This window comes from Poecilia reticulata, chromosome 16, assembly GCF_904066995.2.
Source record: "Poecilia reticulata chromosome 16, P_reticulata-male-v2, whole genome shotgun sequence".
Classification (NCBI taxonomy): Eukaryota; Metazoa; Chordata; class Actinopteri; order Cyprinodontiformes; family Poeciliidae; genus Poecilia; species Poecilia reticulata.
Window position 1 is genome coordinate 6,540,478 of NC_088845.1, and position 112,709 is coordinate 6,653,186.

A 112,709-nucleotide genomic window follows, 5' to 3' on the forward strand; every position below is an offset into this window, starting at 1 on the left:
TTTTGACTAGTTCAAAAATTTACTAGTTTACTAGACATATTAAATAATATTACTTGACATAATATTCTTTAATATGTCAATATTAAAGAATATTGACATCAAATAAGCTCTTATATCTTGCTGAAATGTTACTTGTACGTTAGTCTTGTTTTATTTCAAGCATGCCAACGTATTTTGCACTAGAAACTACAGAGCAAAAATACTTTGTGTTTTTGCAGTGTAGTGCTGGTCCTTTTCCTGTTTTCCCTTTCCTTGTTTCTGCTCCTAAGTTTTGTTTTTTATTATTTAAAATCTTCACACTCAAGTAGATTTTTTGCATATTTTCTCTGCTTCAACACCACAAATCAGGGTAAAGAAAATTAAACTAAATAGCTAAAATAGACATAATCTTTAAAAAATCAGCTAAACTTTAATCTCCATTTAAAATGATCAAAGACGGGGAAATGAAAGGTGATTCAAACCCATTTCAGCCTTTTTAGAGGGTGCTGATTATCACCTTTAGGTGGTGATTTCTTTCTGACAAAGACCACCGATGGGGCACCTTTACACTGCAGCAGGACGTGGTTAAGTGTCTAATAATGTCTGTGAGGTCATAGGCAAGCCACGACTTAGACAGCGACTCTCCGTTTGATCTCCCAGGTTATACCTCAGTGTTCACACCTCTCCTGTGAGCAAACGCACGTCGGCAGGGTGTTAACAGACAGAAAGGAGAGACACATCACAGAAGGCCGCTGGCATCAGATGATCTTCTCACTTCAAAGCGCACAAACACATCTGTTGTAGCCGTGGCACAAATTGCTGTATGTCCCATTTTTTTGGTATTCATCTCCATGGATCTGAAACGATGTAGTCGACAACACAACACTGCTTGTGTTGTTAAGGGTGTAGCTGCGGCTGCAGCCCGAGGGAATCCATGAGCCGAGAAGCTCAGAGCCACACAAGAGGAGCTAAGCTCTGCTGAAGGGAGGCTGTCATCCGTCCCCGGCTGCACCTGCAGAGACTGGCCTGTCTCTCTAAAGGCCTTGCCCAGCAGGAGGAGGCAGCTTTGGGAGGATTTGGGTGAGAATGGCAGCCTACTTTGCACCTTGACTCTGTAAATGCTTTGAATGGGTAGATGATCTTCAGTACTGGGCCCTGAGGGGGAAGGATAGAGACGACACTGGAGTCATGGAGGGGAAGGCGATGAATTATTGCACATTATCTGCAAATTATTGGATGTACCAGTTGATTAGTGAAGTGAGATGTTCGTCAGTCATTTTTTATATCCGTGTCAGAGTTAAATTAGAAAGAAACATAAAGTTCACTGGGATTTGCAAGACAGAAAAAATATGGAAGTTATGTTTAGTTAGTAAGTAGAATATTGGTTTCAGATTGATACTAATGTGATAAGATTGATGGATTTGTTTACAGTTTCTCTTCCATGTGTCCAGCAAATTACTTGAATTTCTCCACAGACTTCATTACTTTAGATTAAATCAACTTTATTTTCCCCATTTGGCAATTTGCTTTGCAGGCAGAGACAACAATTGCATAAATACATAATTTTTTTTACAATAGCACACCACAACATCTATAGCACATATTACAATCATGTATCACCACAGTTTGTTTAAATTTATCTCAAATTTTTAATGAGGTGGGCATAAACGGTGATAAATTAACTTTCCATGTATCTAGCAGAAGACAACAACCTCTAGTGGCGATGAAGAGGTGATTTAGGTCAACAGGCTTTATAAACTTTATAAGCTAGCAATAATGCACTTATTTCACTTTAAGTCACTTTACAAAACGGCATTAGAAAATCAAAGCATTAATTTTATAATATATATGTGTAGCTTAATTACTGATTTTCCCTCACAGATTAACTTCCTCAATGTTCTTCCTGCACTCAGAGTCTGGTACTGCAGATGTGTTTACACTCACTTAAGCCTTGTTGTATTTATTACCAGCTCGGCTCCCTGGTACTTACATTCAGTTAGCCCTCCATTTAAAAGCACACTTTCATACACTTTGACAAATAGGCGCACACATTTATGAACACTTATAGATATTCTAAAGATCACATTTTTCTCCTCACACGAAGCTAAGTAGGCTGCTCCAAAGTACTTAACGATTAGAGAAACAAAACAGATCTACCTCTCAGCACACTCGCTAATCCTCAGGCATCCAGCTCTGAGACGGCATGAGGGCGTTTGAGGTTGAGCCCAGCAGGTCTCCGGTGACAGACAGCGCTTTCTCTGCAGAACAGCAGATCGCAGGTTGATGTGACCCACATGTGGATGAACCACAAGCAGAGATGTGGGGATGTGCCATTAATCCAGTCATTCGTCTTTCATGCACTAACACCAAAAAAGAGAAAAGAAAAAAAACCCATAAAGAAAGAACAGCACACTTCTGCATTTTTAGAATAAAAACAAGTATGATCAGAGAGTTTTTAAGTGGTATGAAGTCAGTGAGGATTGCTTTGTCTAATAGCAGAATGTGACGGTGAATATATTTTGATCTGACTCAAACTTTTCTTCTTACTCCAACTATACTTTATGATTTTTCTAAACTTTCCAGTATAAGAATATAATTCTGCAATAAAAAAATACATTTATTTTAAGGCTTCTCACACAATCTTTAGAAGTTTCCATGCTGTTTGTTGACTTTTTATTATTTTACAGCCACAAATGTTAGCCTTGAATTAATTTTGGGAAAGTTAACATGACAGACAAAAGGTTGTAGAAGAAGAAAAAGGATAAGTGTTTCTCAGCTTTTGTCACTAATACAAATCTGGAAAATGTCAGACATGTGTTCGGAACCCCTCCTACTCAGATTCCCCTAAATAAAAATCCATTGCAGCTCGAAGTCATTTTATTAGCAAAAGTTCATCACATTTGTGTGTAACTAAAATTTTTATATGATAAACCATCATAAAGTAATGCACAGTTATAAAGTGGAAGGATAAATATCTGAAAAGTGTGGTGTGCATTTGGATGGAGCCCTTTAAAATTGCACCACTTTATCTGTACTAGATTTGTTGATTCTTCCTTGCAAAGCAGCTCAGCCTGTCAGATTAGATGGAGAGTAGATGCTACATTGCAAAAACATAAAATCTTACCTGGTTTCTAGAGAGAAATACTCTTGAAATAAGACAAATCTGACTTACAAATAACCTTTCACCAACATATTGAGCTTATTCTAAGTCAATAATTCCTTAATACTGATGAAAAATGTGTTTTTATATTTGAAATAATCTGCCAGTAGAACTTATGCTAAAAATAAGGAATTTTTTAAGCCTTGCTGAAAGGTTACTTTGTCAGTTAGTTTTGTCTTATTTCAAATGTACTAAGATATTTTGCACTAGAAAATGGACAAAAAAAAACAACATATAAATATTTTGTGTTTTTGCAAAAACCCTCAAAATCTCTCTACTGTACTGATTGTCTGTTTAGGGATGCTGTTCTGCTCCAGAAAAGCATTTTCCTGCTCAAGACAAGTATTAACACAGCATGATACCGACACCACCAAGCCTCACAATGAAGATTCTGAGATGTAAATGTGAAAAAGTGCAAAGTTCAGCTAATTGTAACTCACATCAAGGCATCTTACAATTTGTTAGACTATATGAGGATGTTTGCTAGGAGAAGTGGATGCAGACAGTTTGAGAAATGGAGGTTTTAATAATCCAGAGACCAAACGAGTGCTTGAGAGTACGCAATTGATCACAAAGAGGCAGGGGAAGGAGGAAAAGTGAATGTATGAGCGAGAGGCAGAAATGAAAATGGAGGGAGTAGAGGAGTCTCCGGCTTTTGGTGGGCGGCAGCAGATAAAGCTGAGCTCTGGAGGATTAAACTTGTCTTGCGTGTGTTTCAGAGCTGGCGCGGTTGAGGGACAGGCACTCTGCTCCGGGCGGTTCTGGAAGTTTTCAGCAACATCCAGACGCTGTGTCTGCAGTCTGCCATTAACACAAACAGAAACAAAACCGTAAGCACACAAATAGAGGCAGAGGCACACTTTCTACTCTTGCACTTGAGCCAGTTTTAAATCTGTAATTAAGTGTCTTAGCTGAAAGTAAACAACTAATAGACAAAGATGGTGGCGATGGCCTCTTAGTTTTACATCATACGTTGCAAAAACCATAAAATCTTTTCGTGTAGTTTCCAGTGCAAATATCTTATTACATTTGAAATGTTGATGAAAACGTATTGGTTCCAGTGGCAGATTGTTTTTCCTACACAATGGGAAATATGTTCCAGTGGAACTAAAACTATTTTATCAATATTACAGAATTATTGATTGCAGCAAGATCCTGTACCTGGCTGAGAAAATTACTTGTAAGTTAGTTTTGCTTCATTTCAAATGTAATGAGATATTTGCACTAGAAACAAGCCAAAAATACTTGGTAGGTTTTTGTGTTTTTGCAGTGCATGTACTATATCATAGTTTTGTACTTCTGTGTGAGTCACAGCTGCTTCTAAAAACAGTCCAAGAGCTTAAAAAAGTTTGCTGGAAAGAAGGATTTTGGTATCTGGAATATGAACTATTTCCAAAACACCCTGATTGTTGAGTTAGATTTGTTGTTACCAAGCAACCCCAGCCAAGCTCAGCCCATCACCTAGCAACCCAAGAGGAGCTCCAGCAAGTTATGTCAGTTGATTTTAAGGCTGTATGTGCTGCTGGAAGAAACAAATGTTGTTGTTGACTTATCATCCAGGAACCACTTGTTGCTTTCTTGTTGGTTGTGCAGGAGGCTCCACTTCTGCTTTTCAAAGATGTACAATTGCATAATTGTGCTCCCTTTTAAAGCCAATTTCATGTGCTGGGGGCCGTGGCCAGCAGCAGCTTATTTGTATTTACAGTGACAATACGCCCTGAAGCAGCTCGTCCTGAAAAGAGGCAGAACTGATCAGACCAACATCTTTTTATCTAAGAATGATTTTATGCAAAAACTTTAATGTACATGTTTCAAAGACCACAGATCCTGTTCAGCCTGTTCAAGGAACCACAATAGGTCATGTATAATTGTCGCTTCCTATAAAACCAACCCCAACACTGATAGAAAACTGCACGTTTTATCACGTAAATAGTCAATAGTGTGGCATAAGAGCTCATTTCTGTCAGTGCTTCTCCTGCTCTTATCTCAGCTGAGGACACGAGTGATTTTAGAATCAGTGTCCTCATCACTTTAGCGGTCTTACAGTAATTCCAACGTATCAGACCTTCATATTCTTTAATCAGCCGGACACGAGTTAGCAGGTCTGTTTCACACCGTGACGCTCTCCGCTCTGACTGCTTCTCAGGTGTCGGCTGAGGAAGGCGACAGGAGCCGGTGTGAAAACACAGATAAGAGGCCGCTTTTCCAGAACGTTCCCAAGCCGAGCTTCTCCAGAGCCAACGACGCTGACATGAGCCACCTGACAGCAATTCAGCATCGACACTGACGACATGATGTATCATGAAATTATTGAAGTAAAAATGTGTGCAAGTATGTAAATTTATGTGGCAACTTTCATCGGCAGAAATTCTAATTAGCTTCACTGTTAGACAAGGAATAAAACAAAAGAAAAAAGAAAAATTTGAATTTATGAGCCAGTTGCGTATTTCTTGGCTCTTTCCTATTTTAAACACTAGGTACATATATTTTTGTCCATATTCTCATTTTTCTGCTTTATATTTTAGCTTCCATGCTTTCATTTACCTTTAACTTGCTGCTGGTACACATGGAATAAATAAAATGTATTTCTATTCTATTCTATTATTTTCTGTTCTATTCGATTCTAAAAAAATTGGGAAATTATTCAAAACAACTTATAAATCCCATCAGAAAAATTAAAAATGACCCAATTAAACTTTTAACATTTCAGTTTTTCCCCTGTGAAAAATGTTTGCTAAAAGAAACAATACAAATGTTATTGTAATTGTGCAAATGCAGGTTTTGCAGACATTTTAAAAGCTTGCAAAATTGACATCCGCATTTTTATGGATGTCACTTTGTGTTTATTGAATGTTTGAGCTTGAAAATATTTTTGATCCCACTTTTTGCTTTAGCACATTTAACTTATTTTTAACCAAAGTGAAGTGAAAAGTATGAAATGTAAATTGTAAAGACAAAAAAAACATTTTAAATTCATGCATTAAAGCGCTTAAAGGTGCGTCTGAGTGTTTGATGTGCTGTTTTGCACGTGATGCTTTGTAAATTAGCGCTGTGTTGTTTAGATTTCATTAGCCCAGTCATGCTGCAGCCTCAGGCTGTGCCACCACCGTCTCTGTATCTCTGCTCTGCAATCAAAATTAAGACTAACATGAAAAAAAACAAAACAATGCATATTTAATACGGATATTTTTATCTTTTGGCCACATATACACACTTTCTGTTAGGACTAGGTTTTCCTAAAATAAATAAAAGTAATACATGCTACATTCTGGACACTGTGGAGCATTTTCTAGCACTGATGCCTTGCAACAAATTATCTGGTTAAAAATAAAACTCAAACCACAACTCATACTGAAATACAAAAACAAACTTATTTCTGGGCAGCTTTTAAGGTTCAAAGCACAAAATATTTATAAAATATGGAACATTATCTGTAATAAATCTCTGATGAAATAAAGTGGCTATACCCCAGAGTCTCAATCAGAAATTACAAACAATCATAAAGAACCTCTTCATGAGGCTGTTATACAACAACAGAGCGCCTTCAGTCAGAGGCTTCCTGAGGCTCACTGTAACACAGACAGCTGCAGGAGATCCTTTCTGCCAACAACCATCAGCATCTCCAACAACTTTTTAAAGAACATTGTATAAGTTACAACGTTTAGTTTCCCTCTGGGATAATTAAAACATTTTTGAATCAAAGTGAAATGAGTTGCCACTCAGAAAAATGTGCTATGCATGAAAGCGATTAAACTTCAGACTTTTTATGGACCCACTGATAGTGGCATCGTCCCTAACAAGAGTGCTTCACTTTGAAATTGACACATCAACACATGAAGGTCTTTGAATCATTTTGCTATTTTTCTGCTACGCAGTTTACATGGGTGGTATGAAAAAGATAATTTACAGTAGTTCACTGTCTGATGTTTACGATGAAGCTTTAGTCACATCTGACACAGATTCAAGCTTCTGTCCTGTCAAAGGTCATTGCTGAAACAGGAACACCTCAAACTTTTCCCACTTTTTCACACACATCAGGTGAACATGAAGAAGTTTCTGTAAGAAGTTTACCCTTCGAAATGCACCATTGTTCTGCTCTTCTCAAATAAAATGAATGAAAACTTGTTTTCAGCAGCAGGATGGTAGCAGCTTATGTCTATCCTCCAGCAGACTCTGTAAAAAAAAATCAAACCTGAAAACGAGGGAAGTCTGGGTCTGATGTGGATCTAACATTTCCCTCAGTTAGAAAATATACTGCTCAAAAAAATAAAGAGAACACTTAAACAACACAATATAACTCCAAGTAAATCAAACTTGTGTGAAATCAAACTGTCCACTTAGGAAGCAACACTGATTGACAACAGGGACCCTCGTCGGGTCAATCAGTGTTGCTTCCTAAGTGGACAGTTTGATTTCACAGAAGTTTGATTTACTTGGAGTTATATTGTGTTGTTTAAGTGTTCCCTTTATTTTTTTGAGCAGTGTATATTTTTGCTGATATCTTTTGATTTATTATTAACACAAAGTTTAATTTTGGTGTTTATCTTTGATTAAATCACTTTCCTTCCATAAATAAAAAATATTAAACATCAGTATGTACAAGATTCCTGTAAATAAACCTCCAGAAGTCCAATGAAGTTCAATTGATTTGTTTTTGCAGCTCACAACGTGTTTCGCCAGCTAAACTTTTACACCAAGGGGAAGAATAAAAAGCTGCCTCAGACTTTTATCAGACTAAGTTTGTTGTGAAGAATATCTAATAGAGGAGCGTTTCTTTGTAGGGAAACAGAGAAAAATAGATGAAAACATCTTCAGCAGGATCCTGCGTCTGTTAGCTCCATTGTGTTTCTGTGATTTGACGTCTTTCGCTTCGGGGACATTTGGCCGAGGGACAGCAGCCTTTGTGTCATCGTCGTGTTGAGCAGCGGTAAAAAGGAAACAGAGAAGAGGCAATGAGCTAAGTGATATTTAGCTCTTTGCCTGTCTCAAACCAACACACACACACACACGCACGCACACACACACACACACGCACCCCCACACACACGCACACAGACACACACACGCACACACACGCATACAGACACACACACACACACACACACACACACACACACACACACACACACACACACACACACACACGCACACACACACACACACAGAAACACACCAGAAACACTCACAAAGCAAAGTCAGTGCCGTAGCTTCAAACATTTAAACAATCAGGTCTCACACACACACACACACAAGTATGTGGGCACACACACATGGTCCATCAGCCTGGAGTTGACGTTGACAGGCTGCTCTTTTGTCCATCATTCACCGGGAGACGAGAGCACAAACAAGACGAGGGGAGAGGGAGAGATAAAAGCCCTCCCTCCTGCCCATCGTAATCCAATTACAGGCCTGCAAATTTGATTGGCGCCCCGGGAGTGTGCCTTCAGCTGTCCGTCATTAGCGGCTGGACAACAGGGGGGTTGGCTCAGGGTGCTGTTGGGGTGGTGGGAGGCGTGTGTGTGTGTGTGTGTGTGGGCTTGTGTGCGTGTGTGTGCGTGTGTGTATGGAGGAGAGAGAGAAAGAGAGAGAAAAAGCAGGTCTGACACTTTATCTGTGTTGCCTCAAACACGTCTGCTCTGTCTTCATGCGCCAACGTCCAATATATTCTTTCCATTTATGGCTGTTGGAAAAATGTATTTATTGCACATCTCCATGTTTCTACTCAGAAAATCCTGCTGCTGCTGCCAACAGAAGTAATATCTGAAGATTTAAAACAGAGTGAAAAAATGCTGCAAACATTGTTGCTGTTTAAAGGTTAAGATTTCCTGTGTTGCAGAGAAAAACAGATTTAAATAATAATAATAAAAGTAGACATATTGGACAGTCGGAAAGTGGTCTTCTGAACCACTGATGTTCAAATTAAAAGCAGAATTTTTAAGAGAAAATCTTTATTTTATCCATTCAGAAAAAAACAAAACTTAATTTTGAAGAATAGAACAAAGAAATCAGATTTTTGTACAAACAGCAGTTTCAGGTCTTTGAGCTATATAAACGGTCAAGAATATATTTTCATTTCAAAAGCAGTACATTGATCAAACCTTCTTAAAAAAACTTGATTTTGCCAAATTTTATGTGATTGAACTCAAACCTGCACTGCTGTTAACATCCAAATAAAAGTATAAAATTAAAAATTGAATAATTTTTAAATCTTCTTTAAAATTTTCATTTTAAAGAAGATTTTAGTTTCTCACTGAAAATCTCAGTCTTATTTTTCTTTTTTTTATGTGTCCATCTCAGCTGCGCTTGAGGGGAAATTTATGTTGTTTGTTGATGTTGCAGGTCTCACAAAATCTTTCCAAGACCTCAAATGGCCTGCAGACCTCACCTTGGACACCATTGGTCTAAAGGGTTAAAGTGGTGAGGAGTTCAGGTTCATACTCAGCACATCTGAAGCAAATGTTATCAAACAAAATGATCCCTTTCACAGAGAATAAATAAATAATTTAGGACAGGCAGGTGAGAGTCGGCTCTTTTAAAAAGAAAATAAAAAAATAAAACCTTACCTTTCGATGACCAGGAAGTTTTGACCCCTTTTGCCTCCATAAAGGCAAAGCTTCTTTACGATTCCCTCGTAGAAACCAGCTGACCGTTTCACTCTGGTAATCTGATTATTCACAAATTTGTCAGAGATTTGCACCCCTTAACGACAAGATCAACCTTGTCAGGACCTCCATCCTTTGTCCTTTGCCGTCGCTCATGCAGAGGGACCCTCTGCCGAAATCTAATTTGAACACCAAGAGTGTCTTAGTGTAAAATGTTAACGTTAACATGCTTTCCATTTCCAAGACAAATTACTTTTAATTGTTTTAAATTCCACTTTCATTGCCTACTGATAGCGTTTGTCATCTTTAGTCCTTAAATTACTTTTCTGCTGTTATGACCTGCTTCAAATGGGATTCATAACCAGCATCTGGCAGCATCCCTGATGCTGGGAAAAGGTTTATTTATATATGTTATTTTGTTTTATTTGCTACTCTTTTTCAAAAACCAGGTCACAATGTCTTCACAGACATTTTCTCAGGATTTTCTTATATTTTTCAGAATCTGTTTTGTGCTGCATGCTGCAGGTTGTAGATATTGTCATCCCTTGTAGACATCAGCATTAGCAGGTTACAGTTATTTCCATTTCCACCACATACAGGCTCAGTATGAGGAACAGCTGGAAAGTTACAACTTGATGCAATCACCCCTTGTTATCAAATGTTCTTATAGAAAAGAGATTGCATATTGTGGAGAAGCAGCATTCAGCTTCTATGCACCATTAATTTGGAACAAACTTCCAGAAAACTGCAAAACAGCTGAAACACATCCATCCATCCATTTTCTAACACCCTTGTCCCTCAGTGGGGTCAGGAGGTGCTGGTGCCCATCTCCAGCTAACGTTCCGGGCGAGAGGCGGGGTCACCCTGGACAGGTCGCCAGTCTGTCACAAGGCAACACAGAGACATACAGGACAAACAACCATACACACACACACTCACACCTAGGGGCAATTTGGAGAGGCCAATTAACCTGACAGTCATGTTTTTGGACTGTGGGAGGAAACCGGAGTACCCGGAGAAAACCCACGCATGCACAGGGAGAACATGCAAACTCCATGCAGAAAGACTGGGGCCGGGAATCGAACCCAGAACCTTCTTGCTGCAAGGCAACACCTCTACCAACTGCACCACTGTGCAGCCCCTCAGTGGAAACACAGAGTGCCTTTAAATCCAAACTAAAAACCCACATGTTTAGAGCAGCTTTTGAAACATAATCAATGACAAATTAATCAACAATCTGATGTGTAATGATGGCACTTGACAAAATGTAACGTTTCAATTGTTGATTGAACATTACATTTTGTTCTATTACTTTGTGTTTTTATGATGTAAAGCACTTTGAAATGCCTTGTTGCTGAAAGGTGCTATACAAATAAAATTTGATTGATTGATTGATATCAAAATATGAAGCACAGTCTGTTAAAATCCTAAATTAGGGTCAGAGAATGAACTTATGTTGAAGGGTTTCATGTCCCGTCTGACGGCTGATAATTTGGTTTAGCTGCGTTTTATGACTATATTTTGTCAATGTTGAAAAACACAGTTTAGTTGCTATTTAATAAAAAATACAATTGAAATCACATGTGAATATGTTTTTTCACGCAATGAGTCATTAAAAAACATGCTGCTCCATCCCTCTCCCATCACTTCCTGTTGTTGTCTTCTTCATCTTTTCCGCCAGTAGTAAAACTTGATTGTTCATCTGAAGGTTTGCGAAATACAGCTGAAAACCCACCTCATCCAAGCACCAACATTTCAGACTGAAAATTGACATGTTTCCATGAAGCAAATTTATTTTTGCACTTACAACTTGAGCGATTCTATGGTCAATGGAAAAGCAGCAATTGTTATACAGCTGCAAATGGAAGGAAGCACTTTAATGTTGCAAGAATCTCCAAACGAAGCTGTTTGCTGTGTTATATATTTGGGTACTTTGAGGATGCCAGTGAGACGCCACACATATCAGCGCGGTGCCTTGTATCTGCCAGAGGAAGATCAGTGAGGAAGTCGCAGACATGCCCCCGGGTCTTATCTTTTATTGGCTGGCTCCTGAGAGGCTTATCTTTTATTGGCTGGCTCCTCCGTCAAACTTATCTTTATTGGCTGGCTCCTCATGAGGGCAGCCTGTGAGCTGTGAGGGGCAGAAATGGAGGTGCAGGAGAGGGATGCTCCTCCAGGATGACGAAGACAGTTCTGTCAAGAGTGTGGGAAAAATCTACCCCGTTTCCACAAAGTGACTTCAGACTCTCTTCACTTCCTCTGCTTCCTACATCATCATCTAATGTTGTTTGGACATGTTCTGCTGAGAGACAGAGCAGCAATAGACAAATCCTGACTGTAAAATAACATTTTGCAGCAAATTATCTGTGGCTATAAACGCTGTGATGCATTAGATTGTCTTGATTCATGTTTTTTCTGTCTCTATCAATAAACAGAATAAAATAAAAATGAAACAAGTCATTTTAATCAGTGACACAAATAACACATCTTTAGGTTTTTTTTTTAAATCATGCTTTATGTCTCATTAATTAACCAACTCTGTTTTAGTCTTTAAGTGGTTATTGTGATTAGAATAAAGTATATTCATATTGTATTGTTTGATAACATCATCTTAGAAACATGGGCCTTGGATTTCATGGAGAAAATTACTAAAAACTGCGTTAGAATAGGAAAATGCAGGGCTTTTTTAAAAATGTACAGCTCTGGAAAAAATTTAAGAGACTGTTTAAAATTATAAATTTCTCTGATTTAACTTTTTATAGCTACATGTTTGAGTAAAAGGAACTTAGTTTTTTTATTCTCTGAACTACTGACATGTCTCTGAAATTCCAAGCAAAAATTTAGCATTTATTTGCAGAAAATGAGAAATGGCCAAAATAACAAAAAGATGCAGCGCTTTCAGACCTCAACTAATCTAAAGAAAACAAGTTTAGATTGATTTTTAACAACAACACTGATGTTTTAACTCGGGAAAAGTTCAGAAATCCATTTATTAATTTTTTTCCAGAGTTGCATGAGAAAAGTCACTCTTTTTGAGACATACAGCATAAATACATCTCAAAATATATTTAAATCTTTTTATATCCTTCATAAAGGGTACAAAAAGGTAAAATGTGAGAATACTTTAAGTTTATATACCTGTAATGCCTCACCCAACTTAAAAATGTTGCTCTAGCTTAAATATCATGTAGACTACTTACTTTAATTATTAAAATTACACCTCTCTGCTCCTAAATATGTATTAGTTTTCAGGTAGATATGGATTTTATTTGGATAAATAAATTAAAAAAGAAGCTTTCTGGATTAGTTACAACAGATTATATCAGTCTGCTCTTGTTTAACTTCTTGTCTTTTTTCTTATTTGGTACATTTCCTCTTTATCCATCTTCTGGTTTCCTGGAGCAGCCACAGATCCTGACGCTCTGCTTTCAATCAGCAGCCTCCTTGTGTCTCAACACAGGCAGCATCTCTCCGTCGCTTCCAAATTTACTGTATGCGTTGGTGTGTGTGTGAGATGACAGAATAAGATGCTGTTCTCAACACTTGTTTCCTGGAGTCTGGCCTATCAGGGAGATAAACAGCAGATCTGCTGTTCACAGGCCCTGTACAGGTTTATCCTCTGCAGGAAAGCTGATAGCTAAACTCTGCAGACCCCAAGCTGAGTGTTTACAATAATTAGCATTTTAAGAGCTGCAGTTCCACAGCAGAGTTAAATATCTGCTTACATCTTTACTTCGCTTCTGGCATTAATTTTCTTTGTGCAAGAAACTGTGGCAAGCTTTAATGAGAATATTGATGTTAGTTCTAAATTCAGACAGAAATTGAATTATCATGATTATCATGAACCAATTTTTTTGTGGCAAATATGAGATACATGCATATTTGTAGAAAAATATCTTGAAGCATGACTGTTGCTTTCCCTCCATCATCTCCTCCTCTGACTCCAAATCTAATAACAGAAGCAACATTGTCAACGTTTGGGCACTTTCTCTGTTGAACTGGTAACTGTGCCGTGTTTTTACAGGTTTTTTTTCTTGGCAAGAAATCATGCAACTGCCTGACAAAAGGAATAAATGAGTTTTGTTCTTGGAAATACATAATGCAGGGGATGGTATGTTTTTGGGTTGAGCTTTTTCAACATATCGTTGAGGTTTTTTGCAACTCCACAAACAAAAAAATAATCCAGCTCAGTTAGTCTGATTTCTTAAAAAATTAATTTCGACACATTCTAAGGAACCAGCAACCCTCCCAACCCCATTAGCGGACAAGGATGTAAAGAAAATGGATGGATGGATGGATGGATGGATGGATGGATGGATGGATGGATGGATGGATGGATGGATGGATGGATGGATGGATGGATGGATGGATGGATGGATGGATGGATGGATGGATGGATGGATGGATGGATGGATGGATGGATGGATGGATGGACATTCTAAGGAAACCAGCAAACTGCAGGAAAAAGGTGCTTGATCAAATAACAATCTATTAATTTCCACAGTAAAAAATGCAAGGTGTGTTCTTTGTCAACAGACTTTTCATTTAACAAAAAAAAAGACAAAATTAAACTCAATTATACAAACAATCAGATCACAACAGACATCTGAACATTATTAAGGAGTTTTTATTATCCCAGAAATTTATTTTATAACTTTTGAAGCCATTAAATCCACCTCAATCAATTTTCTGTCAATGTCATTAAGTATTTTATCATGAAATTGTCTTTTACTCATAAATGAATGTTTTCAATCAAAACAAAACAAAATAAAATGTTAAATTGCCTCATGGCAGGATGCTAACAATGCTAACATGTTGACACTGTTACATTTTTGTCATTTTTAGTTTAAAAAAGGACTTCTATGACAAGTTTTGTGCTGCTTTCTAGTTTTCTCTGAAATAAGTTAGATTAATTTATCTTAGCTTTAGTCGACTGGTCAACAAAAGATTTCATAGTTCCCTGGAAGGTTAATCTGTCTCTGATGTAATCAGGATCATGTATCCTCTCAGTCTGTCCTGTCAACTGTCAATGAAAAGGGTGACATCTCTCTGTAGGTCCCGTCTCAGGGTCTCTGGGTCTCTGGGTCCCTTATCAGCCCCCAAAACCCTCCCACCCAAAATCGCCAACCTCTCTGTACAATCAGCCAAGTCCTCCATGTCTCCAAAGATCCAGATAACTCGGCGTTCCCAGGCTTGTGTCCTGCAGTGGCCCGTCTGTCCTAAATGACATCACCCGACCAAAAGAGGAAGTGCGTCTGCTTTGAGGTTGTCATGACAACAACATCACTTATCCTGAGGGAGAGGGATGTTAAGTCTTATCAGAAAAGCGTTTCTAAAGCAGAGTCTGATGGGTAAATGAGTTAACTTGAAACCTTCTCCGCCATTTGAGACCAACAGATTTTTTTCTTACGCTCATTCTAAACGGTCGATATAAAACAAAGTGGACTCTGTGTTTTATTTTGTTACATTTGTCTTCAAATGAAACAATGAAGCCGTATTTTTGCCAAATGTGCAGAACATATTATAATCTCATTTGGCAAACTACTCCATATTAGAGTCAATTTAAATTTCGCATTGATTATTTTGTTTTATTATTAAACCCTCAAAAAGCCGATCTGCACTTTGGCCTTGCTGCACCTGCATGTCATATGAAAGCTAAAAATATGAAGTAAGTCTCACCTGTATGAGAGTTATGTACTATCACTATGATGACATGAAGACAAACTTTAAAGGGATCCACCCTCCAGGTGTCTCCCCTTCTCCCTGGGATCCATGAAAGCACTCACCTTGTGCAAATACAGAAAGAACAGTCATAAATAACCCTAATGCCATCCCAGAAATCTCTCCATGCATAAAAAAAACAATGCAACTCACAGTTAGCAGATCAGACACACAGACAGATGCAGACAAGTTTGACAGTAATGTTTCCAATCTGAGTTAATGTTTGTGCACTTTTAGTGTCATAAACGCCCACAAACACACAGACACAGGGTGACTGAGACGCCCTGAGTCCGCCCCTCCTCCCTGGGAAAGAGTGAGAGGACAGCAGGCCGTCACTGTTAGCGTTACATACCACTCAGAGCGGCTCTGATAAGACAAGCAGAGGAGCCGAGTCCTTCAAGAACACCAGACCCAGACTCAGCTGCTGCTGCTGCTGCTGACAAGGCTGCTCAAAACTAAAAGAAATAACATGTAGAAAACTTATCTTATGCAGAGGATCCAACCTGAACACTGAAAACGGTACTTTTTGAAATAATATATCATGTAAATATTAACTGTGTAGCAAGAGCTTGGAATATTTTAACATCATAATATCTTTTGTTTACATGAAGTCTAAGCAGAGTTTTTAAGGAGTCCAGATGATGTTTGATCCTCTGTACATCAAAGGTCCAAAACATCTTGATCTGTGCCGAGACATTTAACTAAAATGTATTAATCCAGTTTGTGATCTAAGGTTTATCCATCCAACCATTTTCTTTACACCCTTGTCCCTCAGTGGGGTCGGGAGGGTTGCTGGTGCCCATCTCCAGCTAACGTTTCGGGCGAGAGGCGGGGTCACCCTGGACAGGTCACCAGTCTGTTGCAGGGCAACACAGAGACACACAGGACAAACAACCATGCACACACACACACTCACACCTAGGGGCAATTTTAGAGAGGCCAATTAACCTGACAGTCATGTTTTTGGACTGTGGGAGGAAATCGGAGTACCTGGAGAAAACCCACGCATGCACAGGGAGAACATGCAAAACTGTGCATCCCTGTAAGGTTTATTTTACTACTATTTTGTTTGTATTAGGACCACCTCAAATGATGTGCTGCTTAAAAGAATAGAGAAGAACCTGAACTGATTTATATTATTCTGAATAAAGTGATTTGCGGTAGAAAACAAAAAAAGGTTTCTAGTAATTTCTCAGATTCCTCTGCATCCCCAGAAGCAGAACCAGACATGGAGAAGCAGCTATCAGTTTTTATGCTCCTCTAATCTGGAACAAACTTCCAGAAAACTGCAGAGACGCTGAAACACTGAGTTCCTTTAAATCAAGACTAAAAACTCACCTGTCTAGAGTTGCCTTTGATTAGTAGTAAGTTGAACATTGATCAATATTTTAGATGAATATTGGCTTCATGATTTTGATGATGGAATTGACGTAATGTAATTTTTATCCCTTTTTAATTATGAAACACTTTTTCATTTATTTATTTATTTTTTTTTGAAGATGTGCAGGAATCCATAAAAATGCTCTTCACTTTTTGCTCTTACACTGAAAAGCTACCAGCAGCAGAAAGACTCAAATAAGAGCCGGGGTCAGCCTGAGGACCAGAGTGCTTCTGATAAAGAAAAGATGAGGTGTCATGTTCACTTGTTTGCTAATTTAAAGCGTTTTCTAATCGTGGCTCACTAATGGCTGCTGTTATAATCTCACAGATAGTTTATCTACAAACTGGCAGAAAACACTGACTGCTGAAGGTCTGCTTTGCAGGCCAAGCAAAGAAGGGCATTTTTAGCTTTGTGCAAAGGTTTTTATACACTGCAGCTGAAAAACATTAAGAAAATATGCTAATAAATGATATTTGCAGGAAAAATAATGAATTACATAAATTACATTTTTTTTTATTATATCAACTCAGATTAATCATTATAGGTGATCAGTTAAAATCTTAGCATTAATCGAAGCAGTTTTATCTATAACAGCCAAACCTTGTCAATAAATCCTAATCAATGTGAAGCACAAAACACAAATCTTACAAGTATTGTGGTCCAGTTTTATTTTATATTTGTGCAAATATTTTAGTACACTTGAAATAAGACAAAGCTACCTTAAAAGTAACTTTTCAGCAAGATAGGAGCTTGTTTTAAGTAAATAATTCCTTAACATTGATTTTTAAAAATACTAATTGCACTGGTTTACTTGTAACAAAATACTTTTGGTGTAAGAAAAAAAATCTGCCTGTTGAACTCATTTTTAAAAAATTAATATTAATAAATTATTGACTTAAAGCAAGCTGTTACATTTTGCCGGCAGTTATTTTTGTCTGATTTTAAATGTACAAAAATACTTTGGTATTTTGTATTTTTGCAGTATTGTATCAGACCGATGGTGTGGTACAAACATTCAGCCTCAACATCAAACCCCTAACTCTCTGCTTTTCTGCTGAAGTTATATCAGAGAACTGGTTTCTATGACAGGAGGTCAGCAGGTCACAGCAGGAGGCCTGAAGGTCCAGGGCCAGACTGTCTGTGGACTAATCCTCAGGCCCACACGCTCCCCCTTAGTCCTGACCCTGGCTCCACAAACACCTGGAAACGCTGGAAACCAGAAGTCTGTTTACATCTGCATCTTCGTGTTTGCATAAATCTGTCCTGAGCATCCAGATTTTGAAGCACTAAAACGTAAGTTGTGCTGCGTGTGCACGTTACAAAGTCAGCCGTTCAACATCCTTCAAGTAACGAGGTTGGTTCTGCAGATCAGGGAGGCAGAGCCGGGTGAAAAGGTCACAGAAAAACAGAGGTTAACAGCCACATCTATCCGTCATCACCCGATCCAGAACAGATTCTCAAAATAATGACAAAGTCATTTTGGTGTGTTTATTTGCTACTTCTTAGCAGTGGACCTACTGAAGATGTTGCAGCTCTGTTAAAAATTTTGGAAAATTTTAAATGACTTCTGGATAAGACTGGTTTAATTCGTAAGCTAAGAAAAGCTACTATTTTATTGTTCCAAGTAACTTGTTTATTTAGTGCTATTTCACGTTTTAGGGGGTTTTAGGAAAATTGCATTAGAAAATAAAAATAATAAAATTACAAAAATAAACTTGTATTTATGTGAGTGTGCAAGTAAATGATTTTTCCTCATCTTGGTTTTATTATTTTGTATTAAAATTATAGAAACACACTTGACCTGTAATATGATTGTTGGTTTATTGCACGCCATCAGCATCTGAGATGCCTGATCTGTTTCAGATGGTTCATAATTACATATCTACATCATCATTTATTTAGTTTTTATATCTGTCATTTTGCTATTTATTTAGAAACCCTTCAGCTAGTTCCTGAAGCGCGCTAATGGTCAAGAGAATAAGATACTGCAGATTAACTCTGAAGTTAACTTGTCTGTAAAACAGTTTCATCAAAAATTAAAGGCCGACCTTCATGAAGGAACTGAATTTGTTTTACTTTAGTGCACTAGTCAGAAGTGAGAGCACGCACAGACAGATTCAAGTGGACTCTCTTGAGATTGTCGCGGTTCTTAGCAGCTGCTTGGAGTTTATGTGACACCTTTTCAGGAGTGCTAATGCCAGGAGTGAGCCAGAGGGAACGATGAGCCCTCTGCCAGAAAACAGTAATGGATGGCTGGAGAGTGACTAAATTGGGGCGGGAGACGGGAGGGGGAGCAGAGTGGAGAAAAGGGTGAGTGAAGATGTTGTTAGGGGCAGTGTTTCCTATCCCGATCCCATGGCGGCTCTCCCGCTGCGTTGGATGAAAGCTCTCCGACCAGCCGTCGTCGCGGTAACTAATTTGCTGAGATTTTCTGCTTGACTTGAGGCACGAGGAAGAGGCCACCTTCCTCTAACCCCCCATCTGACCGTCAGCTTCTCCTTAGTTCCCCTCAGCCCTTTGAATCCCTGCCTCTCTTTTGTTATGCTCATAAATGTACCTTCACTGATGAAGATCTTGAGTCGTTGAGGATTTTTTAAATTTTCTTTTGTAAAATTACATTCTTTAATATTTTTGAATCACATCTAGTCTTCTATTTAAGTTGTACAATTTCTACCACAGACTTTTTTAAATTAGTGACATGAAAAATAAAAATTTTACCAGAAATATTCCTCAAATGTACACTTTATCCACTCAATAATACCATGCATATCTCTATGCCCTGCAAATACCGATTAGCTATGTGCTTCAATAGGACCAGTCATCAAATCAAAATGCAGGAAACAAAGAAATAAAAGTAAACAATTTCAAACAGGTAACTGGAAAGCTGCTATAAATCTAAAATATCTAAATTTGAAAGATGGTCCAATAAGAGGAGGATTAATATCTGACCAGCACCGCTAACTCTAACAAAGCCTCTTTGCATCTTTAACACTCGGAGAGTTCAACAATAATGTACGTGCCTGAAGCGGATAAACATGAGGATTAAAAGCTGGTGGATCAATAATATTGACCGGGACAGAAAAGAGGAGGTGATCACTCTGTACGACACTTCATAAACTCTCAAGAGACAAGAGGTGACTGTGGAAATCATTAACAGATCTATAATACTTGCATGAAAACTGCAACTAAAACCGTATTGAGCTCATGCTGGATGTCTGTATGTGTGTTTGCACACGGGCCAACTTCTGTGATTATGTGTGTGCATTATGGCGCGACTAAGCAAACATAATACCAAGCAATAACAACACTTGGACAACAAAAGATCTTTTCTTCAGGGTGTTTGGCTCCACTCCAGTTTCCTCACAGTTATTTTTGCAGTGATGCTAATCCCACTTTGAGCAGCATTCAGTCAGTGCAGCAGGCCAGACCAAACAGGCAGTCTGACTGCAGGATTATGTATATTATTGTTCTTCCTTTTTTAAAAAAAATCTTGCAAATAAGTGTTTGTGATGAGACTATAATAACTTTTAGATGTTTTTTAAAATAGTTTTTATGCTTGCAGAGAGAAAACCAAAAGGTTTAATTCAGATCATACAGTTTAAAGACTCATCAAATGTATGTAAACTTCTGAATTTGTAGAAAGTTGAAAAAAAATCCAAGAAAAAAAAAGTTTTCTGGCATTTAGCAAATAGAACTAATTTTGGTTATTCTAACTAATAGAGAAGTTTGGTCTAATTTAACTTCAGTCGGTGGGAATAAAAGTCTGTACGTCTTTTTATAACAAGACTAAACTTCAGGTTGAATCTTGAACCTGATAGGACTAAATAGAAACTACAGCAGCCTATATTTGCATCATGAATGTTGTATGTTTTTTCTTTTTTTGTGTTTCTGTCAATCGGTTTTGCGGCAGGGCAACGATGTTACCAACTGTGCCACCATGTTTCTGGATGGTAAGTCAACAAGAACGCTCTTGTCTTTTCCAGCAGTCATTGTACATACAGCGGTAAAACCAGCTGTCCAAATGTGCTGGAGCTCAGCTTGGGTTGCTAGGTGACAAGCTGAGCTCGGCTGGTTTGCCAGGTAACAGGTAAGTGTCCTTGTTAGTGACTCAACATTCGGGAGGTTTTTGAAACGGCTCATTTTCCAGACAACAAAAGCTAAAATGTATTGCTGAAAAACCCAAAGACCTAAATAGAAGCATAAAAACATGCGTAAAATTAATTATGCATAATAGACCCCTTTTAGGCTTATTATAATGTATTAAAGTTTTTAAAAATTCAAAGGAAATGCATGTTTTTGCAAGGCAAATATGTGTCATTCTACGTTTTATTAAGAAGTTTCCTCTGCTCTAAAACTTGCACGCTAACCTTGACTTGTCGAGCTTTGGTGTGAAGGTTCCTGTGAGCAGATGAACTTCTCTCTCCTTGCCAAAGTGAAAATCTGTGGAGGTGAAGTGTGGAGTTCTGAAGTTGGGGTCAAACTGGTGGAAGGACACAGAGGTGAAGTCCACAGGCTAACATGCTAGGAAGACTCCCCCTCACTCTGGCCATATTTAGAGATGTGACTCTTGGCACATCTCAGGAACGGCTCCCCTGGAGGGTTTGAGGAGGTCGATTCGGTCTGCAGAATCACAACATGATTACAGCTCTCCTTTAAGAGATGTACAAAGAGGCGGGGGATTGGAGCGCCAGGCGCAGGGCTGTGTTTCTAAAGCCCCTCTGTTAGCTTTTAGCACCACTGCTGCTAAAACTCATAGTTGTCCAAGCTGTGCTGCAAAAAGGATTTGCGTGTCACCGTAAGCGTGTTATTAACCTCTCGATGTCGACGTCTGTCACACTCTCCCTACAACAAACACTGCGGAGAGCCTGCAGTCGTGTGCTGATTCAAATCCTTTCTTAACCACATAGCTCTTCAATTATTCACAAGCCCTGTGGAGTCAAACATTTCCATTTGAACATGTTACACTTGTATGACCAGCTCCATGTTCAATAGCTGTGTAGAGACAGAGACAGCAGAAGGCCGGGTGAAGGGTGAGTGGGATCCGACACATTGTGTGGGATTTTACTAAATCTTTTTAGACAATTCGGTGATTAAAACTGAAAGTGGTTCAGAAAAACAAAGCTGACTTTATGAATGTATATCAGCAACTGATACTGTGCAGTATCACAAAACAAAAAGGGCTAGTCATCAGAAAATACTCCGAAACGTTTGTTTCTTAAATGCTCTGCTATATCAGTTCCCATAACTAAAACCTTAGTTTCTGTCAAAAGCAACAATTCTAGTTTTGATGAATCCAAATTAAATGTTCCTGTTAGTTTGCAGTGAATATCTGCAGGCCATGTTTAATTAATTGATTAATTCAAAACCAAGAACTTCTCAGGAAATCAATGCTTTCCTGACTTGATTGATAACAGAGATAGAAGCTGGACAACAGTCATAATCCACATTAATTCAATTTTGAAAAATCTACTGCATCATTTTTCAGATGTGTCTAGACTGTAATTCCAGAAATGGAAGAATAAAAATTAATACAAATAAGCTTGTTATTTCATCATTATGGGCTGCACAGTGGCGCAGTTGGTAGAGCTGTTGCCTTGCAGCAAGAAGGTTCTGGGTTCGATTCCTGGAACCCGGTCTTTCTGCATGAAGTTTGCATGTTCTCCCTGTGCATGAGTGGGTTTTCTCCAGGTACTCCGGTTTCCTCCCACAGTTCAAAAACATGACTGTCAAGTTAATTGGCCTCTCCAAATTGCCCCTAGGTGTGAGTGTGTGTGTGCATGGTTGTTTGTCCTGGGTGTCTCTGTGTTGCCTTGCGACAGACTGGCGACCTGTCCTGGGTGACCCCGCCTCTCGCCCGGAACGTTAGCTGGAGATGGGCACCAGCAACCCTCTCGACCCCACTGAGGGACAAGGGTGAAAGAAAATGGATGGATTTCATCATTCTCTACGATGTATTTAAGAAAACCATCGTAAACCAATCATAAAAATCAAATAATTGTGCCTCAAGGGAACCTGAGATTTTTGTTTTTGTGATGCAACTTTGTTAGGTAACAAAGGGACCTGAAAAAAAGAACAATATAAAAAGAAAATGTACAAAAACTATTAGGCATTAAGTCAATCAAGCCATTAAAGAGCAAAAAGTTTAACTCTTATCTTTAGAAAATATTTTAGATTATTTTGATTAAAAAAAAAAACATGTTGAAATTAGAGCAAGTGTGTTGAAAATCTGCACAAATGTCAACTTTCCATCCTGGTTATGGAATGCACTATTACTGTAAAGGATAGATTTGGCTAATAATAATTTTTAAAAACTCATAGTTTTGTTTTATTCTGACAATAACATGACTGCACTGGTTTGACTGGCACATTCAGTCAAGACTGAAAAGTTTGGAAAAACTGAAAAATACATAAAAGTATGAGACAAAACTATGATAGCATAATTTCTATCACAGAAAATGTGTTGACTAATTTATTTTTACAAGGGAAATTTTTCAAAATTGCACAAAAAGAGGTTTTTAATTGAGTTATTTGACATAAAAATGTGTCATCAAGAAGGTGAGACAAACAAAAATGCCATCAAAAGAAGCGTCCCTTCAACTGTATTACATTTAATTTATACAGCAAATCTATGTGTTAATGTTTTTGACATTTTATGAGCCAATTAGAAAACATACTCCAGTTCTGGAACAGAACTAGCTCTTATTTGACCAAAACAAAGAGCAAAAAATCACAAATAATGCTGGCATTTAAAAAGTTTTTCAAATCATTTGACTTTGTCTTTGTGAGTCCACAGTGGCTCATCCATCACATCCTGCTCTCCCATCCCACCTCATTTCATCTGACCTATCCTTCACCAAGGCCCAGCGTAATCCAACTAAGTTTGGGCAAAATAGAGCTGGAGGCAGAGGGAGGGGTGAAGGTGGGAGCGAGGTCAAGGGAAAACTGGTTGTGCTAACCAGAAGTCAAAGACGTGATCCTGCAGCCGCAGCAGTGTTCAACAGAGGCTTTAACTTTCTAATCCAGATAATATGACAAGCTGGATTTAATATGTAGAGCCAGGACTCAGCTCTGTTTGGCTTGTTACGAAGAAAAGGGCTTAAACAGTGAAAACACATCAGACTTTAATAACCTGAACAGCTACCAGGTAAAGTTCTCCTTATTTGCCTGGGCTTTATTTTGTCATGTCTAGAAAAGTTTGTGACTCAAACATGTAAAAGAGTTGGAGGTCAAATAAAATGTTTGAACAAAATTAAATAATTAGCCTTCAGTTTCTGTACAAGGAAGCTGCTGAGACTGAGTGGTGCTCTGGGGGACTTCAGAATAGGAATAGGGTTGCTGGTTTTACTGGTTTGGTATTGGTTACAGCTTCTTGATGGTGGCAAAAGTTGCTTAGGGAATGTGGATTAATGACTTGGGCAGCAGACGCAAGTTGGAGCTCCAAAAAAGGAGGTTCGGTACCTCCTGTCATGAATTACAGCAATCCAGGTGAGTATAACGATATGGAGAAAATCCAGTTTTGAAAAGCAGAAGATGCCTGCAATTTAAATGGTGTAATCTTTAATAATATAGATAATTTTTATGCATATATTGTATCAACAAACATTATATTCTATGCATCAATCTCTCCAAACCAAAATATATTTAGCTCGTACTTCAGAGGTTGAGAAACAAAGGAAGTGGAAATATTGCGACTTATGTTTCTGGGTATAGTAGAGTACATTCGTTTTGTTTCCTTTTTCTAGTTTTACTTTTTCAATACATATTGACAAAGAAGTGTCCTAGACAAAGTCTGTCAGTTTAGTAAAGTAAATATTATCTGAACTAATCAGAATGGTGGTTTGATTCTATCTTTTTAAGATGTTAAAAGCTTTTATTGCGAGGAGGAAAATAAATCTTCAAAAGTGCAGACAAAGTATCTGCATAGTGCAGCATGAGAGTGAGTAATATAATTGGCCCTTTGCTGGGATCTTTGAGTAACACTTGTGTTATTTCAGTATCAGTGATGTGTATGAACAGTAGATAAGGTGTGGAGTTCAAGTAATTTCTCTCAGTTAGTCACTAAGAGCTTATATTCTTCTGGTTTTGATGCAACAGTGTTAATTACTCACAACTCTTTCTCACCTTCCACCAATATTTATGCTCCTCCTTTGTCAGACGCTCCTCTTATCAACCTTTTTGTCTCCAGTTAATTAAACTGTTCATTGCTGTGAATGTGTCCTGTTGCTGCTGCCTGTTTTGTACCACAGATTTTGAATTTTCTATTTGTTTTGTAAGTTTAGTTTTTATTGCTAAACATTTTGGATTTGCTTTTTAGCTGCTTGTCCGCGTTTGGTTCTGCCTGAAAAAAAAGAGAAAAGACTATGAATCACATCAGAACATCATAAAATACTTTCCACATTACATCAATACTGGACTAATCTTGTTGCCCTTGGAGATCTTTCAGCCTTTCTTAATGTTGACAGTCACGTTTTATTTAAGCTAATTCTTCATTCCATGGTTCAGTCAGTAATCAAATTTTCCAGAACCTTTTCTTGATCATATTTAAATGTATTCTTTTAAAGCCTAAATGATTTTATTTGCATACATACAGTGTGTGTTAACCTTCACTTCAAACAGGTATAAACTCTTCCATGAGTTTGTGGAATGCAAGAAGGAAATAAAGTTGTAAATAAGTTTAAATTACAAACGGTGGATAGTTGGGCAGTGAAACCAGGGGGCCATGTTGGAAACGGTGGTCCTGCATTTGAACTTAACCTGACTGTGGCCTGGGACTGACGCAGCAATTAGCACCAGGGATCAGCATCAAAAGGAAAGGCGCAGTGTGAAGCTGGTCTAATTAGTCATATGAACGGAGGCAACAGGCTGACCACTGCATGCCTCGGGTAGCAGAGGGGGCTGGGGCAGAGCTGCTTTGGTCAACAGCAGGTGAATAAGCGTCTAGGCTGGTGAGGACATGCTTCAGATCAAAGCTTTGTAATGTCAGTGACCTGAACTAATCTGCTGAAACAAAATGAAAACATCCTGGAAACCTCTCTGCTAACTCTTACTGCTCCAATTTCACCTCATTATCAGTGATCTACATAAATATCTGGAACCATTGTTTTGCTGTTTCTCACAGGTTTAGACGCATATTTGTCCCAGAGTCGAGAAAATTGATGCTGAGGGTTTGATTTAACATTAAGAGAAGTGAGAGAAGCGCAAGCTGATAATATTAAAAGTTTTAAGAAACCCTCATATGATCCTAAACCAGCGTTTTATTTATCAGACGTTTTCTGAATGAGACAGATTTTCAGTTTTAAATGTTCTTAGATAATATAACATTCAGATTTTAATTCCAGATTTAAAATCCTCAGTAAGGCTGCAAAAAATTCTTAAGTCTGTACAAAAATCAAGCTTTTATTTGGAAGAAAATGTTATGAAATATCAAACTGTTGCTAATATAAAACACAGAGTAAATCTTTAATTCCTCCCTGAATATAAAAAAGTCCTTCAAACTATTTCTTTAGATATTTCTTTTTTTTTTTTTTTAGCAAAGTGGAGAAATCAAAATCAATGTCAACATTCAAAAACGGTATGAGAACAATTTCTGAAAGTCCTTTCCTGTAAAAAACTATGAAACTTCCCAGCAAATAACTATTCTTGTATATCATTTTAATTTCATCTCTTTAATTTTGGGACCTTTTCATGCCAATAAAGTTAACGATCGGAGGTTTCACAAACTAAAAAGACTAAAAATGAACAGGAAAAAGGGAAACGCCACAGATAATAATTCAAGAAACCCTAGAAAATGTTACTCAAACTCAAACGATACCAACAAACTCTGGTTATCTGGAAGCAGGAATAAAGAAATGAGAGATGACTCCAGTACTTTCACACAGTTCTCTAAACATCATTACTTATTAAGATAGCACTCTGGAGAAATAATTCATCCTTTTAAAGAGGAGCTTTTAGATTTATTGTTTTTACCAGGAAGCTGAAGATTGGCTGTGAACACGTGATAGGAGCACGATGACACAAAGTGACTGATAAGAGCCAATCAGGAAGAGAACTCATTGTTTCCAAAAGTCTCTATTTTAGTCTGTCACCAAGTCAGCATCAGGGCGGCAGCGCTCGCTCTGGAAAAAGCATTTTAATGGTCTACCTTTCGACTCAAAACTTACTTTGGACAGACTAAGATACCAGAGCAGAAAAAGGCAACTATGTTCACACACATTTGTGGATATGTGCTGAAACAGACTTCCTGCATTGTTGTTTTACTTTCTAAATTCTCGTAAAATGCTTTACTGGGAAAACATCCTGGACTAGATGTGCTTTCTTCAATAATCTTTGACAGGCTGCCTGATCATTTCTAGATAATTCCTTATATTTGCAGGGATTTTTTTTGATGTAACATCCATAAATAGCGGACATTAACTGGAGCAACATAAGTCAGGTGTGTGAGGTAGCTGCCCTCCTGCGTCCCCTCGGCCCTGCAGGTGAACACAGGCATGTAATATGCAGAAGCAGCGGCGATAATGGGGATTTACATTGACAAAACAAATGCTTGCAAATATATTTAACATATTCCTGCCGCCTGCCCTGTAATCTGGTAAAATGAATAAAAAGAAGAAATCTGTCAGGAGGGTGAAAGAGCCGGGTCACAACAAACAGCCATTTCATTATTGTGGCTCAAATGTCCCAGGATTTAATTCGATCACAAGGCGATTATTTTTCCTCAGATTCCACTCTGCAGGGAATTGGCTGTCATTTCCTGCTGACCTCTTTACGCGATTTATCCCCTCAGTCGGGTTCGCTGTCATATCGCTGAGTGCTGCTGGGATATCCTGTTATCTATCTATCTATCTATCTATCTATCTATCTATCTATCTATCTATCTATCTATCTATCTATCTATCTATCTATCTATCTATCTATCTATCTATCTATCTATCTATCTATCTATCTATCTATCTATCTATCTATCTATCTATCTATCTATCTATCTATCTATCTATCTATCTATCTATCTATCTATCTATCTATCTATCTATCTATCTATCTATCTATCTATCTATCTATCTATCTATCTATCTATCTATCTATCTATCTATCTATCTATCTATCTATCTATCTATCTATCTATCTATCTATCTATCTATCTATCTATCTATCTATCTATCTATCTATCTATCTATCTATCTATCTATCTATCTATCTATCTATCTATCTGTCTGTCTGTCTGTCTGTCTGTCTGTCTGTCTGTCTGTCTGTCTGTCTGTCTGTCTGTCTGTCTGTCTATCTATGATATTTTGTTTGATTTTTCACCTAGCATAAAAGTACCTCGCTTTTCTCCTTCCTTCCTTCCTTCCTTCCTTCCTTCCTTCCTTCCTTCCTTCCTTCCTTCCTTCCTTCCTTCCTTCCTTCCTTCCTTCCTTCCTTCCTTCCTTCCTTCCTTCCTTCCTTCCTTCCTTCCTTCCTTCCTTCCTTCCTGTCCTATCCTTTGTTTTGTCCATGTTTCCTTCCTGCTTCCTCTTCCCCCCTTTTTTCCTTTCTTTCTTTCTTTCCTTCCTTCCATTTGTCCATCCATCTGTCCATCCATCCATCCATCCATCCATCCATCCATCCATCCATCCATCCATCCATCCATCCATCCATCCATCCATCCATCCATCCATCCATGCTTCTTTAAGGCTCCTGTGGCCCCTCAAAGTGTGAATAATATTCGGTAAGGAGTGACGCCTAAGTGGGAAAGCTTTTAGCACATTATCCACTGCCAATTGCGCGGTAATCTCATTTGCCAGTGCAGGTCTCTTATTAAATATCTGCACCAGCAGATTTGCATTGAGGAGTCCCCTAATAGGTTTAGCTGCTTGGCCGCTCTTTGGCTCGCTGCTGGTGTGAGCCGCCGTTTCGCTGAGGGGAGTAAAGGTGACTTTGAGGACATACACAGAAACAGGCAACACAGAGGTTACTGCTTTGGGAACAAGGTGCCAGGTGCTCCTGGAAATAATCTCAGCTTGCATTGCATCGACTGTTTCAAGACAAACATTTACATGTTTTTTGCTTCCCACAGGGGGAAAAACTTGTGTTGGGTTTGCTTTTTATTAGTGACTAAAGTGAGTGACGGTCAGATGTTAATGTTAGGGATTCTGCATATATCATCAATATTAATTCAAAATTGTATTTTTTATTTAAGTTTGTCATGAAACTTCTGATCTTTATATGTTTTTATGGTTTTCCTTTAAATTGTTTTGTTCAAATCTCGGATAGAATTTGGACAAAGTATCAATATCTACAAAAACGCTTTAATAACATATTAACAAGATTTGAGTTCACCTTCCCAAAGTAATCAAAAAATATTATTTGAGAGCAAATTAAAAAATATGTTTTCTTGAGGTAGAGTTGAGAAACTGCAATTCAAAAATAGGATCAAATTTCAAAACGGGAATCTGAAACTAAAGTATCAATCTTACCAGGCTGATATTGATCCGATACTGATATCGTCTTGTTTTCGATATTATCGATATTTTGTATTGATCCGATTTGTGGTGCTGTCTTTTTAAATTATGATTTTGCACTGAGATTTCTGTTTTACAGCCATACTAAAAAGTGACACTTGATTAACTGATGACTAATCATTGATGATGTGATGTTTGACAGATTATAGACTTTTCTAAATAAATAAACTAAGATGAGTGCAATAGCGCAACAATCTGCTGGTGCCTGCTACACAATGACAACTAATTCAAATTAATTTTCCTCTCAAGTTTCCAAAAACCTGCCAACTGTGTGAAAAGCAACAGGTTTTTACAACCTGCCCAAAGCACACAGTGGCTTTCAGTCTCTCAGCTACCAGTCTATATGCACTCTCTGGAGGCGTGTGCGCAAAATCTGGCCACTTTTTAAAAAAATATATATTTATCTTTATTTATTAAAAGAGAGAGTTGTTTTGATAAAACAAAGCAAAAATTACAACCCAGCAACAATACAAGCAATTCAAAAAATGGACTCATATTAGCTTTTGTTAGCTCATATGAGTCAAATGAACTAATAGCAAGGGCAAGTTTTATAATATCTAGAATGGGAATAAATCATGTTGTTTAGCAGTATAGATCACACAAGGATTTTGTTTTCATCTGTGAGTCAAAGTCTCAGAGACCATTGATTTCTCAAATGACCTGGATGGGAACCAATCAACACCCACCAAAACGGAGACAACATAAAATGTTCCAATCTACAAGGAAATAGAAATATCTGGGAGATTAGATTTTTTTTTTCTACATTTCATCAAAAATACCTTTTACTAGCAGAATTAATCTAAACTTTGCTCAAACTAGATTTATCAGTTGTTATTTATTATAGTTTGGAGTGTGAGTGTGCTGACCGTGTTTGTTTTTATCTTTACTTGAGTTGCAGATTGTCCACCTGTGGGGCGTGGTCTGGGCAGGGGGCGTGGCCTGCGCAGCGGGTTGCCCAGACCACGCCCTGTTGTCAGACCACGCCCTCTTTCCATTCTCCTAATCCACCACAGAGCAAAAGGGAACTTGATGGTCAAGCAAGGATCCAAGAAAAGATTTTTCTGATTTTTCTAAGCGTTGTTCCATCTGAGACCTCAGTGTCCTCCAAAGTTTCACTCCCGAGTCCTCTGCTTGCTGGTCTATTCAAAACTGTTTATCTCGTCCTGAGTGGTTTCCTGCATGTGGGTCAGAAATGACCTCACAGCATGACATCATCAGAGTTAATGGGGAACTTGCTGCGTTCACCAGAAAAGACCTGCAAAAACTATTCATGTTAGTTCAAAATCCAGAAACAGCTGACTTTCCTAAATCATTGCTGGAAATACATTTTTGTTTGTTGCAGCCTCAAAGTTAAGCCTCACCCTTTTAGTTATTTATCACATTTCAGCTATTCTGACCGATCTATTTGATTAAAATTTGTATTTTAAATGTTCCAGGCATCACTTACACTTCTTCTCGACTTTAAGATATTTTCTTTTTTAATTTCTTGTGCATGAAAGATGTGACACAAACCTAAAATATTTTACACTTTTGCTTTTAGAAAACCAAACAGTAAGCTGCTGCATGAAGCTATAGCTTAACTACAGCAGTACATAATTAATAAAAGAAGAAAAAAAAAACTCATGAAAACAATACGCAGGTTAAATCAGATTGTTTATGTTGATATTTCTGCCCAAAATTTTAAATTGTTTATTTTTATTTATTATGCTAAGTCTAAATTTTTGTGCAAAACATGTAAAAAAACAATCTTGTTATGAAAAGTTTGATAAGTGTGTGCAGAAGTATTTTTTCTGACACATTTACCTAAAATCATCAATCAAATCATCACAATATTTTCAATTTAAAATGTGGACAGCTGCACAAATGATCTTAAAGGTTCCGTTAAATTTCTTAAAATTCACAAGAAATAATAAAATAATTATTCAAATCATTTAACACATGAGTGAAATTTTTATTCTACAATTCAATTTCAGTTTCTTCTTTGGTAACTTTCACTCACAGCCTGACTTGATATCTAAAAGAACTGAGAGAAAATACAATCTAAGGAAAGGTTAATACAGACTTTCTTTTATTTTTCAAGACATCAACGGATTTTTCCTGCATATATTAGTCATTTCAATCTGTCATCAGCCTCTGCAGTCATAAAATTCTCACATTATTACTTCCAATCTCCCTCTCTTCTCTGTCTCTGCCTCCCTGTCTGTCTTTGACTTGGAAAATAAAAAATAAAAAAAATCAGAAAGCCTGGCAGCAGCAGGTGATTTAATTGGCTGCTCGCTTTCAGGGCCGCTGTGAGACAGTGGAAGCGTGACGTGGAGCCAGAGGCAGCGATTGGAGGGCAGACTGGAATAATAAGGGGAGGCTGGACCGGAGCAGACCGAAGCGTCCCAAAGAGCCGCCGGCCTCAGGTCTGACAACCCCCAGGAGTCAGCCGTGCGTTCTTCCTTCACCATGAATCCAGCAAGACCCCCACATCGGCAGCAATAACACCTTTTTGCTGTCTTTTTGAGTGCTGATTGTTAACCTGTCTGCGCCTGTAAGCTCTGTACGCAAGAAAGTCCTGAAATCTGGGAGAAACTGCGCGTAATTCCCTCAATCTGTACTTCCTTCTGCCGCTTGGAGCCGAAAGCGGCCGGTATTTCTGGAGGTTTTCTGCTTTTATTTTATCAGAGGGGAATATTTTTGCCTTTTGACACACCGACATGGAGTACACGTCATCCCCGAAGCCGCAGCTCTCATCCCGGGCCAACGCTTTCTCCATAGCCGCCCTGATGTCCAGCGGAAAGTCCAGCAAGGACAAGGAGGCGGAGGAGAACACCATCAAACCTCTGGGTAAGAAATCCAGCTTCACCGTTTGAAAATGTGTTTGAGTTTGTTGAGGAAAACAATTACAGTTTAAGATTTTATCCAGTGAAGCACCAAAATGTGAGAAAAGTTAGTGCTTTTACTTAATGTTCTTCTTTTGTGACAGAATCCTGTGATTACAATGAACTTCCTTAAGCTTTTAAGCACTTATATTTATTCAAGACGCCAATATTTACTGATGGAAAGTATAAAATCATAATTTTGTTTTCTGAAAATACAAGGGCCTTAAGTACATTAATACATAATTTTGTGCGACAAAGGAGGTCTTCGGAATTTTCCAGACGAAAATGTGTAAATAGGGATGTTTTTTCCTAAAAGTGATGTGTAGTTTTCACAGAAATCCGGTTTTTGTTCATTTTTTTATTTGTTGTTCTAAGTGGATTTACTTATTATAACTGATAATTTATAATAATTATAATATAATATAAATTTATATGATTGTTTTTCCCATTTCTGTTCGAACTGTGGTTGATTCTAAAATACAAAACGTAAATTACATGAAGGATTTGTTTTTTCTGTTTGTTTGTTTGTTTATTTGTTTTAATTCTGTAGATTGTGCACGGTTTTATTTTTGGAGTATATTTAAGTTTAGAAATTCGTATTATTGATACGCTTATAATTTTAGAATGGTTTGTATCTCTTTTTCTTACCAAATACATTTAAAATAACATCAGGACGATCCTCACGGTTACTCTCCATTTCTTTTTTCTTTTTTTACGCATCCACGTTTCTGATCAAACCAGAGCAATTTGTGGAGAAATCCTCCTGCAGCCAGCAGGCTCTGGCTGACCTGTCATCCCTGGACGGGCACGGGGACTTCAGCGGGAGCGCGCCCGCGGTGTGCACGGAGCCCCTCATCCCCACCAATCCCGGCATCCCCAGCGAGGAAATGGCCAAAATCTCGTGCAGCCTGGAGACCAAAGAGCTGTGGGACAAATTCCACGAGCTCGGCACTGAAATGATCATCACCAAGTCTGGAAGGTAAATTGGATGCGCTGCTCTGTTATCACTCCGATCATATCAAATATCACAGAATACAAAATAAAATGGGGGAAATTAGAATAATGGTATAAATGTTTGTTTTTTTATATAAAGACAAAAATACCAAAAATACAATCCATCGAATTTTTTTCTGAGACTGCGAAGGAATAAAATCCACAACAAAATCGCTTGCATGTTATCACCACTTGCCAATTTGTTGGGTCAAACACGACAAAATTGCAAAATATTTAATTAACAGTAAAAGTGATGTCTTGAATTATGTTATATTTGGAGGAAAAACGCCCTGAATTTTCTGCATAATTCCTGATGCAACTGAAGGGATTTTTACTCTGCGCATATGCAATTTCCTTAAATGTAACATAATTCAAACAGCTGAGAAAATGTCACTACTTGGCTTTATTATATCGCAATTCCTCCACAGTTGGGAAGTCTCGCCTTACATGAGGATCTAACATAGTTCTCATCATTTGATCGTAACATAAGATTTGGTTGTATTTTTTTCAGTCATTCAAAAATCAGATTTCAGTTCTCTTACTGCTATTTGTCCATATTTTTGTTTTACTTTGGTTTTTACTTGTTGCGTACTGCCCTCTGTGTCGTGTTTTATTGCCTATTTTATTGTCTTTTCTGGTGTCAGTATGTTCAATTATTCTATTATTTTACACCCACCAGCATTATATTATTTGTGACTAGTCAGAATAAAAAAAAAAAAAAAAAAAAAAATATATATATATATATATATATATATATATATATATATATATATATATATATATATATATATATATACTAATTTAATATTAATGTATTTTATTTTGTTTGAAATAATATTTCATGTTGCCAAGCGGGATTTCTTATTAATCTTCTTTTTTTTTGTTGCAATAAATAAATAAATAAATTAATTAATAAATAAAAATATGTCACATACAGGCGGATGTTTCCTACAATCCGGGTCTCTTTTTCCGGAGTGGACCAGGACTCCAAGTACATCGTCCTGATGGACATTGTTCCGGTGGACAACAAGCGGTACCGCTACGCCTATCACCGTTCCTCTTGGTTGGTGGCCGGCAAGGCCGACCCCCCTCTGCCCGCCAGGTAAAGACCCCAACACGCTCCATCTGTCCAGGTGTCTTCAGGATTATTTTCCCAATAACTCGCAAAATGAAGTCACGTTTTTAGCTCTTTAAAATTGGTGAAGATGTAAAGATTTAAACAAATATTGTTTAAGTTAGTCTTAGAGGCGAATTGAAGTATCAATCTCAGCAAGTCTCAGTGAAATTTTTGATTGGGACGTCTGGAAATAATAATACTAATAATAGAATAATATTAATTTAACATAAATTATCATAACATTACCTAATTAAAAGCATATAAACAAATTAAAGTTGTTGTGTTTTTGTTGTTTTATTATTATTTTTTTTATACAGGACGATTATCTGTCTCCATGCAACAGCCATACGTTTGGTGCTTACCTATTATTTGTTCAGAGAGCAATAGCGTGGTCGTTTCTTTTATCTGTTGAAAAAAGAAACGACCATTCAGCCATCTATTTTTCATGTAATTAACGTGTAATTGCAGAGTTATATAAATCATTTCAGGATCTGGATAATTATTCAGATTCTGGACACTGTCAGTTCTTACTGAAAAAAAAAATCTCGTCAATATTTTCCCTCGTTAGTATACACCTGAATGTAAAAGAGTAACGTGCATAAATGGCGATAATCGGCACGTTATCATAAATCAAATTCTGCAATTTTTCAAGAAAAACTAAAAATTGTATCCTTTAAAAACGAATTTCTTTCTCACGACAGGATTTAGTCAAAAGTTTTACGACGAAACGTTTGAAAAGTGCAAATTAGAGTCAATCAAGATCCGCGCGTTGATTGGTCGTGGCGGCTGCGCTTCGAATGCCTCTCGGCCAATCAGATGTGAGATGTCGTGCTCTCCTCCGGCAGGTTGTACGTCCACCCGGACTCTCCGTTCACCGGAGAGCAGCTGATGAAGCAGATGGTTTCCTTCGAGAAGGTCAAGCTGACGAACAACGAGCTGGACCAGCACGGACATGTGAGAGCAACTTTTATTTTCCTCCGAAGATTACAACAATTAGGTTTTTATGGAGCCGTAAAAAGAATTAAAATGGCGAAAACAGCCTGACTTACCGGTCAGACAAAAACATACATATAGTTCCTATAAGGCACACAGCTAAAACAAGGAAGTTAAGTACATAAACCCTCACGGAGTCATTCGTGTCCAATAAAAACAGAAAAATACTTTAAAAAAAAAAATAAAAAAATCCAGTTTTATTTGATCATACTGTCTTAATTTTTATATATTACTTATTACGTTAAGATTTAAAACCTTAAAGTAAAAGAAATAAAAAAAAATATCTACCAGGTTTAAGACATTTATGGCAGCGCAAATTAAATCCACGCAACAATTAATTCATTTTGTTTATTAATTTTAAATACGCTAAGCTGTATTTTTGTAACAATGCGATCTATTTGTAGCTCATATGATTATTTCATTTATTCCTTTTGATCATATTTCAGTGTTTTGCTTTTTTGTTGACTGTTTGCAGTTATGACCTGAATTTGTGGATAAATAAGATCTGATTTGCAGGCTGAGAACAAAATTACTAATTTTTTCTCTGCCACCTCTTTTGCGTTTCTCCTTTCCATTCTTTCTCTTTTATTTTTACCAGAAAGGCCAGGAGTCTGCAGCTCCAGAGCCTTCAGTATGTCTCTGGACCTTGCTCAAAGGCTCCTAATAAATCTGATAAAAAATGATAAAGAACCAGTCAATATTTCAAAATAAATATACAATAATAAATGCAGGATTTGAGTTTCAGTTGCTCTAAGTAGCAGAAAGGCCCTAAAAATACCAGAAATACTGTTTGTCATTAGGTTGGAAATGTGTGAATGAGTTTTATTCAGCTGGACTCAGGACACATTAAACGGCAGTTTGCAAACCCTTAATTTGACAATTTTGTCCAACACTTTACTGACCACACATAATGTTTTAAGAAACCATATCATCAGGGCGTGCCTCTTTGTCAAAGGCTCAAATTTCCTCTATTTGGGAAACTTTAATTCAAATTGAAAGAAAACTGAAAATAGACACAAATTAACCAGCATCTTTACTGGGTTTTGTTTTAATGTCTGAAATCATCTTCTTACATGATGTCAGTCAACGAGAACGATTATGTTTTAATCATGTTATTACTGGGTTTATGCTGAGCTGTAGTTTTATTCTTTTGTCATTTTTCTTTATTATGTCTTTATACACATATAAGTATTAAGAGACCAAACCCTTTCAGTTTGTCTGTTGTCCTCAGGAACAACAACAAATTAGCACAGAAGGCAGCGCTGCATCTGTTAAGGACCTGGAGGTCGTCCAGTTAGTGTTGGTGGGAGTGATTTACAGTGTAAACAGTAACGAAGGGTAATGTCCGGTGGTCCAACATGTGAGGCTGACTGATAGGCCAAGTCAAGGAGAACAGTCAACTCCAACCTCTCTGATGCAAAAGAAGAAAATAATTGATCAGGTTTTGAGTTTATTCTGTTGTTTGCAGAATAAAATACCTTCTTTTCATTGTATCTTATTTTTTGCTCTCTCTGCAGATCATCCTGAACTCTATGCACAAGTACCAGCCACGAGTTCACATCATTAAGAAGAAGGACCACACCGCCTCGTTGCTCAACCTCAAATCGGAGGAGTTTCGCACCTTTGTGTTCGTCGAGACGGTCTTCACCGCCGTCACAGCCTATCAGAACCAGCTGGTGAGTAAATTAAGTCAAATCACGACTTTGTGTCTCTGCTTGTCGTCAGGAGCGTTTGAGTTCATCACAGAAACCTTATCAGCACAGGAGTTATGTGTAAACTGAGATCAAAAGTGAGATCTGAACCAGACGGTGGCGATTTTAACGTGATGATCATAAATCGATATTTATTACCATGTTGTAATCTCAACAATATGAGATACACAAACTCACAAATAAAGGTAGATGACAAACATCAAAGATACAAACAAAATATTGAGATGTTGCATCTTTATTTTGGAAGAATCATTAAAGTCCTACAGCTTTGTGCAGCATGAAGGTCCTGACTTTGAATCCCAACCTGGAATTTTTCTGCATGGAGTTTGCATGTTCTCCCTGAGCATGCATGGGTTCTCTCTGGGTACTCCAGATTCCTCCCACTTCCAAAAACGAGACTGTTAGGTTAATTTGTCTCTCTAAATCATCCTCAAGTGTGAGTGTGTGTGAGAGTGTTGTGTTCTGTTGGCAGTGAAAAACTTTTATTTGTGGCGCCCCCTGGTGAGCAGCTCGGGGTACTTGTTCTCAAAATGACCAAGCTTAAGATTTGTGTCTTATCAATTTACCAAGTGAAAATGATATTTGGAACCACAATAAAGTATGGGAACATACTTTAAAATAATTGATCAATTTGAGTTTATTCTGCTGTTTGCAGTATAAAGACTTGCTTTTCATTGTGTCTTATTTTTTGCCGTCCTTGCGCCTTGCAGATTATCCTGAACTCAATGTTTACATTAAAGTATGAACGCATACTTTAATGTGTCTATAATCTACAGTTTTTATTTTATTAAAGTATTCTTAATTTTATGAATAAAACTAGCATTATTCTGAGCAAAAAAGGTTTTAATTTGATGCTTTATGTTGTAGAAAGGTTTTATAAAATAGAAACCAGGACAAGTGACTTTTATTTTTTATTTTTTACAAAGAAAAGGTGTTCATTAAACATATATTTGTAAGTTAAATAATAACTTATTTTACAGCAAGAAGATGTGCCAATCATTGATTTTTAGAAATTGCTGACAAATATTGACTCTAGATTTGACAATGTGGCACTAAAAGAGTTACGTTCAGACACAAAGGAGTGAAAAAAGAAAAGTCTTTTAGAGCAGAGAAGGGAAACAGACGTGTGTAACATGTTTTCTGCTGGTGTGCGTTTTCCCAGATAACCAAGCTGAAGATCGACAGCAACCCGTTCGCCAAAGGTTTCAGGGATTCGTCGCGGCTGACGGACATGGAGAGGTACAGGGGATTCTGGGCCCAGCACTGTTTGTTGGCCTCTCATAAGACACACAAGATTTTATTCATCAGGATCTTGTTTATTTTACATCTATCTCCCTCTTTTCTGTGTTCCTTCACTTCACTCTTATATTTAAAATATCCCTTTCCTCTAGTGTTTTTTCATGCTGATCATCCAGGTTTATGCCATATTTTTCACTTTTTCCTCTAATCCATGTTCACTTCATTGTTGGGGATTTTTGTTCTTTTTATTCAGTGATTTATTTATTCTGCTTTCCTTTTCTTTTTCATAATTGTAACCTCTCTTTTCTCTTTTTGCCATTTGTGAATTTTTTCTCCTGTCTTTTCCACATTAAGATCTTCGTTCCTCTTTCCTGACTGTTCGTAATGATCTGCTTTCACAGATGGGTCGTTTTTTTACCTATTTCTTTTTAGCTTGAGTTGTATAATAAAATTAAATGAAACAAATAATTTTATTTGATTTATGTACTTATTTACCTGAAACAATGCAGCTGAAACAATAGTGGACACAGAGTGTATATAATGGTTTCCATAAAAGAAAGGTAGCAATTTAATAATTCAAAGCTAAAGCTGGATTTGCAAAAATAAATAAGCTTTTACTGAACAAGTACAGTAAAACCATATCAACAATAAAGAAAGGTCTGCCTCACGTGGAAATGTACAGACTTTACACAAATAAGAAAAGTTCAAGCTAATTAAAAGTGTGTAAAGTATTAAAAATGGGTGCAATCTTCTTTGGCTAAATGTGAATATTATTAACACACAGGGGCTCTACTGCAGACATTAAAATTTTTTAAAGATTAAACATAAGAAAACTAAAATAAATCAATTAAACATTGAAATATCACTAACTTATTTTTTCTGATGCATGACAATGATGCCAGTAAATTATGGATAAGTTAAATTATGTATAAGAAGTAACGACAATTATGTTTCTTATTGATGAGGTTAATCATTTGATTGTATATCGACTTTATCCACATTCTTCTGAAATGAGGAAAGATCACATTTATAGTAAAGCTGAACATTTTTAAAACTTATTTGTTAGATATAATTGACATCAATCACAGACAAATGTGAGTTTTGGTGCCTTAGAAATTAAACTTCAACTTTAAATGTGTTGTTTGTTAAAGTTCTTGATTTAAAAATACCTGAAAAATGTATTTTTAATATCGAGCAATAGTTCATTTTAAATGAAGCACTGGGTCATATAGTGAACAAATACTAAATGCTCTGGTATCTTAGCACATTACTGCACTGTCTGCATAAAGTTCACATGTCGCTGTTAAAATGAGAAACATAAGGTGAGTTAATAATTCATAAGATGGGTCACTTTTAAAAAAACTTCTTATCGGTTTCTCAACTCAAATGTCTACATTCTTTAAGTTTGTGCCAATGAAAGGCTATTTTTAGTCAAAACATTGTTTTGTCCACCTTCACATTTCCTTCTGCTACTTTTTTCTTTTCCTTATTTTAGTTTTCATCCCAATAATGCCCAGAATTCCCAGAATGGGAGTTTCAGACAAACGCAGCGACTAAGAACCGCCGCGCTGAATGCAGATTTCAGCAGACGCAGTCAAAACACAAACTTCTCGTAATTCCCGATTCCGGCACTGTGGCCAAAATCAGCTGACAAAATCAAGCCATCTGCCCATTTCCCTCAATCAAAGATCCCAAACAGAGACCGCCGAACGCATCCAGACAACCCTTCCTCCCCCTTGTACTTCTCCGTCTTTCTCTTTGTGAGGGCTGTGAATTAGACCTGATCAATTGGTCTTCGGGAGCTGCAGAAATCACATTAGTCTGGAGTCGGCCACTGCACTAAAACACACTGTAATTCAATTGGCTGCAGTGACTGATTGAAACCAGCATGCCCCGCCTCCCCCCACCCCTACCGCCATGCACTGTGGGAGTTTGCTTTGGCTTCTGCGCCGCGGGGGCCCAACACTGATAAAAACACACACATTTGTACTCTTCTGCTGACAGATATTGCACTTTCCTAACCTAATTGGAGGGTTTCGGGCTCCAGAGGGGTGGGGCTGAGGAGGGACGCTGCTAATGTGGACGCATTGGTCTGATGATGCACACACATGAACACACACCGCCTCCCCCAACAATATCTGTCACTGTGGTTTAGAAGTGCTCCCTGACAAGTCTCAAATGAGCTAATGCAGTTTGTGGGACTGTGAACACATACATGACACATACATGTGTGTGCCTGAATCCACACACACACGAGCTGAAAAACAAAGTAAATACACAACCTAGACACACTCATAGCAACGCAAGAGCTTATTTTACTGAGTGACGCCACATAAACAATTCATTTATACGTTGCAAAAAACATTAAATCTTATCTTTGCTCTAGGTTCTAGTGATAAAATGTTAGTACACTTGAAATCAGACTAACCTAACTTGCAAATAATTTTTCACCAACACATAGGCACTCATTTTAAGTCAGTATTTCCTTAATATTGTTTAAAACTGGTAGATTTTGGACCATCGACATTTTCCCCCAGAAGTTTTATTTTTTTCTAGAAAATTTTTAACTTTTAAAACTTTTAAGATTAATTTCAAAATTTTGGAGTTTTTTTGGCAGAAAGTTACTCCTGTTTTTTTTTTTTTTTTCCCTTTTCCATCAGCAAAAGCCCTGACGCGCCGTCATAGCTAGCTTATGCTTTTATCATACCAAAAAAAGCTTGTTTCTATATTTTGGATAAAAACAGAAGTTCCATCTGATGATTGACGGCTCATTATCAAAACTACAATATGTTGACAACTCTAATTAAAGAAGATTAGATTTGATTCTTGATGTGATAAAAGTCCTGTAGGAAAAGGGAGGTCAGTGGGATATGGGAGTGTTCTTGATCGTTTATGCCACATTTATTTTGTTTTATGTGTCTTAATAATTTTTTATGGCCAAATTAGAAAAAGAGGACAAAACTCACTCAGAAGTCACTGCTGTTAAAGTCCATCTGTGCAGATAAGAAAACTTTGCTTAATGATTTGTCTCTCCTGTTATCTTTTTAAGGTTGTCATGGAAAAGATATCATACATTTGTGACGGGATTTGAAATCTTTCCCATTTTGTTTATGTATTTTACGTAGAAAAAGCCAGGTTTGTTGAAATCAAAGCTAGATACTACTGTGTAACTCTGACTTGGTAATCTAGCACTGGGTGTAACCTGCACATGTCACTGCTGGTGCAATGATAAAACAAAAGAAACAAAGAGATTTACTTTGGGGCTCTCTCTTTGGCTTTTGCTGCAGGGAAAGTGTTGAGAATCTGATCCACAAGCACTCGTACGCCCGATCGCCGATCAGAACCTACGCTGGCGACGAGGAGAACCTGAGCGAGGACGGACACACCACACACACCAGAGGTGAGCGCTCTGAAAACTCATTATTTTCAGTAACTCAATTCACTGAGTGAATCATATTTATAGTGATGCTTTTTTTGTGCAACTCTGACTGAGTAATCTTTAAATATGTTTAACGAAAAGCCTTTAATTTTCTTAATTTTTTTATTTTAATGATTATGGCTCACAGATAAAAATCCCCTAGTCAATGACTCTTAAAATTTGGGTACTGTGAAAATATTACAGCATATTCAGAGAAAATAGTGTGAATGGAAAATGTGCACCAGCAACGGGGACCACTGTAACCCCGACCGGATTGTCAAGCAAAATCTTTTCAAGAATTTGTGGAATCTTCAAGGGAGTTGACTGAGACCTTAAAGCTGAGCTCCAGCATGTTTGGTCAGCTGGTTTTACCGCTGCATGTGCAGTACAGTGAATACTGGAAAAGACAAAAGAAAGTGTTTTGTTGCTGACTCACCATTCAGAAAGTACTTGCTGCATTATTGTTTGCTGTACGGCAGGCTACACTTCTGCTTTTCAGTTTTACATGTAAGTGTAAAAGTTGGGTTTGGGTTTTGTGTTCAGCATCAGCTTATTTGGGTTTAAAGTGACAAGAGGCCAGAAAACAGCTCAGTGTGAAAGGTTTTGTTTTGCTCATCCTAACCTGTCCAAGGAAGCATAATAGTTCACCTTTAACTAATCTTATCAGCCCATTGTTTATCTCTATCCTGCAGGATCAGCGTTTACGGCCTCAGACAACCTCTCCCTGAGCTCCTGGGTTACCACCACCTCAGGCTTCTCAGGTTTCCAGCATCCTCAGACCCTGTCAGCCATGGGCACCGGAACCACCTCCTTACCCCACCCCATCCAGGGATCCCTGCCCCCGTACAGCCGGCTAGGCATGCCGCTGACGCCCAGCGCTCTGGCTGGAACCATGCAGGGCAGCGGGCCGTCCTTCCCTTCCTTCCACATGCCCCGCTACCACCACTACTTCCAGCAGGGGCCCTACGCTGCCATCCAGGGACTCCGCCACTCCTCCACAGTCATGACGCCCTTTGTATGACTTCACAGAGCAGAGGGCCAGAACTCAGTCTGACCATTAATCCTCATCACTCCTCATCTGGCTTGCACCTGTCCCTCCGGTTGTAAATAATTCACCTGCAGTGAGTGGGGTGACATGAAGAGGAATCTGCACGTTGAACTGAGGCAGACTGTGCTCCCCCCTCAGGATCTGACTCCTAAGAACAGCTCCGATGTAGGAAAAGACTGACGACTTCATTGCAAAGCAAATGCAAGACAAAAATACGTGCATGCATGTTTTATTTCAGCCCTCGAATACAAAGTACACTTTCTAAATGTTTTTAAAATGGCAGCAAAACCCCGCAGGGTGCGATTCCTAAAAATGACGGAGGGAGGGTGGATGGAACGAGCAGCCATCTTAGCTCCTCTGTGTTAGGAGAGCCAGCCATATGTACAGTTCAGAAAAAGGACGACACACTCTGGGATCCACTTACTCAGAGGTTTCTCGCTGTAAATTATATTAAAAAAAAAGAATCCTAGAACGCATGCTGACTGCAGTAGACGCACACATTGCTTAACTTTGTATGTTTTAACATGGAATGAAGGACTTCACGTGTAAAAGAGCAAAATGTTTTTGTTTTAAAGGCCTGGTCACACCAGGAATTACAAACCTGCTTTTAACCGAGGCTGTGAGAGCAGACTGTGTCGTCAAAGCTGGAGTGCAGCAACTTATCGTTTCCCCAAGGCTTGTATTTTAGACATATTACACACTATCTGGCGAAGGATGAGACCAATTTGTCAAAACTGTTTTTGTTTTCAGTTCAAAATGGTTCAAAAATAATTTCAAGGAGATTCTAGAGAAAGTGCAGAAGTTTGAGTTTCCTCCCACTGTTTGGAGGATAATCAGCACTAACCCTCTCTCACTTGTTGCTAAACACTGCTGGTCAGCTGGCTGAAGGATGGCTACCATATATCTCAGCCATGCTTACAAGAAAGGAAATAAAAACAGTGTCACCCACCACACTTATTAAGCTAATGCTGTTTTAAACCATTTAGCAGCAAACTGCAGGCTCTACACAAGCAAATAGCTCCACTAATTACATTTTTAATTTTTCATAAATACCGTGAAATCGTAATAGGCCATCATTCCAGGAGAATCGCATTCTGACTCATGTCTACTTCACACCATTAGGATGAAATATAATTAGTGATTTCAACAAAGCTGAATCTCACACCTTATTTCAAAAACTTTCCTCCTCAACAGAGCTGAGAAAGAATATAAGAACGTATTTCATCCTCCTTCGGTGCACTTGCAGAGCTCGGAGTCTAGGCCAAATGAATTAAATCAAAAAAGTAAATTGTATCTGATCTTAATGCTCCTACAGTCGTCTTAAGAAGGAAACATTTAAAAGTTGCTTCCAGGCAAGCAGTCAGAAGTAATAATAAAAACATACGAGAAGAAAAACAGCAACATCAACTGGTTGAAACGGAGTCAATTTAAGAGTGGAGAGACCTAAACGACCCAATTTAATGGTTTAAATTGGGTCAAGCTTTGCAGAGATTTGGTGAAGGTCTCTGCAACCTTCAGATGGGCTAAAACTACCTGCAGGTTGAGTTGATTCAACGTTTACACCTTGAAGTAATGACTCTGTGTCCTGATTTAAAAGCACAGGGAGAGGAGAAATGTGGAAGCATGAAGAGCTGACATGTAACTCGCTGTTTTGGTCAGTTATTTAAAAAAGAGAGAGAGAGACCAGATTTGCAAATCTGTCCTGGTAATACACCAAAATATTCCTGAATATTTTGATTTTTAGTCCATGCAGGTTTTTGTTCCCACTTGCAAAAGGCTGAAGTGATGTGAGAACAATTACCAATGTGGATTTAGTTTTCAGCTTTTTGTGAAAATAATGAAAGGTTTTACTTCTAACAATAGTCTGTTGCTGCATGAAAGTCAGATTATTCAGAAATGTTTCAAGAGAGCCAGGAAAACAAACGCTGTACAATGACCTGTGCAACCTTTTCACATCCACAAGCCGTTTATGGACGTTTGATTTGATCTTCTTGGTTTGCAGAAGACTTTCTTTTTCAGACGTCTTTATCTGATGTCCAGCTTGAACTGAGTTATAATTTTTTTTCAGTGTACACATAAATACCTTTGGGTTTTGATTTTTTTTTTTAATTGAAGATAATAGTTTTTGTTTTTTCTTAATGTTTTGTCTGGCATAATCTGACCCCAATAAGTTTTTGTTTTACTGATTTTTAAGTGCAATATATTTATTTTGATCTGTGGAAAGAATCTGTAATGTGCTGTATCACATTTAAAGTTATTTGTAAACCATGAGAAATATATATAAATGAATCACAATCAAAACATTTCCTGTTTTTTTTTGTATCCTTTTTTTGACCCTGGATAAATCTAGGAAATTAAAATATCTAGGAAAATAAAATAATTAGGGATGAAATACTATTGAGTATTTTGAAAAGTCAATTTATTGAAAACATTTAAACGAGGAAAGTTTCATAAGCGGAAACATAAATGAAAATAATATATTGGGCTTTGTGATTACATCCTACACCTTTTGGCCTAAATATTTGAAGAAATTAAAAGAAAAACTTGCAAAGCATCAGATTAAGGATTTTTTCGGCATTTGATGAATAGCTGCTAGCATGAGCACAATTTAAGCTTCCACTACGTTTCAATTCTGCAATTCAGGAATGTCTTTTAATGTAAAAAAAAAAAAAAAAACAAAGACAAATGAAATGAAAATTTCTTTAAAAAATGCAAAATTATGACCATAACCCTTTAATTAAAATGTCAATTAAGAATAATTTGTCAAAAATAAATAGTAAAATGGTGGGGGTAATTACATAGAATCCATTAATATTAATAGCAATTAAATGTTCTCTATGCTTCATAAGTATGTTAATATGAGCCTTTTATAACTTAATATTCAATAAATGACCATATGAAATATACCCAGATGACAATTAAGTGGCAACTTTTCAGACAAAAATCAACAAATAATGTTTATTTTTCTTGCAGAGTTCTTAAACTGGCGTTCCTTTAAATATATTCTGCAATGAGAAAGCTTTTGCATCATCTTCTTGAGTCATGATCCAAAGCACAATAGTGGGTCCACCTCTTAAAGGCTCTACAAATAAAGGTCTAGTCAAAGCATGGATAGGAATCTAATTAGAATGATTTGGCATACAGGGTGCATGGGCTCAAAAATCCTCCAATGTGATTTAAAATCCCGTCCATGTGAGGAAGACACAACAAGAAAAATTCATATTATGAAATGATAAAATTCCTACAAATATCTATAAAAACATCTATACTTTTGGACACCCAGACTTTCTGATTCATGTGTTCATTTTTGGTCCATTTGTATGTCTAAACTAGAAAATAGTATTTTAAATGGCACCAATTAGGTATTAACAATTTACCAGGAGCATTTTAACACAAAAATAAAACTCAAAAGTCCGTCAGAATTCTATCATTTGTTAGTTTTGGTGCCATTAATATTATTTTGTCATCTACAAACCCTATTCTTGTTTTTCATGCTCATCCATATCCAAATTCCAGATTTTCCACTTTTCAAGAGCTGTTGATTAGCCTGTTGGTCTGACTTAAAAAAGCAATAAACCCAAAGCAATTCCTAACAAAGTTGTTCATATACACATCAAGTGAAGACTCATAGCCAAAGTCATAATGCTACACTTGTGACAGTAAATAATATAAAAACTTCAGTCCATCCATTCTCTGATCTGGCTGTAGGGAAACCGTAGACTAGATATTAGCTACTCCCAAGAGAGGTCTCTCCATTCACACCTAAAGATAAGTTAGAGATGTGGAAAACACCAAAAGCACAGGAAGAGTGCACAAAAACATTTCAACCATCAACTTTCTGGCTGCAAAGCAACACTTCTAACAGCGTAGGCCTCTGCTCATCACAAGAGACAAAAACACATGACGTGACAAACCAAACAAAAGATTAAGTGCCGCAGCTTGATAAATACGCCCGCATGTGCATTATTGACTTCAGGGCAAACACTCATACATATAAACACACACGGAGCAGTCTATCACCAGAGCCATCAGCCGCCACCGCAGACGAACTGACGGATCGATGGCGGGACGTTAGTCACCGTTTCACCAGGAAGAAGCCACTACTTCTGCCCTGATAAGAATCGGTTACATCCTTCGAAAATAAATAAATAAACAAATAAATAACATCCAGTGTGGCTCTGATTGGATTAAAGGGAGAAGGGAAGGGCAAGACAAGCCACCATGAGGTATGGCCAAGCAAATTGGAGTCAACAGTTGGGCCAGAGAGTCCATTTTGGGGTATAATTTACACAGTGAGGAGCATGAGCTGAATCTAATGTCATTTCCATCAATTTTGCATTTTGGCCCTTTTTTCCCCTTCCCTGAGGCTTTTAGCGGTCATTTGAATCATCTGGAGGAGGACGGCCGGCAAGCACTACAACGTCGGAGACGACATTTAGCGCAGTGGCAGAGTAAGAGGTGGTTCTTTATTGTGTGGTGACTGGCTGCAGGATTGTATATCCGCCGCTGCACCATCTTGGAAATGGCTAACAATATGCTAATAGGTTAAGAGCACCGAATAGTCCCAGACAAGCCACTTAATGGATGTTTTATCTGCAGGTCAGGAGCCTCATCAGCTGCCATCTCTCCTGACAAGATGTGCCAAGTCAAATTTAGCAATAAAGTGCTTTTAAACAACAGGCCACAAACTGCTTGGGGCAGGACAAAGGACACAGACACGGAAATGTTTGTGGTGAAACGTGAAACCTGTTGGCAAACAATGGAAAATCGTTTGAGGGGAGATTCACATTGAAAGCAAAATGATCCGAGGACAAACAGAGATGACAAGGCTTCCTGTCGGAGCTCAAGCTAATTTAACTTCATTTACTAAACTGGTCCCATTTCAGTTGGGGACGATTTTTGCCAAATTTAGTTTGACATTGAGACCAAAGCAACATGAATTTAGCAAAGTAAAAGGGAGCAGCAATACCCTTGACATGAACATTTGAGTCTACTGCCTTTACTCATATAAGACTTGGAAGTTTAATAAAATGTTTACAATTTTCTTCCTATCCCCAAATAAAATAAAATCGACTGCAGGTTTATCACTGACAGCATCAAGTTTGGGAACTTTAATCTTGTGTCTCTAAAACAAACAAAATGTGGAAAATGTTGCTTACTTATTTTTTAAGCAAGTAAAACTATATAAACATAAAATCTTTCAAAATGGTGGTGCATGCGCATATAAACATGTAAGGGCTGGGTGATAGGAACTTAATCAAGATATTTTGTTTAACTAAAACTACTTATTACTTCTTTGCCGTCTTTGTTAGGTAAATGTGTGAGAGTGACCACAAGGCACAACAACAATAGCCTGACAAATACATGAAAAACTTCGACCTACCCTTTTAAAATAGGGCTCTTCAGTTTGTCTGTTACATAAAAAAGTGTGATATGTATCACTAAACCACACACAGTGACTGCATTTCATTATATTTTAATATTTATTAATGCTCTCATAAAACCAGCAGAGAAAATAATACAAATAAGAAATCTGATAGCAGCTAAAACATACAGACAAAGGTGTCTTCATCTTAAATACAAAATGTATATATATTTTGTAAAGTTTGGCTTAATTACTGCTCTGAATTTGTTGTTTTTCAGTCTGCATATCAACGATTAATCGATTACTAAATTAGTTGACAATCATTTCAGTAATCGATTCATCATGATTAATTGTTTCAGCCCCAATTCTCATTCAAAATTTCAAAATTAAAGCAGAAATAATTAATAACTTTCATCTAAAAGATTGATTAAAACACAACATTCAATATTATTTGCTGAGATAGTCACTACAGTGATATATATACATATATACATGGGGCTACAGCTGGAATATAAAGTGCAGATAGACCTTTAGGGGTCACTTTTACTGCTGCAACGCATCACCATCCCATCTGCACAGGTGTCACCCTCCATCTCTCCTCTCAGTGCCCCTAATAAACTCAGCCTATCTCCTCCTCTCTGCGCGGTGGCAGGTGTCCAGCCCAACTGCGGCCCCTCCAAAGACAACAAGGCCTGATAGCAGGGAAACAGGAGCGAGTCGACTGCATAACAAGGACTTATTATGATGATGAAATGTCCTACAAGGTCCCAAACACCCTCTTAAAGAAATCTCTACCTCTGATAAGGGGAGTCTAACAGTCACCCACCCTAAGGCATGCGGGGGAGGAGGGACGGGTTCTAACCTGATTGGATCGGCGGCTCAGAGGGGGCGCATGTAACAAAATCAAATGGCCGTCAAGCCTGTGTCATGCATAATTAATTGGGCCTTCTACGACCAAGTACAGGAAAATCCATGGTCATTTGATTAGAGGGGGTTTGGAGGACTCTGAAGTGCATCGCTGTCTGTGCTGCTTCCACACCATCCCCAGTGAGGATGGTGTCACAGAAACTTAAAGTTCAAGTTTGGTTTCAGCTGGAAGTTCAAGTCAAACCTGCTCTCGCTGATGTTTGGAGGTAGGATGAGCTCATTAACCAACATCAAAGCTCATCCAAAGCAAGCAAACAGAAATAATAATGCTCATAATTGAGCAAAGAAAAAAAGACAAGCAAGCAGAAATCAGGAAAGCTCCACAACGTTACCGTTTATGGAAGAAGGGTAAGAAGAAACATATTTTTTCTGGTCATTCCTCTATCAAACATTAGCTTTTCAAAGAATTGGCAAGAACTCCTCTCTGTTCAGTTTTCTACGAGCCAAATACGAACAAAATGGAGGAAGATTTTCTGGATCAGTTCAGACCAAAACTGAAAACAGTGTGTGCTAGGAAACCCGATGCTGAAACCTGCTTTAAATTTAGGATTCTGCTAACCTTCCTACTATGAAGATGTATTTTTGTGCAAGTGTACCTTGAATTAAAAAAGGTTGAATTTCTTCCATAACTTAAGTAGTGAAACTTATGCTGTTTATTATACAGAATGATGTATTTAAAAATGGATTTCAGCTCAACTGAATTAAACATAAACCTTCTGAAAATCATGTACCAGCTAGAAAGAGATGCCGACTTTGTAATGATGCTTTTTAGTTACAATTTCCACTTTTTCCTCCTTTTATCTGCTTTCTTTTTTTGTATCTGCTCCGTCATGTCTTTTTCTTAAAGTTAAGACATTCATTAATTGTTGAGGTTCTGTATTCTTCATAGAATGTCATTTTACACAACATAATTATGAAAATATCTTATACAATTAAGACATTATAGTCAAGACAAAAGCTAATGCACTCTGCTTCCTAAAAGTACCAAAAACCTTTGTGTGAGGATGCTGCCATCTGTAGGACAACTAAAGAACTACACAGGGTAATGAGTCGATTTTTGTATGCAGGCAGAACTTTATTCAAAAAGAATATATACTGGAATTATAGATGAATATATTTACACATGTAAATAGATGATAAAGTGTGAAAAATTGAGCTTCAGTTGCTGCGATCTCTGCATGCACCCTGTGTGCATACGGAGATATCTTTCAGAGGTTGTTGTTTTTTTTTACAAGGACAACTCCCTCTCATTCTAGGGAGATTTTCTGACGTTATCTTTAAATCAGTCATGTCTCAAATGAAAGAAGGAAATAATCCACCATCATGAGTCCATCGCTGCTTGAAATGGAAGACAGCTTCCATCTGCGTCTCGCCATCATCTTTCCCATCGCAGCTGAGACATTTACTCCACAGACAGTTTTTTTTTCTTTTTCTTTTTCATTTCTCAGTTCCTTTATTTTTGCACTTTCAGTAGTGACAGTCTGGATCTGCTCTCAGATCCCGTTAGTAGGAGCCGTCGTCTGGACCAACCGACTACTACCGTCCAATCAGACTCGAGTGATTTTGTTTGGAGACTCAACTGGGAGTTACAATGAAGATGAAGGTTGGAAACTGTAGCGCGGCACCTGCTGGCAGGAGGGAGACGGGCGGAGCGTCTTCCTAGTTAGCCAGGTGGGGCTGGACGTCAGGGATGAGTGAGGTGAAGAAGGTGGTGATGAAGGCCCACGCCACGGCGAGGATGTTTGGCTCTGGCAGGGCCGCACCCAGAACCCGGTCTTCGTTGCCTCCTCCTCCTTCCTCACCGCTGTCATCGTCCTCCATCCCCTCATCCATCAGTCGCTCCTGGGACAAACGGACACAATCAGTGTCACATACGTACTCATGTTTTCAAGGCAACAACAGTTTTTTGCGCAATTCTGTTGAATAATCATTTATGTTAATAAATTATAGGCTAATAAATAAAAATGTGCAAAGAGCCTAGTTTGCTGTTGAATGAACTAAACCTGCAGCTTTGCACATAGATGAACTACTACGCTCACAGGAGTTTCTTTTGCATCTTCTGTTATCAAATCAATTATTTTTCCTCACATATGGATTTTCTGAACAGTCAATTTTGAAATACAACCCTGAGAGAAACAAAAATATATATAAATAGATGGGATACGGATACGAATACATTTGGAGGTGGATTTAATCTCTTGGGCTTGGGGCTTTTGCACAAAAAAAAGTACAATTTAACATTTTATTTACTTCCAAAAGCAATGAAACACAGAAAACAAGAAAATGATGCTTCAAACTCACAATTTCCTGCATGTCCTGCTGCCTCTGCGCTTCCCCTGGAGGAGCGCCGGCCCGTTCTCTTCTGACGTTCTGCTGTTCTGGTCTGAAGGGAAACCACTGAGCCTGGTGCCTGAAACCATGAATAACCATGAAACCATGAAATAAAAGTAAACCTACAATTATCAATACAGAAAAAAAAAATGGCCTCTTAAGCTTTGGACAACAGGCAGAAAATAATTTCCTCCACATTTATCCAGAATTGGTAAAATGCTAAAAGCTAATTCCATATTTTTCAAGACGATGTATGAACATGTATAAAACGTACCAAATACGTCACATAATGGCAATGTTATGATTGTATTTCCATATAAGGTGGTTGCAAAACAGATATTAGGAATCCAGACCTCAATATGAGCAGTGTGGGATTATTGTCGTTGAGAAAATGAAACAAATGAAGGATCTAAAGAAAAACTATTTTTTACAGAAAAACAGAAAACAGGTGCCTCTTTAAACTCTGTTCTGACCTCGTTCTATGCGTTTCTGTGAGAATCTGTTCGGCCCGAATTTCCTGACAATGCATACAGAAAGTATGAGTGACTTACAGATAGACGAGCAGCATGGCGCTGACCACCATGACAAAGCGACTGAAGGAGGAGTAGAAGTAAACGATGCTCAGAAGAACTCCAGCCCGTGACACCGTGTACAACCAGTCCAGCCAGTCCTGGTTCAGCTCGTCGTCGTTCAGCACCGGGCCGCCCTGTGCGTTCATCTGGACCGGGTTGGCAGGCAGGTTCTCTTGTCGAGGGTCCTGGGCTGGGTTTGGGCCCAGCGGAGGCTGCACAGCTTCATTGGGCTGAGCGGGCTGATGGGGGGATGAGGAAGGAGGCGAGGGAGGAGGAGTGCTGGGAGGCCGTAACGCAGCTACGGCTGCCTGACTGCAAGGAGGAAAAACAACATAAATGTCCAGATTGGGTAACATTTATTTGGAGGGGTGTGCATAAGACTGACATGGCATAACACCTGTCATGAACATGAAGGAGTCTTTATGAATGTTTATGACATTTGTCATGAAGTGTCATTTGGTAAATAATGACACTTTTAATGCAAAACTTGGCATTAAAAGTTGGCACTTTTAATGCCAACTTTTACTCTAAAAGTTGGCATTTTTAAGTTGCATTAAAAATGCCAACTTTGCATTATCATAATTTACGAAATTGGCACTTTTAATGGACTTTTAATGCAACTCTTAGGATAACTTTGCATTAAAATGTCATTATTTACCGAATGACACTTCATGACAACTGTGATAAACATTCATAAAGACTCCTTCATGTTCATGACAGAGGTTATGTCAGTCTTATGCACACCCCTTCAAATAAAGTGTTACCCAAGTTTGAGAGGAAGAACAATTACAACTGAAATCCAAGAGAAGATTCCCATAAGGAAACTTGTTCACATGATAAGGTTTCAGGGCTGCAGCTAAAGATTATGATTAATCAGGAAAAAAAATGGCACACTGTGCACACTTTTCATTTAACTTTGTAAGTTTATTTTATACAATAACTGAAATATACAAGAAATTCAGATGCACAAATAATTCAGTTCCTTTTGAAGATAAGAAAATAAAAACTATCCCCTAAAATACAATAACATGAACACTTGATCATTTGTAACAATGAATGCAAAAAATAACCCAGGGAAGATAAATCCTGTCTACTTGGCGTCAGCAGTGAAAGAATAATCTGTTGATATATAGAAGTTTACTTCACCCATCTTAAATGCAAAATGAATATATATGTAAATAAATGCATGTTTTATTCTGTATACTCTAGTTAAATTATTAGATGATGATTATTTCAAAACTGATTGTTTCGTAACTATAAGCTTGTAGAGGTGAGCTCTAGCAACACACTTACTATTGCATGTAGTAGTGGCGAGCGTACATCTGCTGCCACCACAGCATCTGCATGGGCATGCTGGCAGGAAGGCCGCCTTGTAGAGGCGCTCCATCTGGGCTGTGGAGTATTACAGTTTTATTAGTTAATATAGTAACACTGAGGCACAGAAAGTAGGAAAAAAAAAGCACAAATTAGCATTTTTATTTGTATAAAATGTATTTAAGCTTCAGAGTGTTGCCAGAATTTTCCCTCAATGTGAGGTTTATTGAACTCAAACATATTTTACAGTTCTGTTTCCAGGCTTGTAAAGAACAAGACGTTCCATTCTGCAAATTAATCAGTATGTTCCTTGGATCTCCTACTGTTGAAGTATATTATATGGCCCAAATGACTGGGTTAGTGTCTGGTACCTCTTAAAGTTCAGGAGGTTTTTCCAAAAAAGCTGAATAGAAACTATTTACTAAAATGTCACCTTATAAAAAGAGGAATTTAGTCCTGCTGATGTCTGATGACCCAAGCAACCACCTGTTTTCATCTCTCAACAGACAAATGTATTATAATTAAGTCAATTTGGAATATTTATGCTAATAAAGCAGGGTAATATTAACATAAGAAAATCTGGAAAAGAAACGCTGCTCATGCCACTTAATTAGTTCAACAATTTATAGGTATTTAAAAAATAATGAGAAGGTATGACCAATAATCATTACTTTCCTTTTCTGATTCCCCTTTAGCAATCACAACTTTATGGACTATTTTTCCATTTCATTGTATGAGTGTGTTACAGGGGTTCTTATTTACCACTGAGTATTAGGGTCAGACTAAGAAAACAATTTCTTACAAGAATAAAGTCATAATATTGCAAGAAAAACATTGTAGTGTTGCAGGAATAAAGTCGTAAGCGGAAATAAAACACCAAAATAATATGAGCATGATGTTTTCATAATGAGAATAAACTCATATTACAAGAACAAAGTCAGAATATTAAGAGAATAAATTCACAATATTATCAAAATAAGTAATAATAATAAGGTTATACAACAAAAAGTCAAAACATTATGAGAATAAAGTCATATTAATATGAGAAAAGTCGTAATAATAGGAGCATAAACTCGAATATAATATTACTAGAATGAAGTAGTGATTTTATAATAACATGAAAAATAATCAAATAAAATTAAATCAGAAATGTTAAACATTTTGTGAAGTTATACTTTGATTTTACAAATACAGACTCAATGTTGTAACAAGGTCACATCAGATCTTGATAACTATTGACGCTTTGCTCTCACTAAAAACTTTTTTCCAAGTAATTTTATGACTTTCTTCTGGTATTTTTGTGTCTATTTTGCAAATGCATGACTTTATTCTCCTGATTTCAAAAACAACAACAACAAATTAAGCCCTTTATATTAGGGTTTTCACTCAAAACCTGCTCACCAGTGAGGAACCCCGTTGGTTGTCTGAGGATGGTAGGAGGGAAGGCCACTGCGACGCCTTAACTCATCGCAAGATCCCGAGGGTGATGAAGAGACAGAAGAGGAGGCGGCTGATTGGCTGTCCAGGTTTGGCTTTGACGCAGGTGAGGAGGAGCTGCTGCCATCTGAACTCTGCAAAAACATATAAACACCGATATAACCAAACAAATAAGTTACAATTATGAAGAAGACAGATTAATCTAAGCAAGAAGCCTAAAACCAAAACCTTCTGTGAAGTGAAATACTTTCGTCACAGAAAAACATCCAGCTCGATCTGGTTTCCGACTGTTTTTTTTTTTTTAACATATTTACTCACGCCGGAGTCAGAAGCAGAGGAGTTGGAGGGAGTGTGAGGCATTGGCAAGCCTGAGGGACCAAAAGACTGATAATCCAGATGCATCACGTGGCATTCATCCTGCTGTAGGGTTGATCATGCTGCAGACAACCAAATGATTTGAGAGGTGAGAAAGGATAGGCAGCAAAACAACAACAGAGACGAAGCCAGAAGCTTCGAGGAAGAGGAGAGATTACAGTGGAACAGGATGGAAGTCGCACACAATAATCCCCTTTTGTTTGTTTGATCAGTCATTGTTTGACAGGCAGCCTGTTTCAGTTCCCCCACAGACTGAGGCACAATGATGCAACTAAATAAACAACACCGCTGGTTTCCCAGCTCATAGACAAATTGCATCTGCAAAATTAAATGTGTGTTTCTGTTTGTTGTTGGTATAGTAACACCCTTCAATTTATTAATAATGGTCTGAAGCCGTGGCACAGCTGCAAAACAGAAAATGTTCTTCATGGTTGTGTGATCCATATATCAAAAGATATTCATAAAATCAAACAATTCATACAAAGCACTTTAAGACATGCAGAAATGACAGAAAAACTAGATTGTATCTGGTATCCGCAAGAGCTCAAACATTCACTGTCAGTTTCATTCAGAAAAAATATACTTATGAAGTTCCAGCTGAGAGAAACTTAAGTAACCAACAGACACGATTATAAAAGTGGAAATTATATATTTCAACCTCAAACAAATATGTGAAATGGTAAGCATAATTTATTACTCTCATGTTGATTTATCTACCATTCCAAAACAGCAAAATTAACCAAAATATAGATTCAACAGTCAAACACATACACGACTGATAAAAATAAATAAATAAATAAATAAAACTTAAACGGGTTAATTCATTACACCAATTACATTAAATAGTGCAACTGTTAAGCTAATCAGCAACAACAATCATGTCTAAAAAGACAAAAACATATTGTAAAACAAAGCAGCATCATTGGTTATTCTTTCATGAAACCCACAGTGGGAAAACAGTCTGGACACTCAACTCCCACAATATTGTCAATTTTGGGGGTTTCAAAACCTGATCAACTTATATTATTTTCATGGTGTGACTAATTCTTCTTTTGGTGAATCAGAAATGTTTTTTTAAACTCCGATTTGAAATTTCATATTTTCACGTAACGCGTTACCTTCAGACAATGTTCTAGCATTGCTTACCTCTGTGATCGCATTGCGGTCGTCCTCAGTAAATCTGCTCCAGTTTTTTGGATTGCTGCAAAACAAACAAAACATTAATAATATGATGAAGTGATGAAGAGCGTTACAATTTAAATTTGGGTTATTTTTGATAAATAATCAAAAACAACTCAGGTCAATAATTGGCTAAATTAAATTTTTGCTTGCTCGATTCAGGTTACCCAACTCCAGCGTCATTAACACACCATGCAGTAAGTTTGAACACAAGTTTCAGTCACTGCTTGAAACCCAACATTTTATTGAATCTTAAATTAGGTTGAAAATTCACCTCCAGGTTGCTAACATTTATAGCTGTAATGGTGCTGAGCAACAGAAGCTAAATTACATTTTCTTAGAACAGGACACAGTAGATAAAACTAGAGAGCCGCATAAGCATAATGATGATTTGCAGAACAATCAAATATAGTGAAAAAATTGTAAGTTTGTGATTTAAATCCTTACATGCATTAACGTTATAAGGAAATACATGAGACTCCACTTTTGTCATGTTGCAAAACAGAAAACCGAAGACAAACTTGTTTTAGAAAAATATCTGTTTATGAAATCAATTCATCTTCAGATCCCTTGGTTTTTGCAGGAATGTCATTTTCTATTACCAACATGCATGTTTGGCTACTGCACCAGCAACTAAAAGCCAAACAAGCTCTGTGAGCTGCTGCAGGTTAGATAGTTTTTACAAACTAAATAAGAGTGTCTGCTTTTGAGCTGCTTCCTAAACTGAGGTCAGTTCTATGCGCTAAAACTTGAACATACTTGATGAAAAATGCTGCCACTCCTCTTGTGATTTGAACTGAAGCTAATGTAGCAAAAACTCTAAAGACAAACACATCTGAAATTAACCGGAAATAATCTGAAAAAATGTCTTAGCAGCTTTGAGTTAACCAACAGCAGTTCAATGAGCCTAGTTGGAATTGGAAAGATTAGCTTTTTTTTTTTTATTACAACCCTATTTCTGGCAAAAATGCTCCATCAAATTGATGTTTCGAGTACAGTGGCTTGGTGATTCAACTATACTAGCAGACTGGTTTGGATTTCAAAGCATATTTCGGGTATCTAGCACAGACTCACTTTCGAGCAGCCAAAGAAAAAACAAACGAAAGAAAAACCTATCTGTACGTGGAAACTGTTGGCTATTTTCCAAAATTATTTTTAAAAAGAAGTAACCATCTGTATGTGGCCAACCACAAGGCTGAGCTAACCAGAAACCAATTCCTCTGTTTAAATCATAGCAGTTTGACTTTAAGATAAATGTATCCAAATCTTCTGGTGGAAACTGGTAAAATTCCACTTGTGAGTACATCATTTTTTTCATGACACAATCATGAACTGAACCAACGTAAAAATGAATTTCACATAACTATATTGTCTGTCCTGAAAAACGTGTTCTAGTCAAGAAGTCTTATTTGCTGCAATCTTTATTAGGTCTGACAGGGATAAAAACTGTGGGATACTTTATATAAATAAATGTGGTTTCATTTTAAAAATAGAATTCAGATAAACAAGAATGAAAGAAAAAAATGGAGAAATGCAGAGTTTGAGTGAGAGCATTCAGGATTAGGGAGAACATTCAAACTCTATGCAGAAAGACCCCGGGCCGGGAATCGAACCCAGAACCTTCTTGCTGCAAGGCAACAGCTCTACCAACTGCGCCACTGTGCAGCCTGATTAAAAAAATAAGTAAAATAAATTGGTGAAATATATTTAATGTGCTGTGTTTACTGACTGCACATTTTAAATGAGATGTAAATGAATGAACACAATTTGTTTTGTAAGCTCTGGGACATCGTTCTTCTTTATAAAAAAAAAAACCTATAAAGAAAACAATGTAGTTAATTTTTTTCCTGAAGTCTTAGCCGTTTGTCTGTTTAGTTTTAGAAAAGCAAGTGCAGAAAAAGGAATTTACTTTTAAATGATACATGTAAGATTTTGAACAATAGCTAAATCTTAACAGTTACTTTATCATCAAAACGCCTGTTTTCGACTATAAAATACAGATTTTAGAAACACTAAAAGAGAGGTTTTACTATCTTATGACATTGTGAAAACTAAAATCCTGTTGTGTGAGAAAACACACAACAGGATTATAGTTTACACATATGTTGAAATGTGTTAGTTGCTGTTCTGTATTTCATAAAACCTGATTCTTTATTTGCAGAAATCCTAAAAACAGAGTTCCAAACAGAAACTAAATGTCACTGAGGCGCAGTTTCAGGGTTTCTATTGACACTTACTGCCACCTGCCATGTTTACTGGCATTTAAATATTCCCTCAGAGGCAGAAGAAGCCTTGGGGGTTCCGACGTAATAACAGCTACCTAAACAATTAGGCATTTTCAAAAAGACAAACGGATAGTTTTAAAGGAAGTTTTTATTTAAACCCTATTCATGAAGCTACGGTTAGCTTGCTAGCTTGTTAGCCAGTTTAACTAGCCATGTATCACATCGTTACTTCATTGTCAACATATTTATCTGTCTGAGTTTTATACATATACTCAAAAAAATACATTTCTGTACCTGTTTCCTCCTTTAATAGCGTCGTCTCCTCGCCCCCTGCTAGTCTCGGCTCGCCTGCCTTGTTGTTATAATGTCGACTATGGGAGCGGAACCCACGTGACCACCGCCTTCATAACAGCTGATTATGACGTCAAGGAGCTTCCTAGCTGGCCATGTTGGAGGACACATACGTCTGAAGCGAAAATGAAACTGTGATGCGTGCTCCTTCATGGATGCACAATGCCGAGTTTATGTGCTATAGTCGGCTGTGGAAACCGCGGACAAAGGGACGTGAAGAGCTTCTTCCGGTTACCGGCGATCATCACAAACCAGGGCGAGAGAACGGAGGACTTGTCCAGACGGAGGCGATGTTTGTGGTTGTCAAAAATAGCGAGGGATAATCTGCGAGATTCAATGCTACCGTACATCCGCGTCTGCTCGGATCACTTCGTATCAGGTTAGTCGCTATTACAGTTGTAGTTCCAGCATGGAATAAAGTGGGTTATAAAGTAAAAATGTAATTTACTGTTGTCAGGGCAACAAAAGGTACTGTCGAACCCCCCCCCCCCTCCCCGCCCCCACTATTTCCTTTGCAAGGTGCATAAATGTTATTGTTTCTAAATGCCACCAAGCTTCTTTTTAACACTTAACAAATAAAACCTTTGACCTTTTCTAAATAGTTTTGCTTAGAGACAACAATAAACAAGCCAGGACTAGTATGGCCAATGTTTTTCCTGTTTAAAAAATGCATTAGTATTTATTTATTTTTAAGTAGAAAACGGTTTAGGCAAATTAACTTTCATCAATAACATGGGAAATTTATGTTTAGATCTAACATAGGTATATTTTTATTTTGATTTAACATTTAGTTTTAACATTTAGACAGAAATTTATTGCCTCAGGGCCACTGTAGATTTAACATTTAAATCTAATATTTATATTAACATTTAGATTTTATAAAATAATGTGTAAAATGTAAGCATGGTAATTTCAGATTTTTTATAGACATTTCAATTGATAAAAGTGTTCAAAATATGATAAAAGTAAGCTAAATATATAAAAGAAATTCTGCTAATTCTTTTGCCTTAAAATTTTACACTTGAGATTTACCGATGAGCAGCAAACGCAAATGATGTGGATTAGCAGTGCTTTGCAACAACTGATGACGTCATCCAGGAAGTGTTAAAGTGGACGACATCCCACAGTAGACTGGCTGGAAATTGAGATTGTCATACAGCAAAAGTCTTCAGTCAGAAGTCTCTTCAGATTTGTTGCAAGACTGACTGCTACTGGAGATCTTTCCTGCCCACAGCATCACCATCCAGAACAACTCTGACAATATGTCAATGATATGAGTTACAATAATTGTCATTTTCCCTTTGGGATAAATAAAGTATTTTTTAAATTTTGTGTAATTTTAAAGTGAAACATATTGTGCTGAACTTTGTTTTCTCCTAGGCCGACCTTCTGCTCTGTATGATGATGCCAACCCAGACTGGGCGCCTTCTATTAATCTGGGCTGTGATGGGAGGGATGAGGTAACCACGTCGACTGGAGGCACACAAAGACGCAAAAAGAAGCGTTATGGGAGAGAAAAGATTTTAGAGCAAGTTGCTGCTTCAGCATTGCTTGATCTAAGAGATGCTGCTCATGAAGACGATGAGGAATATACTGAACACAGGAAATCGGTTAATGTTCAGACTGATCTCACCTCTGAATGCATCACTGCAATGCAGATGGAAATTAAGAGACTCATAGAGGAAAACCGAACTTTGAGGAAGGATGTTGCAGCTCTAAAATTAAAGGGCTTTTAATTTCAATTTGAGTGACTTGTGAAAGTACAAAGAATAACATTGCATAGAATAATAGTTTTGTTTTACTGTAGCCATGTTCCTTCAATCAGATGTGGACGGAGCTAAAAACTCATCTGTAAAAGCTTAATTTGCAAGTAATACTTGCAAATATTACTTGGAAACACCTTATTAGTGTTTTCAAAGTTGATACTTAACATTTGTGAAGTATCAAGTCAACACCAATGATTGTCTGTTTGAGCTCCTGATCATCCATAATTTGCAGCAGAGACGTTTTGGTCTCCAGGTGGAAGTAAGTGTTGATTTGGTTGGTTCTCTCATGGCCCACATAAAGGAATAAACAAAGGCAGAGCAGGCTCTGCTAAACACAGTTCTGGTCTGAAGTCTATATGCATTCATAACTGACATGAACAGGATATTAATTTGGGGCTTTGAGTGATTCATTTCAGCTGCTCATTTTAAAGATGAACTGGACTGAAAAAACCTTAATTAAAAAAAAAAAATAAAGGATTTGTACACTTTTGGCTGTGTTGTGCTTCTATCAGAGAAGGCACAACACAGCCTGAGATTTCCTGAGATTGATCACAACCGGAGAAAGAGTCAAAATCAAAGTGAAACAGTTGATGTTTGATTTAACTTTTTAAACAAACAAGGATCACAAAACTTTTTTAAAAATGTGTAAAAGCTACTTTTGATATTTATTCATGTTGGAAAACTGGCATTTTTTAAAAGTCTTTATTATCCACAGCTGACCAAACAGAATGTTAGATACTACACAGTAAAGTAAAGTGCATGAGGTGGCTTGTTTGGGTGGCTCTTTTCAATAAGAATTCCCATAGTCAGATCTTCTTGTTTACATTACAGTTCACAGTATGGCATCGAATGATCTGTAGTTCTGATTACTGCTTCAGTTTGCGCAGAACCTCCCTGGTCAGCTGCTTACTGTACTGGTTGATCTTCCAGTGTCCCGGCATCCATCCCAGTAGAAAACGATGGAAATCCGTCCACGCGAATGCAAACATCTCTCTCCACTCCTTCTCAAGAGCATTAAAGTTCACATCTTTATTAACAAATGCCTTCAGTTCTGAGAAATAGTGGTCCAACAATCCCGGTACCCGTTTATCACATTCCCTCTCATCCATGCAGCTACCGAGAAAATACACAACATCTTTCATCCCACAGCCACCGCCGACGTACTGAAAGTCTACGGCGGCCACTTCGAGTCCGCTCTTAGAGAAGCAGAAGTTGGCCAGCTTGGCGTCTCCGTGAACGATGGTTTTAAAGTGACACTCGTTGAGGATCCTGTCGATGTCGCCCGCTGCCGCTTTGAGCTCAGCGTCGTCCATGGCTTCCAGCTCATCTGGCCGGGTCTCCAGATGCCAGTAGGTGCCGACCGGCCACAGACCCTCTGGGGTCACACCCAGGAAGAGGGCATGGAAGTGGGCGAGCCAGCTCAGGCAGGCCCTTATCTCTTTGTCCTTCAAGCTGGTTCTGCAAATGAAAACATGAAAAATCACATTTCATCTACGATTTGGTAAATAAAATCACTTATTTGTAACTACTGTATCCAATTGGAGAATTGGTTTGAGAGTTCAAAAAAGCCTTTTTTCAGCTAAATTATAGAATAAAAACAAGAGCTCAAGAACAAACGTATTTGTTTTTTTAATTTTAATTAGATTACCCAGTTAGATCGGTGCAAAGACCTTTAATAGACATCCAGCATGTGAGCGGTGGACACTGACATTAGTTTAGGGGACGTTTGTGCAGCTGCATTGAGATCCTATTTTAAGATTTAATAGCTTCGGTGATAGGTCTACTCCTTTTTGCATACATTGCTCATAACAAAACACTTTTCCAGCTGACGTTTTTCTTGAAGCAAAATTAACCCTCAGCGGGTCAAAGAGAAGCAGCTGTGTTCAATCAAAGGTACCCCTAAATAAAATGAAATGGGTTTTTATCCTTCATTTAAAGGAACTCAGTGTTTCAGCTGCATTGCAGTTTTTTTGCAAGTTTATTTTAGATTAGATGAGCATAACAATTGAATGCTGCTTTTCCATGTTTGGTTCTGATTCTAGGGATGCAGAGTAGAACCTGTCATCTGAAAGGTTGACACAACAACATCAAATCAGTGCATAGAGTGCGCATAGTGTAATATTAAAGGGGCAGGAGGTGTTAATTTTTTCATACAAGTGTCACAATAAGGATTTTGCTCTGTTCAGATGAGAACAGCAATAGAGGCAGTTTGCTCAAAGATTGTGACTATAAATTGTTTCATATTAGTGGTTAATGGTGTATAACTCTTCTTTTTAGGTGAAGCCATTTCAGCGATACTCACATTTACAAACTACTTTAATTCTGACTGTCTGTGGTCATACCTTCTCTGGTCATAGCCCTCCACATCCAGATCTTCCAGAACTATCAGCATCTCGTCGCCATAGGAACGGGCGGCAAGGCAGGCGGGGATGCGGCAGCTCTGATTAGTGGAGTAGTTCTGGTACCAGTGGGTCTCCACCTGGTAGGACCTGACTTTACGGGCGTGGGAGAGATTCGTGTTCCAGCCGCCCGGGTGCTCTGCCTCTTCCGGAAACTTGACGTGTTTGACCACCACCGAGGGCCGCCCACAGCCCTCAAGGTGCAGCCGCACTATCTCCCCGTAACCGCTCCACAGAGTCTGGATCTTAGCGCCGACACGCAGCGATGAAGCACCGCATGTCTGCAGGATGAGGTCCTGGTACTCCTGCTTCATTTCCACGGACAAATCTGAACCAAATGGTCAGTGGAAAGCAGTGTTTAAGTCACGTTGATAAAAGACATTTGGTGTCTTTTGTCAACAAATGTCAACAACTTGGGCGATTAAGCAGGGAAACCAAAAGCAAGCAGTTATGGTAAAGACTTGAAAAAAGAAAGCAAATGAAGGACATTAAATGAGGTACGATATATGTATATGAAAAAGGAAAAACAAGAATCGATTATTACAAGTATTTACCCTCAGCTTCCTGATGGAGACACCCTTTCTTCTTCGACGGTGTTTATTTATTTGTTGGCGCATTGCCGCCACCTACTGGACAGCAGTGGTGATTTGAAAAGCATAAACGCTGAAATTAAATCATCCTTACTCTCTTTTTCTTTCAAGTCTTACACATAAAAGTCGGAAGCCTTTTAGAATCTTCAAAATAGTGATTGTTTTAATATAAGTCTATCCTTTCAATCTGGTATTTACACCTTAGGTATTTATTTAAATCTAATACATTGTTTCTAATAGTAACATGCCGCCCCAAACAAACAGAGGCAGTTGACTCTCTTACTCTTTATGGCTTTGTAATACTTCCTAGTTACTTTGTTCACTTTCAGCTCCACTTGCATTACTGCTTTTCATCTTTCATTTCCTTCAAGGCCATTCACTGTGCTTACCTTCCCTATAATGCAAAAATGTGCAAAAACCACAGCATCAGTCTCCGGTGTAATTTTGTTCTCCCTCCCCTCAGAAGTAAATGAAGTGTTGCTGATTGTTGTCCGGATACTAATTTGCTTAAAGGCAAAGTTTTAACAGTGTTACATACTGATGAAACTTGTTTGCCCTGTCCACAGTGATGGTGAAGGAAAAGTTAACTCTTTCACAGCCAGGGTTTTTTCTAAGGCATAAATTAGCAGTTCGTTGTAATTTGCAACTCTTCTAAGTGGCAGTTTTAAAAATCTGTTGAATAAATCACATCAGTGAAATATCAATTCATTTTAGTAATTCAATTCAGTAAATGAAGCAATTTTTACAGATTAAGAAACCACTGATGTTTTAAGTCCTTTATTTATAGTTTTTGACATTTAAGATTTGAAAGTCATCATTGTAACACAGAAATGTTTTCGTCTGTCAAAAATGTATTTTTTGAACTGAAAAAAGAAACAATCTTCACTAGAATGCATATTCTAATTTTTTGAACTTGACTCTTTATGATAATTTTTTGGAGAAAATTCAAATATATCCCAAAATTAAAAACACCCACAATTTCTCTGAATAACCTTTAGAGTTTTCTATACCATTACAGTAAATAATTCAGAAGTAAATAATTCAGAAAAGATGGGAGCAACAACACCCTGGAAACCTGCCATTTTCTTCATTTTGCCTATTTAAACATTATTTCCATGAGATTACTCACTCTATCGAACTCAGGAAATATTCATCTGCTTCTACTGAGCAAATATCCTTTTTAGATATTTGATTTTTGGACCTGGCATTTAAATACTGGACATCTACACACAGAAATGGTATCAATAATCTATCAATAATCTATCAGCCAATAGCCACAGGTAAGTGGAAGAACTGATCACTGACTAAAACATGAGCAGGCATGAAAACAAAAGCAATCAGACTGAAGCCCTAAAAGCAGGAAATGTTTATTCTTATTTATTGTCGGTAGGAAATAGAAAAGTTACCTTCTATAGTGAAAGTAAATACCTGATCTTAATTTTCATACTGCTTTGCATAGAGATTAGAAGACGAATCTCTTGAGATCTAATTGTAACAAAGTCTTCATAACAAATTGGTCAGTAAAATTAAGCAGGTATTGTGCTGCCAGATGAAGGAAAGATTAATTCACAAGGTAATTTTCAGTAGCTATTATTATTCCTGGACATGGAACTCAGAAAACATAAGGTAAAACTTTCTAAGAGTGGATTCACACCATTATTTTATTAAAGACTGCTATATTTATTTTTTTGTATGTTTGTTTGGTCCACATCAGAATTTGCTTCAGTGTATTCACACCTGCACAAAAGATCCAGACCAATGTGAGAAACAAACTCTGGTTCATTTAAGGTGGACCAAATTTATCACATGTGAGCACACCTTAAACCTCAGAATTATTGCTGGTGATTTTTATGGTCATACAGTTTCTGATTATTTTGGAAACATGGAAAATGTGTAGCGTTAGAAAAGCACCAAAATTTGACTTTCTACATAAGTACACCTTTCCTACACACTCAATGTTGTTGAAACATGATGATCCAATATTAAGTTGCTTCTGAAGGATTACATATCAGTTGACTTAGATCATCTGGGCTTTCCCAAATTGTTCAAAGGCAAAGTATGTAAATGTTTCACTTTACAGAACGTCATAAAAAAAATCCTATAAAACCTTGTTATTCTGGCAGTTAGGGAAGAGACGTAATGTTTGTAAAACAACAAATGTTTCATCTTATTTGATGTCAGTGAGGAAAAGGAATGTGGATTTCTGGTCTTTACTGTCATTTCCATACTGATTTCCATACAGAAAAGCAGGTAATTTAAGTCATGACTGTCACAAAACGTTCACCACAAACTATTCAGAAACAGCTTCAAACACTCTTTGCACAGCTAATTTAACAAAAGTTTAATTCAGAAGTTAATTTTTAAAAGCCTCTATTATTGCTGAACATAAGACTCAGAAAACAAAAGGTAAGACTATTTCTAAATCTTATATTATTCATTGTTTCACCACATGTAACCAAGACATTGCAGAAATTTTTTTCCATTTACTTTATGCCTTTATTTTGGCATCTTGTATTTTTGTTCTTCTTCTTTTGCTTTGCTTTTATCTACAGCAAAGCAAAAGAAGAAGAAAAAATCTGAAAAGGTTTTTCATTTAGTTAAAAGTATGATCAACTATTAAGATAATATGCTTGTATTATATATTTCAAAAGACACATTTCTAAATAAATTCAATCCATAGATTGAAATCATACATGACAAATTACATTAGCATGCCTCTGTTTCTTTTAAAAGCCACTATTGCACTTTAATAAATACTTTGCTATATAAATAAATTAATTTCAGTTTTCTTTCTTCCCGTAGCTTTATAGCAGCCATGGGAAATGTCATAAAGCTAATTATTCTTGCAGGTTAGTTTCTCCATGTTCTATACATTTGTTTTATACATGTGTTAAACACGTGTCTCCTCCAAAGCAAATTTTCTAACAGAAAATAATTTCCAGTATTTCCAACTAATCCTTGTTGCTCTTTAAACTCCTGACTTTTCTCCTACAGGACTGTGTTCTCTTTGTCTCTGTGTGTATCAGTACCAATATGTCTTGTTTCAAACTCCCAAAACCTGGACTGATGCACAGAGCTACTGCAGGGAAACTTGTGTTGACCTGGCCACCATGGAAGACATGAATGAGATGGAAATGGCTCTTCAAAGTGTTGGAGACAACTACAGTGATGCCGTATGGATTGGGTTGCACAGAGGAAGCGACCCAAAGTGGCACTGGTCTCTGGCAGAGAAAGATTTCTACAAGGATGGAGAAAAAAATTATCTGATATGGAGCTCGATAGGCACCTACAACTGTGGTGCTTACGATTCTGGAAAACTTTCTACAGTCTCTTGTGGCGATGTAAAATATTCAGTCTGCTTTGATAGTGAGTAGTCCTTTTACATTTTTTTCCTAATACTATGCAAACACTGACAATTAACTATGCATATCAAAACACAAATGAACCTAATTGTGTTCAATAATATCAGAACATGTTTACATAGAAATGTTTGTGTCACTGGTTTCATGTAATGCAAAAAAATCAGGAGTGAAAACAAACATATTATTTCAGCAGCCATATTGGATAACTAACTCTGGCTGACTCCATCATTATGTAGCGTTCTGTTTGATTTTCAGACTTCCAGTACAAACAAATGCCTTCCTTGTGAACTCTTAACATGAAAATTACAGTAACACTAAGACTTTCTGCCTGGTCAGTGACGTCCCTATCAGCCTGAGACTGCATTGGGATTCCCCTCAAACGTTTTGGGGAGTGTTGCTCAGCAGAGGGATGTCTGGGTTGTTCCTGAGACCCAATCTCAGATAACATTTAGACAAAAGATGGATGGATGTTTTCTGCTGCATTTGTTTCTCTTGTCCACATAGAAACTGACATGTGTCCAAAGCAGACATTTAAAAAATACTTAGAACCCTTTTTGTTATTTATCTGTGTGAATTAAATAGTCTAAGTTTAACAAAAAACACTGATCTAGATGCCTGCTTGATGGATGCGCTCCATTGTTTTTGTTGTAACAAACACATAAATGTTCTTCTCAGGCTCAGAACAGGGAGCAGCTCAGTACATCCTCAGTCCAGAGCTGATGACTTGGACCGCCGCTCGAGATTTCTGCAGACAAAACTATACAGACCTGGTCAGCTTGAGGAATGATGCAGAATACAAGACAGTCCAGGAAGTAGCCAATGGAAACTCAGTATTTGTTGGTCTCTTCAGAGACCCCTGGATCTGGTCAGACCTGACTGACTCGTCTCTGAGGTACTGGAGGGAATCCCAAACGGTATATGCACTAAACAGTGAATATTGTGTTGCGATGCTGAAGACTGAATCTGGCAAATGGGGAGACAGGAAATGCACAGAAATGCAGCCTTTCCTCTGCAAATGCAGTAAGTAAAATTTCTAATCAATACAGATTGACAGTTATGAATAAATGTGCAAACTGTACAACCAGTCCCTAAGGAACACTGACAAATGATTTGGTTTTATTTTGACTTTTAGGAAAATCTAATGTGCAGTTTGTGAAACTGAGGATCAGCCTGCAGGACTCAACTTTAGACCTGAATGACCCTGCAGTGCAAAACAGCATCTTGGAGCAAGTAAGTCTTCCAGATGTCAAGCCTTTTAGTGTAGGAATGTTTTGATTCAGTCAGCTTAAACTACATGTATATACTGGTTAAAAAGGATGCTTTCCTTACCCCAGATGAAGCAAAGGCTGAGTGAAAATGTGAATGATGTCGTCCATCTTAACTGGAAAAATCACTCAGATGGAAGAGTTTTCATCAAGGAGACAGAGGAACACAACCCATGAGAGGAATACAGGATGACTGCTAAGATTCTGATCTGGAGATGTAAAAGTCCACCAACCAGGGTGGTAACAAAAAAAAAACATTTAGATGTTTCTAATAAAGGTGTAATAAGGACTTTTTCCCCCAGCAAAAATACCTAATTTTGGAAACAATATGATAATTATCCTAATTATTGTTGTTAAATATCAGAATGCAGAAACTTATCCCAAAAACTTGTTTCAAACCATTATTACTAAATGGTTTAAAACAAAATCTTTGTATTCCTTGCTGTCTATTTGTCTTTTAAGAAGAGTAAAAAGTTAATTTCAGATATTTGTGAACATCATCTGCCCGAATTGCTACCGTAATACGTTTCTTTATTGCTATTTTCTATGTTCTTCTAAAGGATGCATTAATCTTTAAGTCAGTTTATCTATTTAGCATAGCATTGTGTGGATTTATATTCTACTATTTGTTCTTTTGCTTGAGAAACTTACAAAATAAAAGTCGATCAAGTGACTTATCTGCCCTGGTTTGACATTTCCTTTCACCAAAGGTCTTAAAAGTTTTTAATAATGGAAAATATCAGGAAATAGTAATGTGTTTATTTGTCCTAATCAAAAACCAAAATCCATTGCAGACACATTTGATTTTCTGACAGAAAAAATACAACAATCAGCAACATTTCATACATTTCTGCGGGGAAAACAAAATGACATCGGATATTGATGCTGTGGTTTTTGCAAATATTTGCAAAATAAGGAAGTGAAGCACAGTAAATGGCCTTGAAGGAAAAGAAAGATGAAAAGCAGCAATGCACTGCTAAACAGTGGCAGAACTAGAAATTAATTTACAAGTGGGCAAATAATTTATTATGTCAACTCCCATTAAAATGTCAAATCCTGTTTGGTTATGAGAGCTCCTTTAGGAGATCTTGTACTAAGATGAATCATTATAGATAATCAGTAGGACAAATTCTGTTCAAAAGAAGATTTTCAAGAGTTAGACATTATAGCTCTTCATTTTAAATCGATTAATAAGTTTACTGCTCTTTCTTTACTTGTTTTTCTATCTGTAGTCTCCAGTTGTTGCTTATCTTACAAAATCAGACCCATCAAGCGTACGACAGTTTCCCAAAAACACGTTATTGGTTCACCAGAGGCTGACCCCAGCTCAGAACTGCTTTCCCCTTAGTGAGTTTTATTTTGGTTTTCAATACAATCAGATATTCACAAGTTTTTTAACACCCTCTAGTGGTCAAAATTATCCATTCAGCTTTAACTTTAAACCACAGTGTTGTCATGAAAACTTTAATCCAGTCTAGATGCGTACACTTCCACCTCACACAGTGTGAGATACTCATTTCTTCCAGGTATGACAACGTTGATGTATCGACCATCCATGCCGTTGCACTGAAAGGTTTCAGTAAAACCTGGAGCGATGGTTGAGATCACAGCACACCTGTCAGAGGAAAGAAGATTTAAGATTTCAGGACATATTTAAAGATACATTAATTAACAACTTAGCAAAAATAATCATGAGAAATTAATGTTGCTTTCAACAACATGTTTTATTTGCATTCAGTGTCTTTATAAAATGGCTGTAAACTACCTGGGATTGTTATTTCCTTTGTTATCAAGTGAATCTCCAATACGAATTTCAGCTCCGTTAATTCGAGTGGGATATTCTACCCGATTGGTTATGTTAATATTGAACACTTTATGGGTTCTTCCCAGGTCCAGTCTCCACCAGGGGTTAAAGGTATTATTTGTGGCACTGCAGGAACCCTGGCTGAAGCGGCCTTCACGATACCCATCGATAGCATTGTAGGCGATGGCTCCAGAATAAATTGTTGACTGTGAAGCTTTTCCATAAACTGCCACATTTTCTTCTGCAAAACAAAATTTTAAATGTCAGCTGTCATACATCGTCTATGCTCTACCTATGTACATTTTGACAATTACATAGTTTTATAGATTTTATTTGTTTTTGTTTGTTCAAGTAGTTAATTTGGTATTTAGAAATTTGCAAAACCGAAACTTGTTATTTTCATATAAGCATAGGATTGACAGAGAATTTGCTAGAGAAAATAAATACCTTTCTACTTTCTGTGCCGCCACACTGCTTTTTGTAAGGACATGTGACATTGAATAAACAGTTAGAAAGACAAAGAGATTTTTTTTTAAAGAAAAAGAAAAAAAAAGGTAATAAAAGATAAAAACCTTAAAACCGGCACCCCTTGTAGGACTTCAGTTAAACGTCTCACACCTCAGAGTTTTAGTTAAGATGTCATTTAACAAGGATTCTCACACTCCTAGATATAGATTTGTTTAGGATTTTGGCACCAAAAAAAAAAAAAAGATTTGGATATGATACTTTTCATGGTTATAGCTAAACACATTTTTTGTTCTATATGTTGTATGATTGCAGTTTTAAATATTAGTTGGAAGATAACATTTTCAAAAAATTTTCAATCTCCATCCTTCCACTCATTAGCAAAATCATTGAAAAAGCATTGTTTCAACAGTTAACGAGTTTCCTAACAATAACCAACCACTTTAATGTCTTTCAGTGCAGTTTCTATCCTCACCACAGTACTGAGATTGTCCTAGTCAAAGTGGTTAATGACATCCACATAAATGCAGACTATGGAAGAATCACAAAGAAGAACGAGCTAGACCAGTGTTTCTCAACCTTTTTTGGGCCAGCGCCCCCCTAGCCTTTATCCAGGTCCCTCACCGCCCCCCACCAAAGAATTTGTAGGCTACTTTCCACTGACCATTATTTTATTATTAATATTACTATCACTATTGTAGATGTTTTGATTTTTATGCTTGTTTCTGTATTTATCATCAAAAATAATTTCCCAGAGAACAAAAAAGTCATGGGAATAGAAATTATTTTCACAAGCGTCTACGAAAAATGCAATGAACATTCAACTTAAAATTGGTAGGTCTAACAGCAGCCAATCAGAGTGGAAAAAATATTCTTATTTTGTGCCATTTTCTAGTTGTTAAATATTCCACAAAATGACCAGATAAAAGATGTACTACATGCCAGTTTAAACTTTGAACTATTTGCAAAACGACTGAGCTCTGCAACATTAAAACATGGATAGAACTGTAACTACATTAATCATAGCTCTTCTTCTCTTCAGTGTTTCTGTCGGTTTCTGGTGGTGCAGCTCTGTGCTGCCTTCAGGAGAATGGGACATCAGAGTATCATCCATAAAACTTCACCCACATGGCATTTAATGTGCAAACCAGAGCTTTCAGTGGAAAAACAAAAGTTCCAGGTCCTTTTAATACCATACAAATATGAGACAGAAACATGGATTACATCTTTATATAGATCTGTCTATTGATTATAGATTAATAGTTTTACTGGACAGAAATTACAAAGAACAAATCTGGTTAATCAAATCCTAATGAGTCAAATTGTAAGTGTCATGGAGTCATCAGCCTCATGACAACACTGACATGAAAAATAATATTGAAGAAATATATAAAATCTAATTAAAAACATAAATAAGTGATCAGTTCTTTACTGTTATGGTCTGTAAGATATATTTATTCTCAGTATTAGATATGGTCTCAACAAACCCTTACCTTTTATCTGGAAATAGTGTCTGTTTATTCTTGCCATACAGTCCTCTGTATTAATTATTGCTCTAAAGGTCTTGCCATACCAGTTTATTCCTCTGTATTTACTTTAGTTTCTTAGTTTATTCTTGCATTTTGTTCTTCATTCATTTCCATTTAGTTTCATTTGATTAGTATTATCCTCTCTTGGTTTATTGCTATGTCCACTTTAGTTTCTTTCCTGTTGCTAGATTTATTTTATCTTTTATTGACCATCAGTAATCTTCACTCATCACCTGCTGCGCCGCCTAATCGTCATGTTTCACATCATGTGCTGATTTTTTTTCACTGTTCAGCGTCGGATTCTCTGTTTTTATGCCATAATTCACATCTAATTTGTCGCTCTGTTTTATGTCCCGCTTCTCCTGTTTCAAAGTTTTGCGCAATGTGCGCGTCTTTTTTTTTTAAGCCCCTAAGGCGCAGGCGGTCGGGAAGCGTGTCGATGGGGAAAAGGCAGATAGACATAAACCTTTTATAACAACGGAGACAATTTCTGCATTCTGATTATTGAAATTTAAAACCCCGTTTCATACCGGATCACTTAAAGCACCGTGTTAACGCTATACAATGAACGCTCTCTATCGTGGTATCACCCATGGAGGGAATTCTTTATTTCTTAATTTAAATGGGTTCATTTTTCAGAGGGATACACAGTGAGGGTATCGTGATTTTAGCTACCAGTAGCAGGAGAATGGAGCTGCGCCAAGAAGCTAACAGAAGCTAACAAACACTGAATAGAAGAAGAGCTGCAATCGATACAGTTGCAGCCAAGCATGGTTTAATGTTACACAATACAGCTTTACCAAGTTGCTCAAAGTCTAAACTGGCATTGTTGTGCATTTAAGTTTACCTTCGACCAAACGCCCCCCAATGGCATCCCAGCGCTCCCCTTTTGTAAAAATGTCCGCCAGCGCCCCCTGGCGTCCTCTGAACGCCCCCTGGGGGGCGGTACCGCCCATGTTGAGAACCGCTAAGCTAGAGTCAACACACAGCTTCAGCTGGAAACCAGCGATCAGGCCTGAAATCTGGGTGCAGTGATGGACTCTGACCTGAACCTTCAGAGCCACATTAAAACAGTCACAAAGTCGGCCTTTTATCATCTGAAGAATATCAACAGGATTAGAGGACTAATGTCTCAGAGAGATCTAGAGAAACTCATCCATGCGTTTATCTTTAGCCACATTGATTACTGCAACAGCGTCTTCACAGGTTTGACTAACAAATTAATCAGAGAGCTGCAGCTGATACCAAACACTGCTGCTCATGTTCTCATTAAAACCAGGAAGACAGATCACATCACCCCAGTTCTACACTGGCTCCCTGTAGCTCAGAGAATACAATTTAAAATATGGTTGTTAATTTATAAATCACTGAATGGTTTAGCAGCGCAATACATTAAAGATTTGATCTTGCTGTTTCAACCTTCGAGCACAACCTCTCAGGTCTTCTGTTTTGGGTCCGCTCTGCGTTTTCAGAACCAAACATGGAGAAGCAGCATTCAGCTTCTATGCACCATAAATCTGGAACAAACTTCCATAAAATTCCAAAAGCAGCTGAAACACTGAGTTTCTTTAAATCAAAGCTAAAATCCCACCTGTTTAGAGTTGTTTTTGAAACGTAATCAATGAAACACCAATCAACTGTAGTGGTATAGAAATATACATAATTCCACACAAAGAGTTTCCAGGTGAGAAGTTCCGGTTCTTAACGGGGGCGTGGTGTATATAAGGGAGCTGCAGCGTTCATTCAGGCATGTGTCTTTGTTCTTCCACTGTGTGGCTTGCGTCCGGTGGACTCTGGCAGCGGAAAGCAACAAATCGCTGGCTGGTGCATGTTGCGCTGATATTCTGGTGGCAGGTGTTCTCTCTCCCTGCACTTTAGCTGATCTTGGTCAGAAAATCTAAACTGAAGTGTGATCATAGGTAAAACGCCGCTGCGCTCCTTCTCTTCCTCGGTCTGCGAGTGTGTGTGCATGTTTGTGGATCAGCAGGTAAGAAATCAACACTCATCTAAGCTCCAGTTTCTTCTAGTTTTATTTAAAATGGTGATTAATTTTTTTATAGGTTCCCCACAGTTGACCCATTGCTGCTCTCTCTGTGTTCGTTTCCCGGATCTGTTCTGCTCCGATCTACTCTGCTTTGCTCTGAGTTCGTCTCCCGGACTTCTACACAATCGTTCTTAAGGTTTGGACTGCGGCGGCATTATCCGCCTTCATCGAAGCGTGTTTGGGGTGTGGCATCCGCGCCCATTTCACCTCCTGTTGTGGCGAGACAAGCGGGCCACGCCTAGTCCTGATGTTTTAATTTGCATTGTCTATTGTTGATTTTCTATTTCTTTACTCATTTTGTTTACGGCCCTTTTTGTTCTTTATTTAGTCGGGCTGATGCTGTTTTTCTTAATGGGTTTAAGATTGTTATATTGGTTAACTGCTTCTCTTTTGTTGTTTTTGCAGTTGCTGAGGTCCGGTGGCGGTGTTAGTGTGGTGACGGTGTCTTCCTCTTCTGCGTGCTGTGATTCTTGAGTTTGGATTGTCTCACTGCGTCTGGTGTGTTAAAGGTTTTTTTTTTGGTTTGCTGTGTTTGGTGGATGCCAACCCTATAGCGCCCCCTCCGGCTGGTAACCTCAGCTACTGCTCTTCTATTTTCTTTGATTTTTCTTGATTTCTTTTGTTTCATTCTTAAAAGAAACTGGTTTTAAAAAGAATTTAATAAATGATTTTTTAAAATCATTTTGAAACTGTCTCAGATGTTTTAATCCCTGCATAACTGAACCTGTGTGCCTTAAACAAGAGGTAATATTCTCTGGGTGAAATTCCCAGGGTGGCGTTGTTGAGCATTTTACTAAAACTAAACTTCCACAAAATCTGAGTCTCCGTCTAGTGTCGCCACACAACATATTCAATGTGTATTGATAATCTTGATGATGGCTCTTGTCAGAATTTAATGTTTGTCACTGGATCTCAATTGTATGTTTTTATGACTTATTCTTGGGTTTTCAAGATGCAAGAAATTATTTGTTGCTGAAATATGCTATCCAATTAAAATTGATTTAATTGACTTACTAAATCCTAAGAGTTAGGATTTAAACCTCAGAAGTTACAAGATGTACAGTGAGCACTCTTCATTGAAGTATACCTGGGTTAACTTGATCTAATCAAGTCAGTGGCTCTCACTGACAAACTTGTCTTGACGGATAAAAATATGATCAAATATGTTTCAAAGGATTCTCACCAGTTGGGGCACGGTATCCGTAGACCTCCACTTCACAGAGAGTTAGAACCCTGTCCACACCAGGTGCTTTAATGGTCACATAACGTCCTTCAACACGCTTGGTAAATGGTATTGCATAAGAGCTTCCAGCTGCAGCAGTAGAAACTGTAGCAACCCTGGAAAAGAAGAGTTGTATATGTAACAATCAAGATTTTGTAAGAGTAATCCCCACAGTGTTTGCTGAGGTGTTTAAAATAATACACCCAAATCTAATTTAGTATTTCTTAGCAATTTCAAACTATTCCAATAATCGTATCAATATAAAGTTAACATTGGGGTCACTCCATCAGAAGTTTAAGTATCACAGGAGCTGCTAGTTTCAGGGAAAATGAGGATTGCAACAGTACATTTTAGAAATATAATTAATAGGCCTACAAACTTTGTGAAACCATAAATCCAAGACTGGACAGTACCTGTACAAAGATTGATGTAGCTGAGGATTTCCTTTGTTTAACTTACTAATCTTAATAAACCTACGCTACATGTCTAAAATTGCTTTTCTTCCCGTTTTCTTTTTCAGTCACCCAAATATTTCTATCCAACTGTAATAACAATTAGAAATTTCTATATTTGACTCCCAGTGAAGTTTTTTCTTTTGAAAACCACGGTAAAAAAAACTGCAATTACAATAAATTTAGTCACATTTACTGAAAAAAAAAAAAGGAAACCAATATTTATATTTTGTCCCTACCAGAGCTCCCTACAATTTCTCTGCATGAGGGTTTGTGGTCACTGTCCTGAAGCCCTAGGCACAAAATCAGCTTGTAGCTCAGAGTCTAACGTTTCTTAGGATACCAACTATCTTTAAGGGGAGGTGCAGAAATAAAAAAAGGTTCAAATCTGAGCAGCATTGAGACTCCCTTGTTTCAATGTAGTCATGACCTAATCACTCACAGTGGGTTTGCAGTGCCATCTTTTTGTAAAGAGTTTCCAATGTAAACCTCCACACCATTGAGTCGCTCTGCACAGCAGTCTCCTCTGTTGGTGATGACAACCTGGGTGACTATATACGAGTCCAGCAGGTCCACTCTCCACCAGGGGTTGTTTTCAGTATCAGTGTGGGTGCAAGATCCCTTTTTAAGGTCAGCATCTAGGTTTCCATCGATAGCATTGGAAGCACCTACAAATGCATTCCACGGATCCCCTTTGTACTGAGAAGACTGTGAAGCTTTGCCACGTAAAGCCACATTTTCTGAGAAGATCAGAGAAATTCAATGAAGAATAAATTAATTCCATTGTTCTTTGTTTTGCTTAAGAGATTTATGCAGTTAAAATACACATCCATTTATCTGTTAGTCATTTTAAAAGTCTTTGGTGGTTTTTCTGTCTCAGTAAATATAAATATAAACTACATATATATGGAAGGCAGAGTATTAAGCTTTTTGCTAAAGATTTTTGTGTTGAGTTCATAGATTAATCTATCACAAACAATGCTCATAGTTTCTAAAATACTTTCACATTGTACTTACGGTAAGTGTAAGCTGAGCACATTGGCAGGAGGAGCAACAAATGAAATAGTACTCCGTACCTCATGATTCTGACAAAAACAGGAGAGAACTAAAAAAAATAATAATACTGAAAATATTTTCTGAGCTTGTGAGAAATACTGCCAATTGTGAGTCCAGAATTATTTATTTAAATTATGAGAACTGAGAAATTACCTTGGTCTTTGGTGGGTTTGGCTTTTGAGGTGAGGGATTTGCCTTTGAGCGTTTGCTAAGTCCTTCACTCATCTATTTATATCAGGTAAAACTCACATGTTGTCCAATCACATCTCAAAGAGAAGTCAACTCCTACAATTCTCAGTAAGCTTCAGCTCGGAAAGTCCTATTGTCACTGGATTCAGTTATTTATTTTTTTACTTCAGCTATTTATTTCAACAAAACTGTTTAGAAACTTTCTTAAAGATAGCATTTCCATTTAATTACTGCTGCACAGTGACTATTTCTGATATAGGCAACATAGGCATATCAAGTATGATATGCCTGTTGCTCAATGGCAGGATTGTTTGGGCAAATACCGAGTTTGTCCAATCATTTTGCTGAGACCTGGCACAAGGAAGGTCACAGAAATGTCATGGGGGATCCCATGGAGAGTAAATACTCTGCAAAAAATTTCAGTAGGAATAGGACGATCACACTGTGACCATGTTTTATGATTCCCGGTTTAATATATTTTTGAGCATTACAGTTTTTCACCCCAGCCAATTTATGTCAATGAAATTTCAGCTCGCACATCATTCATATGACACAAAAGCCAAGAAGAGTTTTAACATAAAATGCTATTCTAGAAGATCCTTCGCACCACTGGGAATGTGTGTGGATTTTATGAGCTTTTATTCTGTCCAGTTGACGTTGACACGCTTCTGAAATATCCCTTGTTACTCTTCGGCTCTTCTTGCAAGAAGACCTGTATTTTAAATCCCAACAAAGATTTGTACAGACACATAATATTTTATAGTTTTTAGGTACATATTAACCTTGTTTGCTATGTCCTCTTTATACAGTCATTGTAAAAAAAAAAAAAACTCAATTTATACCCGATATTTTCTCTAGTGCTACAACAGTGTATTAAGCTTTAAACCATAGCATGTCTCAAACATACATCTTCTTGTGAGAAATCATGGAAAAATTAAACCATTAAAATTTTCAAGTTGAAAATTGTGGACCTACGTAAATCTTGATCATGCTTAGGTCTAATTTCCAGATGCCTAAAATGTACCAATTTAATTTGTTCAAACAATTATTACCAAGTTTAACCATAGGAATGTCCGGTGATCACATTGTTCATGAAAGAAGCAGGTTCTGTGTTCCAGAGATGAACATTATATATTCTCACAACATATATACTAATAATTAGTGAAAAAAAAAAACAATCAAAGAGCTAAAGGAGATTAATTTAGAGCTGTGTTCCTCAAACTTTGTCAGGCTGAGGGCCATTTAACCCATTTAACTAAAACTCACGGACCATCTAACTGGAAATATTCCCCACAAAAACACAACATTGTATTGTGAACAATGTGAAACTTATACAACCTGAAAATTTTAGGGCGTAGTAGGTTATAAGAAGGCAGCCTAATAACATCATTATGTCCTGCTGAACTTCTTTTCTTAGCTGTTTGAATGCCTGTTTTATTGTTATGAAATATACACCTGGGTGGATCGGACCTTATCTCTGTCTGGGACTCAAACCTCTTGCTCTTGCACGAAAGCCCATTTTAACAAAAAGTGATTGTTCAGTTGAAACAAGGACTTTCTAAACAAGCTGTTGTTATACTTAGTTGTAGCAGAAACAGCAGTTTCACTCTGAAAATTTTTAAATTAAATCAAAAGAGAGATATATAGACACCCTTCTGTCAAATTTTAATCCGAGTTTGATGGATTAAACGTTTTTCAAAGCCCGCCCCCTTTAACTACCCCCTCCCCCTACCCCCATAGGACGTTTGTGACCTCCTGACCTTCCCCTATGGAAACTTTGTAACCTCCCCCGATAGGACGTTTGTGACCCTGTGACCTCCGATACCCTTCAGTCAAATTTGAATTGGAGTTTGAAGGATTCATTGATATTAAACCCCTCCCCCCTTCCTGTGTGTGTGTCCCTGCATAAGAGTGGGTAGGAACCTCTGAATGAAAACAACAGTTTAGCTATTTTACTGTAAATATTTAAGGTAGCATGACTAGTTAGTGCTGACTGAGTTTGTAATTTCCTTCATCCGTTCCGAAAACAGTCACTTAAATTTTAAACTCTATAGATACTTTTCTGTAACACCTGCTAGTGTGATACATTTCAGTAAAAGTTCCTCATCTGTAATTGCATTTCTTAAAGATATGTGGCAAGTAGTAAACAGGCCTACATGAGGCTACTCAAATTTAACTTTTAGTTTTCTGCAGTGAAAATGAAAGACAAACTCTAACATCACTGCCTTTCCAGGATTTGTCCTCGCATCATTGTGAATTCTACTTTGCTTCAGTCTTTTTCCTGCTGTTGAATCAACACTGATCTTCTCAGTGCTTCATGCTTTTTCCAAAATAGTAAAGGTTGGTTGAAACTTATAGATTTGCTTTTTCTTCAACACTTGCTAGTGTGATACATTTCAGTAAAAGTTCCTCATCTGTAAATGTATTTCTTAAGAATATGTGACAGGGACTAAACAGGCCCAGGTGAGGCTACTGTTCATATTTATCTTTCAGTTTTCCCCAAAGTTTAAAGTTTTTACACTGCACCACCACGCTTCAAGAGTTGCTCCAACAATTGTTTTGTTACCTTTAAAATTACGTACAGCTTTTGTCTCTGACTTATACGTTGTTTGTTTTTTGACACTAATGATTCTTTCCTTCCATTTGTTATCTTACATGCTTAAGTGTGTTCACTAACAAAATATAGTACACCTGTAGTTGTTAAGGTTTCACTACTAAAAACATATAAATGATCAATGTCAACCATCAGTCTGTATTAAAGTATTTAGTACAATTTCTATTTATTTAGATTTGATGTTTTGATGTGAGCACTTAGATTTCTATCGATTTATTGAATAATGCTCTATGTAAATATTTATCAAACTGAATGATCATTCAGGTTTTATATAGTTTTTGCTTTCCTTTCAATGTTTGTTGCACAAATTCAAATATATGCTGGCTATCGACCAACAATTCAATCAGTGAATCTTAGTTTTTTTTTCTCAAGTAGCCCCTCTCACAGAGACTTACTTTCATCTTCTGACACTTGGTCCTACTTATAATTACATTGACTTGCTATTGCTACACTTTACCTAATAATAAAACATGCTCACTACACAACCAGGCTCCGAGAGTTCGTCACAATGTGGTAAATTGTTTTGTTACCTTTAAAAGTATCTACAGCTTTTGATGCTGTCTGTTCACTAATGTTCACTAACAGACAGTAACTGATAAGTAACTGTAAGTAATAAGCTTATAAATGATCAATGTGAAGCATCAGTATGTGTTCAAGAAGATCATATCAGTCAGACTTCGTAAAATATGATACTCAAAGGAATCCAAATTATAGTTCACAGAAAGGTAATGTATCCTTTTTAGGGAGCTTCGACTGTATGAAAGGAATGATTGAAATATACTATGAAAATATTCTATTTGCAGAATCCTGATAATAAAACTTCAATTGTGAACTGAATGATTAGATTGCAATTAGACACAAAATAATCGACTGTTAATTAGTAATCATACTATGGAAATGACTAGCAAGATCTGAACAAACAAGAAACTTGACTACCTCAAGAGATTTCACTCGTAATGAACCGTCTGACTTTCTTTAGCCGACTAAATTTAATCTTACCAAATTTTTGCCGAAGAGCAAACAGGTACTGAGTTTGAAGCGCAGGTCAGATGCCTCCAGCCGTCTGCTAAAGCTAGACTCCGGCGTTCCTCACTGTAAAATAAAACATTCTGCTTAATGAAAGAGTTCAAGTGAACATCACTTAATTTTCATCAACTTGTTGTTTGTACTCATCTTAAACAAGCGGCAAGAACTTTTGGATTTAAAAAAAAAAAAAAGATGCTTTACAAGTTTATCTATTTAAGTTGCGTCTGCAACAACTAGAATAAAATAAAAAGTGAACAATTTGAAAGTGGTGAGAATTTTGGGTGGTAAATGTTTAACATTTTAACATACACAGACATTACTCCATTTCTACTCAAGCAAACCGAGAGGTTTTGAACAGTACAACTATGTCATGTAATGACATGTAGTAAATATATTGCTGCTGCTGTAAGCAGAAAGTAAAATAAATTTTGCATTGAATAATATTTTGGATGAGTTTAAGAATATTGTTTGCCAAAATCACACAATGTAACTACACTTGTCTTTTACATGTTGCAGTAATTGAATCTTTTGAGACAATTGGTTTGCATAAATTTAAGTAACCTATTTTTCTGCTCCACATACTTGGCTAACAATGTTCCAGTTAGCTTCCCAGTCTGAACTTCTGGACAATGTCTTGATTCAGTCAAATCTTCTATCCTGTATCTCCTGTACTCTGATATTCTACAGAATTCTTTCTGTGAAAGCTTTGCTTGCTGGTCTTCTTCATGCTTTGAATGCAGTATCTGGTTTCTCTTACTTTAACCCACCCAACTTGCACCTGATTGGCATGTTAGCCTTTCGATTCCCTCCCAGTGAGGCGGTGCTTCACAAAGCAAGCTGTTTGTCAAACTGTTGATCTCCCTCAGAAGACATGGTGCCTGAGTTTTAGACACTAGTTGACAGCTCATCCAGCTTTTTACTAAACGGCAGTCCTAAAAGTATGTATCTTTAATATATCAAATAAAAGTATACTTTAAGTGAACAAAATATGAATGAATATGTATGAACTTTTAAGTGCCTTAATAATCTTTTACTATTTATTAAAATTGCATACAATAAAAAAAGGATAATCATGATGTAATTTTTAAAAAAGTACCCAATCCATTTTCAGATGTGAGGTAAAAACCTTATAATCAACGGCATTAGCTCCAGTTCACACTCCAGACCAGATGGTGGCGGTATTGCACACTCATTTATTTAAAAAACGGCACAAAGAAAAGAAAAAACTTGAAGCAGGTAAGATAACAGACGCTGTTCAAATTCGCCATTTTTACTCGCATAATATTGCCTTAAAAGTAGAGAGGGCCTTGACAATAGTTACTAATTTTGGTAAATTCAAGCGGGTGACGTCCTAATCCGAGTTAGACGACAACACAACGGGACAACAACCCATGGAAATGAAATGTGTGTCACAAAAGGAGCCCGGGGGGGGGAAGAAGGCTGCTAAGTGTTGCTAGCTGGTGGTAAGTTTGCTTATTAATTATCTTCATTTAATTATAAACAGTGCAGTAAAGATATATAACTGCATGGAGGCTGTTTGTTGCGACTTATACTTTAATTCATAAACTTAAGCTGGTTTTAATTAAGCTCCATAAGACAGAGAGACTTTGATATTGTGAGGTGGTTGTTGTTCTAACTCGTTCATCAATGATTTTATCTTCAACATATGTTTGCAGTCTAACTGAGCAAATGAAGATGAAAGAGGGTGTTAGAAAACCTAAAGACTTTCTCTCTCAGAAGAAGCTCTGACTCCACCAGATCACCAACCAGCTGTAAAGATGAACCTCCACATCGTCTTCATGATGTAAGTTTGTTTTTTCAAGGAGGAGGAGCTAGCTACATTTTCAACAACAAAAACTGGTGTGTTGCCAATACTAAGTGCTTAATAAACATGATTTGATTTAAAGGTAACTGGAAATAATTTTTCTCTTCTTGTTAATCTAACATTTATCTTTTTTTATTTGTTGTTGGCTTTCAGGGTCCTGTAAGTGACCTGTCCAGGGTGAACCCTGCCTCTCATCTGATGGCTGCTGGAGATGGGCACCACCAGCCCCCCTCACCACCCTGCAAGGATCAGTGTGTTCAGAACATGGATGGAAAAATTTTAAGGTAGTTTGTCTCCTTAAGTCCACACTTAAAACAGCTTCATAGTTAATGCCAACATCAACTGATTCTATGACATTGCTGACTATTTTTTTCTACTTCTAACATAAACAGGCAAAGACACACAGAAATGTTTTTCCACCCCAGGCATCCTGTCCCAATCATCATCAGTTCTTATGATGTCACATACATGGGGAGTCCACAACGTCTTAAAATTTTAAGTATCATGTTTTATTTGCCATTTTTCTGTTCTCTTTAAATACAAATGATTTCTCTGTTTAATTGCTCTATTGTTCTTTTTTGTAGGTTTCTGTAAGGTGCAGTGAACGGGAATGTTCTGTCGTTGATCTTCATTTTCATGTTTTATTGTCACAGTTAAATTTTCATGTTCATGTGTTCACTTTTGATGTGTAAACTGATAATTTATGTAAAGTTCATAAAGTTGTGAGTAAAATTGGAGAATTTTAAAATGTCTGTAATAAAATATTAATTACCTTGGGGATCTTGTGTAATAAATCTTTCCATGTAATTTTAGCCTAAAACAATGTAAGTACTGTAGTGTAGTTATGCATGTCATGTACAAAATAGGTACGTCGGAATAAATACGAATTAAGAGTAATTAAAATTGTAGTTTATCATCAATAGCAGGAAATCAAAAACAGAGTTTCTCAGCAATGGGCATGGCAACTTAGGGGAAAAAGATAAAAAAGGACTTTTTTCACAGGCTTTTATTTTGAAATTGCACATTAGATCTAGTTGCCACTTTCAGGTTCTGTTCTAGAGGTGTCCCTCTGTCATCCAGAAGTGGTAGCAGTCTTTGGAAACAGTTTCTCAGCAATGGGCATGGCAACTTAGGGAGAAAAGATAAAAAATGACTGTGAAAATCTGTGAACTCACAAGAGTTCACAGATTTTCAAGAGAAGGAGAAAGAGAGCCAACCTGACCATGTTGAAGTCCGGTTGGCTTCTTAGCAGGATTTCTCAGAAGAAATGATAGACTTTGCTGCAGGATCCATCCCAGAGAATTTGGAGAACATGCAGGATTGTAAAAGGAAAAAGCCAAAGCTTTCAATTTGGAAAAGAATGCAAAACTTTATGCGTTTGAAGAAATCGAAAAAAGAAAGAAAAGAAAAGAGTGAACTAAAATAAAGAACATCTTGCTCTAGCCATCCTGCCATGCGACACTCCGTCATGAGGAGATTTAGAAAGGCCAGTTTTTTCCCTCCCATTTACCAACTAAAACAGTGTTTCTCAACCCTGGTCCTCACCGCCCCCCTGCTCTGCATGTTTTAGATGTGCCTCTATTCCAGAACAGCTGATTCAAATGATTGGATGGCCATCAAGTACTGCAGAAGCTTGTTAATCACCCAGAGATACAATTCAGGTGTGTGGCAGAAGGGAAATACCTAAAACATGTAGGACAGTGGGGCAGTGAGGACCAGGGTTGAGAAACACTGAACTAAAAAAAAAGATTCCCTCCTAACCAAATTTAAAAAAAAATTCAAACTTTAAGATGAATTTGAAATAGAAAAAAAAGTGGGCAGCACGGAGATGCAGTGGCTAGCACTGCAGCTGCACAGAGAGGATGTGTCACATCTTTGCTGTGTGGAGTTTGCATGTTCTCCCCGTGCCTGCGTGGGTTTTCTCCAGGTGCTCTGGTTTCCCCCCACATCCCCTAAAACGTGTAGGTTAGGTCAATTGGTCAATGTAAATTGCCCCCAAAAAGAGTTTAAGAAACTGCAAGAATTGGCTTAAAAAAGTTACCTAAGAGTCATGTAGGATGCGAAACGTCGATCGCGATTGACCGGTCGATCGCGGAAAGGTTTTGAGTCGATTTCGGCAGGTGACAAACTGAACGCCGCCAGGACGCTGAGTCCAGCACTTCCTCTTCTGATAGGCTTATCAAAAATATTCACTAAGATCCTAAACGTTTGTAGCTTCATTAAAAAAGAATAATTATAAAAAGTCAACGAAACGTGTTAAAATTAATAATCTCAGTAATTATTGTTTCAACAAGGTGTTGCTCAATTCTGTGCGTTTCGGTTCCATTAACAAACAAACAAAAATAAAACCGACTCAAAGACCGACTGACGAACAGAGTAGGAGTTTAAATTAGCTACTCAACCACCGCTGTGTTCATGAGAGGCTTATTAATAATCGAGAAATAAATATCAAGTGTGGAAACCTGATATGTAACGGACTGAATATTGTGTTTTTAATGTAATCTTTGCTCGGCTTGCGGGGTGCAGGCGGTTGCCACGGCAATGGGTGTGCTTAAACGACAAAGAGACCGAGAGTAAAAAGGTAGGAGATGTTTCCAGTTGATAGTCTGTTCGGGTTGTTTTACCTTTGTTTACCTTTGCTGTGGCTCATTACACCTGCTGTAGTTTCTGAACATTCAATAAACAACAAAATTGGACTAATTACCTCGTTCGTTTGTGAGCACACGTCACAACAAACATCAAATAGGACAAATATATTTCATTAAGTTTTAACAAATTTTACCGCGATAATTATGTGAAATTAAATTAATTATATCCCGACCTCAGAAGATTTGCCTTTACCTTTATTGGGCTCTTTGGTTCCTCCTATCAGTCTGTAGTTTCTCATATTTCAGTCATCAAACCAAATTTCAGATCTGCCATGACTGATTGATACCTGCTGGCATCAGGTTTGCAACCAGCTTCTGACTGAGAAACCAGGAAGCTGTTCCCAGTGTCTGAATCTCACTGAGGAAGAAACTGGATTAGGTTTTCTGTCACTTTATTATTTCTGCTATAACTGATGTATATTCGCATATAAAATAAGTCATAGAGTTTAATTTGCAATTTTTATGTCTTTGTGTCATGAGGTAGATCTCAGGCGGCTGGTGAGAGAAAAAGTAGATCTTTCTCCACAAGTTTGAGCACCCCTGATCTAGGCTGTAGACCAACACGGTTATCCTGGATTCAATTCCAAATCTTGGGCAATATGCTGCATGTCTCTCCTCCAAATCAATTAGTGTTAATGAAAGGCCCCTCATGGAGCGCTGAGTCGTACGTAAAAGCGTCCGCCATCTTCTATGTGGCAGCAGGGCGATCAGAGCTCCTTAAGTCCTGTTCTGTGGACTTATTTCAACCGTTTTACGAAACAAACTGGATTCATTAGCAATACCTTCCCCAGGTAAGGATGAAAGATCAGAATTACTTGACTTTGCAGACAGAAATTCGCTTCTAAACAACCGGAAAATATTTACTATGTACCTAAATTGGCCCGAAATAACCGCTGATTGTTAGCGTAGCAGCTAACGTTTTCATACTGTTTTCTAATGAGAGAGAGCTGACGAGAAACAGCTGTTAGAGGAGAAGTTAATTAAAAACCAGAGGATTTAGTGAGGAAAGATCAGTCAGGATCAGAGCTGGAGCTGCTGTTCTTCAGTCTTTGTTTCCCAGCTCAGCTTCACCATGTCGGTATTTAACTATAAAGATGCTACGAGTCAGAGCCCAACATGCTGAAAATGTCTTTTTCTGAATGTGAAGGAAACGTATACAAAACATTGATTGTGTGTATTTTCTATTACACTTTTGGATAATTTCACTTTTATTCTTGGCTTTAGCCTGTGAACCAGGACGTCTCAGAAGTATGGAGTGAAAATAGTCTCAAAATATCTGTGCGTGTGTAAAAAATATCTTTTTGTGTGTAATACTCAATTTGTTGTTATTCTATTGTTATATTGATGTCTATGATCGCAACACCAACACGTGAGTGAAACAATGACTGGGGGAGCCTACTATAAAGTACTCGGGACCACATCTTTACAAATATGGATGTGTAATAATAGAGTATGGAACAAATTGGCAAACCAAATTGAAGCGTCTATTCTATGCACCTTATATATGAAAAAAGTTTTAAAATAGGCCATTTATTGAAGGTGGACCTTATACTGCGGAAAATATGGTAAAAAATCCATTGCAGACACATGTGATTTTCTGACTGAAAAAAATACAACAATCATCAACACTTTATTTACTTCTGAGGAGAAAACAAAATAACACCGGATATTGATGCTGTGGTTTTTGCAAATATTTGCATAATAAGGAAGTGAAGCACAGTAAATGGCCTTGAAGGAAAGGAACGATGCAAAGCAGGATTTCACTGTTAAACAGTGGCAGAACCAGAAATTAATTTACAAGTGGGCAAATAATTTACTATGTCAACTCCCATTAAAATGTCAAATCCTGTTTGGTTATGAGAGCTCCTTTAGGAAATCTTGTACTAAGATGAATCCTCTAGTGAAGCAAATATAAAGCAAAGAAAAAAAGATATGATAGTTTCCATATATCAGTCTCCAAAAAAGCCCAGGTTGGACCCTTTGACCCATCAGAACTGCATTCCTGTTCATGGTAAAGATTCAACTAGGTGTTAGAAACATTCCTTAGATATATTAACATGATACCCTCACAAGCTTGGATCAGATTGTTGCACATCCATGATGCAAATGAAACCACATCCCAGTGATGCTGTTATCATCAGACACTGTTTGCACAGTTCATTTCCAATTGCATTGAGTTACTGGCATGTGATTTGCTGATGTTCTTTTAGCATCAACAAGCAATTTAACAGAAAATTAAGTCGTGTGCAGTAATAACACTATGTACAAATAATCCACAACCAGTTTTGCAGACTCATCATTATAGAGATTTAATAAAGAAATAAACACCAGATTTCAGACAAGTAGAATAAACCGCAGGATGAATAGGACCTATAAGACAGATTGTTAAAGTCTGATTGTCTGATATATAATAGATAATCAGTCTGACAGATTCTGTTCAAAAGACAAGATTTTCAAGAGTTAGACTTAATAGCTCTTCATTTTAAATCAACTAATAGGTTTACTGCTCTTTCTTTATTTGTTTTTCAGTCTGCATGTCAATCTGTTGTTGCTTATCTTTCAAAATCAAACCCATAGAGCGTCCCAGCTTCCCTAAAGCACGTGATTGGTTCACCAGAGGCTGACCCCAGCTCAGAACTGCTTTCCCCATAGTGAAAGCAAAGCGTTTCCCCTTATTTTGGTTTTCAATACAATCAGATATTCATAAGGTTTTTAACACCCTCTAGTGGTCAAAATGATTAATTCAGCTTTAACTATAAACCACAGTGATGTCATGAAAACTTTAATCCAGTCTGGATGCGTACACTTCCACCTCACACAGAGTGAGAAACTCATTTCTTCCAGGTATGACAACGTTGATGTATCGACCATCCATGCCGTTGCACTGAAAGGTATCAGTAAAACCTGGAGCGATGGTTGAGATCACAGCACACCTAACAAAGGAAAGAAGATTTAAGATTTCAGGACATATTTAAAGATACATTAATTTAGCAAAAATAATCATGAGAAATTAATGTTGCTTTCAACAACATCTTTTATTTGCATTCAGTGTCATGATAAAATTACTGTAAACTACCTGGGATTGTTATTTCCATTGTTATCAAGTGAATCTCCAATCCGAATTTCAGCTCCGTTAATTCGAGTGGGAACTTCTACCCGATTGGTTATGTTAATATTGAACACTTTATGGGTTCTTCCCAGGTCCAGTCTCCACCAGGGGCTATAGTCATTATTTGTGGCACTGCAGGAACCCTGGCTGAAGAGGCCTTCACGATACCCATCGATAGCGTAGTAGGCAAAGGCTCCAGGATAAACTGTTGACTGTGAAGCTTTTCCATAAACTGCCACATTTTCTTCTGCAACACAAAATTTTAAATGTCAGCTTTGAAATATATTATTCTCATATGCAATTCCCATGTACATATTGACAATTACATATTTGTATTAAAAATTAGTTCAGGTAGTTCATTTTGTATTTGGTAGGTTCAAAACCAAAACTTATTGTTTTCATAAAAGGGACTGACAGAGAAAAAAAAATCTTTCTACTTCCTTTCTCTTTTATTCTTTTTTATTTCTCTTACAATTTTTAGTTTGAAATTACTAACAGCTTAAAGCAGATGATGTATATGTTTATAAACATTTGGAGTGCACCGATCTATCAGCCAGCCTGTTTCTTTAATTTTGGGAGATCGTCAATCGCCTGATCTTATCTACGTCACCAAAGATCTCAAAATCAACCAGTGTCCTCTTCTACTCTCTCATGACAAAGGTTTGACTGATAGACTGACTCACCAGGTAATATCTGCATATTTGCAGTTAAAAATAGTCACCTTGTTGTTACCAACTCAGCGACTTTCTTGCTATATTTAGCAACATTTCAGACAAAAAAAATTGGTATTGGCCAAAATTGGAATCTGTGCACCAGAGGTCTTGCTATACTTTTTTGTTATTCATCATCTTGATGGACAGCATAAAGAAAATCGGTCATGTGCTATTTTTACTTGTCAAATTATAATCATATTAATATAGGCTATTTTATGTGGTTTAATTCATATTCACCAAGTGGAACCATGCAATCCCATCACACATAAAACAGATAACACATCTAACTTGTTCTCTGTAGTGACAAAAAACACTGACTGTGGCCCCAATAACTTATAATAAATGACATTAAATGACTCCACAAAAATTACAAGCAATTCTTTAGTTTCCTCTGGTCTGTATGTACTAGAGACTGGTATTACCCGTGCCATTTCAACCAAAAGTTTGGAATGCGCTTCTGAACCAGACGTGTCCGGTCCATAACTCTTCAACACATTGTCAGCTCCCGGTCAGAAAGATATTTAGTTCAGTGTTCATAAGATGATATTCAGAAAAGATTTTTTTAATTGACTGACTTTAGTTGCTTCTGCGATGAACTCTTTGCATAAATTTTAAATGTCCGCCCATGTGTACCTGTCAAGGGTGTGAATTATAACCTGTCAAATGACGGACGGGTTTAAAAATGTTTCTATCTTTAAAAAAAAAAAGGTCAATATTCCATTAAGGCAACCCCTGCTGTGCACCCTTAATAAATATATATACTATTTTTCACTTGTTTAAACAGCCTTTATGTTGAAGAAAGAGCGCACCTTTGTGCAAGCTGTTCTCTGATAATGTGGTATAAATGCAACATTTTGGGTTGCCGATCCCTGACTTGGTCTAATCAATCAAGTCAGTGGCTCTCACTGACAAACCTGACTTGATTGATAAAATATGATCAAACATGTTTTGAAAGATGCTCACCAGTTGGAGCGCGGTATCCGTAGACCTCCACTTCACAGACATGTAGAACCCTGCTCACACCAGGGGCTATAATGATCACATATTGACCTTCAACACGCTCAGCAAAATTTATTGTATAAGAGCTTCCAGCTGCAATAGAGGAAATGGTAGCAACCCTGGAAAAGAAAAGTTGTATCGGTAACATTCATGATTTCAAAGGAGCAAGCAGCACAAGGTCTTCTGAAATATGTGTTTAAAATAACATATGCAAATCTAATTTCATTTTTCTCAGCAATTACAAACTCGATTTCAGTAATCTTGGTATCCACATAAAGGTAACACTGGGCGACTGTCAGAAGTTTATATATCACAGGAGCTGCTAGAGTTTCAGGGAACTATGTGCATGGAACATAAAATAATTTGAATTTTGTTGTCCTTCACCAGAATGTTTACAACAAAAAAATAAATAATTTTGTCACAACCAGAGCTCCTTACAATGTCTCCCTGATGAAGGTTTGTGGCTACTGTCCTGAAGCCCTGGGGCATAAACTGAAATGCTCAAAACATTTATCAGCTTGTGGCAAATAGCCTGATGTTTCTTTGGATACCAAATATGTCTCTCTTTAAGGGAACGTGCAGAAATTAAACAAAGGTTCAAATCTGAGCAGCACTGAGCCTTCCTTGTTTCATACTGTACTCATGACATAATCACTCACAGTGGGTTTGCAGTGCCATCTTGTCGTAAAGAGTTTCCGATGCGAACCTCCAAACCATTGGATTGCTGTGCACAGCAGTCTCCTCTGTTGGTGATGACGACCTGGGTGACTATGTATGAGTCCAGCAGGTCCACTCTCCACCAGGGGTTGTTTTCAGTATCAGTGTGGGTGCAAGATCCCTTTGTAAGGTCAGCATTTAGGTTTCCATCAATGGCATTGGAAGCATCTACAAATGCATTCCACGGATCCCCTTTGTACTGAGAAGACTGTGAAGCTTTGCCACGTAAAGCCACGTTTTCTGAAATGAAGAGAGAAATTCAACAAAGAATAAATTAATCTCAATATTGTTTGTTTTGAATTAGATATTTGTGTCTGTCATTAAAAGTCTTGCATTTGTTTGATATTTGATAGTTTGAATGTTACTTTTCTGTCTCAGTGGCACGTACTTGCATTATAACAAGTATTTTATGCAGGCATGAAGCAAATGTTTTTGCTATTTATATAAAAACAATGAGAAATCAAATGAAGTATTTCACTGTCTTTGCGATTTGACAGCTTCTTCTAAACTGGCACAGATGAAGTCGTGTCCAGAAGATCTATTAATGTAATGAATAATGAGTAATGCTTTTATCACCTTTGAAAGGAGTTGTCAAAGATTGCACTCATTTTTTTTATTAAACCAAACAATTAATCTTGCATTTTCTCAAAAACACGAAGTGGAAAAACAAGGAACTTAAAATAAAACAGGACAAGAAAACACATTTTTAGCCCATTTAAGGAACCCTTAATGTAAGGGTTTATAAATATAAACTACATATATTTGGAAGTCAGAGTATTTATCATTTTTGCTGAAATTTAAGGAAATCCTTTCTCTAAGGACAAAAATCATATTAAATAAGTTCAATTAGATTAACCGGCTCTGCTCATAGATTAATGTTGTATCACAAACAATGCTTATGGTCTCTAAATTTACACAAATACTTTCACATGCTACTTACGGTAAGTGTAAGCTGAGCACATTGGCAGGAGGAGCAGCAAATGAAACAGTACGCCGTACCTCATGATTCTGACAAAAACAGGAGAGAGAAACTAGGGAAACATTTTCTGAGTTTAATAGTATTAAGCTATATTTAAGATAATTAGTATAACTATTCTATAACATTTCATGCTATATTATAGTAAATAGTGTCATATTTGTGAGAATTTCTGATCAAAAATATTCACGAGAACTGAAAATATTACCCTGATTCTTTGGTGGGTTTGGCGTTCGAGGTGAGGGATTTGCCTTTGAGCGTTTGCTAAGTCCTTCACTCATCTATTTATATCAGGTAAAACTCACATGTTGTCCAATCACATCTCAAAGAGAAGTCAACTCCTACAATTCTCAGTAAGCTTCAGCTCGGAAAGTCCTATTGTCACTGGATTCAGTTATTTACTTTGCCATCCTTTGTTTAAACAGATCATGGGTTAGTTAAACTTTATGAAGACACGTAAGCTCAAACACTGAAGTCAAACACTCAGTCTACCTAAATAAACTTTATGTAGACATAACACTGCGCTATGTCTCCTAAATAAAAAGGTTATTACTGACAACTCAGTAAAATATTGACCAGGGTTCAGAACACTTTCAAATTAAATGTGAATCTGATAGTGGATATTTTAATACTAATCATCCTCAGATTAAAATGTGCCTTATGGTTATTTAAAAAAAATAAACAAATAAAAATGTTTAGAAACATTCCTAAAGGAAACACTTCAAGTAATTATTTTGAAGCTTGAAATATTACAACTCAATAAATATATTTTTAAGATATAAATATAGGGAAAAACATTGCTTTAAAATGCTGTAATTCAATTTGTAAGTTCTTACAAGCTATTCTAGGGATGAATGTTTAACCTCTTAGCTGCAAAATGCTTGATGTAAAAGTTCAAACTTTGAATACAACAAAACTAATCAGTTGTTCAAGGGAAACATCTGCTAAAGGAGTTTGTGAGAATGCCGGTGTTGATAAGACATTAATAAAGTAAGACTTAGAGATGAGGTTATTTCTGTGGAACCATTACAGCTTAATATTCATGCATCCATTGTGATTTGTTAGTCTTTTAATCTTTATACAAACAAAGCATTTATTTGCTGATTTTTTTATTTTGTGTGGTTAACTCCTCTCTGATTTGTTCTCCTAGTTCTGGCGTCCCCAAGTCTTGTTCTCTTATACTACCCTGCATTTTTCAATACACCAACACAGCTGAATCAAATAATTGAATTACTGCTGAAGCATGCCATCAAATTTGGCAGAGGTAAAATGGTCAGGTGTGATAGGGATGCATCCAAAAGCATCTTAAAGCACCTTAAATTTAAAGAAACTCTCAAAAACCGGACTAGTTCTAAAACACAACCGCACAAGAATGTTTTGTTGAAAAAAAAAAAGAGTTTTTCCTCCTACTGGCCTCATTTCAGAAAGTGGGGTAAGTGGAAATCCTGAGTACAATCTGGGGAAACTATGTGCGTGTGATGGGTCTTCAGTTTCAGAAAGACAGATATTGTCTTTCTTTGTACAGTTGACCTTGCCACTCTTTCATAATGACCTTGTTAATCTTCAGCTTTTCTTGCAAGAGTGACACAGAGAGTACACGAAAACATTATGATACTGCCGAATGAAGCTGGACTGAAGAGAGGCAACGATCACCTGTGTCATTCTTTTTCCCCCCAAGATCCGTATCTTCTTGTGTCCACAAGACAAATACAAGAAAGTTTGCATTTGTTTGGACCTATATGTTAAATGTCAACAAAGATTTCTACACACATAATATTTTACACACTGCAAAAACACAAACTCTTACCAAATAATTTTGGTCTAGTTTATAGTGCAAATATCTTCATGTACTTGTAATAAGACAATTTTAATTTAAAAAAGCTAAATACCTCTGTCTTCTATGTAGTTTATATTACTAAACATATACTTTGAAGGTTCTTTAAATGGGATTAAAAAGGTATTGCCTTGTCCTGATTCACTTGTGGGTTGAATGTATTTCTACTTATTGTTTTCATGAAAATGCTACACTGATTATTTGATTTAATTTAAAACATTTTCACAGTGCACATCTCTTTTAAGAAACTGTTGTTTCTGATACAACTAAGAATAATAACAACTTGTTTAGAAAGTCCTTGTTTCAACTGAACAGTCGCTGTTTGTTAAAATGGGCTTTCGTGCAAGAAAAAGAGGTTTGAGTCCCAGACAGAAATGAGGTCCGATCCACCCAGGTGTATATTTCACAAAAATACACAGGTATTCAAATATTAAACAGGTATTCAAACAGCTAAGAAACCAGTTCAGCAGGACATAATGATGTTATCAGACTTCCTTCTTGTAACCTACTACGCTCTCAAATTTCTTACAACATACACAATAATTATTTGCATATATGTTGTAAGAATGTACGATGGTCCAAATGAAATAAAACACCCTTTGGGGACTTAATAAAGTGAAGTAAGCTGAAGTAAAAATGAAACTCTATTACCAGCTTCATAAGGTTTTTTTCGAGGATTTTCACCAAAACATGTTCTGCTCTGGAACACAGAACCTGTCTCCTTCCTGATCATTGGACATTCCCATGGTGTTTATTCACAAATATTAAACAGGTATTCAAACAGCTAAGAAACCAGTTCAGCGTCACATAATGATGTTATCAGACTTCCTTCTTATAACCTACTACGCCTCAAATTTTCAAATTGTATAAGTTTCACATTGTTCACAATACAATATTGTGTTTTTGTGGGGAATATTTCCAGTTAGATGGTCCGTGAGTTTTAGTTAAATGGGTTAAGTGGCCCTCAGCGTGACAAAGTTTGAAGAACACAGCTCTAAATTAATCTCCTTTGATTTTTTTTGTTTGTTTTTCTTTCACCAATTATTAGTATATATGTCGTGAAAATATATAATGTTTATCTCTGGAACACAGAACCTGTCTCCTTCCTGAACAATGTGATCACCGGACATTCCTATGGTTAAACTTGGTAATAATTGTATGAGCAAATTAAATTGGTACATTTTAGGCATCTGAAAATTAGACCTAAGCATCATCAAGATTTACGTGGGTCCACAATTTTCAACTTGAACATTTTAATGGTTTAATTTTTCCATGATGTCTCACAAGAAGGTGTATGTTTGAGATATTGCCTTAAAATATATCCATGTTTGGATATGCCAAATTTAAAGGCACTGAATGTCAATGTTTGACTTTTAAGGCTCCTGGGTACGGTCCATCCAAGTGTTTATTCACCAATATTAAACAGGTATTCAAACAGCTAAGAAAACAGTTCAACAGGACATATTGATGTTATCATGCACCTACCACATGTACTACACCCTAAAATCAACAGACAGGATTAAAAACATGTCCTAGCAAGCATCTTCAAGATGACTAAAATACCCAAGCCCATTATTTAAAGAATATAATGACATTCCTTATGTTTCTATGTATGCAAAGTGATAACAAATATATCCTGTTTCATGTAAGATTGACTTTATTTCTGTTTGCTAAATGGCAGACTAAAAAGAATTCTAAGAATTAATTTTTATTCCTCTGTTCAAAGTCAAACATTTGACATTCATTAAGATGTTTTGCCTTTAAACAATTTGTCATTTCCAAACATATGGATATATTTTAAGGCAATTCGTCAAACGTACAGTTTTCTTCTATGAAATTGTAGAAAACAAACCATCCAAGATATCAAGTTGAGATTAGACCCTTGTCACAGTGACGACGGACAATGGCCGCCATAACTCGAAGAGGTGTATCTTTACTTCCATTGTGATTTTTCCTCGGGAAACCTGACAGAAAAATTCACAGATACTCATTATCTTAAGGATACTGTGAAACAAGCACTGATGGAAGAAGAACAGAGAAGAGGAAGCAAAAATGTAAGGAAGAGTTTCTTTGCAAAGAATAGAGGCAAGCAAAAGAGGAAGGAGAAAAAGCCTACAAAGAAAATGTTAAAAAGCTAATGCTGAGGATTCTGAGACCTCAGACGATGAATATTTTTGTATTGTCTGTATGAAACCATTTGGCAACTCAAAGCCACAGGAAGTGTGGGTAAAATGTGCCCTATGCAGTCTCTGGGCCCACAAAACCTGCACTCCTGGGCTACCATCATTCATTTGTCACCACTGTGACTCTGATTAAGGATACACACAGACACAAACACACACACACATTGACATTGGTTTTTGTTAGACCTACATGTTTGTTCAGTGTTCATTAAGCATACCTTATACATGTTAATTAAGTTTGTTCTAGTAGAATAATTTACACAGAGTATATTTGAGTTATGGTCAGTCACAGAGAGAGCCAGAGAGAGAGACAGACATTGCTCTTGTATTGTTCTTTTAATTCAGTAAACCTCTTTTTAAAGCATTTCACATGGTACAGCATACCCCAGCAGGTGGTAGGTTGTAACAAAGGAACACCATGTATTTGACATGAACTCACGAGGTCTGTGATATTCATGCAGAGGTTCGAATTGGTGTCATTTGTAGTAAACAAATGTGGGAATTTTGCAGTGGTGGGAAGTAACAAAGTACAACTACTTCGTTACTGTGCTCAAGTACAATTTTCGTGTATTATGGAGGAATTCAAAGGTGCTAAACTCATGAATTAAGAGACGATACACAAACTCCATTCTCTCCGGCTCACAGACAACCAGGAAGACATTTAATGCACATCTGCGGAATCACATATTACATTTTCATCATCTCATTTTCATCGTCTCAGAATCCAAAATGTCTTGTCTTCTGCTTCTGGCTTCGAGCATTTATACCGTTTCAGTCTGCTAATGTGTATTGGAAACCGTCTGACCAATGGCGTTCGGAATCTTGCTTCTGGCTCTGTTTTTCATTGAGTGTGTTGGAAGTTCCAAGAATTCTGGGCTGACCTCGTGGAAGTTAAATCTGCTCCCTCAGAGGACCATTAGTCAAATTGTTAGTTCTTATATGTCCAAACAGAGACTCTGGCCTAGTACCTTGCATGCAAGACACTTGCCAGGAATTCCTCACACACCACCTTACTGCAGGGGTCCCCAAACTTTTTCCTGTGAGGGCCAAATAACTTTTCCCTTCTCTGGTGGGGGGCCGGAGTCAGTTTGTAACAGAAAAAGTGTGACGATTGCAGGAGTGCCTAAATGTAAAATTGTATTGTTTTCCAGAAAGCACAATCAAATAACATTCCCTGGGTTCTTCACAGAACAAAAGTCAGGAAGTAAATAATAATCAAATAACCCTCTCTGGGTTCTTCACAGAAAAATTCCAGGAAGGATTATAGTCCGTATTTTCCGAACTATGAGCCGCACCAGACTATAAGCCACAACCCCAAAGTTTATTTTTTTTTGTTTTTAAACCAGTAAACATATACATAAGCCCCTGTTACGGCCCTGGGCCTTAAGGGCTGAGCTGCAGGTGTTGCTTTTGTCTGTCCTTGTGCTCCTCCCCTTTACAGGTGCTGCTGATCAAGTTGATTGGGAGTGCAGAGTACTTAAACCTGGCTGTCTCCATCTTCTAGGTCGCCTTCAGCATCCACTCTGCCGCTTGTGGTGTTTTGTTGCCAGGCCTCAGCTCCCCTCCTTTTTGCACATTTGCGTTTGTCTTTGTTTTGGCACTTCAACACTTCCATATGCACTCATACAACACATCCAAGCATTTGCATTACACCACTGATATCCACAATCCATTGTTTTTGTTAATATATATTCATTTTTCTACACTTTCACCCCTGCATGGTCTCCCGTTTTGTTATGACCTTGAGCCAGTCGTAACAATTGGGGGCTCGTCAAACTGTTCTGTCGGTTATGTTCGGTTCGGTAAGTTTGGCTTTTGTTCTTACCGTGTTAATTGAATTACGTTCTTGTTTGTGAGCGCTTGTTTCAATTTCAAGTCCCTATTAAAACCTAATTCCATTTTAATGGGTGCTTTCTTTTTTTTTCCAATTTGACTTCCAATGATTCACTTCCTGCTAAAGAGCCCCCTGGTGGTTGAAGAAAAATCCACATATAAATGGCTTATAGTCCGGAAAATACGGTATATGAAAAAAAATCTGAATACTCTCTGGTATTGTTCAGGGGGCCAGACCAAATGTAGAGGCGGACCGGATCCAGCCCGCGGGCCGTAGTTTGGGGATCACTGCCTTACTCAGATTGAACCAGCACATTCGACATAATACATTCCTTTTAAGTAAAACATATCTTGGGTGAATCCACATAACTTCCAACTATTAACATAATTATATTCCTCAACAGTATCTGTACTTTACTTAAGTAGATTTAATAATGGATACTTTCTACTTTTACTCCACTACATTTTACAGCAAGTATCTGTACTTTCTACTTCACTACATTTCTACAAAACTGTCGCGTTACTCGTTACATCCAAGTCGCGTTGCTCTTTTTTCCGTTAAAATGTGACGTTCAGGGACTTAAGGTGGCGCCGTAAAATCCAAGCAATAACGCGACTTACGTGTCTGTTGTCATCCATCGCTTCCACCTTTACTCGCACGCGGAGCTCCAGACATGCGCAGTGGTTTCCTCTGAGCAGGAGAAAATGTCTGTCTAATCGTCAGTAATATAATAGCGCTGCATAAATTATAAGATATGGGGACTTGTAAAATCAGCAGCGCTTCGCTTTCACAGACGGTGGGACTTTGTCCAACTTTTAGCGTCACTTGAAAGGAAAGCTTAAAGAAAGGTAAGATCTGTGGACGTGATGCTAGCAAAGCGAGCTGTACTGAGAGTTGCATCCACGATGAAAAAAAATTGTCACTCATGCGCGGAATTATTGTGTGGAGGTGTTGACTGACATGTTGCATATATGGGACAACGCTCTGACCAAAGTGCAATATGACATTCAGGAACGATCAGATTCCTCGGAACGGATCTTTACTGATTAAATTTATTTCAGCGCTAAGTATTTAATATCTAGGTGTTTTATGGGAATGTGGATCTTTCAAATCAATTTGAGAAGTAATTTTGATAGGTAAAACTTTATTTTTTTGTGTCACGTAGCACGGGGTGCTGGTCTTGACTTGGTCTTGGGTAGGTGGTCTTGACTACAACACTGCTACTGGCTCCTTGGTTGCCTGTCCTCTCCCACCCAACTTTCCATCCCCTTTCTGTTGGATTTCTTTAAAAATAAAAGCCACTAGTGGCAAAAAAGTGAAGTTCATGTTATGTTTGGACAGAAGACCAGATGTTTCCATTCCTAAAATTATGATGCATAGAATTACATATCTAAGTCTAAACTATGTTTCAGAGTAAACACAATAAAAACATGCTTTATCTGTGGCATTGTTCATTAAAATGGCACATTTCTATTGTATTAAAATTAAATACGATCGGTTCACTTAATGATATTAGCGATTAGGTAATCCATTCAGTAAGTACTTTTACTTTTAATACTTAAGTATTTTTAAAATCTAATACTTTTTTACTTTAAGTACAAATGTTAATGTGGTAGTTTTACTTTTACTTGAGTACATTTTTGTCTATGTATATGTACTTTTAATTAAGTACAATTTTTGAGTACTTTCTCCACCACTGGTATTTTGTATAAAAGTTTGAAAGCTCTAGGTGCTGGAGCAAAAAGTGTTACAACCATACCAGGTCTCCCTATTATATAGAACATTAATATATCTCATCACATTTCTCCAATGAAACATTAATCCTATCTATCTATCTATCTATCTATCTATCTATCTATCTATCTATCTATCTATCTATCTATCTATCTATCTATCTATCTATCTATCTATCTATCTATCTATTTATCTATCTATGACAAAGTTTAACCTCATGGACTTTGTTCTTCTGTGGACAATAGACTGTTGTTCCGACTGCCAAAAAAAGAGTCAAATATGTTTCTTAAATAAAATGTTACGTATATCAAACCCATGTTGTAATTTTTAACCTTTAGTACACAGTTTACCCATCATCTGCCAATAATATAGTGTTTAACACCAGTGATAAACCAGTGTAATGCAGACCTCCATCCATCCATTTTCTTTACACCCTTCTCCCTCAGTGGGGTTGGTAGGGTTGCTGGTGCCTATCTCCAGCTAACGTTTCGGGCGAGAGGCAGGGTCACCCTGGACAGGTCACCAGTCTGTTGCAGGGCAACACAGACACACAGGACACACAACCATCCACACACACTCACACCTAGGGGCAATTTGGAGAGGCCAATTAACCTAACAGTCATGTTTTTGGACTGTGGGAGGAAACCAGAGTACCCGGAGAAAACCCACGCATGCACAGGGAGAACATGCAAACTCCATGCAGAAAGACCAGGGCTGGGAATCGAACCCAGAACCTTCTTGCTAGAGCAGTTGGTAGGCAACAGCTCTACCAACTGCGCCAATGTGCAGCCCATAATGCAGACCTATCAGACCTAAAAATGTACATAAATCCTTAGCTTTCATTCAATATAAAATCAACCCAAATCTGCATGTAGATCCACATTCAGATGATGGTTGAATCAACGTTGATTCCTAACTGATTCAATGTAGAATCAACACAAATACCCATGCAGATCCACAGTCAAATGAGTGTTGAATCAACATTGATTCAATGTAGAATCAACACAAATATACATGCAGAGCCACAGTCAAATGAGTGTTGAATCAACATTGATATAATGTTAGTTATGGTTGAAACCCTAACGTTGATTAAACATACAAGTCACCGACCACTTTCAATGTTTCAATGTCAACGTTCAGCATTGATTAAATGTCTCTGCCTTACATTGATTCAATGTTGTTTCAATCATTCTGTGCTATCTGGGTCTGCAGCAATCACAACATCATGGCTACGTAGGAGAAGGATCCGGGTACTGAAATGTCCAGCCTGCAGTCCAGATCTTTCACCTATGGAGAACATTTGGTGCATCACAAAGAGGAAGATGCAACAAAGAAGGCCCAAGATGAATGAACAGTGAGAGGCCTGTATTAAACATGAATGGGAGAGCATTCCTATTTATACACTTGAGAAACTGGTCGTCTCTGTCCCCAGACGTCTGTTGAGTGTTGTAAGAAGAAGGGGAGATGCCACACAGTGGTAAAAATGGCCTTGTCCCAACTTTTTTGGGATTTGTTGACGCCATGAAATTTTGAAACAACATATTTTTCCCATCTAACTGGAAATATTCCCCACAAAAGCACAACATTGTATTGAGAACAATGCGAAACTTATACAACCTGAAAATTTAAGGGCGCATAATATAATAATTAATTTGCACAATCACCTTTAGAAGGCAGCCTGATAACATCATTATATCCTGCTAAACTGGTTTCTTAGCTGTTTGAATACCTGTTTAATATTTGTGAAATATACACCTGGGTGGATCAGACATTATCTCTGTCTGGGACTCAAACCTCGTGCTCTTGCACGAAAGCCCATTTTAACAAACAGTGACTGTTCAGTTAGAACAAGACCTTTCTAAAGAAGCTGTTATTATACTTAGTTGTATCAGAAACAACAGTTTCTTAAAATAGATGTGCACTCCCGAGTGCAGCCAGACTAATTTATTTTAGCTAAATTGTTATATATTTTTTTTCCATCAATATTTTTATTGTATTTTTTACAGATCTATCTGCCATATAACCAATACAGTCAACAAGACCAACAAACACCCTCTTAGATACACATCTGCATTAATTCCTTTAAGTATACAGGAGATGATAGTCCACTGCTGAGGCTCCCTTGTTTAACATTATGGTCCGACATTAATCTTGTCTTTAGCTTCTTTGTCTTGAGACAAGTCCACACTTTCAACAAAATTCAGGAAGGGTCTCCAAATGCTTTCAAATAATTTGCTTTTCCCTTTTTGAAGATATGTTATGCGTTCCAGAGGTAAAGTCTTTAGCATGTGCTGATAGATAGATTGTTTGATAGATTGTTTGATACCTGGTCCTGTTGATCTTTCAGCCATTTCTGGTGTAAACACCATCTAGGACAGTCTCTCATCAGGCTGTTGTTAGAATATATTAAATTACAGGGAGTGTGATCTGATAGAACTATGTTCATAGCAACAATCAGTTATATTTGAGAGAAATTCTATTGAAATCAAAAAATAGTCTATGCATGAGTATGTTCTAAATCATTGGCGGGCAACTCCAGGCCTCGAGAGCCAGACTCCTGCAACTTTTAGATGTGCCTCAACTTCCAACACACCTGCGTCAAATAATGAGGTCGTTAGCAGGACTCTGGAGAGCCTGACTGCACTGAGGAGGTGATGATTCAGTTGTTGGATTCAAGTGTGTTGGACCAGGGAGACATCTAAGAGTTGCAGGACACCAGCCCTCCCACTCCACCAGATCCCAATTCTATTATCATCAGACACTGGTCTATAGTCCATTCCCAATTTGATTGATTTACTGCCATGTGGTTTGCTGATATTCTTTGATGATGATTAGTTTATGTCAGATATTTTCACCAAGAAAAACAACACAAAATAAAAGTAGTACTTTTATTTTTCTATGTATAAATGCAACATCATATTATCAAATATACATATGCATTGGTGATTATGTGTCTGAAAATGGATATGAATTGGTTGAAGCTATTGTCATTAAATACCCCAAAGCAGATTTATTTTTGTCTAATAAAATGTTAAACTCTAGCATTAACTGAAGAACTACCATTGCTGCAGATCTTTGTGACCTTACTGACTCTCATAGGGGATTTGATTGTATTTATAAATCTATCCTATCTTGCAACAAACATTTTTTTCCAAATTTTGGAGAATTGTGGAAGTAAAAAACAGGCTTGTAATTTGTAAAATGGTTTGTAAAATTTGTTCCCAGGTTTATGTATTGAGATGACTTTTGCAATTTTCATTTTATGTGGAAATTTACTAGTTTGATTTGACAAACTATGTGAGCAGCTGATAATTTGCACAATCACCTTTATTTTTACCATGTCAGAACCATCGCAGTCAGTTGAACCCTTATCATTGCATCTTGTGCCAAAAAACAATTTAAGGGACAATTAATTAGTTAGCGAGTATAGTTCAACAATAAACATCTACTGTCAAACATTACATGAAAAGAATCCACAACCAACTTTGCAGACTTATTGGAACAATTTAGTCAAGAAACACACAGAAGGATGCAGAACAGTACAAGAAACCGCAGGATGAATACAATGGATGTTATATGATAAAATCATTGCAGACCGATTACTCTGACAGACTCTATTCAAAAGACAATTACCAAGAGTTGGAGTTGACATTGCTACAAGTCTTGTTCATAAATTGATTAAATTGATTTTATTCCTCTTGCTTTTTTACTTGTTTCCTAATATGCAGATTAAAGGTGTTGCTTTTTTCCCCTCAAAATCAGACCCATCAAGCATCCCAAAGTGCCCCAAAACACGTGATTGGTTCACCAGCAGCTAATCCCAGCTCAGAATTGCTATTCCCATAGTGTATTTTCTTTTCAATACATTTAATACAGATACTCATGAGAATTTTTTTTATCTTTAGTGGTCAAAATTATTAATTCAGCCTTAACTTTAAACCACAGTGATGTCATAAAAACTTTAATCCAGTCTAGATGCGTACACCTCCACCTCACACAGAGTGAGATACTCATTTCTTCCAGGTATGACAACATTGATGTATCGACCATCCATGCCGTTGCACTGAAAGGTTTCAGTAAAACCTGCAGCGATGGTTGAGATCACAGCACACCTGACAGAGGAAAGAATATTTAAGATTTCAGGACATATTTAAAGATACATTAATTTAGCAAAAATAATCATGAGATAAATAATTGATGCTAATAACAGCATGTTTTATTTGCATTCAGTGTCTTGATAAAATGGCTGTAAACTACCTGGGATTGTTATTTCCGTTGTTATCAAGTGAATCTCCAATCCGAATTTCAGCTCCGTTAATTCGAGTGGGATATTCTACCCGATTGGTTATCTTAATATTGAACACTTTATGGGTTCTTCCCAGGTCCAGTCTCCACCAGGGGCTAAAGTCATTATTTGTGGCACTGCAGGAACCCTGGTTGAAGCGGCCTTCACGATACCCATCGATAGCGTTGTAGGCGATGGCTCCAGGATAAACTGTTGACTGTGAAGCTGTTCCATAAACTGCCACATTTTCTTCTGCAAAACAAAATTTTAAATGTCAGCTGTCATACATCGTCTTCTAATATGCTCTATCTATGTACATATTGACAATTACATAGTTTTATGGATTTTGTTTATTTTTGTTTGTTCAAGTAATTAATTTGGTAATTAGAAATTTGCAAAACCGAAACTTGTTGTTAGCATAGGATTGACAGAGAATTTGCTAGAGAAAATAAATACCTTTCTACTTTCTGTGCCGCCACACTGCTTTTTGTAAGGACATTATCCCAGAAGGTGTTTTTTTGTCTTGAATTACTAACAACTTTCAGCAGAGGATATATTTTATATACAATTCATTTGTAAGAACAGCCTTGACATTGAAAAAACAGTGTTTTTTTTGTGCAAGCTGTTATCTCATTTATTGATTTTGGCACAAAAAAAAAAGATTTGGGTATGATACTTTTCTAAACATATTTTTTGTCCTAAATGTTTGATTGCAGTTTTAAATATTAGTTGGAAGATAACATTTTTAACAAATTTTCAATCTCCATCCTTCCACTCATTAGGAAAGTTATTGAAAAAGCATTGTTTCAACAGTTAACAAGTTTCCTAACAATAACCCATCCATCCATTTTCTTACACCCTTGTCCCTCAGTGGTGTCGGGAGGGTTCCTAACAATAACCAACCACTTTAATGTCTTTCAGTGCAGTTTCTATCCTCACCACAGTACTGAGATTGTCCTAGTCAAAGTGGTTAATGACATCCACATAAATGCAGACTATGGAAGAATCACAGTGCTGGTTCTGTTGGACATCAGTGCAACATTACTGAAACAACTGGAAAGTTGGGTCAGACTCTCTGGTCCAGCACTCAACTGGTTTGAATCTTACATAACGAACAGGGATTTCTTTGTTTCAATAGTAACTTCTCTTTGAAGCTGACAGAAGTCACGTATAATTAATTGACTTACTAAATCCTAAGAGTTAGGATTTAAACCTCAAAAGTTACAAGATGTACAGTGAGCGCTCTTCATTGAAGTATACCTGGGTTAATCTGGTCTAATCAATCAAGTCAGTGGCTCTCACTGACAAACCTGACTTGACTGATAAAAATATGATCAAACATGTTTTGAAAGATTCTCACCAGTTGGGGTGCGGAATCCGTAGACCTCCACTTCACAGACATGTAGAACCCTGTTCACACCAGGTGCTTTAATGGTCACATAACGTCCTTCAACACGCTTGGTAAATGGTATTGCATAAGAGCTTCCAGCTGCAGCAGTAGAAACTGTAGCAACCCTGGAAAGAAGAGTTGTATATGTAACAATCAAGATTTTGTAAGAGTAATACCCACAGTGTTTGCTGAGGTGTTTAAAATAATACACCCAAATCTAATTTAGTATTTCTTAGCAATTTCAAACTATTCCAATAATCGTGGTATCAATATAAAGGTAACACTGGGGTCACTCCATCAGAAGTTTAAGTATCACAGGAGCTGCTAGAGTTTCAGGGAAAATGAGGATTGCAACAGTATACCAACATTTTAGAAATATAATTAATAGGCCTACAAACTTTGTGAAACCATAAATCCAAGACTGGACAGTACCTGTACAAAGATTGATGTAGCTGAGGATTTCTTTTAATTTACTAAACTTAATAAACCTATGCTACATGTCTAAAATTGCTTTTCTTCCTGTTTTCTTTTTCAGTCACCCAAATATTTCTATCCAACTGTAATAACAATTAGAAATTTCTATATTTGACTCCCAGTGAAGTTTTTTCTTTTGAAAACCATGGTAAAAAAAAAGCAATTACAATAAATTTAGTCACATTTACTGAAAATAAAAAAAATGGAAACCACCAATATTTATATATATTTTGTTCCTACCAGAGCTCCCTACAATTTCTCTGCATGAGGGTTTGTGGTCACTGTCCTGAAGCCCTAGGCACAAAATCAGCTTGTAGCTCAGAGTCTAACGTTTCTTAGGATACCAAATATCTTTAAGGGGAGGTGCAGAAATAAAAAAAGGTTCAAATCTGAGCAGCATTGAGCCTCCCTTGTTTCAATGCAGTCATTACATAATCACTCACAGTGGGTTTGCAGTGCCATCTTTTTGTAAAGAGTTTCCAACGTAAACCTCCAAACCATCGGATTGCTGTGCACAGCAGTCTCCTCTGTTGGTGATGACAATCTGGGTGACTATATATGAGTCCAGCAGGTCCACTCTCCACCAGGGGTTGTTTTCAGTATCAGTGTGGGTGCAAGATCCCTTTGTAAGGTCAGCATTTAGGTTTCCATCAATGGCATTGGAAGCACCTACAAATGCATTCCAAGGCTCCCCTTTGTATTGAGAAGACTGTGAAGCTTTGCCACGTAAAGCCACATTTTCTGAGAAGATCAGAGAAATTCAATGAAGAATAAATTAATTCCATTGTTCTTTGTTTTGCTTAAGAGATGTATGCAGTTAAAATACACATCCATTTATCTGTTAGTCATTTTAAAAGTCTTTGGTGGTTTTTCTGTCTCAGTAAATATAAATATAAACTACATATATATGGAAGGCAGAGTATTAAGCTTTTTGCTAAAGTTAGAGCAAAGCCTTTCTCTAAAGATTTTTGTATTGAGTTCATAGATTAATGTTCTATCATAAACAATGCTCATAGTTTCTAAAATACTTTCACATTGTACTTACGGTAAGTGTAAGCTGAGCACATTGGCAGGAGGAGCAACAAATGAAATAGTACTCCGTACCTCATGATTCTGACAAAAACAGGAGAGAACTAAAAAAATAAAAAAAACTGAAAATATTTTCTGAGCTTGTGAGAAATACTGCCAATTGTGAGTCCAGAATTATTTATTTAAATTATGAGAACTGAGAAATTACCTTGGTCTTTGGTGGGTTTGGCTTTTGAGGTGAGGGATTTGCCTTTGAGCGTTTGCTAAGTCCTTCACTCATCTATTTATATCAGGTAAAACTCACATGTTGTCCAATCACATCTCAAAGAGAAGTCAACTCCTACAATTCTCAGTAAGCTTCAGCTCGGAAAGTCCTATTGTCACTGGATTCAGTTATTTACTTTGCCATCCTTTGTTTAAACAGATCATGGGTTAGTTAAACTTTATGAAGACACGTAAGCTCAAACACTGAAGTCAAACACTCAAACAGCTTCATGTTACACAGTTTGCTCATCCTAAATAAGAAAGATAATTATTGACAATACAGTAAAACAATAACGAAGGTTAAGGACACTTCCAAGTACAATGTGAATCTGAAAGTGTTTCTTTTAAACATACAAATTATTTTTTTCTGAAATATCCCTTGTTACTCTTCAATCAATCAATAAAATTTTATTTGTATAGCACATTTCAGCGGCAAGGCATTTCAAAGTGCTTTACATAATTAAAATAAAAACAGGAATAAACAGTGAGAAAGAGAAGAAGATTTTTAAAAAAGATTAAAACAAATTAAAAAATAAATAAAAATAAAAAAGATAGAAACTGTGAGGGATTTGCCCCCTCCCTAACAGGTGCTGTTTTTGTGTTTTATAAATTTTAATTTATTTGTGTAAATGTATTGTTTTGGGAAGTAATTTGATTTATTTACTTGTTTTAATCCTCTTCTCTCTTTGAGGTCACCTGGTCATGTGTTGCCATGGAAGCGCGCCCATGAGCAGTGCTGACAAGGACCTGGTGATACCAATCAGCCTCATTGGGAAAATCCATTTTCTGAGAGGGAGGAGAGATGTAGTTTGAATTTTGTTTGGGCCCAGATAGTTTTTGTTTGAGTTAATTGTAACTGTAGACATTGTTTAGGAATAGTTTAGTGCAAATGTTTGTTTGTTTCTGTCTGAAAATGTGAATGTCTCCACCCCTCCAATTAGTCCTGGTGGGAGCCAATCATTTAAGAGCCAGGTGGTTCAGGTGAAAGGGTTTTTTTTCTCACTCTTCTTGTTGTAACCTAGGATGAGTTTCTCTAGATCGCGCTGAGACATAAGTCCTCTAATCCTGGAGATGTTCTTCAGGTGATAGAAGGCCGACTTTGTGACCGTCTTAATGTGGCTCTGAAGGTTCAGGTCAGAGTCCATCACTACTCCCAGGTTTCGGCCTGATCGCTGGTTTTAAGTTGTAATAACTGAAGCTGTGCATTGATTCTAGTTCGCTCATCTTTAGGTCCAAAGATAATAACTTCAGTTTTGTTTCTGTTCAGCTGGAGAAAGTTTTGGCACATCCACACATTGATCTGTTCTAAGCATCTATTCAGTGATTGGATGGGTTCAGAGTCACCTGGTGACATCGTGATGTAGAGCTGTGTATCATCCGCATAATCGTGGTAGCTAATCCTATGTCCTGTTATAACCTGAGCCAGTGGAAGCATATAAATATTGAAAAGAAGGGGTCCTAGTATTGAACCATGGGGTACCCCACATGTGACCTTTGACCTCTCTGATGAGAAGTTTCCGATTGAAACAAAGAAATCCCTGTTCTTTATGTAAGATTCAAACCAGTTGAGCACTGGACCGGAGAGTCCGACCCAACTCTCCAGTCGATTCAGTAAAATGTCGTGGTCAACAGTGTCGAAAGCTGCACTGAGGTGCAACAGAACCAGCACTGTGGTTCTCCCACAGTCTGTATTTATATGGATGTCATTGAACACTTTGACTAGGCCGTCTCCGTGCTGTGGTGAGCGCGAAAACCAGACTGGAAGGAGTCAAAGCAGTTTGTTATTGTTAGGAAGTTATTTAATTGTTTAAAAACAGCTTTTTCAATAATTTTGCTGATGAATGGGAGGTTGGAGATCGGCTTGTAATTCTGCAGTAGGGATTTGTCTAGATTGTTCTTTTTTATCAGTGGTTTGATAACTGCTGTTTTCAAAGCCTGGGGGAAAACACCTGAGGAGAGCGATGAGTTACTATTTGGATCAGATCATTAGCAACAACAGGCAGGACTTTCTTAAAGAAATGTGTGGGTAGGACATCCAGACAGCAGGAACTGGAGCTTAACTGACTTATAATTTCTTCTAGGGTTTTATAATCAAGTAGTTGAAATTGGGTCATTTTTTCTGCATTTGTTTTATTTGGGCACAGCATTAGTACTGTCTTTGGAGTGGATGTGCAGATTAATCCTCTGATCTTTTGAATTTTCTCTAAAAAGAAACTTGAAAACTTGTTGCAGGCGGCAATAGATTGAAGTTCAGGTGGCAACGTCGTAGCTCTTTAGCTCTTCTTGCAAGAAGACCTGTATTTTAAATCCCAACAAATATTTGTACACATAATATTATTTTACAGTTTTTAAGTACATATTAACCTTGTTTGCTATGTCCTCTTTGTACAGTTATTGTAAAAAAAAAAAAGAACTCAATTTATACCCAATGTTTTCTCTAGTGCTACAACAGTGTATCACGCTTTAAAGTTAAAGCTGAATTCATCATTTTGACCACTAGAGGATAAAAAAAAAGCCTTATGAATATCTGATTGTATTGGAAACCAAAATAAAACTCATTATGGGGGAAGCAGTTCTGAGCTGTGGTCAGCCTCTGATGAACCAATCACGTGTTTTTGGGAAATTGTGGGACGCTTGATGGGTCTGATTTTGAAAAATAAGCAACAACTGGAGACTACAGACTGAAAAACAAGTAAAGAGAGCAATAAACGTATTAGTTCATTTAAAACGAAGAGCTATAATGTTTAACTCTTGAAAATCTTGATTTTTTAACAGAATCTGTCAGACTGATTATTATATCTCTCAGACAAACGATGTAATGATCTATCTCATAGGTCTTATTCATCCTGTGCTTTATTCTACTTGTCTGAAATCTGATGTGTATTTTTTTTTTTTTTATTAAATCACTATAATGATGACGATGGTTTCATTTGCATCATGGATGTGCAACAATCTGCTCCAAGCTTGTGAGGGTATCATGTTAATATATCTAAGGAATGTTTCTAACGCCTAGTTGAATCTGTACCATGAACAGGAATGCAGTTCTGATGGGTCAAAGGGTCCAACCTGGGCTTTGTTGGAGACTGATATATGGAAACGATCATATCTTTTTCTTTGCTTTATATTTGCTCCACTAGAGGATTCATCTTAGTACAAGATCTCCTAAAGGAGCTCTCATAACCAAACAGGATTTGACATTTAAATGGGAGTTTATGTTTGATAAATTATTTGCTCACTTGTAAATTAATTTCTGGTTCTGCCACAGTTTTACAGTGAATTGCTGCTTTGCATTTTTCCTTTTTTTTCAAAACCATTCACTGTGCTTCACTTCCTTATTATGCAAATTTTTGCAAAAACCACAGCATCAATCTCTGGTGTCATTTTGTTTTCCCCTTAGATGAAAATGAAGTGTTACTGATTGTTGTATTTATTCGGTCAGAAAATCAAATGTGTGCAATGGATTTCGTTTAATAATTGGGGGAAAAAAACACATTACTACTTCCTGATATTTTCCATTATTAAAAACTTTTCAGACCTTTGGTGAAAGGAAATATCAAACCAGGGCAGATAAGTCTCTTGATTAATTTTTATTTTGTAAGTTTCTCAAGCAAAAGAACAAATAGTAGAATAGAAATTCACACAATGCTATGCTAAATAGATAAACTGACTTAAAGATTAATGCATCCTTTAGAAGAACATAAAATATAACAAGAAAGAAACCTGTTAATGATTGGGGCAGATGAAGTTAATCTGAATTTAACTATTCATGCACCTAAAAGACAGGTAGATAGAAAGGAATGCAAAGATTTTGTTTTAAAACATTTAGCATGAGCAGAGCATGTTAATCTAACTGAACATATTTAAAAGTAGTTTTGTTTTTAGAAGGAAGCGTTTTCTGTAACTTCAACAGAGCTAAATACCTTTGCCTTCTATATATATATGTAGTTTATATTACTAAACATATACTTTGAAGGTTCTTTAAATGGGATTAAAAAGGTATTGCCTTGTCCTGATTCACTTGTGGGTTGAATGTATTTCCACATATTGTTTTCATGAAAATGCTACACTGATTATTTGATTTAATTTAAAACATTTTCACAATGCACATCTCTTTCTTACATTTCTTACATTTCTTACATTCAGGTGATCCTGAATGTTGACAAGACTAAAGAAATGATCGTCGACTTCAGGAAAAATCGGCCCAGCCACTCTCCACTGCTCATAAATAGTTCGGCTGTGGAGGTGGTCAGCAGCACCAAATTTCTGGGGGTGTACATCACTAACGACCTCTCCTGGACTGTGAACACCGCGTCTCTAGTCAAGAAGGCACAGAAACGTCTGTATTTCCTGCGGAGGATGAGACGAGCACACTTGCCCCCACCCATCCTCAAGACGTTCTACAGAAGCACCATAGAGAGCATCTTGACCAGCTGCCTCTCTGTGTGGTGTGGTGGTTGTAGCGTCTCCGACTGGAAGAACGTGAGGAGAGTGGTGCGGACAGCAGAAAGGATCATGGGGGCCACCCTTCCCTCCGTTCAAGACCTTTCATCCCGGCGCTGCGTGTCCCGAGGTCGAAACATCGTCAGAGACCCTTCACACCCACAGCATGGATGGTTCTCCCTGCTGCCCTCTGGAAAGAGGTTTCGAAGCATCCGGTGCAGGACATCCAGGTTCCGAAACAGCTTTTTTCCACTTGCCATTAGACTGCTGAACTCCCAACCGTATTGCACTTGAAAATCTGGTCTCCACATTATATCTGCCTCTTGCATAGAACAAAGAACTCTTTTACTGTTATTCCTTCACTCTATATTTTCTATATTTAGATACATATTTACTGTCTTGAGCTGTATGCAACGAAATTTCGTTTTGTATTCACCTTGTGTATGCAATATGACAATAAAGTTTAACTAACTAACTTTTAAGAAACTGTTGTTTCTGATACAACTAAGAATAATAACTTGTTTAGAAAGTCCTTGTTTCAACTGAACAGTCGCTGTTTGTTAAAATGGGCTTTCGTGCAAGAAAAAGAGGTTTGAGTCCCAGACAGAAATGAGGTCTGATCCACCCAGGTGTATATTTCACAAAAATACACATACACAGGTATTCAAATATTAAACAGGTATTCAAACAGCTAAGAAACCAGTTCAGCAGGACATAATGATGTTATCAGACTTCCTTCGTATAACCTACTACGCTCTCAAATTTTCAAATTGTATAAGTTTCACATTGTTCACAATACAATATTGTGTTTTTGTGGGGAATATTTCCAGTTAGATGGTCCGTGAGTTTTAGTTAAATGGGTTAAGTGGCCCTCAGCGTGACAAAGTTTGAAGAACACAGCTCTAAATTAATCTCCTTTGATTTTTTTGTTTGTTTTTCTTTCACCAATTATTAGTATATATGTCGTGAGAATATATAATGTTTATCTCTGGAACACAGAACCTGTCTCCTTCCTGAACAATGTGATCACCGGACATTCCTATGGTTAAACTTGGTAATAATTGTATAAGCAAATTAAATTGGTACATTTTAGGCATCTGAAAATTAGACCTAAGCATCATCAAGATTTACGTGGGTCCATAATTTTCAACTTGGAAAAATTTAATGGTTTAATTTTTCCATGATTTCTCACAAGAAGGTGTATGTTTGAGATATTGCCTTAAAATATATCCATGTTTGGATATGCCAAATTTAAAGGCACTGAATGTCAATGTTTGACTTTTAAGGCTCCTGGGTACGGTCCATCCAAGTGTTTATTCACCAATATTAAACAGGTATTCAAACAGCTAAGAAAACAGTTCAACAGGACATATTGATGTTATCATGCACCTACCACATGTACTACGCCCTAAAATCAACAGACAGGATTAAAAACATGTCCTAGCAAGCATCTACAAGATTATTATTATTATAATTATTATTATTATTATTATTTAAAGAATGTAATGACATTCCTTATGTTTCTATGTATGCAAAGTGATAATAAATATCTGTTTCATGTAAGATAGACTTTATGGCATACTAAAAAGAATGAATTTTTTATTCCTCTCTTCAAAGTCTGCCTGACAGACAACCTTTTATAACGTACTACAAACATGTTAATTTGAGG

The 112,709-nt window shown here is 37.3% G+C and overlaps 7 protein-coding genes across 8 annotated transcripts; 3 read left to right on the forward strand and 4 right to left on the reverse strand.

The window, feature by feature from the left end:
• The first annotated feature begins 31,566 nt into the window (after positions 1-31,566).
• On the forward strand, positions 31,567-45,052 carry tbx20 (T-box transcription factor 20). 2 transcript variants are annotated; one of them, XM_081597432.1, is made up of 8 exons: positions 31,567-32,172; positions 32,949-33,186; positions 34,138-34,302; positions 35,163-35,271; positions 36,828-36,986; positions 38,185-38,291; positions 41,549-41,661; positions 42,372-45,052. In XM_081597432.1, the coding sequence occupies exons 1-8, from the start codon at positions 32,043-32,045 to the stop codon at positions 42,698-42,700; spliced, it is 1,350 nt and encodes a 449-aa protein (XP_081453558.1). In that variant the 5' UTR covers positions 31,567-32,042; the 3' UTR covers positions 42,701-45,052. The 2 variants fall into 2 exon arrangements, with proteins under 2 accessions (XP_081453558.1, XP_008429147.1); XM_008430925.2 differs by having other exon boundaries at positions 38,185-38,261.
• Positions 45,053-50,069: 5,017 nt separating this feature from the next.
• herpud2 (HERPUD family member 2) lies at positions 50,070-58,862 on the reverse strand. The gene is made up of 8 exons (XM_008430922.3): positions 58,747-58,862; positions 56,195-56,249; positions 54,992-55,110; positions 54,638-54,807; positions 53,216-53,314; positions 51,902-52,234; positions 51,321-51,429; positions 50,070-50,861 (listed from the first exon to the last, which is right to left on the reverse strand). The coding sequence occupies exons 3-8, from the start codon at positions 55,073-55,075 to the stop codon at positions 50,679-50,681; spliced, it is 978 nt and encodes a 325-aa protein (XP_008429144.1). The 5' UTR covers positions 55,076-55,110; positions 56,195-56,249; positions 58,747-58,862; the 3' UTR covers positions 50,070-50,678.
• Positions 58,863-58,965: 103 nt separating this feature from the next.
• Positions 58,966-60,545, forward strand: LOC145547625 (uncharacterized). The gene is made up of 2 exons (XM_081597359.1): positions 58,966-59,182; positions 60,184-60,545. Exons 1-2 carry the CDS (start codon positions 58,966-58,968, stop codon positions 60,537-60,539), a joined length of 573 nt encoding a protein of 190 aa, XP_081453485.1. The 3' UTR covers positions 60,540-60,545.
• Positions 60,546-61,255: 710 nt separating this feature from the next.
• pkdc (protein kinase-like domain containing) lies at positions 61,256-63,282 on the reverse strand. The gene is made up of 2 exons (XM_008430921.2): positions 62,912-63,282; positions 61,256-62,027 (listed from the first exon to the last, which is right to left on the reverse strand). Exons 1-2 carry the CDS (start codon positions 63,280-63,282, stop codon positions 61,436-61,438), a joined length of 963 nt encoding a protein of 320 aa, XP_008429143.1. The 3' UTR covers positions 61,256-61,435.
• On the forward strand, positions 63,218-68,789 carry LOC145547624 (macrophage mannose receptor 1-like). The gene is made up of 6 exons (XM_081597358.1): positions 63,218-63,308; positions 66,361-66,407; positions 66,553-66,924; positions 67,596-67,940; positions 68,053-68,150; positions 68,255-68,789. The coding sequence occupies exons 2-6, from the start codon at positions 66,374-66,376 to the stop codon at positions 68,360-68,362; spliced, it is 957 nt and encodes a 318-aa protein (XP_081453484.1). The 5' UTR covers positions 63,218-63,308; positions 66,361-66,373; the 3' UTR covers positions 68,363-68,789.
• Positions 68,790-68,924: 135 nt separating this feature from the next.
• On the reverse strand, positions 68,925-77,098 carry LOC145555260 (uncharacterized). Its single transcript, XM_081616764.1, has 6 exons — positions 76,911-77,098; positions 76,719-76,806; positions 76,144-76,441; positions 75,211-75,365; positions 69,951-70,230; positions 68,925-69,800 (listed from the first exon to the last, which is right to left on the reverse strand). The coding sequence occupies exons 1-6, from the start codon at positions 76,980-76,982 to the stop codon at positions 69,650-69,652; spliced, it is 1,044 nt and encodes a 347-aa protein (XP_081472890.1). The 5' UTR covers positions 76,983-77,098; the 3' UTR covers positions 68,925-69,649.
• A 10,743-nt stretch (positions 77,099-87,841) lies between these two features.
• On the reverse strand, positions 87,842-106,761 carry LOC103477659 (uncharacterized). The gene is made up of 11 exons (XM_008430913.2): positions 106,353-106,761; positions 105,751-106,048; positions 104,804-104,958; positions 103,416-103,695; positions 103,124-103,270; positions 91,782-91,824; positions 91,538-91,628; positions 90,540-90,837; positions 89,845-89,999; positions 88,136-88,415; positions 87,842-87,992 (listed from the first exon to the last, which is right to left on the reverse strand). The coding sequence occupies exons 1-11, from the start codon at positions 106,414-106,416 to the stop codon at positions 87,842-87,844; spliced, it is 1,962 nt and encodes a 653-aa protein (XP_008429135.2). The 5' UTR covers positions 106,417-106,761.
• Positions 106,762-112,709: the final 5,948 nt, after the last annotated feature.

Excerpts from the sequence above, each read along its gene's own strand:
- LOC145555260 (XM_081616764.1), bottom strand. The coding sequence starts at position 76,982 with ATGAGTGAAGGACTTAGCAAACGCTCAAAGGCAAATCCCTCACCTCAA. Across the intron at positions 76,807-76,910 it reads CAAACCCACCAAAGACCAAG|TTCTCTCCTGTTTTTGTCAG; the intron begins GTAATTTCTCAG and ends TATTTTTTTTAG. Across the intron at positions 76,442-76,718 it reads GTGCTCAGCTTACACTTACC|AAAATGTGGCTTTACGTGGC; the intron begins GTAAGTACAATG and ends TGATCTTCTCAG.
- LOC145547625 (XM_081597359.1), top strand. The coding sequence starts at position 58,966 with ATGCCGAGTTTATGTGCTATAGTCGGCTGTGGAAACCGCGGACAAAGG. Across the intron at positions 59,183-60,183 it reads CTCGGATCACTTCGTATCAG|GCCGACCTTCTGCTCTGTAT; the intron begins GTTAGTCGCTAT and ends GTTTTCTCCTAG.
- LOC145547624 (XM_081597358.1), top strand. The coding sequence starts at position 66,374 with ATGGGAAATGTCATAAAGCTAATTATTCTTGCAG. Across the intron at positions 66,408-66,552 it reads AAAGCTAATTATTCTTGCAG|GACTGTGTTCTCTTTGTCTC; the intron begins GTTAGTTTCTCC and ends TTTCTCCTACAG. Across the intron at positions 66,925-67,595 it reads ATATTCAGTCTGCTTTGATA|GCTCAGAACAGGGAGCAGCT; the intron begins GTGAGTAGTCCT and ends TGTTCTTCTCAG.
- pkdc (XM_008430921.2), bottom strand. The coding sequence starts at position 63,282 with ATGAAGCAGGAGTACCAGGACCTCATCCTGCAGACATGCGGTGCTTCA. Across the intron at positions 62,028-62,911 it reads GAGGGCTATGACCAGAGAAG|AACCAGCTTGAAGGACAAAG; the intron begins GTATGACCACAG and ends TTTCATTTGCAG.
- tbx20 (XM_081597432.1), top strand. The coding sequence starts at position 32,043 with ATGGAGTACACGTCATCCCCGAAGCCGCAGCTCTCATCCCGGGCCAAC. Across the intron at positions 32,173-32,948 it reads GAACACCATCAAACCTCTGG|AGCAATTTGTGGAGAAATCC; the intron begins GTAAGAAATCCA and ends TGATCAAACCAG. Across the intron at positions 35,272-36,827 it reads AGCTGGACCAGCACGGACAT|ATCATCCTGAACTCTATGCA; the intron begins GTGAGAGCAACT and ends CTCTCTCTGCAG.
- LOC103477659 (XM_008430913.2), bottom strand. The coding sequence starts at position 106,416 with ATGAGGTACGGAGTACTATTTCATTTGTTGCTCCTCCTGCCAATGTGC. Across the intron at positions 103,271-103,415 it reads AACGGAAATAACAATCCCAG|GTGTGCTGTGATCTCAACCA; the intron begins GTAGTTTACAGC and ends TTCCTCTGTCAG. Across the intron at positions 90,000-90,539 it reads GATGGCACTGCAAACCCACT|GGTTGCTACCATTTCCTCTA; the intron begins GTGAGTGATTAT and ends TTTCTTTTCCAG.
- herpud2 (XM_008430922.3), bottom strand. The coding sequence starts at position 55,075 with ATGCATCTGGATTATCAGTCTTTTGGTCCCTCAGGCTTGCCAATGCCT. Across the intron at positions 52,235-53,215 it reads CGCCACTACTACATGCAATA|TCAGGCAGCCGTAGCTGCGT; the intron begins GTAAGTGTGTTG and ends TCCTCCTTGCAG. Across the intron at positions 50,862-51,320 it reads AGCAGGACATGCAGGAAATT|GAGCGACTGATGGATGAGGG; the intron begins GTGAGTTTGAAG and ends CGTTTGTCCCAG.